Genomic DNA, 120,247 nt, shown 5'->3' on the forward strand with positions numbered 1-120,247 from the left:
TTTTAATTAAGTTTAGAATAAAAAATTAGGTGATCTTTATAGTAATAAAGTTCATGTATCAATTTATGTGCTAAAAAATAAATAAATAAATATAGGTTACAAAAATTTGAAAGGCCAAAGTAACAACAAAGCTTGTAACGAAATTGTATGCAAACAATTTCTAATGATTTAAAGGTCAATAAAACATCACCTGACCGTTTTTAAAATAACACGATTTTTAGTTTTAATTTTGGCATTAAAAAAATATATACAATAAAAGTGTTCTATATAATATTATTTTTTGTATTATATAATAAATTACTGTTTTGATCTTTAATATTTGTGATAAATTCTATTTTGATTTCTAACGTTTTAATTGTCCTATTTTTATCTTAAAACATTTAAAATAATATCAATATTATTCTCACAGTAAAATCCATCACTAACACTTAACGAATTTGTTGACGTGTGTATTCCGGAAAAAAATCACTTGAGAATTATTTTTTGAAATAATATATATTATTATTTCATTTGTTAGTGACTAGTTATTATTGTTTCATAGAAATTAAAATTAAATTGTTTTGAAATTTTAGAGTAATTGTTGCAATAAAGATACTCTATGATTACTAAAAATCATTTATTAAATTAATCACCACATATTATTTATACATTTTTATATATTTGTTTTAAAAATTAATCATCTAAATAATTAAATTTTTTGTTGTACTTTAATTAAACATTTCATAAATACCAACTCATTGTCACTATAAGAATGTTCAATGTTACTAAAGGCTTTAATGACATTAATAATCAAATTTTATAGACAGTCAGATCGCAATAAATCCATTAGTAAAATTCAACAACTTTTACTTATGATGTAAGAAAAAAAAATTAATTTAATTAAATATGGCTAAGGTGTGATGAGTAACTTATTTATAAAATTAAAAATAAAATTTAAATTATTTATCATTAATCAGGCCTAGTCGTTTTTAAATTCAGAGAAGACCAAGACATCATTTATTTGTCCAGAATAGCATTGGCACCAAATACCAATTAATAGGCACAAACTTTACAAACAACCTAATTGAGAAAGAAAAAAAAATTAAACTCAGATTACCACGGTCACCATATTTAATAATGGCTTGGCTATCGCTAATTCACCGGTCTCAACAGGCCGATAATAAATTTTCTTATATCATAGTGCACTATATTTTATATTTCTATTCGTGTTTTAATTATAAATATAAATCTATTTTGATTATATTATTATTTATAAAATTTTATTATAAATGTTAGCCTGATTTAATTACACTATAAAATTTTTATAAATTTCCCTATAAATATAAGTATAGTTATATTTCTATACGAATAGTTGAAATTAGTTATTTATATAACATAGCTATTAGTGTAAATAATGATTATATGGAATAACTAAATATATATAATAAACAATACCATTATTAATTACAAATAACGGTCAATTATTTCTCCATCAATACATATATATATCTCTTAACTAGGTTGAGACTATATAACAAACAGAAACAGCAATTTGATTCTAGTATTTTACAACATTTTATTACTCTTTTTCATATTACCACAATTCACTTATGGTACGACACACACAGACACTGACACACAACACTAGAAATGATCCATTCAACCGAATTTATTAGCCAACTTCAAACATATATAGGTGTGGTATATGTTTTCAAAAGCCCTAATAAGGAAAAGTTTTCAAATATACTGGTAAACTCAGTAAATTTTAACAGTTAATTTTAATTATATATTATATATTTTTTATAATTAAGATTTATGATTGAAAATCATTGAAACATTGATATACAGTGCACTTAAAATTTTTTTCTAATAAGATGTGCCATGTGAAATATTATAGAGTATTCATAACATATAGCAAAAGAAAAGAATAATTTTAAAATTTTATTTTATATTTAAATTTTATTATAGTAACATAAATCAAATTTAAATACTTGAGTATGCTAGTAAAAATAATTTTCTTCTTCAAAAGTACAAAAACGATATGTGTATCCACACTGAAACTGATCATTGATATCAATTTTTAAATTAACGGATATCTGATCTAAATTGAGAAACTTCTTATAATTTTTTGCACAAATCTTACAACTCTTTGCATACCGTTAAATTCTTTTCCAAAAATTAGACTTACATATAATTATGTATGTAGAAGTAAAGGAATAAAACTCATATTTTTTCTGTACTCTTGACATATATATATATATAATATTTGTTATTGATTTAAATTTGAATCTCATTTCAAATTTAAAATCGTATCTTATCTCAAATTAAAATCTTGTGAATCATATCATATCTCGATTCAATTTAAAACAGAATCATTTAGGATCTCATTCAAACTTAAAATTCAAATTTAGAAATAGAATAATTAATTATTTTTAAATCTCAGTTAATATTCTCAATTATCATATTATTATTATATTTTTAGTGCTAGTAAAGAATATAATAATTTTTTATTTGAATTAATATAATTATTTATTTGATTAAATTAAAATAATAATTAAATAATTCCTTAGCAAAGATTAGAACACTCGTTAGTGTATGACTTCATAGGTTTAATTCTAAGCGGGTAGTAAATTAGTCCTATTAAATTTATGAATCAATGTTGGCATCTAACAATACTCCTCAACGACTTGATAGTATGAAGTAATATGTTTTACTAAGAACCCGAGAATAACAAAGTATAATTCCTTCTATCTTGTTAGCTCTTGGTTAACTCTTAGATTATGATTTAATTGTCAAACTCTAAGTTGTTACCATCATTATAATAACCTGTGAATAACATAAGAAACTCATTTCTTCATTCATTCAATCTCCTTTGCCAAGATTTTATTTATCTCAGTCATTATAATCATAGAGCTCAAACTCTTTATCGAGAGTTGATAGATTCCTTATTAACTAATCATTAATTCTACAAGTATTTAAATCATATCCAATATCCTTCAACTAGCACTCTAAATCATTAGGTATCTGTAATCAAAGTATAATATAGGAGGAGTGTTATGGGCCAGCAAATTTTGTAATTTATAGCCATCAATTAGCCATCATTAGTATTTTTAATGGTGTGTGATTACATATAATGGTGTAAGATTACTCATTTTTCTTTTGCTGGCCAGATTTTAATAAAACTGCTGGCCCCTAAACTTTCTCATAAATACATTATTAATTACTATGATAGTCGCAAGTCAAAAGAGATTCGGTATGTTACCGTATTTATCTTAAGAATATCTTATTGACAAATATGTGGTAATTATAATCATTAGGAATGTTAAGAGTGGGTCAATTCAATGGTCATATCTCTATATCTACCATTTATCACTACTACAAAAAATATTTTTAGAAACAATTTATTTTACTTTCAGTGGCAATAAAAATAACAATTAATACATTTACTGCAATTAGACATTAGCCGTTTTATGATTCGTCGCTAAAAAATTTTAGCGGCAATTACACAATTGCTGGTAAAGACCTTTTTAATGGCCGTTAAAAGTTATAATCTTTTGCAACAACTATACAATTGCTGATAAAGACTTTTTGATAGTCACTAAAAATTATAATTTTTTGTGGCTATTTTTTCAATAATTTATTTTTTGACTAAAAATAATTCTAAGATTATAATGTTAATTATTTTTAATTGCTATTATTATTACTGTTAAAATCTTAAATTATTTTTTAATTATATTATACTCATTTTCTTAGAGTATAACAACCTGTAACAAAGTGCTCTGTTAGGGTTTTTTAGTGCTCTGTTAGGGTTTCTTAACGGAGTTCCTAGTGCCGTCAAGGCTACATTGTCAAGATCAATTAAATCTCAATACAAGTCTACGTAATCTGCATGGCTGAGACAACGAGGGATGAAGATCGGATCGAGGAAGACAACCTGAAAGGAGGTAGGAATGTGATTCTACTGGAAGAGGCAGACATATCAAAAGGTATTAACGCTTGCTCCAATAGTCTCTATGGCAGACTCTTTGCTTCCAAAACCTTCTCAATTGGAACCATGGGGAATGCTTTAAAGGCTATATGGGGAAACCCGGAAGGATTTAGCGTGAGTGACAAAGGGGATAATTCCTTCCAATTCTTTTTTAATAAAGAAGTGGATGTCTTGCGTGTTGAACGTGGTTCTCCATGGCTATTCAAAGATTATGTGCTCCATGTCAAGAGATGGAAGGAAGATCAGAACTGTGATGAAGAGATTATTTCCAATTTTCCAGTTTGGGTTCAATTTTGGGATTTGCCAGAATCGTTTAAAACCCTCGAAGTTGGACGTAAATTGGGAGAGAATCTGGACACAGTGTTGGAGGTAGGTAAATTTCAGATGCGAGGCAGAGAAACTAGGATTGTGAAAGCCAAAATCAATATCGATGCTACCAGGCAAGTGAGAGATCAGTTAATAGTGGCAGGACCTAATAAAAAGGAGGTAGAAGTGGCACTGCGCTATGAGAGACTTGGAAAGTTCTGTACCTATTGCGCAAAATTGGGGCACGAGGTGAAAAACTGCCATGATCTGCTAAAGGACACAGAGAGTGAGATGGTAAAAGAGGATGACATTGGCGAATGGGTTAAAGCTAGCCAAGTGGGAACGCGAATCTACTCTGAAGGAGAAAGAACATTCAACAACTCAACCCAAAACCAGAATAAGGCCACTCAACGTAAGAAAAAACCGGTCTTAAACTGCTTATTGGAAGAATTTGCAGAGATGTCAATGCAAGAAGGGAAACAAAGTTTGAAACCATAAGACACTGGTAACATGGCAGCACCTGAGTCACCTCAATCAGCCAATTCTAGAACAGAATGCATGGATGTTATCATAGCTGGTCAGTCCAATAACAAGGAGGATGAAGGGCAGCTTATGCAATTCGCTATTGGGGAGTGTCTCACCACAGAAAAAGGTAAGAAGTGGAAAAGGTTAGCAAGACAAGGTGCTGCAGAGTCAGATACTAAAAGTGAACCCAAAAAAAGGTTGATAAGTGGTATAGCTGAAGTAACTACAAAGAAAGCAAGAACAGAGGATGAAAATGCAGTTGAACAGATGGTGGAGGGTGCCAGCCTACAAATGGCACCCAAGGCGCCATGAGAACTATAGTTTGGAATTGTCGGAGTTTGGGGAGACCCCTGACAATTCACACCTTAAAAGGGATCTGTAAATCTCACTCCCCCGAGATTGTGTTATAAGTGAAACAAAGAACCAATCTCGACAGGTGGAAGCAAAACTTCGGGTATGCAGCTACGAAAACTGGCATATTGTTAACCCGGCAGGAGTGGCAGGAGGACTTGTGCTAGCTTGGAAGGACAGCATCAGTGTTCAAATTATTAGCAGTGGAGAATTCTTTGTGGCAGCCAAAATTAAGGAAGTCAGAAGCAGTGAGGTATGGGCGTTCATTGGTGTCCATTTGAGTTGTTCAGAACAAATTCGATCCTTACAGTTTGAGAAGCTTATAACAATGAGCCAACACATGGAAGGAAAAGTGGTAATAGCAGGCGATTTTAATGCTATAACAAGCCAAGCGGAAAAGGAGGGTGGAGGCCAAAAATCAGCAACCACCATTGCAACATTCACTAATTTTATTGATAGTAACGAATTGGTGAATATTGGAATGGTGGGGCACCCTTTCACGTGGACAAATCGAAGACAAGGAGAGGATTTGGTGAAGGAGAGGCTTGACCGCTATTTAGTTGGGATGGAATGGAAGATGAAGTTTTCGAATGCAGTGGTGCACAGGCTCACAGAGTCAGGCTCGGATCATGCTCCAATTTTGATGGAAACCGAACCTCAATCCTGGCATAGTAAAAGGCGGTTTAAATACCAGGAACGTTGGTGTGGAGAAGAGGATGTCAAGAGAATTGTCAGTGAAGTGTGGAGAATGGAAGTTGTAGGCTCGGCTATGTTCTCCTTGGCCCAAAAGTTGAAAGTTTGTAGACATAGACTAGTTCAATGGCAGAAAACTCACAAAGCAAACTCCCGGAAAGAAATTGAGGATCTTCAAGCTAAACTAGAGGAGTTGCGGGTGGCTGGAATCAATGGGGGAGAGGAGGTTACCAGTTTGGAAGAGAAGTAGGAGCTGGCATATTTGAAAGAAGAGAGCTATTGGCGAGAAAAATCTAGAATCAAGTGGCTAAAAGAAGGAGATCATAACACTAGATTCTTTCACCAGAAATTTCAATCAAGGATGCGAAGGAACAGAATTTGGAGATTAGTGGGGAGGGACAATGAGATTGCATCGAAACCGGAGGATATTGCAAAGGTAGCTGAGGACTACTTTTGCGATATTTTTACTTCTTCTTGTTCGGCTGATCCGAATCCATACTTAGAGGATTTGGAGTCTAAGGTTACAGCTTCCATGAACCGTAGGCTCCAAAGGCCAGTAACTATGGACGAGGTCAAAAGAGCTACATTTAGTGTTCATGCTCAGAGTGCTCCTGGTGATGACGGGTTTACAGCTAAGTTTTTTCACTTTTTCTGGGATATAGTTGGAGGTGACGTTTTTAAGGCAGTGAGAAGTTTCTTTCACAGTGGCAGAATTTTAAAAAGCTTCAATCATACTCAAATTTGTTTGATTCCAAAGGTGCCAGATGCCAGTGACATGACTCAGGTACGACCGATCAGTTTGTCTTCAGTTATGTATAAAATTATTTCTAAAGTTATGGTGCACCGATTACAAGGTATTATGAATAAAATTATAAGTCCAAATCAGAGTGCGTTTCTCAAAGGAAGACTCATTTCAGATAATATTCTAATTGCCCACGAATGTATGCACTATTTGAAAAATAAGAGAAGTGGGGCAGAGCATGAGATGGCTATTAAACTAGACATGAGCAAGGCTTATGATAGGGTTGAATGGAATTTTTTATAGTATATTATGGATAAGCTGGGGTTTGATGCTAAATGGATTAACTGGACTAAGGAATTGGTAACGACTGTTTCTTACTCTGTTGTTGTGGAAGGTCAACCATTTGGCTATTTTAGGCCAAATAGGGGCATCCGACAGGGTGACCCCCTATCTCCATATCTCTTTCTTTTTTGTGCAGAAGGACTTTCCTTCTTGCTACACAAGGCAGAGCAAAACAGATTAATTCAAGGAGTTCAAGTTAATCGGAGATGCCAAACAATTAATCACCTTTTGTTTGCTGATGATTCAATCCTTTTTTGCAAGAGCGCACCTAATACAAGCCAAAGCATTCTAGAATTGCTAGAGACCTATGAGGGTTTTAGTGGGCAAAAAGTCAATTTGAATAAGTCGGCTATCTTTTTCAGTCACAACACTCCTCAGAACACAAGACTAGCAGTTGCTCAGAAACTAAATATTGAACATATCGGAGTACAAGACAAATACCTGGGACTGCCCTCTATAGTTCAAAAATCAAAGAAAGCAACCTTTGGAGCTATCAAGGATAAAGTTCAGAAGAGGATTATGGGTTGGAAAAGAAGTATATTGTCATCAGGTGGCAGGCACACGCTATTGAGAGCGGTGGGGGAGGCGATTCCTATTTATACACTCTCTTGTTTCAAGCTCCCGGACACGCTATTGACTGAGATTCATAGCATGCTCTCGCAATTTTGGTGGGGTCAAAAAGGCGCAGAACGAAGAATGGTTTGGATTAAATGGGACACAATGACGAGACCAAAGAAAGATGGAGGGCTGGGGATCAAGGATCTAAGGACGCAAAATTTGGCTTTATTGGGCAAGCAATGTTGGCGTCTAATGAAATACCCTAATTCTACTATATCAAGAATGCTCAAAGCTAAATATTTCAGATATACAGATTTCCTACATGCAGAGATAGGAAGCGTACCGTCGTGGGGTTGGAGAAGTGTTCTTGAAGGGCGCAAGGTGATCGAGAAAGGCTTGTTATGGAAAATAGGCTCTGGCACTAATGTTCGCATCTTCCATGACCTCTGGCTCCCACCACCAGTGCCCCTTAATGTCCCTCAAAATGCACTCACAATCCTGCCAAATATGCAAGTGTATTACGTTAGTGCATTACTAAATCCTGATAGAAGTTAGAATAAAAATCTGATTGAGTCGATTTTTTCAGTTGATATATGCAATAAAATTTTTTCAATCAAACCAACAGAGGAGGAGGATGAAGTTAATTGGTGCTGGACAAAATCTGGTATATATGAAGTTGGGTCAGGATACAAAATTGCTTATGGATTCTTTCATTCTCCTACTTCATTGAGGTCCCAGAACATACACAACAGAGTCTGGAATAGCATTTGGGAGTTGAAATTACCACATAAAATTAAGATTTTTCTATGGAAAAGTCTTCATGAAAAGCTTCCGGTGTTGCAACAAATTCACAGCCGGTTCGCATCCACTCCTGCCACTTGTCCAAGATACATGTTGAAGGCTGAATCAATTTCTCATGCTTTGTTCCAATGCCCCCTATCTTCAATAATATGGAGCCTAAGCTTAATAACCCCTGACCTATGGATGAGAGAAGAAGAAACTTTTTTCAATTGGTGGCAACGAGTCTTATCCTGGGCAGCGGCTCAATTCGACGGTAGACAAAAGACCCTGCTCATAGCGGCGCTGTGTTGGAGCACTTGGAAAGCGAGAAATCGGTGTGTTTTTGAGAAGGTAATAAGCCCAGCACCAGAGATAGTGAAAGAAGCTAGCAATTTAGTGCGTGAACTCGTGAACCATACCTGATAGATGCTACTTTTTCTTTATTCTTACTTTACTCTTCTTTAAGCTCTTAGTCTTTCAGTCACAGCTGATGATAAATGGGAATACCCAATTCTTTTGTACTTCTTTATGGAAACACTTTTATTTTATATTAATAAAATAATATTTATCTTTGAAAAAAAAAAAAACAACCTGTAACAAAAAAAAGGTTCAAAAGAGGCTTTAGAGTACAATTATTGTGAAATACAACTTTTTAATAATAATACAGTTCTATAAATTTAAATTATAATATAAAACATAAAAAATTTAATTTTTATGCTCTACAATGATTTATATAGCTATCCAATCATATAACCTTCTTTTGATAATTATTTACGTTATGAATATAAAAATAATTATTTTATTAGCAACCTTATGATAAAAAAAAATTCAAAAGAGGCTTTAGAGTATAATTATTGTGCAATACATTTTTTTAATAATAATACAGTTCTATAAATTTGAATTATAATATAAGACATAAAAAATTTAATTTGTATGCTCTGCAATAATTTATATAGCCATTCAATCATATAATTTTTTTATAATTATTTACGTTATCAATATAAAAATAGTTATTCTACTAATATAACATGATGTAATTAAATATATTTATAAAAATATTTTATATTTATAGTACATCAAAATTAAATTTCACATTTTATTTCACATGTTATTTAGAGCTATTTTAGTTTTATGATTTATTTAAAGTTCTCTTTGTATGGCTATGTTTGTCGTATACATGAATACCTTATATACTTTTCTGAAAATTTAATAATTTTTTGGGTAAATTATATTTTTTGTCTTTGAAATTTGACAAAAATTTTAAAAATATCTTTAAATTTTATTTTGTTTTAATTTTGTCCTAAAAATTTTCGATTTGCATCAAATATATTCCTGGAGAATAATTTTTCAAAAAAATTAAGATCAATTCAACAACAATTTCATAAGAATAACCTTTAAAATAAGCAAATTAAGCATATTTTTTATGCATTATTGTTATATTAGTCTTAAATTTTTTAAAAAATTTAGCTATCAAAGATATTTTTTATACAAATTAAAAATTTTTGAGACAAAATTAAAATAAAATAAAATTTAAAGATATTTTTAAAAAATTTGACAAACTTCAAAAACAAAAAATATACTCTACTTTAATTTTTTTTACCTAAAAATAGGTAAAGAATTTATTAACACCAAATATTTATACATAATCTAAACTTAGAAAGGATTGCTTATTAACAACCTAAATACTTATTGTCCAAACATTTTTCAGCGCACTTTCTGGCCTTTTTTGAATGCGACCAAGGTCGTTTTATGCAATCATCTATGATACATCTTCTATTTCACGAGACTCAGCGAAAACAAAACACATGACTACTCCAATAATAAGCAACATTATTATTACACTCTTCATAGTCATTTGTCTTTCTTCTTTTCGTCTTATAAAAAAGATATATACCATATGCTAAGTTTATATACAAATTTAAACTTTTCCTGAGCAATATTATTTCATGCAATATGGTTATTATAGAACTATGAGATTCTTTCATTTGTTTGGTTTGTGTTCCTTCCCTATCCTCAAGTTATAAATTTCATATAAACAACACAACGAAAAGCTTTCTCATTGTAAGCAAAGGATGTTTAGTGTAATAATCTATAATTAGTGTGATTTCTATTATTTAGACTCGCTCAAAAGGTAGAAATTTTTAATTTTAGTTAAGTTTAGAATAAAAAATTAGGTGTTCTTTATAGTAATACAGTTCATATATCAATTGTGCTCAAAATTAAATAAATATAGGTTACAAAAATTTGAAAAGCCAAATTAACAATAAAGCTTGTAATGAAATGAGATGCAAACAATCTAGTTAATAAAACATCACGTAACCATTCTTATAAAATATTATTATAATAGTGTTCTATATAACATTATTTTTTTTTGTATACTTTGCGTACTATACATATTCTTCAATCTATCTATCTATCTATCTATTGGTGATTGAAAAAAAATTAACGTACAAATGTCGTCTTTTTTTAAATATTTTTTATCATATATATTTTAATAAAAATATTTTTTTCCTATTTCCAAAATTTAAATGTATAATTAAGCTTACATTTTTATTATTTAAAAAAATTAATAAACGTATTAGTGCCATTAGTTACCAATAATACAAATAGATTATCACGGAAAAAAGTGATTATGGTGTAACCATAAATAAGAGGTGATATAGTAATTTTTTTTAAATAATTTAATATATTTGACTAAATTATTTGGTTTAAATCACTTTATTTCTTTATTAGTTTTATACTTTTTATCTTAAATTTTTGGCCATATAAATCCCAATTTTATTGTATCATAAAACTATCATTCTAAAAAAATAAACTTTTAGACAGAAGTGCATAAAAGAATTTTTGATTCTTTAGTACTGTTTCTGGTGTAGCATGGTCATAATATAGTTGTGATTAGTCCATTATAATTCTTACATTTCTCATAAATAAAAATCTTTATATAATTACTTAGTAAAAAAAAATATTGATATAATTTATAAATATGAGATAATTCTTTATTTTATGAATTAGTTTTTGAGTTTAGTTAGACCCATTCAATCTAATTTTAATATAATATTAGTGCCTATCCAATGATATTGGTTGGCCTTCAAAATTTGTTTAAGCTATTGGTATACCTTGTTATAAGATGAGTGGGATTAATAACATTTATTGTATTGTATTATAATTATTAATCATCAAATACCACTTAGTTTCATTATTCAAACATCGGATAGGAAGATCAAAATGTATGTACAGAGTATCTTTGGTTAATATCTTGTGCAAATGGATGCAACACCACCAAAGTACTCAATCTCTGGTGATCAAATCCTGAAGGAAGTTTCATCTTATTTGAAGAAATTTAAGAGAATGCATCCTCTTGATTTTTCTTTTTTATTATTGCTGTTAATTGTAATCTTTCACAATACAAAATATTATTTTTTAATACGATTCAATAATCTGATTGAAATCTTATTAAAGGAGCATAAGTGTACTCACAAATTCTTTTATTTATAATTATTTGTAGAGTTCAAATTCAAGATCTCTCATTAAAAAACCAAAATACCATTCAAAAAATCTAAAAAAAAATTTGAAGATTATTACTTCTTTCTCTTTTTAGGCCTAACCAAACAATAGAATAATAATGTGTAGGGAGAATCAATCCTCTTGATTTAACTTTCTACTTCAATAAATAAGTAAAATCATTCTCATACAATAAACTTTAGAATCAATCTAGGAAAATATGTGATACAAAAAACTTACAAGCTAAGAGATTACTTGACTTCATAAAATAAATAATTAAATTATTGAGATCTTTTATTTCAAATATATATAATGACTGCTAAAACGATAAAGATGTGTTCATGTAAAGATAACAGTTGGAATTCACTAAATTACTTACCATAACACAAAATAAATTCTTCAAAGGAGTGAAATAAAATAAGAAGCTATCCACACACAACTTCCAATTCCACATCATTAAAAACAAATGACAAATTAAAAAAAACAATAATATAATAGAGATAGAGAGTAAGAAAAACAACTAAATGAAAGAGATTCTAGCTGGTGTGAATTAAGCTAATTAAGAAATGAATCAAGGCTATGCAACTTTTGCTGAACCAAGGTAACAACAACTAGTACTATGTGAAAGATCATCATCGTCATCATGATTATGCATGACGTCATCATCCAGATCTCTATTATTGTTCTTATGATTATCACCCTCACCTTTGGTTGATGACGAAGAAGAAGAATCCGTCTCAAAATTCCAAAGGGTACCCACCATTTTTTCTTGATTTGCATGCACAACAACACTTTCTCTGGCCATTGATGATGATGATCTTTGTTTCTTCATGGCCTTCCTTCTCCGTTCATGATCTGCCATCCTACAAAATTATTTATATCAATTACAAAAAAATCAACAAATTAATTCTGCTTGAATAAAAAAAAAAGAAAATAAAAGATAAAAGAGTGTAATAGTTCTATGTACTCTTTGGAGAGGGAAAGAGAGTTTGTGACCCCAGAAAGGCACAGAGGAACACCATGAATAGCAGGCAGGTTCAACATTGACTGCATTTTTTTTTTCTTTTTTGTTTGGAGCAATGGAAGAATATTGAAAGTTTGAAACATAAAGTCCAAAAAGCAAAGACCTCAAAGATCAATGATACCCGGTGAATTTTAGCTTGCGCCTGTTCAAAAGAGGCTTGGACGCCTGTCCTTTTTTGTTGCTGTGGCTTTCTATGCAACAGACACATTTTTTATGTGACAATGACGTGTATTTATGTGACTTCCATCCAGTTTCATCCTATATTTTTATAATTGCATTATGGCCTCTTGTGTTTGTGGTGAAAATGCAATATACATACATTAGATGTTAAATGTGTAAACATGTTTTTCAGTTTTTGGTGGTTCAGTGGACTTTTTAGTTGGGCTGATTAAATGTATGAATACATTTTTGGTTGGTAAGGTATGCCCTTTAAATGTTTCTTGACAAAAAAAAAAATGAGTGAATATATTAGAAAAGTGATACTTTTTTTGTGAGAATATTTTTGCACACTGGACAAGAAAAATTGTAACAAACTGAACCATAGGCAAATATTAAGAATTAAATGATTGTTGTGTGTATAGCCATAAACAAATTTAGTTTTGTGTTAACCAAAAACAGAGTTGTTTTATTAAAAAATGTAGAATTATTTAAATAATTTATTCAGTACGAAAAAATTAAATATTTTAGTAAGTTATTTTTTGGAGTTGACTTAAAAAAATGATTTTAACAATTATGAAATTTGATTCTAATTCTATAGAATAATATTATATAGTTGTCAACTCCTTTTTTGTTCGTGAATTTGTGAATACTAATTTGAGCATGGTATTTATCGGAACATTTTATCGTCCAAAATGCATTAGTGAATGCATTAGTAAAATCACGACACATTAATTATTACAGGAAATGTAATTAGTAATTATCCACTTCCTTAAATAGTTTTCTCCAAAATTATATTAGGGAACGTTTATCACATATATTAAACTTATTAATTGAAAAATTTTTATATTTATTTAATAAAGACTATTAATTTTTTATTAATAAAAATCTTAATAAGACATGCTAAGTAAACTCCTGTACTACGGATTTATAGCCATCAAATTTAAAGGAAATAAAGCAAATGAAAACAATTTGATGTAATGAAAGCATTCAAATAATGGTTAGCTTTAGTTAGGAAAAGTTTAGTAGATAATGAAAATATTAAATAATGTGAATAATGGGTATGTCGAATGTTCAATTTAATAGGTATGCAGATGATTATGTTTATTATTTTTAATTAGATGGTTATTTTTTTTATTCGATTTACTCATGTACAATTAACAATGGTTGGATGTTCAATTCACTAGGTGTACAGATGGTTATCCTAATATTAAAATTTAAGAGCTAATTTGGGGTGGAATATTTTTTTACTTTATTGGGTCAATGCTAGAGCCCATTATTTGCATTGTTTACAAAAGTCATTGTCTACTTAATAAAATCCAATTAATTATTAATGCATGTCAATATTTTAATTTTCATTTTCCATGTTTTAAAAAGGGTTTGCTATCCTATATCTTATGGACATTAGTTAAGTATATCATAAAAAAAATATTTTAATATTTTTTATATATTTAATATATTAAAAATGTAAAAAAAAATTATAATAAATAATATTAAAATATTTTCTTTTATTATATGTTTAACTAATGTTTTTAGAACCTATGATAGCAAAATTTAAATAAAAAAATATATATTTCATGATTTTTTAAAAAAAAATTGTTATATAAAATTCATATAACTAATGTGAAGTATATTTTTTCACATACTACTACTAGACTTTTTTTTTGGTTAAGTACAAATTAGATTTTTTTTATGATAAGTACAAACTAGACTTTTAATAATCATTTAATGTTGGAAAAAATTGGGCTGGCCCGTTATTATAGAAGACTAAAAGAGCAAGTCACGGTCCAAAAAGAGCTTCATGAAATTGTGGGGCTATTTTCTAACTATTAATAACAAAAATGGTCTAAATTCAAAAAGTACTATGTCTAATGATCAAAACTGAAAATGAATATAAATTTACAAATGACCGACAAACCTGTGTCAGAAAGTACGAGGCGTTCCAGACGCCTCTTTTGAACAGGTGCAGGCTAAAATTTACCATGATACCCATAACTAAATTCTTAACCAAATCCTTCTCTCTCCTTCCCTGCCTCCGCCACGTGCCTCTTTTTCTCTCTCATTCTCCTCCCTGTCTCCGCCACCTGGCTCTTTGCCTTTCTCCTCGTCTTTGCCTTTCTCCTCGTCACCCCAGTGGGAACCCACATGAAAGGCAATATGATAGCCTCGTGCTGAGCATTGTCGAGACGGTGCATGGTGTCCTCTTAGACACCAAATGCGGCAGAGGACCCATCATAGATCTCACGAGGGACACCGATCCTGTCAGAAATTGAGGATAGTTCTTTTTAGACTTTTAAAAAAAATATGATTATAATTATGTAATAATTTATGTGTCAAAAATTTCTGAATTCATAATTAAAAATTAAACTATAGTGCATACAAAAAAATTCTATAGTAAATATGTCAAATTTATGGATGTATAGTATCCATAATCAAGAAATTAATTAATTTTTTTTATGAATTAATATTATTATTACTTTAATATTTGGGATTGAGAGACATTAATTTAAACACTGGTATTATTATTATTTATTTTAAAATCACAATATATATCGCATAAGTGATTTTAACCAATAAAAAATAACAATAATAATAATAATACATAAAGAAATTACCAATATTTTGCAATAGATTAAGAAGGCAGTATATATATATATATATATATATATATATATATATATATATATATATATATAAAAGACTACAATGTCAATAATATAATGTGTGCATTCACATAATTAAAATCGGAAGAACACCATAAGTGGCAGGAAAGCAACGCACAACATACATTGAATAAGACGCATATCAATGGATTCAAATTAAAAAAAAAATTGATGTGATATGCCAATATTAAGTAACAACAAATAATAATAAAATTAATTATTACTTAATGATTTAGTTATGGATGCCCCTGATACACTTGTTGTAATTTTTTTAGAATTCCTTAGTCCAAAAATTATCATGTTAAATCATTAAGAAAGAAAATACTAGATGCGGAAGCGTACCTGAATTCATAAACAAAAATTATGATAGGAAGAGTTTGGTTTTTGTTGTTCTTTCGATATTCCTCAATCAAAGACTTCTGTATCAGTAGGCGGCAGAATTACAACTCTTTTGATGGAGAGAGAGGCGATTTGGTAGATTGGGGACCGAAACCTGAAGGCCTATTTATATTTGAGCATGACACCCATTAAACCCTAAAATCCAAATAAAATAGTATCTAAAATCCAAAAATAATATATCTAAAATCCAAAAGATAATTATCTAAAAAACAAAAGATAATATCTAGTTTTATTCTCATTTAATTCCAAATCAAAAATAACTATGACTTATTCAATTTAGCATTTATAACAATAAATGAGATCACCATTATATAAGTCATTTAATTTAAAATAGCATAATTTATAATTTTAATTAATATATGTATTGCCTACAAACAAATTAAAAAATTAAAATAATTTCCTAACAGTGCCATTAGTTACCAATAATACAAATAGATTATCACCGAAAGAGTGATTATGGTATAACCATAAATAAGAGGAGATATAGTAAAAAAAATTTAAATAATTTAATATATTTAACTAAATTATTTGGTCTAAATCGCTTTGTTTCTTTACTAGTTTTATACTTTTTATTTTAAATTTTTGGGCATGTGAGTCCTGATTTTATTGTATCATAAAACTATCATTCTAAATAAAATTAAACTTTTAGACAGTGGTGCATAAAAGAATTTCGGATTCTTTAGTACTGTTTTTGGTGTAGCATGGGTCAAGAGAAGGTTCACACTAACATAGTTGTGATTAGTCCATTATAATTCTTAAATTTCTCATAAATAAAATTTTTATATAATTATTTAGTAAAAAATATCGATATAATTTATAAATATGAGATAATTTTTTATTTTATGAACTAGTTTTTGAGTTGAGTTAGACCTATTTAATTTAATTTTAATATGGTATTAGTGTCTATCCAATCGAATGTTATTTGATCACCTATTTACAAATATTCACATTTCTGTTGATCAGTTTTCACTAGTCTATGGAGTCTTGCAATGATGCTCTTCTTTGATGTGAATCAAATGATCTTTTGCTACAAGGTATTGGTTGGCCTTCCAAATTTAAGTTAAGAAGTTCTTACATAAAAAAAATCTGGCAATTATATTTTGGTTCTGGATAAAGTTTGTTTAAAATATTGGTACATTGAGTGGGATTAATAACATGTATTGTATTGTATTATAATTATTAATCATCAAATACCACTTAGTTTCATTATTCAAACATCAGATAGGAGGATCAAAATATAAGTACAGAATATCCTTGGTTAATGTCTTGTGCAGGTGGATGCAACAACACCAAAGTACTCCATCTCTGTTGATCAAATCCTGAAGGAAGTTTCGTCTTATTTGAAGAAATTTTTTTAAGAGAATGCATCCTCTTGATTTTTCTTTTTTACTTGTATTGTCAATTGTAATCTTTCACCATACACTAATATTATTTTTTAATACGACTCAATAATCCGATTGAAATCTTATTAAAAGAGCATAAGTGTACTCACAAATTCTTTTATTTGTAGAGTTCAAATTCAAGATCTCTCGTTAAAAAATTAAAATATTGTTAAAAAAATCTCAAAAAAAAGAAAAAAAGATTATTCCTTCTTTCTCTTTTTAGGCCTAACTAAATAAAATAGAATAATAATCAATCTCTTAATTTAACTTTCTACTTCAATAAATCTTCAATAAATAAGTATAATCATTCTCATACAATAAATTTTAGAATCAATCTAGACAAATCATGTGATACCAAAAACTAACAAGTTAAGAGATTACTTGACTTCATGAAATAAATAATTAAATTATTGAGATCTTTTATTTCAAATATATAGTGACTGCTAAAATGATAAAATGTGTTCATGTAAAGATAACAGTTGAAGTGCCTCACATGAATTCACTAAATTACTTACTATAAAACTTAAAATAAATTCTTCAAAGTAGCAGAAATAAAATAAGAAGCGATCCACAACTTCCAATTCCACATAATTAAAAATTTAAATGACAAATTAAAAAAAAAACAATATAATAGAAAAAGAGAGAGAGAAAAAATAACTAAATGGAAGAGATTCTAGCTGGTGTGAATTAAGCTAATTAAGAAATGAATTAAGGCTATGCAGCTTTTGCTGTTGAACCAAGGTAGCAACAACAGCTAGTATTATGTGAAAGATCATCATCGTCATCACGATCATGCATGACGTCATCATCCAGATCTCTATTATTGTTCTTATGATTATCACCCTCACCTTTGATTGATGAAGAAGAAGAATCCATCTCAAAATTCCAAAGGGTACCCACCATTTGTTCTTGATTTGCATGCACAACAACACTTTCTCTGGCCATTGATGATGATGATCTTTGCTTCTTCATGGTCTTCCTTCTCCGTTGATCTGCCATCCTACAAAAAAATCAATAAAATTATTCTGCTTAAATAATTAAAAAAAAAGAAAATAAAAGATAAAAGAGTAATAGTTCTATGTACTCTTTGGAGAGGGAAAGAGGGTTTGTGACTCTTGAAAGGCATAGAGGAACACCATGAATAGCAGGCAGGTTCAACATTGACTGCTTTTTTTTTTTTCTTTTTGTTTGGAGCAATGGAAGAATATTGAAAGTTTGAAACATAAAGTCCAAAAAGCAAAGATCTCGAACATCAATGATACCCATAACTAAATTCTTAACCAAATCCTTCTCTCTCCTTCTCTGCCTCCGCCACGTGCCTCTTTTTCTCTCTCACTCTCCTCCCTGTCTCAGCCACATGGCTCTTGCCTTCCTCCTCGTTACCCCAGTGGGAAACTACGTGGAAGGCAATATGATAGCCTCGCGCTGAGCATTGTCGAGACGGTGCATGGTGTCCTCTTGGACACCAAATGCTGCAGAGGACCCATCATAGATCTCAGGGACACCGATCCTGCCAGAAATTGAGGATAGTTTTTTTTAGACTTTTAAAAAAAATATGATTATAATTATGCAATGATTTATGTGTCAAAAATTCTAAATTCATAATTAAAAATTAAATTATAGTACATACAAAAAAATTCTATAATAAATATGTTAAATTTATGGATTTACAGCATCCATGATCAAGAAATTAATTAATTTTTTATGAATTAATATTATTATTACTTTAATATTTGGGATTGAGAGACATTAATTTAAACACTGGTATTATTGTTATTATTTATTTTAAAATCACAATATATATCGTATAAGTGATTTTAACCAATCAAAAATAACAATAATATTAATAATAATACATAAAGAAATTACCAATATTTTGCAATAGATTAAGAAGGCAGTATATATATAAGACTACAATGTCAATAATATAATGTGTGCATTCACATAGTTAAAATTGGAGGAACACCGTAAGTGGCGAATAACAGGAAAGCAACGCACAACATACATTGAATAAGACGCATATCAATTGATTCAAATTAAAAAAAATTGATGTGATATGCCAATATTAAGTAACAACAAGTAATAATGAAATTAATTATTACTTAATGATTTAGTTATGGCCTGATACCACTTGTTGGAATTTTTTTAGAATTTCTTAGTCTAAAAATTATCATGTTAAATCATTAAGAAAGAAAATACTAGATGCGGAAGCGTACCTGAATTCATAAACATAAATTATGATCGGAAGAGTTTGGTTCTTGTGGTTTTTCCGATATTTCTCAATCAAAACCTTCTGTATAGGAAAGCAACACACAACATACATTGAATAAGACGCATATCAATTGATTCAAATTAAAAAAAATTGATGTGACATGCCAATATTAAGTAACAACAAATAATAATGAAATTAATTATTACTTAATGATTTAGTTATGGATGGCCTGATACCACTTGTTGGAATTTTTTTAGAATTTCTTAGTCTAAAAATTATCATGTTAAATCATTAAGAAAGAAAATACTAGATGCGGAAGCGTACCTGAATTCATAAACATAAATTATGATCGGAAGAGTTTGGTTTTTGTGGTTTTTCCGATGTTTCTCAATCAAAACCTACTGTATCAGTAGGCGGCAGAATTACAACTCTTTTGACGGAGAGAGAAACAAAGGCGGTTTGGTAGATTGGGGACCGAAACCTGAAGGCCTATTTTTTATTTGAGCATGACACCCATTAAACCCTAAAACCCAAATAAAATAGTATCTAAAATCCAAAAATAATATATCTAAAGTCCAAAAGATAATTATCTAAAGAACAAAAGATAATATCGGGTTTTATTCTCATTTAATTCCAAATCAAAAGTAACTATGACTTATTCAATTTAGCATTTATAACAATAAATGAAATCACCATTATATAAGTCATTTAATTTAAAATAACATAATTTATAATTATAATTAATATATGTATTGCCTACAAATAAATTAAAAAATTAAAATAATTTTCTAACAGTGCCATTAGTTACCAATAATACAAATAGATTATCACCGAAAGAGTGATTATGGTATAACCATAAATAAGAGGTGATATAGTAAAAAATTTTTAAATAATTTAATATATTTAACTAAATTATTTAGTCTAAATCGCTTTGTTTCTTTATTAGTTTTATACTTTTTATCTTAAATTTTTGGGCATGTGAGTCCTGATTTTATTGTATCATAAAACTATCATTCTAAATAAAATTAAACTTTTAGACAGAGGTGCATAAAAGAATTTAGGATTCTTTAGTACTGTTTTTGGTGTAGCATGGGTCAAGAGAAGGTTCACACTAACATAGTTGTGATTAGTCCATTATAATTCTTAAATTTCTCATAAATAAAATTTTTATATAATTATTTAGTAAAAAATATCGATATAATTTATAAATATGAGATAATTTTTTATTTTATGAACTAGTTTTTGAGTTGAGTTAGACCTATTTAATTTAATTTTAATATGGTATTAGTATCTATCCAATCTAATGTTATTTGATCACCTATTTGCAAATGTTCACATTTCTGTTGATCAGTTTTCACCAGTCTGTGGAGTCTTGCAATGATGCTCTTCTTTGATGTGAATCAAATGATCTTTTGCTACAAGGTATTGGTTGGCCTTCCAAATTTAAGCTAAGAAGTTCTTACATAAAAAAAATCTGGCAATTATATTTTGGTTCTGGATAAAGTTTGTTTAAAATATTGGTACATTGAGTGGGATTAATAACATGTATTGTATTGTATTATAATTATTAATCATCAAATACCACTTAGTTTCATTATTCAAACATCAGATAGGAGGATCAAAATATAAGTACAGAGTATCCTTGGTTAATGTCTTGTGCAGGTGGATACAACAACACCAAAGTACTCCATCTCTGTTGATCAAATCCTAAAGGAAGTTTCGTCTTATTTGAAGAAATTTCTTTAAGAGAATGCATCCTTTTAATTTTTCTTTTTTACTGGTATTGTCAATTGTAATTTTTCACCATACACTAATATTATTTTTTTAATACGACTCAATAATCTGATTGAAATCTTATTAAAAGAGCATAAGTGTACTCACAAATTCTTTTATTTGTAGAGTTCAAATTCAAGATCTCATTAAAAAATCAAAATACTGTTAAAAAAATCTAAAAAAAAGATAAAAAGAAAAGAAGATTATTACTTCTTTCTCTTTTTAGGCCTAACTAAATAAAATAGAATAATAATATAAGGGGAGAATCAATCTCTTAATTTAACTTTCTACTTCAATAAATCTTCAATAAATAAGTATAATCATTCTCATACAATAAATTTTAGAATCAATTTAGACAAATCATGTGATACCAAAAACTAACAAATTAAGAGATTACTTGACTTCATGAAATAAATAATTAAATTATTGAGATCTTTTATTTCAAATATATATAGTGACTGCTAAACTGATAAAGATGTGTTCATGTAAAAATAACAGTTGAAGTGTCTCACATGAATTCACTAAATTACTTACTATAACACTTAAAGTAAATTCTTCAAAGGAGCAGAAATAAAATAAGAAGCGATCCACAACTTCCAATTCGACATAATTAAAAACAAATGACAAATTAAAAAAAATAATATAATAGAGAAAGAGAGCGAGAAAAAACAACTAAATGGAAGAGATTCTAGCTGGTGTGAATTAAGCTAATTAAGAAATGAATTAAGGCTATGCAGCTTTTGCTGTTGAACCAAGGTAGCAACAACAGCTAGTATTATGTGAAAGATCATCATCGTCATCATGATCATGCATGACGTCATCATCCAGATCTCTATTATTGTTCTTATGATTATCACCCTCACCTTTGATTGAAGAAGAAGAAGAAGAAGAATCCCTCTCAAAATTCCAAAGGGTATCCACCATTTGTTCTTGATTTGCATGCACAACAACACTTTCTCTGGCCATTGATGATGATGATCTTTGCTTCTTCATGGCCTTCCTTCTCCGTTCATGATCTGCCATCCTACAAAAAAATCAACAAATTAATTCTGCTTGAATAATAAAAGAAAAAAAAAAAAAGATAAAAGGGTGTAATAGTTCTATTTACTCTTTGGAAAGGGAAAGAGGGTTTGTGATCCCTGAAAGGCATAGAGGAACACCATGAATAACACGCAGGTTCAACATTGACTGCATTTTTTTCTTTTTGTTTGGAGCAATAGAAGAATAATATGATAAGAGAAAAAAAGAGGGTATTAATATTAATATTATTTTCCTATAGTGTAATTTTATGAGCACTTATGTGATGTCACTTTCGTCCTATCCACCAAGCATTTATGACAAAAGATGATAATACAGTACAATACTACAAAAAGAGCTGTAATTTCTGTGTATTTGGGGCACAGGTAGGAATCATAATTCGTAATAATTGATAATTCATTGATGCTCTTGTTGCTTTTCTTTTACTTTTTTTATCTTCAATTGTCGTATAAAGTGTGACTGTATTTAATGTATAGGTTGGTTTAAGCATCCATCCACGTAACAAATTTAAAAGAAAATGTTATGTAACTACTAACTAGAACTAGAAGAATTGGTGTTACTTTGTTTGGCTCATGTATTTATAAATATTGTAAATTACATTTTTATAAATATTGTAAATTTTCCCCATGCTGAATAGATATAACATTTTTACCTTTGTAGTCCAAGAAGCCAGATCCGCAAAGGTTAGGAAAGTTGTCAACTGCTACACTTTTAGAGGTTTCTAATATGACATGTAAACTGGTTCTTTTCTGCTTTGAAACACTGATTTAATAGGGAAATAAAAAAAAAATTACCAATTATACCCTCGAATTTGTAAAACGCTAACAATAATAACCCTAATATTTGTTAACGATAATTATACAAAATTTTAAAAATGCTACAAATCTGTCCAACCCTTCTTCGTTAAACGAAGCTTGGTGATGTAGCAGACGGAATTTCAACGTGACATCTGTTAAGGGCTTCAATCTCATTTCTTCTATATCCCTAATTCATGAAACCCTAATTGTCCAATTCAAATTAAATGACCAAATTAACTTTAAATGAAACACTATATTTAACTATGACTATTTAGGACGCGCGAAACTGAAGAGTTTTTTGGTGGTGGTCTCTGTTTGTCTTCGTCTCTTGTGTCTTTGTATTCGTCTCTTGGAATTGGTAATGCCACGTGCAGTCTCACGTTTGGCATTGATACTCAGTGAAAAAATCTCCATCGAACAACCAAGGACTTGCACTTGTAGAAAGTGGCAACGAAAACATAAAATGCTTACCCAAACCTTGGTTATTCGATGGGATTTTTTCATTGAGTATCAATGCCAAATGTGAGACTGCATGTGACATTACCCATTCCAAGAGACGAATACAAAGACACAAGAGACGAAAATAAACAGAGACCATCACTAAGAAACTCTTCCGTTTCGCGTGTCTTAAATAGTCATAGTTAAATATGGTGTTTTATTTAAGGTTAATTTGGTCATTTAATTTGAATTGGACAATTAGAGTTTCATGAATTAGGAATGCAGCATAAACGGAATTGAAGTCTTTAACGGATGTCACGTTAGAATTCCGTCTGTCACATCTCCAAGCTCCGTTTAACGGAGAAGGGTTCTCCTCACGGTTGAGCAGATTTGTAGCGTTTTTTAAATTTTTTGAAGATATAATTGTCGTTAACAAATATTAGGGTTATTATTGTCAGCGTTTTATAAATTTGAGGCATAATTAGTAATTTACTAAAAAAAATATTTTTACGATATTCATCAAAATTTTTAAGGATGAAAAAGAATTTAATTATTAGAATAAAAGTTATATCAAAATTTAAAAATAATAGAGTAAATATATATAAAGTTATTTTAATTTTCAATAATACTAACACATAAAAATACTTCTTAAATAATTAATTGTATATTTAGATTATTTTTAATAAGAAAAATGTGAGATGATTATTAAAATAAATACTAGGTTTAAAATAGTTTTTCTTCTGCCAACTTTTGCATTCCTTATTGAGGCCAAGTGGAATTCTCGTTGTCATCGTGGCAAATTTGCATCCATGCAAGATTCTTTAGCGTTTGCTTTTACCTCTGAGCTTTTGTTTGATTGTGTGAGATATTATTATCTCATTGTTCTTGAGAAGAGTTATTTGAACGGTTTTGTTAAGTAGACAATGATTTTTATAAATAATGTAAATAAGAGGTTTTAAAATTGATCTAATAAAGTAAAAAAATATTATACTCTAAAATTATTTTTTAAATCTTAATATTAAGATAATCATCTGCACACCTAGTAAATTGAATATCCAGTCATTATTAACTATGTATGAATAAACCAAATAAAAAAGAATAACCACCATCCAACTAAAAATCAACATAATCATGTGCATACCTATTTAATTTAACACAATATATTGTTTAATATTTTCATTGTCTCCCTATATTTTTTCTTTTTTGTGTTGCTAGAAACATTTTGTTAAGATTTTCTATAATATTTTTTTAATAAACAAATTAAGAACTTTAAATTATTTGCATTCCGTTGTGTAGCAATTTTTATGCGTTAATATAGTTTTTGTGAACATTTTTGTCTGTCCATCGGAATCTTAGGCATGTCATTTGGTTGGTTATCTCTAGTAATGAAATAACATATTCATACTATTGTTTTTTGAGAAATCACATAATATCTTAAATGCACATTATAGGCATCACATCACTTCTTTAAATGTTAGCGTGATAGAGACAGAAAATGAAGAAAAAAAAAGGCACGTGCACTAAATTTCATCTTCAATAGTCCCTTTTCTTGCATAGCAACATATATGTGCTTCCAACTGGAAGGTGAGCATGAATGTAAGTGTAACTATACAAGGCTTGAGCTGAAGCTGTTACTTGAATTTTCTACCTGTTTTTTTCTTCTCCATTCATTTGATTACTACCCGCTTTGTTCTTTCCTTCTTGTTTTCCCCATCAAGTGATGGATTCTAGGTAAAAATCATGTTAAAGTTTAACACATTTTTTCACTATAGTAACTACTTCAATGATGAGATCTTCATCCGAAGATAATATCGTGAACCATTAAATGGTTTAAAATGTTTGACTGAACTATCTAATGGTTCACAATATCATCTTTATGTGAAGATATTATCATTGGAGTAAGTATTTTCACTATATATGTTAAAATCAGTAGGAACTCTAGTTCATATGGTTCACATTCAAACCAAAATTTGCAAAACAGATTCCAAATGTGAACAAAGCGAAACTAAAATGTATGATATATGATAAGAAAATGAAAAATCAGGTTGCCATTTCAGGCTTGGTTTGATAAATTTGTTGAGCAATCATATATTTATCAAATCAATGATTAATGATAGATCACATGCTTCTACCTTGATGTGGCAAAAGTATGCAAGAAAATTGGCAAATTAAACTAAATGGAGACAATCCATCTTCGTCCATATTCAATTGAACCCTTTTCGTAAACAACATGCTATCGGTTTTGTAAACTATAGAAAAGACAATACAAAATGTGGTAGTATACAAAGATTAGTTCTAAACTCATACAACTGCATGGTCGAACAAACAAATGCCGGTCAGAGCAGAATAGAATGTATCTTTGCTAATCTCAGTTCGAATCCCAAAAGAAAATCGCTAAATTTGTGCATCGCGTATCTCATAGAACAGGTATTGGTCCAGGAAATGGCTGTACACCATGCAAATTAACAAGAACGATTCCTTTGTCAGATGAGTAATTAAACGATGAATTGATTTAACATCTGATGACAGATGTGATTTCAATCAGAAGGCTGGTAAACAAACTAAAGAAGTTGGTAACTATTGATTGATTAACCATTATTTTTTTTCTCTGATTAGTGCATCTTAGCATGATCATTTCTTCAGCGTAAGAGCTGAGAGATAACACTGGAGGGTCCAGACAGAGAATATAAAAAATAAAGCTGAAGCAAAAGATATACCTCAAAAAGTAGTTATAGTTCTCTATCACTATCTAGTTGTTGTGCTTGTGCATTTGTTGCTGCCTTATCAGCTTCTTCCAAAACAAAGTTCTTCAATGAATCAACATCCCTTGAACCTGGCAATTCAAAAAACATGGAAGCATAAAATTCGATCTATTAATGCTCCCTCAAACATGGGGTGAGAGTGCAATGAGGGAATAGATAATACAGGCATCCAGCAAGTAAAACAAATAAATAATTAAGTGGATAAATCAGTTAATAATTGATGGTGAAAAAAGGCCATGATTTTTTTCATTGAGTTAAAGAATACATTTCTTCATTCATGGCTGCTTAGATAATTAGATAAAGCAGTAAAGAATCACACATAAATTATATCCAATAATCCAAGACCAAGACTATAAGGAAGTTCAAAAATATTTTCCTCCATTCACGCACTTGTGTCTTGACAGTGTTGATACTCAATTAACTGTCAAATGCAATTCAGAATTTTACAAGAACAAAAGATATCAATCATTGAACTCATAAATGTAGAAGCAGAGTGCAGAGTAGACTCAAACATAGCATGAGATTTTAAGAAACATGCGACACTACATTATAAGCATATGCCACAAAGCTCCTTCGATGATCACCACAACCTCTCAGGTTTAAAGAGAAAAATCTTGCATCTCCACATTCAGGCACTACAGCATTAGTAACTTGGTTTCATGTATTTCCACATCATGGTGACTGAGGTAATCCCTTGTTTGGTTTTCCAAATCAGAAATTATAAGAAATAAAAAAGAACTCTATCTGTTTTGCATTGATGAAGCTTAATTTGACATGAAGCACCAAAAGTGAAAAGAAAAGAAAAAAAAAAAGTGAAATCACCTCGGTATCTAGCAACTTCTTCACCATCATAAAAGAGCTTAAAGGTGGGATATGAATGAATATCAGCTTTGCTACAAACTGGTTTGTCAGTGCCACAATCCACTTCCCCAATCTCTATTTCATCAGTTCCTTCAATTGCTTTTCCCAAATCATCCCACAACGTCCCCAAGTTCTTACTGTAATAATAAGCATCATCATTTTACAGCTTAGAAATCACTCTTAACAGTTCAATGAAATCATTTCTGGAAAATTGCAACATCATATAAAAGCAGTTAAGAGAATGAATGAATCAATTACCAATGCTTGCACCAGGGAACGCAGAACTTGACAAACCACGCAGTGTCCTTCTCCTTGATCTATGAAGGGGGAAAAGAAAGAAGAAATTGAAATAATAAGAATAGAGGGTTTTAGAATTGGGGAAAAAAACGAGGGTTTAAAGAAGGTACCTTGTCAGAGAAAGTGTCGGAAGTTAGGGTTATAACTTCGGAATGGGAGAAGAGAGGGAAAGTGAGAAGAACAAAGAGAAAGAGGTGGATTCCATTTCTCATGGCTGCGTTCTTCGATCTACGCTGCTCTGCTCGCTTCTTCGTCTCCAGATAACTTGCGAGATCTTCTTATACACGTGCTTTGCACGTGACTTATATACCCTTTAACTCTTCAATTTTTTTTTTTATTTTTAAATGAGATTATTATTTATTTGGACTTTTATTTTTAAAATTATCCAAAGTCAAATATAGTTTTTATTATTTTAATTTAAAAGTAATTAGATTCTTACTTTTTCGTTTTACTAACTTCTATAACTTGTATATTATTTCACAAAATAGTTAAAAGGCAATACGGCAAGGTGTCTTTGCCAAAAGGTTCTATTTGGTATTATTATTCTAACGCTAAATTACTTTTCAAAAATACTATTTGTAGACTAAAATTAATTATTAAAATCAATCACTAATATATTTGTGTATAAATATATATATAATTTAATTTATTTTTAATATATATTTATATTCTAACATATATATACTGATAACTTATTTTGATAACTAATTTTGATAAATAATTTTGATAACTAATTTTAGTATAGCCTTAACATAACTCATTACTTTCTTTTACTGTTGCTAGAGTAGAGTTGAGAGGAGAAATTGATTTCTTGGCAAAAGAATCATTGAGATAGGCTGTGAGTGAAGAAAACGAATATGTTGGTTGAATTCATTATACAAGTCCCTGCACATTATATAGACCAACAATATTACAATGCAAAAACCAAGTCCACGCTATACTATAATAACAGAAAGTAACTACTTTCTAACTAACATAACTACTACTCTATTACTCATAGACTAACAAGTATAAATACAAAGTTTTTAATTGATTTTTTCCACAACTTGCAAGACTAGTTCCTTCGAAGCTAGTAAGAAACGACCAATGCTCACTCAAAAGGAAATATCAACATACTAAGAATCCTATCAGATAAATTAGTTAGAAATCCTCTCTTAAAAGTACAAATTGTTCAAATTAAAGTTATATAAATCAGAAATTTTTATTTCTCCAGCAACAATATTCAATTCATAGAAAAATGGAAGAAAGAAAGTAAACTTTATTCACAAATCACAACCAAACACAGGTCTCACTACATAAACAAGTCCACAGCACAACATGAACGACAATACAAAATTTCACTGCTTACTATATAATAATAACGACGACCTAAGAATATTGAAACATAAAGTCCAAAAAGCAAAGACCTCAAACATCAATGATACCCATAACTAAATTCTTAGCCAAATCCTTCCCAGTAGGACCTCTTTCCTCCTCCGCTTTTGGCCTTGGCTCCCTCTTCACATCCCTACCACGTGGCACACTCTCCCTCCCTTCCACATCACCACCTCGGCCACGTGGCACCTTCTCCCTCTCCTCTGCACCACCATCACGCGGCTTCCTTTCTCTCTCCCTCTCCTCAGGATCTCTGCCACGTGACTCTTTGCCTTTTTCTTTTTCCTCGTCACCACCAGCTTCTCTCTCACTCTCCTCGGGATCTCTGCCACGTTGCTCTTTTTCTCTCTCCCGACTGTCTCCGCCACGTGGCTCTTTGCCTTTCTCCTTGTCACCACCAACGGGAACCCACGTGGAAGGCAATATGATGGCCTCGCGCTGAGCATCGCCGAGACGGTGCATGGTATCCTCTTGGACACCAAAAGCCGCGGCGAGCTCAGGACCCATCATAGATCTCACGAGGGACACCGATCCTGCCAGAAATTGCGGATAGTTCTTTTTGGCAGAATCGGCAAACCCCACGAATTCCAAAGGACCCGTCCTTGACGATATTTGGCAGAAAGGGAAGAATCTAGGGACAAAGAACACGTCACCTACTCGAACCTCAGCGTTCATAGCATTGGTGCCATTTGGAAACCCCACTTGGATTCTGCCGGAACCTCGAAGTATGATTCCATATTCTGTTGCTCTTGGATTCACGTGAGGAGCCATCATCGATCCCTGCCACCATACACATCAAAATCATGCATGCAATTAATAAACTGGTCATTCATACTTAAGATAGTTTAACATATTTGACTAAATTATCATTTAACGATTTATACCGCAGTGAGGTTGACATGGAAAACGCCGATGTTAACATCTCGGAGTGGATGATATTCGTCACCATCAAGAGCACTGCTATGACCATAACTGTTTCTGAAATCTGGTTTCTTGTCATAGAGGTTGTATGAATCAGGAGAACCACCAGTGCTGCCCTTGTAATCTGTTTTCTTCTTGCTCTCATTTCCCAAGATCCTGGTCAATAGCTTTCTCCATGACCAACTTGTCCTTTCATCTTCTTCTTTCTCATCATAATGATCACGATCATGATCATCATGTTCTTCTTGTTCTTGTACCACCATTTTCTTCAAGTGTTGGGCTTTGTCTTGGTCCTTCATTTGAAGGAACTTGGTCCACAAACTAGGCTCACGAATATCACCAACAAACACTATTGGTCCTTCTAATTCTGCACTGAAAACTCTATCTAGTTCCCTTCTTGTTGCCTATTATTTAATCATACATATACAAATAAATAAATAACAGTAGTAATTGAAGGATGAGAATGCAAAAATTAAGAATATTAGCTTACATTGAATGCAGTTTGAAGGATCTCAGGGTCAAATCCAAAAAGAATAGACTCTGGATTGGCACCACCACCAATATAGAAGGACTAGAACAAAAATTAAAGAATGCTGTTAATTATTGAGGCAAATCATAGTGACATTAATTAGTTATTATGAGATGATATTATTTACATGGAAGGTAGGTGTGGGTGTTCCTTGAACTGGGGTAATACTGCAAACCATGTGAAGTCTCTGACCTTGACCAATGTTGAGAAAATAGAATGGAGATCCTGCTGGAATTACATATATATCCCCACTCTTTAATCTTCTCTCTGCTAGTTCATCTCCATTCATGTATCCCAATTTTACTTCCCCTGCAATTAACACCAAATATGAACATATATTATATTAAATAATTTAATCAAATATACTAAATTGAAGTATATTATATTAAGTAATATAAAGTGAAAACTTAAATGGAGTTACTTTCATGCGAAGTGAGTAAAGTTGATAGTTAAAGATCGTTAGTAAATCATTCTATCAAATTAAATTATTTAATAACTATCGGTCACCAGCTATGACTATCAGCTATCAAATTATAAATTATTTAACGCCTCTTACCTATTAACTATCAATTTCACCTGAATTTCTACCAACAAACAATTTTTAAGTATCAATGATTCTAAACTATCATGAAGAACCCACAACAAAGAGTGAATAATTGTTAATTGTTATTTATTATACATACCTCTTCGGATGAAGATGACCAAATTAGAGTCAAGGTACTGAGGAATGAACAAGGACCTTGGTTCCATGGTGATGAATGCAATGTGCATGAGCCTCTCGAAACTCCTTCTGCCACCACCAAAACCACTATCATAGCTTCTCATCACTCTCATCTCCCCAGCTTCAGTCTTCACCACACTCTTTGCATCTTGCAACAAAAACCCTGAATCTGAAGAAGAAGAAGAAGGTCGTCTCTCATCCCAATATTCTTCATCCTGATCCTTGTAGAGCTCCATTGATTTGGGTGTGGCCACAACAACTCCATGATGAACAACAATAACAAGAGCCAACAGCAACAGGGATCCTATGTTTCTCCCCATGTTTTGATTTGTGTTTATGATGAGAAATGTGATGAGGATTATTGAAGAGATCAGCAGAGAGGGTGTGGTGGTTTATGAAGAGAGTGTGGAGGGACACGTGGCATGCATGGGGTTATGGTGGCAATGTGATATTGAGACAAGTTGAAGGTTGTGTTACAATCTTTCGTTCATTCTTGACACACATCACACATGCATCCATTCATATATTATATAGACAAGGTCTCAATTCAATTTTTTTATATTATTTTTCTTTCTCAAAACTTCAATATCGTTTTTATTTTAAAACATTTTTTCTCAATTCTCGTGGGATGCCCTTTATTTATTTATTGACTGTGTTTTCTTATTCCACATATTAAGAATTCAATCCGATTTAATCTTTTTTACCACTAAATTTAATTTAATCGATTTAATCTCAACAAAAATTAATTTTATTAATAAGAACATGTTGACATATTCTAATTTTACTAACATATATTTTGCGCTCTTTAATATAAATATTTTTTTGTTTTTTGAATTTTTTCACTACATATTTTTTTTATCATCGTTTTATTTTGTTATTTTTATTGCTGTATTTTTTCTCCTCTTCTTTTTGATAATTTTACAGCATTATATATTTTTACTTTTATTAAAAAAGTAAAATAAAAAAATTATAAAAAAGTGAAACAATAAAAAAAGGTGAGAAAAAAAAGATAATGATAATAATGACGCGAAAGAATAAAGTGAGAAATTTTTTTGAATTATATAAAATTTATTAAAAAATAATACCAAAATTTTTTAATTGTGATACAATTTTTTTTTTTCAATTTTGACTCCAAATAACCGTAACACAAGTTCTTATTAAGATAGTGAAATAAGAATTATGAAAATGTGAAAAAAGAAGAAGAAGAAAAAGAAAATGATGATTATGAAAAAAGAAGAAGAAGAGGCGGATGAGGAGTTTTGGATTATACAAAATTTATTAGAAAAATAGTAACAAAAATTTGTAATCGTGAAACAAGAAATTTTTCAATTTTGACGCCGAAATTTTTTTATCGTAACATAGAAATTTCTTCAACGTGTTATTTTCAATTAAATAATATATTTTTCTTATCATTGAACTAGTTTGGTAGTATTAAATTCACATATAAGAGTGAGATTTAGTCATTTTATGTGCTATTTACAATAAATTGATGTATTTTTTGTTCTAAAATATATTTGAATGTCTTTAATGGTTGAGTGCGTTAAAGTTTTGGACTTGTAATTTTTTAAAGATTTATTGTGTCATTTCTAATTAAATGATGTATTTTGTTATTATTGAATTAATTATGTGTTATTAAACTAAAGAAGAAGAAGAGGAGAATGAAGAGTTTTGAGTTATGAAGAATTTAACAAAAAATAGTATTAAAACTTTTTAATCATGACACAAGAAGTTTTTTAATTTTGACACTAAAATGTCTTAATCGTGACACAAGAATTTTGGAAAGAAGAAGAATGAAAATTTTGAATTATACAGAGTTTATCAAAAAAATAGTACCTAAAATTTTTAACTATGCAAAGAAAATTTTTGAATTTTGATATTAAAATTTTTAATTGTGTCATTTATAACTAAATGAATCATTAAATTAATTGTGTAATATTTAACTAAAAAAAAGAAGATGATAATAATAATAATAATGATAATGATGGTGATGGTTAAAAAAAAAGCGAAAAAAAGGAAAAAAATTAAATGAAAAAGGAAAGAAAGAAGAGATGGTAGCTATGATAATGATAATAAAAAAAATATGAGAAAAAAATAAAAAGTAAAAAGAGTGTAAATAAAAAGATAAACAAAAAAGAAAATAATGTACGTACACAAAAAAATGCACACACAATATTTAATTGGATTTAGTTAGGTATTTTATTTGATTGAAATTTTTTTTGTTAAGAATTAATCCATTTAATTTGAGTTTTGTTACAAAATTTTTTGTATAATATCTAATTTGAGATTTTATTAAAAAATGTCATTAATTTTTTTTAGTGATTTAAAAAATGTCATTAATTGATAATAAATTATTATATACATACATAAATGTAATTCAAATTTTAATATTTAATTAAATAGAAGAGTGAAATGACTATTTGATTAATTTATGTACTTATTCTAGGCAGCATCAAGCAATAGAGATCAAATATCTGGAAGAAATTATAGATATGAACAATCACAGGATTATGTATATATATGGCAAAATATATGCAGAGTTAAATATGACTAATGAACACGTGTTCGCATAAGTTAGAAATTGTTTGTCATGTTTGAGATGTGTAATGCTATGGAAATAGCATAGTGATGTACCAGTTTTCCAGGGAAATATAATCGCCTACTGAAAATTTCAATATGGCAGCAGGGGCTGAAATATGGATGGATACAAAGACTATGCCTTTCACCAGTATTGTTCGTATCCGGACTCGATACTAAGGCCCAGATTTAAATAAAAGACTCAATTTAAAGATTAGCTTTCATTCGATACTGACGTCCTCACGAGAAGTTGGATTTAATACTAACTTATTTTAAAGAAGTTGGGATCGAATAATAGCAGATAATGTTTATTTAAATAAGTAACTGTCCCTAAAATCTCTCAACCTACTGTCAGAGTCATATATCAATTTTTTTAAGATAAAGGGACAGTTATCCACCTAAAAAGATGAAACTACTTCAACGGTGGTTATTGATTCACGACTATAAATACACTTACACCCCTTAGGTATCTCTAAATTCTAATACTCTCTAAACCTGCTAAAACCCTTTGCTAACTTAGGCATCAGAGTGTTTTACATGTACCAACCCCATTTTTCTACATATACAAGTCGGACGGTAGCTCCCAGACGCAAATCCAATCAGAGGTTTTTTCCTCCAAACGTTTGGGCCAATCTTATCAATCCAGTCCATTAATCTTTGGTTACCCATCATAACAAGTATTATATGATCTTATAATTGTATTATTTTATGGAGTTTTATTGTAATGCACTAAAAATATAAAATATTTTATATAATAATTTATTATATTTATTTTTTAAATGATTATTCAGACCGTTAATATAAAAATAATTATTTTTATTGATTTAATATTACATGACCGAATATATGTGTAAAACTATCAACAATGTATTATTTTAGTATTATTTAATTTTATGTAATATAATTAGATAGAATGAGAAAATTCTTTTTGGTTTGTGTCTCTTCCCTACATACTAAAGTTGTAAATAAAATATAAACAACATAAAAAAATCTTATTGTAAGCAAATGATGTTCTGTGTAATCTATAATTTTGATTATTAATTAAGATTGTTTACCCCTTGAATTTAATGAATTCTAAAAAATTATTACAATAGTGTCATTTGGTGTTTTGTAAGAATTATGTACAATATATATATATATATACTAAAATATAAAATATATACTAAAAAATAAGATAAATTATATAAATATACTAGTGACTGATTTTGATGTGTAAATATAATTTTTGTTAATTTAATTATATTATTTTTAAAATTTGATTATAAAAATAAATATGTGATAATTTTATAGTCCAATGCATTAATGGTTTATTTTGTGTATAATATAACTAAAAATATTGCCAACAAACTATAAACCCATAATTCAAATAACATAATTTTTTTATCCTTACTTAAAAGTTGGAATCGAATCTCACTTTTAATTTAAAAAAAAAAAGAAAAAATACCAATTTCCTCCCCTATGAGATGCTAAAATTATATAACCCTCATCTCTATTTATAAAATGTATATTCCCCTCCCTTATAACTTTTAAAAAACCTCATATTTAATCTATTTTAATTTTTTTTGTGTTAACTAATGTTAACTTTATCTATTTTCAAAAAAAAAAAATTATTTTTTACAAAAATACCCATTAACAAAAATTTTATTTTTTTTGTTATTAAATTTTACTTAGCAAAATACTCTTTAATAAATTATTTTTTATTAATTAAATTATATTTTTATCAAAATATTTTTTTTAAAAATTAATAATTAAAATTATTTTTTTCTAAGATATCCTTCAATCACTTTTTAATTATTAAATTATAATTTTATTAAAATTTTTGTTAACAATTATTTTTATATTTTATTATTAATTTTTTTATATCAATATATATTATTTTAATATTAAATAAAAAAATTTTACTATTGTTAATATGTATAACAATTAATATATATTTATATTAAAAAATAATTTTACTAAGATTTTTTATTTAATGTTAAAATAATATATATTAATATCGAAAAATTAATAGTAAAATATAAAAATAATTGTTAATAAAAATTTTTGTAAAATTATCATGTAATAATAAAAAAATTATTGAAGGGTATTTTAGAATATTTTGATAAAAATACAATTTAATCAATAAAAAAATAATTTATTAAAGAGTATTTTGGTAAGTAAAATTTAATGATAAAAAATAAAATTTTTGTTAAAAGATATTTTTATAAAAAATAATTTATTTTTTTTTTAAAAAATGGATAAAGTTAACATTAATTAACACAAAAAATTTAAAACGGATTAAAGAGAAAGTTTTTTAAAAGTTATAAGGAAGAAGAATATATATTTTATAAATAGAAGAGAGAGAAATACCATTTTAAGAAAATGACTCTCTAAAAAAAATATAACTAAAACTATTTACCATATATACTAACTTGCCTACAAATCAATCAACTACTATATAATATAACTATAATTTATTAAGGTTAGTTTGTCGAAGAAGTTTGTTTCTTAGAACTTAAAAGGTTGAAAGTTGAAGCATAGAGTAAGAAAGACCAAAGGGGCAAAAGCAATATGCAATGAATTCAATATCTGATTTCTGATGAAGAAGAGAGAAAGAGAAAAGAAAGGGTAAGTGGGGTGCACTTCAAATCGAGGTGTGCCCTCAAACCGCGCCGATTCGAACGGTCAACTTTCTCACGACACAAACATGGCCGAGACATCCTCGGAGGAGGAGTTGAGTGTCGTGAACGACAACAACCATAAAAGTACAAATAATATCCCAATTGAGATCGTGAGTGATGAAGAAATGGCTCTCATTGAAGCTGCTTTTGCTTTAGCTTCTTCCTCTTCTGCTCGCTCTCTTTCTCTTTCTGCTTCCATTCGATCTTCTTCTTCTTCACCTTCTCCTCCTTCTCCCCTTCTTCACACCAACGCTCTTTCCATCAAATCAATCACTCTTCTCGCCAAGCGAAGGTTATCAACTGAAACTAGCAATGGCAATGGCAATGTTAACCACCCTGATATTGAAGACCTCTTGCCCAAGAAAACAAGGCTCCATGATTCATTTCTCCACCGATATAGAAGGAGCCGAGGCTTGTCCGTCACTGATCTCACTGCCGCGGTAATCAATTTTCAATCTTTTCATATTTTTTTCAAATGGGGTGTTCGAGATTTGTGCTCATTTCATTGTGCTAATTGCTAAAGATTAAACGGTGTTAGTATTTTCTACCTAATTGGCAAAAAGCCCCTTTTTCTTTCAGCTCAATTCAGTTTCTTTCTGAAAAAGGAAACACCAATATTCGTTTGGTTAATTGATGAATGCATTCATTCATATTATTTGTGTATGAATGCTTTGGTAGTTTGGTTTGTTATTGATGGCAATTTGACATAACTGATTTCATGTGTGTGTGTGTTGAATGTTGAGGTAGGAATGGTGCGAGAAACAGAAGGAATTCTCTCTTACCCGCGGTGGCCGGAGGACCACCAAGGCAATGAGAGCTGGTATTGCTAGACATGTGGAGCTTGAAGAAGAGGTACATACTATTGTTAGATTGATTGATATCATGTTGTAAACTTTTATGATCATTTGGACCATTTTGTCATATCTATGAACACTCATTGTATTGCTGTGAAGGTTATGAAACGGGTGGCGGTGAAGATCGCCACAAAAGAAGACGGTTGGGCCCTGAAGTTTCTTAATTTTATTCATGGTGTGAATCAATTATTGTTTACAGGGTTAACTCGCGAACTGCCAATGTAAGCTAATGATACTTCACAATGTGTTAGGAGTTGAGCGTGTGATTCTAGTATTAAAGCATAAGAGGAATGCTAAGGGCCAACAACTTTTGTGATTTGTAGCTATCAAATAGCCATCAATGATGGTTTTAATGGTGTGAGATTGGTGTGAGATTTCATCCAATGACTCACTTTTCTTTGCTGGTTATATGCTGGCCAGAATTTAACAAAGTTGCTGGCCCCTAGACTTTTCCAAAGCATAAAGGGCAGCCAGAGATGATTATTTCAGTGGCTATTTCCACGGCTTGAACAAGGTCACACGGAGATAACTCAGCCATTTCTCCAAGGCTTCCCTTCTATTAAAAAATGGAATACTTGCTTAAATTTGATATTGTAAAAGACTCAATTTGATGCTATTATAATACAAAAATATTATTTGTACACCAAAATCAATCACTAAAATAAGCTACCAATGTATTTGTGTGTAAATACATGTGTAATTTAATTTATTTTCAATGTGTATTTGTATTCCAACATGTATTTTATACTGGGGGCTAATTTTGGTGTACACGTAGCTCAGTAATAATAAGTAATAACACTTTGCATTTGATAGAAATATAAAATTTACTGAAGAGACTTAAAGAAGTCTTGTGTTGTTGGTGGGATTCTGTTGTGTTTTGTTTTGATGATGATGAGACTTCTAACTTCTAACTTCTGTTGTCAGAATAGCATATATAGGCAATGTATGGATGGTGGGAGTGATTGATGAGATTCAGATGCCATTAACAAAAGAACATCATAATCCAATATTAATTGACACCAAAACTCGTGTTCGAGATACACTTCCTTCTGAAGCGCAACGAAGAAACGGAAGGTATGCTGGATCTTCTGCCATGCATTTTGTTCTGTCAAATGCGATATTGTGTCCTAATGCGTTTGATTGAATCATTATATGTTATATTTGGCAGGTTTCAACTGATGTGTTACAAGTACTTGTGGGACAATACAATCGCCAATGATTTCCCTTCTGGAAAGTTTTTCACTTATTTTAGCTTAAACCCTCACCATATTCTTGCCGAAGATCTGCAAGTGACAATTGCTGGCTCCGATTTCTGTGTATCTGCAAGTGACAAGAATCTGGTGTGTATTTCAATCATGAACAAATTAAATTACTAAGCTCTACTTGAGTATAGCCTTAAAGTTTGTTTTGATATTGGAAAAGTACCTCTCAAGTTTTTCATGAAAGCATTAGTCCCAACCCTTTGTCAAACATTTTCACAATACCACAATATTTTACAGAAGTGATTTCAGTTGGTTAATGATTGAAGCATGCGTCTACGGTCTACATATGTTTCTTTCCTAATTTGATTACTTGGAGAAAATGCAGACCCTTGATGATATGCTGAGATATTACACAAACACCTTGAAGATGCTAGCCCCTGCTCATGATCAGCTTCTGTTAAGGTGAGTGCAAATTTATGGCTCTGGCAATATTGTTCATTGATCCCTTTGGCAAGGACTTCAAAATGCTCTCTCTCTTCTAAGGAGTACATGGTTTTGTTTTCGTCATGTCAGATATGAGTATCAAGAAGATAAGTCATTGCTGGCGGAAGATAAATTTGAGTATGATTCTGAATGGTTAAAGAATCAGATTCAAAGTTGTCTTGAGTTTTGGCATGGACAACGAGAGGCAAGCTATGCACCTGAAGATGAGCGATGGAAATGTCGATACTGTCAATTCGCCAGAGACTGCGAAGGATATGCTGAGAGTATGACACCAAAGGAAGATTCAAATGATGATACCTGCGTCACTCACGGAGAAGACATTTCTTCTCAAATCAGCTCATAATATTCGACCAGGCTGATGATATAAGCCTAGGCCTAGTGTTAAGGTTGTTTAATTTATTTATTTATCAACAAGCTTTGTTGTTGTATGCATGTCTGTTAATTATTTGACAACTAAATTATCATTCTCATGTATAGAGTGGAAAATTGATTGAGATAGTGGTACACTAAAAAGCATACGAAACACCAATGTGCTGTCTTTGGTTGTATATCTGATATCGAATCTATCGAATGAATGTTTTATTGACGTTTTTTTGTACACATCGTAGGAGAGGAGAGGGCAAAAAAATCCTTCTGACAGCAACGCCAACCCTAAGACACATATTCCATTGGAAAAAATACATATAAATTGATAACTTAACATGAAAGAGAACCAAGTGAAACAAGCCAAGACGGGAATACCCCACCACTCAATTGCAGAAATCACCTTGTAATAAGCCTATATGTACACAAATATCTCTAGTAAATGCTCGCTCCTACAAAATTTTTTCCATCATCTCTTGATGTTAGTGCCATGGGGATTTAGGAATTTGGAAGGGTAGATGAGGAACTGAATGCTCAAAAGAACTCCATTGTGCTGGATATATTGATGGGAGGATTGAAGACAATCCTATTTGCTTTCCCATCTGCAAGCAAATGTGGCAACATGTTGGCCTCTTTGGCAGAAACGCCTTCAGCAGTCCATACGGTAACATGAGGCCACTCATTCTTGGAATCTATCTTCTCACCTTCAACTGACCCCGGAAATGCTTCAAATGCAGCCATCTTATCAGAGTAGAGTAGTGCTGTAAGCTCCACTGGTACCTTCTTATGCAGGAAAAGGCCATAGTCAGCTACAGCTTTGATGCCGTGACTTCTCTTGTGGGCAAGAGTCAAATGAGCACGATTAAGATTCTCTAATTTCTTGTCTTTAAGGAAAGCTTCAATCTTGGGATCCTTCTTGGCTAACTGCATACATAGATATTACAGAATCAAACATTCTTTCTAGATGAAATACACGTAGGAGTGAACTTTATTCCCCAACAAAGTAGTTCTAGTAGCTACCAAAAGTATATAAAAGTATAGAATTAATTGATATATTGAAGAGAGCACAATTCAAGAAGAGCAGACGTTTCCCTTACATTGTTAAGAACAGCATGAATTTCTGTAACTGGTAGACTGAGGGCAGCAAAAATGATGGTTCCAAGTTTCCTCTCCTCGGTAACTGGCGGTATGTAATCACCCTTGGCAACCTTCTGTAATTCTTCCTGAACTTGCTGGACAGCAAACTCAAACGGAACCTGCAGATGTTGTGTGCGAAAGCAATAACAGCTTAAACCAGGAGATAATAGTTGGTTATATTGAATGAGAAAAGGAGATAACAGCGAAGAAAAATGCGCGGGGTGTATAACAATAGAGGAAGAACAATGCCAGATGTACTAGCCTGAACTGAATTCAAATAGTCAGCATTCCCAGAAAGGATGTCTCGTAGTTGTTTCTCCCATTTTGTCCATTCCTGTGCATAAGACCCCTTGGTAGATTCTAATCTGTCACAATAATGATCAATGCAAGACTACATAAACTTCTCAGTTTATAGCAAAAACTTTGAAGATAAGGAATAAAAGTAAACAAGAGGCTAGTAGACAGATCAACCAAGCCTGTCATCAATCAAGATAACGGACATTACATATACTTCGACTACAGTTCTATATGGCCACCATAGAAATGGCAATGTTGATCAAATTACAAGAAGAAAGAAGAGGAAGGAAAGAAGGAAAAAGAGAAGGGGGAGGGGGTGAACAACTTCAAAAAGGTTCCAATCTTAAAGAGGGATTGATTTTCAGGTACTAAGAAAGTTCCTGAAATTTCAATGTCTACTATTGGCTATTGTCGACATTTTGCTCCTTGAAATATAGGTGATACAGTTTTTAACTAATATATTTTTCTGTAAATCATATTTGTTGTTACAACCTATTCAATTTAATTTGAAATGATCTTGACATCTACTTACTACAAGTTTTCTAAAAAGATTTAAGAAACAAAATCTGGACACAGAAAATAGTGTAATAGTTTCTACAGTATACAAACTAAAATTCTATAAGACTGACCTTCCATGTCTTTTAGTGTGAAGCTTATATAGATCAATTCCTTCCTCCAGGACAGAGTGCAAAGCCTCGGGAAGGGGAGTCCTACGGACAGATGAAAGCATAACAAAATAAGTAATAGTGACAAGAGGATTAATGAATATAATCTATTCTAAATGTTTTTAAGTGTCAACAATTTTCCACCTTGACCTATCTCTTATAATTTATAAATCAAGGTATTCCAATTTGGAACTAGGAAACAATATTTAAATTGAGGAGAATCAATTGTCAGTTGTTTTAATAAACAAAAGTATAGACAATGATGGAATACAATGAATGCTACCAGGCTGTTAAATTGCTATTAGAACATATATATAATTGTTACGAAGTACTAACACAAGTATTAACATAAATGTACCTATCCGGCTTCAACAGTGGCATCTTGACAAGCGACCCAAAACGCTCAATTAATTCACTCTCAAATTCTTTACGGCTCTGACATTGGCAAAATCAGTTTAGAAACTAATAAAACCTAGAAATGGAGTCCAAATAAAAGAAGCATCATACCTTGCCCTCATAGAGGTGATAAAACATTAGAAGCACATAGCCAGCATTTGGAGATGCCTTGTCCAGATTTCCCTTCAAAAATTTGAAAGAGAGGGGGGGGGGGGGGGGAATCAGAGATGGAAGGTAACAAAACCTCTGGAAAATTGAAGGATTGTATATTTCAGAAAAATAAGGGGATATATACTGGATGATTGACTCGTTGAAGCACACGAAACATGAAAACAGCTAATGCATCAAGGGAAAATGGATTTGTATCAGTTCCTGCAGAATCGAAGATACAGATATATTCAGACGAGAAAGAAACTAAAACTCATTTCAGAATTTCAAGTTCTTTATCACCAAGACATAGTATGCCACAGCTATGCTTCTGATCAATGCATACCTAGTATTTGTTGTTAGCCTCATTCTTTTGACGACCAATTCTTTAGTCACAGTTTAAAAGCCAAATAAATACTCAGTTCACTCTGGTTGCTTTGGACTCGAGTATAACACAAAGAAAGATTGAGTAAATGCTTCCTAATTGGTTTATGTTGGGCTAGAAGATGCTGCCCTTATATAATACAGCAGACACTAACGGATATAGTCAAGAAAAAAGTAGGATTAACCACAAACCCAACCTTCGGAATCCGGCACAATGGGAACAGCAGATGCCCTGGTTCTGCGACACATGTCTTCTATCTGCATATTTGATTTTGTTAATGCATATAGAGTTTTAACAGTTATATGATGCAGAGAAAGGCATAATTGATGATAAACATTGTAGATTAAATTAAATTAAACCAACAAAAGAAGCAGGTGATTTCCCTAAAGCTAATTTCATGACAAAAATATATATCAATTCAAGCCTCACAAAGGCAACTCATCAAAACATGAACAAGAATGCATGGCCATCATATTACTTTTTCTGTTTGCTAGTCTAAGAGAAGTGTGGGAACATGGTACTATCCTGGCCATTCACAAGGAAAATAAAAGGCCACCTGACAAAAGATTTTAATTCAGTGGGGGGAATGAGTTTCCAATTATTGAATTGTTCTTTCTTATTTCATTTTTAATGTCAACCACAACTCAAATTTAATTTGCTCCCCTTCCACTGCATGAATTGACAACATCCAATGGAAGCAAGATCAAGTACTAAACAATTAAATATGAAAATGATACCATCGACAGAAGAACAGTCACAAAAGTACTAAACGAGATCCTATTAACAACAGGGAAAGAGATACGAGAGGGAACCAAGTGTGGGGAAGAGAAAACATAATTTCAAGAGGCCACAATGAAATAACTTAACCAACCAATCTCCAAACTTCTTCATTTGGGGCATTCTTGTCAGCAAGCATTATAGACTTTGGTTTCCTTCTGCGTTCTTCAGCCACTTTCTGCCAATATTTTCCTGTTGATAAGCCACAAAATTTAGTTATCTGAGAAGAATTGATTGGTAAATATATATATATTCAAGTATTATAGGCAATGCTAAGAGAGAATGGACCCTCATGTAAAAATTTAACATGATCATATACAAAAATTTCATGATTGATGAGGGGAAGAGGACCTTAACCTAGGTCTCATAAGAAAATATAATCAATGGAGAAAATCCACATGATCAAATATGTGAAATTTCCACATACTAAGGTACTTTCTTAACCTAACTATCAAGACTAACACATGATCCCAGTGATCGTTTACAACTTCAATAAATAGGAACAACTAAGCGAGGGAAATAATATGAACCTGAATCATATTAGGAAGAACTTTTACAATTTAAAAACCAACGTTTGTCCATTTCTAGATCCTACAGGAGAAATATTACCTTTTATCATATCACCCATGAGACTATGCATTGGCCGCTCATCTCCTAATCCTTCTTTAGCCTTTAGCAATTCTTTGCAAAGGGCAGACTTAGCACAACCAGGTATTCCTGGAAGAAAAGGAAAACCTCTTATAGATAAGTAATAACAAAGACCAAGCTGCATAACTACACTTAAGAAAAATGTAATAATCATGGGTTCACCTACAACAAAATCAATTATGCCTGAATTACACACACAGGCAATTAGAAAAGATTGTCATAAACTCTCTCTCCTAAACTAGCTTAGCATCTAAAAAATTCTAAAACAAAATCCTCATTGTGATCACAGTAAAACACCAAGAAGTCACTCAATAATGCTAGCTGAAACTGATTCCTATGCAGTAGAAAAACAGCCAACTCATCAACTTGACATATTTTAACGTTGCTGAAGGTTTCACATATAAGTAGAATTACCAGGAAAGAATACAATCAGCCCATCAGCTTTTGGGACCGTGTCTTGAACTGGGATACTAGGCCCAGGTGACACTGACTCCCGCTCTGCTGCAAGATCACCTTCTTCGTCCTGGCCTTCCTCAACAATGGCCAAGAAATCTTCAGTCCTAACTAAATTACCCGCAGAGCCTATTAGAGCCTGGTTCAGAGGACTTCGTCTTCCGAATTGTTCAAGGAAAGGTTCAGCTTCACTAAGATAAGTTGATGATGATAGTTGCTTATTTCCATACTTCCTTCTTATAAAGACAGCCCTGTATGCAGAGAATATATCTTAATCAATTACACCAACCAAAATAGGAAAACAAAGAATAGACAAACAGATAGGAGAAGAGAAAAATGACTAGAATTGCAGGTGTACCATTCATCAAGCATCTTGCTAAGTTCTCTCTGCTTTCCTGGGGAGGTTCCCCATATTTTCATTTGTCTGTGATGTCAAAGCAAACAAATATAAGATGAATATAAAATTTGTTCAAATTACAAACTACGTAGACAAAAGAATAAACATATTACCAACATATTCCTAATCCTTTAATATTACATCTTCAATAACAAGTTTATTATGCTAAATAATTGGTTATGCCCTTGGAATTACTGAACCAGAACTGAATAACTAACATGCTGATAAAACATGTCATGAAGGAGGACATAGATGAAGGATAGGGTATAACACAGGTTTGGAATTAATGGCGGTTTACTTTTTCTTGGTTTATTTGTCTCACATTAAGTTGCTTGGGTATGTGGGTGGCTGCGGGTGTTATTTGTTTAGAACACAAACGCTTCTAACGATGTAACACATACTACAAATGAATCTAGTCGAGAATCAAAGTTTATCCGCTAAAGTCCTTATGTGCATGCCATGTGGTACCATTTTGAAGAGTTATTAAAGAAACCTTCTTATGAAGCAACAATTCATGCTTAATATACTTCCTAGACCATAAAGATCATTTCTATGGCATTCATGTTTTTGCAACCTAACTGATGGTGAAAAAGATGCTCAGATGTGAAAATGTACATTAACTTGGAACATGCATTTAAAAATAAACTATGCAATACAATTATGTGTCCTTAAATTTCCATCAAAATATATGAAAGCAAACTATAATATAGTTTCAGCTGTCAAATACAAGCCCCGTTAAACTTACCTTAGGTAATAAGCCTTGTAAGCACCTGGACCTTCTTTAAACAGAATTGACAAGCCATTTCGAATGAGAAATGTTCGCAACTAAGGAGGAGAGGTAAAATAAGATAGAAAGTTACAATAACAAAATGAATTCTTCCTCATAAATAATACAAATACATAAAAAAATCAAGTTCAAGCACTAATCCATACCTTATACGTAAGAAATTTCAATTTGACCATTAAGTTTGCATCTTCATCAGCTAATTCTTCTTTCTCAGAGCTATCACTAGCACTTTCACTTGTACTATTATTCTTTGAAATTTCAGTGGTTCTCTCCTTGTTTGCCTTGAATAAATTGATATCAACAAAGAATCCTGGGCATACGTTAAGTTCTTAGAGAGCTGTGACGAAATGATAATAACAAGCAGCATATATTTGTTTATAAACAATTATACACATATCAAATGCAACTTTTGAAACGTGAGACTAGCAAGAACCACCACATGTGAATAAGACAATCAACAATTGACCACAAGTGAGTCAGAATCATTAGCTTGCAAATCTCAGAATAAATGAATAGATAGATTAAAAGGAAAAAAGCATTTACCTCGATATAGTGGCCATAATCCAGGTTTATGCCTGAAAGTGCCAAACATTTGCAGCTCAGAAGTTATCAAGTAAAATTTAATTTGCAAGATAATAGAAGGCTCTCTAGAAAATTAATAAGCTGAGCATTCAACAATAAATCAGATTGAAATGGGACCTCATTTCTTTCTGGTATCTCCTGAAAGCTGAGTCACTGTGTACATGAATGACCATTTTGTAGAAAAGATTGTCACTTGATATGTCATCAACTTTATGGAAGTTATGATAACATTTGAATGCAGCGGGGAAGCGTTTTTCCCTCATCAACCGGACAACTTCCTGACTCAAATTTAAAAAGAAAGGTATAACTATGAACTGAACGATTTAGTACAGTTTGTCATAATTAACAAATTTCCATGTGTAACTATACGATTTAAGGATGTACTGACCTGCAACTTTTTAGTTGAATAGTCTGCAGGATTGGTTTGCAAAAACTTTGAAAGAACAGATCGGTCTGCATTTCTTGAATGAGAATCAGTAGCACCGATCCCAAACCAATCCGAGTAGTCGGGACAAAAAGAACTACCAACACCCTCAAGAAGAGCTTTTATTTGCTGTAGAAGAATAACAAAACACAATAGTCAATTCATTTACTTAAAAATCCATCTGGATTTGGATCCTTCATGAATGAACTTGTCATTTAACAAATAGCAAGAACAGGGTGAATGTGGAACCACATATCCTGCATTGGGTCTCAAATAGGGTTCCATCCCACTGTTGCCTAGTTTTTTTACACTCCTAGCTTGACAAGATGGTATCATAAACTGATGACCCAGATCCAAATCCACCTCAAGAATTACAATAGAATGAATTCAAATCAAGATGTATTTATGCTGTACCTGTTTTTCATCAGACCTATTTGCAGCACAAATTTCCCTTAGACTTGGTCCCAAATCAAGGGCATCTGAAGGAGAATGGAAAAAATTATATGCTATTTCAACTTTCTTTGAACTTCAACTAACAATTAGGAGGAGCAAAAAGGTACGCTTTTAGCAAGAAAAGGGTTTAAGTCATTATCACAGAAAAAAAGGGTTCCATTTGCATAACCCAAATCCAATTTTCAGGTACTCTTGATCAAATATTGGTACTATGCATAAAAGGGATTACTCAATGATCCTAAGCCTTGGCATATCTAATTCTCTTTCCTCAACTAACGAGCATAATACCAATAAAATAACAAGGCATAAGATGCGGTACAGCAGCTAGCACACAATATATAGAGAGAACCACTGATCATACCTCCATCAGCAGGTGGAAAAGGGTATTCTTTCAAAATTTTCTTCATATGATTTGGACTATCATGACTCACAAGACGAGCTACGAGACCCTCCAGAATTTCACCTTGGGCCTTTATATGGTCTTTTGAACCTACATTTATGAAAATAGATATAGCAATGAATTTTACAATAACAACAACAACAACAACCAGCAGCAGCAGATGAAAACAAAATGTCAAAATAAACATATCTCAGGTGGAATGAAAAGGAAATAACATAGAACAAAACTATAAACTATATACTTGATCCATTTGAAACATTAAAAAGTTCAAAGTTCATAGATAGATAGAAATTCAATTCAGTGTCGAATATATTCCTTGCTACATCACCAAAAGTTTACTTCAAAAATATCTTGGTCGACTATGGTGGATGCAGAAGTGAGAGACGATGATCATGGTAAGAAGTAAGCAAAGTTGAATTATGGCACCAAGTGTGCATGTAATATTATTGCTTTCGGAGATGTTATATATTTCTCCATTGTGCAAAACATATTCTTTTAAATCATCATTTGAAAATGGCTTTTAACCAAATACTTTGTCTTCAGATAGAACATTTTCATGTATGAAATAACAAGAAAAGATAGAAATATAGAACACTTTTGTGTATGACACTGTCAAGCATAGGGCACGAAGATCAAGTAAAATGAATTGTGCTAATCTTAACCTGGTACAGATATATCTGCAATTTCATCAAGAGCCTTGCATACCGGTGTTGCAGTACCCTCCTCACATAAAGCATCATAGGCAGCAAAGAAGGATGATGCTGATTTCCTATGTTTACATAAAGAAATGAAAGTGAAATTCAATTGGCTTGTCCACAAAAACCTCAAAACAGATAATATTAAGGTCCAAGTCAACATGTATGTGTTGAAATAAAATAGCTCGAACCCTTGTATTTATTAAAATAACATTGACCACCCTTATAAATATTACACTAAGTACCCGTTAAGGGATGTCAATGTAATTTACCCAAAAAATGAAGTATATCCATCAAAATAAGAAAATCAATCAAAGGAAGCGAGATAGGGATCGTAGGGAACTCGTGTACCACCATTCCTTATAACAATAAGGTAATCGTGATAGATGAACCCAGACAGTAAATGAATCAAACAGTTTCTTTCAGTTAAAATTCAAAATTCCTCTGCAACTTCCTAAATAAAATAAGAAAACACCTAATATACCATATAAACACATAAAACTATGGATTCAAAAAACAAAAGGTGTTCAATTTAAACATATTTAAGTAGAAATGATCCAGAATTAAAGTGCAACTCCAAAGTCGGAAACTGGATTCGAAAGAAATATAATATTTGAGTCATTTATGATATGCTAAGCAATATACATCCTCTATTTATTTTCTTAATGTAAAAGAAAAAAGATCCTGAATGTTCACCTTGTTGAAAACAGCCACACATGATTTGTAGGTAGGCGCCATTTTCTGCAGAAAGCAATTATTTCAGGAGTTGAATAGAACCTTGGCTTTCCATTGCCCAATTCAGTAACTGCTGTAACTACCGCTGTTCAGAAAAAGACAATAACAATGAAGTTAAGATACAAAAGAATGTTACGCAAAACTCCACATGGAGTAAATCTTGGAATCATTTGAGTTGGATGCATTTGTTGTTTCCATGTAAGAATTAACTCATACACTTCTGTGGAAAACTTCATTGCTTTCTCAACTCCAGATACTGGGGAAAACAGTGACCCATGTACCTTTCAATTGTTTTAATAGTCAAGGTTGTGGATCAGAAATAACTTAATAAAAGATCTAAGGAAGATGTAGACCAAACCTTGCTCTCTCTCTCTCTATATATATATATGAAACAAAGAATTAACATGACAAATTTGTAATGATTTCCATGACCATGAAGCTTTGATCTTGTGTGTAGAACATTAGTTAACATTGAGTTTCTTGAATGAACCAAAAAATAACTGTTCATACCATAATCTTCTCGGGGACGCTGTCCATGATCACCAAGAACAGCAGTTACAAGTTCCATTGATATGCACATGTGGTTTCTCTGGAAAAGAAGATAATAATGACAGTTTTAAGCATGACTTAAACTAGAGATTAAATAAAAGTAGCAATACAATCCTAGATTGGTATCATTATCAACTTATCTACACATGGTGAATATAATTAACAACCACATGAACTGAAAAGTGCATGCACAACAAGAGAGATCACAAAATGAATTGAATTATGAAAAAGAAACACAACTGGGAAGATATTGATTTTTTTTAAAATAAGAAAAACAGAAAATGAAGTCATCCACATGTTTCAAGACCATCACATTATTTGTACGCAAATCATTAGTAAATCACTGCATAATTAATTCTGCAAACAATTGTAAATTAGTATACATACTACCCAAAAATGAAAGAGCAAAGTGGGTTCAGCAGATAGTTAGCAATTAACAATATCAAACTAAGGTATCTATGCTCAAACAGTACAAATTACACAAGGACATGCAGCCTGAATTTTTTCAGATAAAAAGCTCTTAATTTGCACAAAGTGGCCCAGTGTTTGGAACAGAAAATACAACAATTCTTAACCTAATAAATTAAGCATCCATGGAAATGTTTTAATGGAATAAACTTAAGAAAAATGCAAAAACTGAAAAAAAAAAAAAAGGGGGGGGGGGGGGGATACTGCATTTTCTTTCTAATTCCATGCTTGATAATCATTGCATTTCCAAACATGTTTGCCACTACCACAAAGCCCAGATGCTATTCAATTTTATACTAATTTCCAAAATTACCTCAAGAAAATCATTAAATTCAGCTTGTTTTTTAGAAGCCGCAGCTCCCCAAGCCTCGCGAAACATCCGCCCAAGTACAAATACACCAACAGCAGTATATCTGCAACAATGGAAAAGAGCAATGAACCATAAATAAAAATATTAACCGCATAAAGAAAGCATAACAAAGGGATATGAGTAGAGGGAGAAATGGAGGCCAAGGGAATGTACTCCTAGCAAATTATTTATTTATGAATGAAAAACTATCATGCCCTAAGGCATGACCATTATCCACGTTGCTGCATGACTACTATTCAAGAAAAAAACAACGAGCATAAGGTAAATAAGGAAACAAAAAATTCCAAAATATACATAATCTGTCACAAACATACATATTTCCAAAACTATTTTTCGCATAAGCTCCACCTTCATGACCCGCATACATAAAAAGAGAACCAGAGTGTTTGAGAGAAACCTGCACATGCAGGACAACAAGATTAACTCCACCAATGAAAATCAATAAAATCATAAAAATCACACCATTCAACAATTTCCCAACCAACACAAAAATTTAAAGCACAACAAACATACCTCTAACGTAGCCAAACCTTTAGCTACCATCTCAATCATTCTTATCCTTATCTACAGGCAAATAGAACAACTATAATATAAGCAATATTTTCAGAACTAAACGTACACTGAATTGTTTACAAAGCACATGATCAAACCTCTTGATCTGACTTCTCATTCTCGAATTTTGGGTAGAAAGTAGCTCTGATTTGCGCCTGCGAGTATGTGGAGTTGTCCACAGTAAATTTCTCCAACAAATTACCGCTAAACAACTTGCTCAAACTGGGACTACCACTCGTTTTGGGCGAAGCCACAACAGCTTCAGCCCCTGCAGCAGCAGCAGCAGCATCAGCATCAGCTGCACCTTTACCAGCCATTTCAGCTTCGGCAGTTGCGACTCCACTCGCAGTTCCATAAGATTTCGGTTTCCAAATCACCTTCCTATCTTGGACACCAGCTCCAACACTGGTTTTCGCCGCCCCGCTTTCAGCAATACGCAATCCGGCAAGGCCGTTAGTAACTGTTCCAGCTGAAGCAGAAGAAGTAATTGCACCTCCCCCAGCCGCAGCCGCAGCCGATAATTCCCCTTCGCGTTTCGGTTTCTCCTTCCATTGTTGTCCCCTCCGCTGCACAAAAAATGAACAATCTCTCACTCACTCAATTAATCAATCAATCACTTCAAAATCTAGCGCGTTTCGAAGTTCCAAGCTAGCTCCGATCGAGAATCGGAACAGTATTCTATAAATTCGAGCTTCAAACACGACAGTTAATCAGTTATAACTAACTAACTACTTTGAGGTGAATTAACAAACGATAATCCGATTCGCGCGAAAGCAGGTAAGATGAAAATCAAAACGACAGTTAATCAGTTATAAATAACTAACTACTTTGAGGTGAGTTAAGAAACGAGAATCCGATTCGCGCGAAAGCAGGTAAGATGAAAATTAAAACGAAATCAAAAGGTCGTAAAGTGAGTACCTGATTGCGAGGCATTGGGATGAGTGAGAAAGGAGAAGGAGGAGAAGCGAGAGTTCTGTAGGGATGGGAAAATGGAAGTAAGAGGAAGGTTCTGGAAGAGAGAGTGCAGAGAAGCCTCTGCGGTGCCGACATTCAAGTGAGTGAGACGGTTATAAATAAAATAAGTGAGAGAGGGTGTGAGGTGTAATGTAAGGAAATGGGAGAAGGGAGGAGGAAGAGAGTGAAAAACGCACACTCCAGATGCGACCCAGTAAACGAACGCCAACCAAGTAACGTGGGTTTTAGGTTCCACAGTCTCACAGCTCCCATGTCTATATGCCTTAAACCCCTTCTTCAGGAGTTAAAGTCCCTTTTCTCTCTCTTCTTTTTTTTTTTTTTTTTTCCTTTCCCTTTTTCTTTCTTTACAATTATTTTTACTCATAGATTTCAACCTTTTTAGGATTAAATTTAAGAACTTAATATTGATTTACTGAAAAAAAAATTAGCTATTTTATTTTTACTACAACAACAACATAAACAATGTAATTGAATAATAATATTGTCTGATTAATTGAAACGGCTTGTGATATAAATAAGAGATAAAACGACAAAAATCATAATTAGTTCCGATTAAATTGCAATCCAAATATAAATATTTGTAAGTAATTTCCAATTCAATTAAAATCAAGTTCAATCAATTCTAAAAATATTTACAGAAATATTAGATAATCAAGTTTTTTTTAACTATGTCCAATTAAGTTAAATTTATATACGCGTGCGTATTTACATTTTTGTAATTTTGTGGTTCTTCTTCTTTTGCCTCTTCTTCCACTTTTGTCTTCTTCCTCTTCCTCCATCTTACCATCATCATGATCATCATCAATATCACCATCTCATCCTCCTCCTTTTTCACAAAAGAATATAAAAAAAAAATACACAAAGAAAAAGGAACGCAAAGAATAGAAAGCGTATTATTCACACCTACGTTGTGTTAGTGATTTTTGTTGGATTTAAACCAATTTGATTAAACTTAGTTGATAAAAGCGGCTGAATATATAACGAGACCCAAATATTTAATCCAAAAAGGCAAAAATCAACCTTAAATTTCAATATTTTTGTACCCTTTTAAGTTAATTTTTTACATTAAATCAGCCCCACTTAATCATAGACAAATAATTAAACTTGCATGCAAAAACTAATCCCTATTTAATATCAATAGAATGAAAATTACTAGCTATAACTCAAATAGCATAATCTTTCCATCCTCATCTAGAGGTTTCGAATTCGAGTCTCACTCCTAACTTTGGAATATATATAGCTTGCAACAACCTTCGTAGGTATTACGGCATATTTTCTGCACAAAAAGTTTCCAGGTGTAATGACATTGTTTATGAACGAGCATTTCCTACAATCACAAACAAGCTTCGCAGAGATTTAATCACATCTATTCTATTATATAAAAATCGGATGTCTGCACTTAATGATGAAGCTGACGTGGCATGCTTCGGAGAGTGTTTCCTAATTTAATTGTTTTAATTCATTCAATACAATTTATTGCACTGACTTAATTATATCAACTAATTGATTTGATTAGATATTTAAATATTAATATAATTAATATAATTTATTATAATTTATATATTACTTAATTAATTATACTACATTAATTATAATTCGTTATATTAGTTAATTAGTCTTTTCATTTATAAAGTCTAAAATAAAATAAATAAATTTTTATTTATTCTAATTAAATTTATTTATATACTACATATGAATTAACATTAATTTATAAAACATACAACTTGTGAATTGTGATAAAAACGCAAATCAGAAAAAAAAACGCATACAATTATAGAAGCATTAAATCTATTCTCTTTATTTATTTTTAACCATCGTTTTAGATTTTAATTTTTTTTAACCAGTGATAGTGGAATTTTATTGATGCTAGATAAAATTATAGAAGAATCTACCAAGCAGCATAAATTATTGCTCTTTTAATCAAATCATACCACATATAAAAATAAATTAATTTAAATAAATCAAATTTACATATCTATATAAATTAAATTGAATAAATTCGATTTAGACAAATATGTAGTAAATTAAATTCATAAGGTTCGAATTACATGCAACTTCTGAATAATTATAATGATATGGGTATTGTATATAATAATTAATACAAAAATAATTTAAATTTTGTATAATATTTTTTTTTGTATTTATGAGCTATTAAAAATGAACGAAAAAATGTTGTATGAAATTTTAATTTTTTTCTATAGGTTGTTATATAAAATACTAATATTATTATAATTATTTATTAAAACAGAGTACAACTAAGATTTTACTAATAATTTTAAATATTATTTTTTATAAAATTTTAAATTTTTTTATTATAAACACTTTTTGTAATTATTATAAATAATTTTATAAAATTTAAAAATGGCTTAAAAGATGTTATGAGTAAACCGTCTGACAAAAAACTGACTACAAAGTCAGTCAAATCTGTAGTTAATCGATGAACTGTTAGAACTGGCCATTTTTTTAAAGGGTTTCTGGTTTGTTAATAAGTAATAACTCCTCCAAACGGTGCTGTTTTGACTTTAAAAAAAATGAATCCCCAACGGCTTAAGCCCGTAATCCGTAACCCGTAACCCAGTCCCACTCCCACACTCATCACTTCTCCTCTCTGAAATTGACGTGAAATTTTGATATTGAAAGAAGAACCTTACCTTAGCTCCCCAAATTGCGAGCCCGCAGCCACTGCAGCATCAGACTAAGAGAGAGCGTGCTGAGATAGAATTATCTACTATTGTAGTTAAAGCAATAGCAGAGGCTGAAGGTCAAGCGCATAAAGCAATTGACTGAGGATCATAAAAGGAGAATACTTATAGAACGGATGCAAGGTGAAAGAGATAAATGGCTTGCTGCGATCAACACAATCTTTAGTCATATTGAAGGTACTATTAACAAACCTTTTAGGAATTATATCAGATTAAGAAACAAAAAATGGTGCTATATATCAAATTTTATTCTCATACCCTTTTTATTCTGTACCTCTTGAAATGCCAGTATCTATGATATAGAATAATTTGACAACATATAAAAATAAAATAATTTCATGCCTTTTTGAAACTTCTTGTGATTTACAGTACCTAATTAGTGTATGTAAATATAGTGATTACCTCTTCATCATATATTGCTTCTTATTTTGATTTTTCAAAATTAAACTCCAGTTTGCGATGTAAATGGAACACAATAAATATTGGCCGTTAATTTCTATCCTAATTTTGATAATTATTTTATTGATATGATTCAGATTCTTTAATCCTGAATAGTCCAAAAATTTTTCGTTTTTTTTAGTTGGATTTTGATAGAAACATAAAGATTCTTGCAATCCTTACCAATACTGGGACTGAAAAGTGTTGTGACTCTCTATAAGTATAGCATAGGTGATCACCACACTTACTCTTTATCTATACTGAAATTCATAATATTTGAGTAATTTTGTAGTGGCAGGTAGCAATGGCATCTAGGTGAGTTTATGTGCCATGTAGATTGTTTCACAATATTTTTTTTTTATTTTTTACTAAATATGAGGTCCTTGATTTTTAGGTATGATCTCATCAAGTGTATCAATGCTGGTCCAGCGTATAAGGTGTGACAGCTTAAAGTACGTGTCATTAGACTTTGGACCGTTTCTTACTTTGCAAAATCTGGGATGAAGGCACCTGTTGAGATGGTTGTCCTTGATAAAGAGGTAAAATCTTCACTTTGCATGTGAGATTTATTTTGCTAATGACTCAGCAATAAACCTCATTTATCTATAACTCTATAAAATTAATACATTCAGGGAGATACAATTCAATGCACTGTTAAAGACATATTTGTTCCGATCTTCGAGGGCCTACTCGCTGAGGGCAACGTGTACGTGGTCACTAATTTTGGAGTTGCTTTGAATACCATCAAGTTCAAGTCTACTAGATACGAATTTAGACTCCACTTCAAGAGGGATACGATTGTGCGTCCGGTATAAAATTCTTCAGTTCTATTAAACGGATTTACTTTTATTCCGTTCAAAACAATTCACACAAAGTCTAAAGAAGATGGTTATTTAGTTGGTAAGTACTTTGTTAGATTAATCTATAATACATGTGTTGTTTAATTCTTTGAGGTCTAATTTTTTAATCTTATATATTGTTTTGCACCATTTGCTGTCTTTTTTATTATGAGCATATAGTGGACAGATATGGATTCAAGTAATGGTTGTTGTTATTCCTCTCAAGTCTCAAGTATTATAGATTCATATAATTTTCGTGAAATTTATTTAAGTAAAATTTGCTTCTCTTTTTATCTTCTGACCAAATATACACCCCAAAAAATTTATAGGGTCTAACCCGTAAGAAATTAGTTATTACTCATGGAAAAGAGTTCGGCTTTATTTTGGGCTTTTGCCGTGAATGTTAATTTTGTATCTTTTGAATTGATTGAAGATTTTTATATAATATAATATAATATATTGTGACGGAGCATGTCTTATTTTTAAAATTTGTTTCATTAAGAAATTATATTAAGGATTAATTTTTTTTTTATTATTCCCTTCCTATAACAATTATTCCCTTCCTATAATTTTATATTAAGAAATAATATAATTTTTAACTCAATTAAATATTGTTTCATTTAAATTTTGTTTAATAAAAAAATTTATATAATTTTATGTATTATTCTTATAATATCCTATAACAATTAAATAATACTTTAAAAATTAATGAAAAGATTCGTGCCTTTATTTTGTAGATGTGATAGGTCAGCTTGCCTCTAAAGGTAACTTGGTCGAGTTCACACGGGACGGGAAGCCGTCAAGTTATATCACCATAGAACTTGATGATCTTGAGTAATGCTTAATATCTTTTTGATAGTAGCTTTTGTTTTAAAATCTTATTTTAAAATTTTGTGCCTCTCTTTACTCTACAAGCATTGCTATTTCTTATAGGGGTGGACAGAAATTAAGGATAACGTTGTGACAGTCTTTTGCTTTTGATTTGCTCAAATATCTGGAAGAACACCCGTGTCTTATCTATGTGGTTATTTTTCAAATGGACAAGATGAAATTTTATAGTGGTTTGTTTATTTTACTGGTATTTGAATGCATGTTTTGTGTCATCATATGCTTCTGGTATTTTTTTTAATTTGTTATGTCTTTTTTGTAGGGGTTATGGATGTTTCCAACACAAACTACAATTCGAAACTGTTTATCAATGTTGAGTTTCCAGTTGCCAAGAATTTTTTTTGCAAGGTACAGTGTATAGATCAGTAGTGTGGCCAGCAGAATATTTATACAAGGCTTTTGATTATTTAACTATTAGCAAATTTCATAAATTCTGATTTAAAAATGCAAGGGTGAACAAATTGGATCATGTTGACGGACAAGGCATAATGCCGCTGGTCTGTGATCAACCTATTTCAGTTGAGAAAGATTTTTTGCGTCTGTCAGTTTACAAAACAATTGTCGAGATAAAGGAGCATAATCAGGTAAAATTCTTTCTTTATTAGTCTTCCTTTTTTTCAATTATTAATTCTAATGTTTGTTGGATCATAATCTCAATTGTTGTGTTGTACCCTTGCATCCATCGATTTTATGATGCTGTATCTGTTACTGTCGGGACGATTAAAGAAGTTGAGATCGAGTTTGGTTGGTGGTACAAAAGATGTAAGAAGTGTCGTTGTGGCTTAAGGGAACTTGAGAAAAGATATTTCTATTCCAATTGCATTAAAGACTATGGGTTCTATGTGCCAAGGTATGACTCACGATACTTCTTTAACATTCACACACTACATACTCATTGTCTAAGAAAATAATGGTATAAACTAATCATTTGTATTATTTCTTGATAAATTTTGTTGTTGAGTTCTATCATTCGTGATTCAGTTAGCCTAATAGGTTAAAGATAATTGATTTTAAATAAGGTTAACCATCTCTTTCAAAGCATAACATATAGCAAGAGTTAAACATAATTAACCAAATGAAACGGTTTCATTGTCATTTAGAGGTGGATAGGTATATTAAAGTGTACATAGTATTTTTTGTGGGTCGTGCTGTTTGGGATTGTGATGTGCTGTTAAACTATTCTCATTTATGTTTTCATTTAATAATCATATGTAATAAATTAATTAGTTACCGGGGTTATAATTTAATTGTATCGTTTTATTGTTATATTTTTATTAGAATAGATTTATTTTCTAACGGTAAAATATTGTGAATATTGGGATTCACATATCTATATGTTACAAAGGAGAGATGCATTTTACTTTTATGTTCTGTTCATTTTTATGTTCAATACGGTGGATTGTTTAATTTTTTTTAAAATTAACAATTTTTTGCTTAGACACTATTAAATAATTATTATTTTAATTGATAGTTTTTCATTGTACGTTGTATATATTCCGATTACTTATGTATACTTTTTCAACAGTTTCAATTTATATATGAATTTACGTAATAGAATTATTTTTATTTTGGTAAGCTATAATTGAATAATTGTTACTTATAGTTTACTGTTTGAAATATTATTAGAATCATGTTATATAGTTTCAGTGCGAATTAAATTACATGAGAATGTTTTACATTAAATAAATATTTATTTATTTATTATCAATATAAATATATATATATTAAGAGACATTAATGTAAGGACTAATTCACTTTTTTATAACATTTTTTTATGAATTATATATAATAAGAATTATTTTAAACTATTCTCTCGTGTGAGATGGAGACTTTTGGATAAGCCATTAAAAAATTATTTGCGTCCAATTCAATAATAACATAGTATAGACAGTCTGACTATTTGTATAATTTATGTAGTATATTATTTTTGAATTGTAAATTTTTTGGTGAATAATAGGTACATCATCCACATAAGAGTGATAGACCACACCAATGCTGCCTCTTTTGTTTTGTTCGATGGAGAAACTGCAAAGTTTCTTGGAGTTTCTGCCAATGACCTTAGGCAGTGTCTTGTGTGACCAAGGTTTGATGTCATATTAATTTTTTTGTGTTATTTGTTTTGAACTATACCTTAATTTTTATTATTTATGAGAGCATGAATGAACTTTTTTTCGCTAAATGTGAAGGGTGTTGAGAAAAATTCCTGTCCCAAAGAGATTGATATGTTTAGGGATATTAAGTTCATCTTCAAAGTGCAACTCAAGATGAGGAATCTGAACTCTTATGAACCATATGTGATTCATGTGTTGAGAATGACTAATGAGAATTCTTTGGTCTCTGCTTTCCTGGATAAATACAATCCTAACCCTATAACCCCTTCTGGCTAATAACTTTCTCTTTTGTTTCGGTATTGCAAAAACAGATCAACCAGATTTTGATGATGTCTTTTTATTGAATCAATTGTTTTGTAGGGCCTTTTGTCGCATGAAAATTCTGAACTATTGAGTTTGTCTACTGGTCCATACGACACTTCTAAGATTTGTGTCAAATAATTTCCAATTTAAATTGTTACAATGATGTTCTTAGTCTATATATATAGTAACTAAAATATTATTATTCTTATACTGACTCCCACTGTCCCACACTAGACATCGTTCAAGAGGTCAACAACCATCTGATAGCTATCATTTCTAGAGAAAACAAAAATTATATCTTAGTTTGGATTCCATTTGTATGGATGAAGGGAATATGGAGAGTCAACTAGATCTCTATGATTCTGAATTACTGAATAGCATAAATTGTTCTGGTTTGCCTCCACATAAATTAATACTTAAGGTTGGTGTTCCGGTGATGTTACTGATGAATAGTGACCAATCCAGTGGTCTTTGTAATGGTACAAGGCTACAAGTTAGGAAGTTTGAAAATTATGTCATAGAATGTGAAGTCTTAACGGGTAACAATGTTGATCATATTGCTTTGATTCCAAGAATGAATATGGTACCAACAAATGAAATCGTCCCAGTTAGATTCCAACGAAGATAGTTTCCCATAATAGTATTGTTTGCCATAACAATTAATAAGTTTCAGGGACAAACTTTATCTCATGTTGGATTGTACTTGTCCAAACCAATTTTTACACATGGCTAATTATATGTGGCACTTTCAAGAATTAAGAGTAAAAGAGGTTTAAAAATTTTACTTATGAATCACGTAGGAATGTCTGCAAATTCAACCATCAATGTTGTTTATAGAAAAATCTTTGAAAAAATAGTATTCTGATGTAAATATTTTAATTTTATTTTAAATTCTGTATCAGTGTATAATTATTTTACTTTAAAAAATATAAAATAATTATTACTTACTTTTTTAAGTTAAAATTTGATTTTGATAATAATTTTATAAATTTTTTAAAATAATAATTATTTTATATTTTTGTTTTAAATATTGAAGTATATAAATTTTTTTTTTAACTTTTATAAATTTTTCCGTTTTGAGCACGGTTCATACACTAGTTAGTTCAAAAATTACAACAGAAGTTAATATCACGTTGTAAGCAAGTATATATATTGTATAAGCCAAATATTAAAAACATGGGTAACACTACGGTACAGAGCTAATATACAGATTTTTTTTTTGGTATACTAATTTTGAGACACGTGTTTCTGTTATTTTTTTTATAACAATCAAAGCTGCTAACCCATAACTTGTTAAAAGGTTGGTTTGGCTTGGCTTGGCTGATCAGTTATATAAGGATTTTATATTTTAAATTATGTAACATTCTATCTGTGAGTGTCTTATTACTTTCTTTGAGCGATTAGATTCAGGATCCAAACATTAAATAAATTATAAAATCTTAAATAGTCATGGTCATATCATATATTATCTAGAATAATAATAATAATAATAATAATAATAATAATAATAATAATAATAATAATAATAATAATAATAAATAATTTTTATGTGATTTTATATTAATATATAATATTATATATTTAACATTTTTTATGAGTGTAAGTTGTTTTCAGTTAAAATTTAATTAATTCTATTTATAAGGTTATTCATATACTCAATTACTATTAATAAGTAATAATAAAGGATTGTTATTATTTTTATGCTAAATTGTCACTTTTAGAGTTGCTTACCTTGAGTATATAATTTAGATATACAATATTAGAAGAGTTTATATATATATATATATATATATATATATATATATATATATATATATATATATATATATATATATATATCGATAACAGTTAAAAGAAAAAAATTATTTATTCTCTTAGGGTTAAATTGGCTTCTATATACAGCGTGATGCTCTTCAATAAAATCCATTTCTATTTGTCTTTAACAAAAGTAATTTGTTTTACAGGTATACTGCACATACAAGCTTTTTTTGCTTATAAATCTTACAAGTTGGCACAAATCCAACAAAACACACGCGCATTAAATTCCCACATTTAAGAATAAATACACGCACGTTACTTAATCACTTCCTGTTTTCAAAGCGCGCTACTCACCATTATGAACGACTCTTCTTCTTCTTCTTCCTCGATGAAAACCACAACTGTCATTTTTCTTCGCGTTTCTCCTCCTCCTCCTCTTCTTCCTTCTTCTTCTCCTCATTCTTTGTGTTTCTCCTCCTTTTTCTTCGCGTGTTTCATCTTCATCGTCGTGTTTCTCCTCCTTCTTCTTTTGATTTTGTAACATTATGTATTTTTTTCTTCTTTGTTTGATTTTTTCCTCCCAAAAGAATTATGAGAATATGAAATAAGAAGAAGAAGAAGAAGAAGAAGAAGAAGAAGAAGAAGAAGAAGAAGAAGCAACAGAAGATGAGGAGGAGGAAGAGGAAGAGGTCTGAATTATGCAGAACTCATCAGAATAAAAATACACCCAAATATCTTCGTTTTACACCCAAATATCTTTGTATTACACCCAAATATATTCGTTTTATACCCATTTTTTACCGCAGCAATGGCAAGAAGAGCTCTAACAGATGTGAGACGAGCAACAGGAGCAAAAGTCTCTTCATAGTCAATACCATACTCTTGCGTACAACCTTGAGCAACCAAGCGTGCCTTATAACGGTCAATAGAGCTATCAGAGCGAGTCTTGATCTTGTATACCCATCTACTGCCCACAACTTCCTGATTAGAAGGAGGATCAACCAAATTCAAAGTGTGTGCTTTTTCAAGTGCCTATATTTTTTCCTGCATTGCTTGTTGCCAATTTGGATTTGTGGAGGCTTCTCTAAACGACTTAGGTTCATGTTGATGAAGAATAGTAGAAAAGCAATAATGAACAAGAATATAAGGAGGTGGATTCCTTACCCTAGAAGAACGAGTGGGAGGAGGAGGCATGACGGTAGGAGCGGGATCGCCATCCGGTCTGGAATCATCGGGAGATGGAGAAGGCGGAAGAGTAGGAGGCTGTAGAGGATGACCCAAGATAGAACCTGTAGAATCATCACTAGGAAAAAGGTCAACATTGGGGTTAGTAAAGAAATGTGACTGAGTGGGAGGAATATACTCAAAGGAGAAAAAACGAGAAAATATGTGATGCTCCAAGAAGACAACATGACGAGATAAAAATCAAATTCGTCCCCAACGTTATTTTGGATTTAAAATCATCCTTAACATTATTTTTGGTATTAAAATCGTCAATTTTAATAAAAATTTTAATTTTATTATTAAATTAATCCTAATAAAAAATATAAATTAAAAAAAAAGGAAAGAACGCCGGGGGGAGGAAGAGGGGAAGGGAAGATGAGGGGGTGTTCATCACCCCTTTTTCTCATTGACATCTTCAGAAGAGAGAGAAAGAGAAGCAAAGACTTAAAGAGAAGGAAGCCTCGCCGTGCTTGGCCGTCGCGATCGCGACTCACTGTTGCCCTTGCAGCACCGCGATTCACCGTCGCCCTTGTAGCGCCGCGATTCACCGTCGCCCTTGCAGTATTGTGACTCCCCCTCGCCATCATCGTGACTCCCCCTCACAGCAATGCACCTGACCCTCACCTTCCTCGTATTCCTCGTCATCCTCGGGGAGGTGATGGTGCTGGTGGTGGTGTTGCTGCTACTGACCTCGTTGCCACTTCATGTCCTTGCCGTTGTACCTCGCCAATTCTACTTTTGTTTCTGCTTTTGCTTTCGATTCGACTTCTGCTTTTGTTTTGGCTTTGGCTTCTGCTTCTGATTCTGCTTCTACTTCTGCTTCTGTTATTTTTCTGATTTTCTTTTTATTGTATGTTGAATTTGATGTTGTTGTTTTTGAATTTGGATAATGTGTTATTGTTGGCATTGAATATTGTGTTCTTGAATCTGATTATTGGTATTTGGTGGGAGTAAGGAAGATGGTGGTTGTGATAAAAAGGTAGTGGTGGTGGAGGTTATTTTTGTCTGTAAAAAGTCAAAAGGACTATTTTAATATAAAAAATAATGTTAGGACGATTTTAAATCCAAAATAACGTTGGAGACGAATTTAATTTTGACCCTAAATCTTAGGAACCAAAACAGTATTTATCCCTATAAAATACATATTAAAAATAAAACAGCACAAGTATTTACATAAATATATAATGATTACTCTTTTAATGTATATATAATATTTTTAGTAAAAATAATCTTTGATATTATATAAATAACTATGAGCCTTAAAATTTTTATAAATTTATAATGTATATTTTTATGTGATTAAATTTTTATTATTTCATAAAATATTTTTTTACTTGTATTCATAATTATGTATTTAAAATTATTTTAAAATAATTATTAATTGTTACTATCATTTATTTGAGTTTGCATAATGTACGGATTTTATTCTAATTTTTTATAATGTCAAAGATATAAATAATACAATTTTTGTAAATTGAGAATTAAATCAATACAATTTATAAATTTTAAGGATCACTTTAAGATGTAATTTGTTGTTGTTATTAATAGTAATGTTGATTATTGTTCACCAAATCTATGTATTCCATTTCAAATATACTCGTGCATTTCCATTGTTTATTTTGTTTTCTACTTAGTTTGGTTGTTACTTATTTTTCACATTTTCTTCCAATTAGTTTTAATGCCGTATTCTTTAATATTAATGAGAACATTGTTTATATTTTGTTTATATCAAAAAGCCCTTTGTCAAGCCCATTAAGTCTCACCCAATCTTTTGTACAGTTGCAGCTCCATCACATTACAAGCCAGCCACCCTTCATCCCTAAAACAACCTTAGCTCAGTTGCTCTCTCACAAGAAAAATAGTGCCATGTGTCACTTATCTATTAAAGAAACGAGAATCTCTTTATCTCTGTACCAAAATAAGCTCTGTACGCTATAATTTTCCTAAAAACATACATACTATTCGCTGCACAATTTCAATCATCTCTTCATCCAGGGTAAAAAAGGGCATCACATCAGTTTTTCAGCAACACAAATTTGGAGTGAATTCCAATATTCGTGCCATATCTGAGTACTACAACCAAAAGCAAGTTTCAAATGTTGATTTTTATTTTCTTTCCTATAAATGCTCCATTAGAGATGAAGCAAAAACTATATGGTATGTACATCATAGAATGATAAAATTGTGATGTTCTGCCAGGAGGGAAAACAAAAAAAAAGGAAAATAGGGGGAAAAAAAAGAGCATTTTTATCCTATTATGTCCTATGTGTACTTGTTCTAGCTAGTTTGTGGCATTATCAAAGTTCACCATGGTTTGCTACTACTTCTTCTGGCTGTTGTTCAACATTTTTTTCATCTAGGGTGGTAGTTTCATTTTCATCTTGTTCTGAGGAAATAGTGAGTGGACCTTGTGGGGTTCCAAAAAGTGTTGTAAATATCTGTCTATGGCATTCATCACAAAAGTAGATATATGTGAAATGTCCTTCATATGGTAGCTTATGCACTGCAGCTCCAGGTAGTATTCGGTGCACGAAATCAGTCATTGATGGAGGAACCACTTTATCATCCATTCCCTGCAAACAATGCACAAGGATGAGTTGTATACTTTCATTTGAAACAAATATCATCAACAAACCAATTTAAACATTACATGAATCAAACAATGTCGTACTTCACCTGGGTTCATCCGGATACATTCATTAAAGGATGTACTAAGATGTAAATGAAGAAAGTAGTGTTTTACATTACTCAAACAAAGTTCTAATATCTTCATCCAAACAAAAATAACCTCTAAGCAAATGTAGTGTCCTTTTTCTTCTTCTTTCTTCTTTTTTCCCCCATATACTTGAAGAAACAGCTACCAAAAAACATAATCTGACATATTATCTATCTAGCAAAACTCAACATCTTGCAGAAACAACGGGTACAGCAAGGCAACAGTTGAAATGAGACACAATAGTATATATTTGTGTCAGTAGCATAAATTGTTGATTGAAGGAAAAAAAACTTTCATCAAAGTTTTCAATGTATGCAACCATTAAACATTTTCCATCCAATACATGCCATTTAGTGTACATTAAAGTAGTATGCTCTCGGTGGTTAGAAACTTAGAAAAGAGCAAATGTTAATGAATGTGAAGACGATAATTGATAGAGGTGTGCACATGACAAAAATATGGAAGGAAAAGCAAAATGGGATATTCTTACGTATAGTGATCTGCTTTGATAACAATAAATGAGGATAGTTTGCCTAAAATGGTTTGGGCATTTATGACCCACTAACACATTATTGACAAGAAGAATGCTTATGAAAACTAAAACCCAAAAAGCATGAATCGAAGTTAAGAATAATTATGCTAAAGTGATGATTATACTCCAAAATTGTCCACCATACTTGGATCCACTTCAGATACTGTATGCCTCCATTGGTATCACAACTTTAATGTTTCAAATTATTGGCCAGAAATTGTCCTAATTGGTTTTCAATTGTTTAAAAATTAAAACGGACTAAATCACATTTTAAACCATTCAAAACATTTAAAGCTTCTTGAGATAAAAATGTATTGCTTATTTGTAATACAAACAACATCATATCGTCCCAATATTTCACCATTGCTCATAAGGCTTTGGGAAAAGAAGTCCTTAGAAGAATGCTTGCAGAAGATTTTTATCAAATAAGAGTGAATGCTTTAGTAAATGAAGCTTGTATAGAGGGTGTAGTACTCTAAACATTGATGCACTCACTTGCCATATATGTATTGGGCCAAGAAAACCCGTGTATTCCTCCTGAACTTCAATGAACATTGACTTCAGCCAAATGAGCAAATCAGCACTTCCGCTCCGTTTTTTCTTCTGCAACTTGAGGTCCAACAGGCTGAAACCCCAGTTTGAGACCTGCAGAGCAGCTTCCTCCAAAAAGGGTTTTGCATTTCCTTGCCTGATTGATTCTTCCACATCCCTTTGCCAGAATTCCTCATAGATTGGATCTTCCATCAGTGCTTTATCCTGCAAGGAACCTTTCGTGAGGGGATATGCTTAATCCAAGTTACCGGAATGCAAGTGAAAGACAAACATAACATGGACATCACATGGAAGTGTAGATCTCTTGATATGGATACCAAACACATTTGTGTTGACCACAAGATAGAAATGGATGAGCAAAGCTTTTCTTACCCTCTTTCCCAGAGACAATGACAGCCACTTATCAATCTGACCATGCTTTCCTGACAAGAAGCTTCGCCGATAGAAGAAAGCGAGAAACCTAGGACACCTCCGAGCTAAAAAATACATGAATTTTCTTTTTCTTGTCCATTTGTCCCAGGCTCTTCGTCTCTCTTCCCTTGTCATGAGACGATCATATGGGTTTACCATGGGAGCAAACATGGCCGCACCTGAGATTTACTTAGATTTATTCCAAAATGCATGCCAAAATATACCATGTTTAAAAAGATGCAAGAACTATGTAGACCCATATCTCTGAGCTTTATCTCAACTTTAAACTAGTTATTCAGAACACCTTAATAAGCCTAAAATGTGACAATAACATAAATAAACAATAATAATTGTTTTGAAAAGTGAATAAGCAAGACACCGGCTATAAAAGCTCCGAGTTTTATCATGTTGAGTATATCCAAAGTTGCATGGAAACAAAAAGAAAAAGAACTATTGATACCTGCTAGTCTATCAGGAATGTATCTAAGTGCAGCCCAAGCATGCATACTTCCACTTGAGTAGCCAACAACCCAAAACTTTTTAAGGCCGAGCGAGTCTGCTAGAAATAACATATCTGCCGCTGAAGTTTCAAGATTTCGATTGGGATGTGGATCACTCTCCCCAAACCCAGGGAGATCATATGTCAGCAAGCAAATGCCGAACTCTTCAAGCAGTGAACCCTTAACTCCAGGAATTCCTAATTTTGAATTTGAAGATGGTTTCAACAGTCTATAATAGGATACCAAAAAAAATATTACAAAAACAACAGAACAAGAATTTAACACTTCAAACAACCTGCAAGCCGAGAGGAAAGAAAAGTATGAGGAGCAATCATTGAAAATCTAGCTCTGTTAGCAGGAATGCCTTGCTCCTTATACGCCAAATATCTTCCATCTGGAAGCACTATGCGAGCAGCACTAGGAGGATGCAGAAATACTTCCTTGACTTCCTTTGTCGAAGGGGATGATGGATCATGCTCTAAATTTAAATATATAGCTGCAAACATATCAACCAATCATGACATCTACCTATAGCTAGAATGTAACATCAAAGCACAACTTTTCCAATCCTGATTTCACCAACACATGTAGAACTTTATGAGTTTCTATTATTACTTGAAGAATGCATTACAAACCTTAGGCTGGAAACACAGGACAAAGAAGCTCATTTGGTTGTGGAGATAGAGATAGAGACAAAATAATTTCCATTTATAAGATAAATAATTCATGTATTTTCCGTATAAATGTCCTATACTTCTATATTTCAATATCAGCGATAATATCCAAACGCAGCCTTAAGGTATATATGACTAGGGGTAAACATGCAGCAGAAATTATCATCAATGAATTTAATGTGTAACACTGATCCATGAAAACTTCCATTCCATTTTTACCCCCTCAGTCTAAACATACCATAATACAAGAGAGTAAAATAAGAACTTAAATATAAGATTCAATTATATATATATATCATCCCCAATAACAGCAAAATGTAAGTAAGCCTAGTGTGGTATCAGCTAAATACTGAGTGTTCTATCAATCCAACCAAACTATATAAAATAAATCTATGAACTCAAAATCAGATTTATCCATATGGTGGCTCTAATAATAATAATAATAATAATAATAATAATAAAAGGACATAAATAGAAAATTAGAGTGATTGAAGTAGATTCAAGTCTCACCTGTAAAGGCAAGTAAGGAAACAAAGAAAATAACGGACCAAGCATGAAGTGGATCCTTATCTTCAGGTAAATACTCATTGAAGAAGCTCAATTTTCCACACACCTTGGAACAAGTTCCACCAACTCTTTTCCCAAAGTATGAATCCCTACCGAAATTCTTGACCAGGTAAGATTCTTCGTTGACGAGGCTTTGTTTCACAATGTCCCTGCAACCTTTGCCGAGCTCCACCGTCATTTCCGCCACACCTTTCATGAACTCCGTCACACCCTCCTTCACTCTCACCCATTCACCATCACCGCCACCGCCACCGCCAACAACAAATCCCGATGAGTTGTTGTTTCTGTTCATCTTTCTCTCTCTTCAGAGGGTCCACATTTTCTTAAGAAGAAGAACAACAACAATGAAGCGAAAAAAAAGGAAGGGGGAAAATGAGTATTTATTGAATTATTTAATTAATTAAATGATTTATTTGAGGTTGAATTTGAGAGTGAGTGAGTGAGCGAGTGAGTGAGTGGCGGTGAAGGAGGAATTTGGAGAGGCTTAAATGTTGACAAAAGAAAAAGACTCAAAAGGCAAAAGGAAAAAGGTGGTGGGTGAGAGCAAAAAATTGCAGTGCCTTTTTTAATGGTTATGGTTATAAGGAAGGAACATTTGGGACTTGGGAGCAAAACAAACAACCAAGTCTGTACCCTTTGCTCTTAAACGGTTACATGCCCATTCCCCTCTTTATATTCTACCTACATATAGTACTCATACATATTCATTTTATCTTTGAAATTGGTGAATAACTAAAGAGTAAAGGAAGAATTAGATTTTCGAAGATGTTAACTTTTTTTTTTTTAACAAAAATATGAGACTCGAACTCTTAATTGACTAATTGAATATGGAGAGACTATGTCATTTGAGTTATAACTCATTAACTCGAAGATGTTAACTTTTGATTAATTAATTAGATCTTTTAACATATCAGATATTAAATATGTATATAATTTTTTTAACATATCCGATGGAATTGTTCATATATTTTACTATTTATAGTATTGCATATTTTGTTACTCTTACATGAGCATGAAAACGATATAGTTTTGTACAGTGAAATTTTTATTATCTTTTGAGTTTTCATATATCATTTATCAACTTTTTTTATTTATCACAAATCCTATCAAAACAAGTAAAATTTCGTTCTAAAAATTATTATCTATATGACTATCTTTTATAGATAGACACATCAAAATAATTAACAGTACATATAAATATCACCATTAAATTTTAGTTGATAAAAAAGGATTTCATGTGTCTACCATTTGCTCTCCTAAACAACCAAATTAATACCTTTTTTTTTTAAAAAAAAATTAATTAGTTTGAAGTCAAAATCTTCATAGGCCTCATGGTCACTTTGCTCATAACAAACTATTATTGAAGTGCACTTGTTTTCATATTTACATAATAATTAAGCATAACTGTTAGATGATAATTTGGTTTTCATGATATTTTTTGGATATGTCGATGATTAAACGGTCATGGATTGAATTTTTATTTAAAATTTTATCGTAATACATAAGGTAATATTTAAATTTTTTATATTTATTTAAACAAATTAGTAAACTATTTATTAAACCAACCTAAGTTGATTTTGTTATTTTGCTATATAATATTTTTTTTTTGGTTAATTTTGCTATATAATAATTTAATTAAATATATTGAATATATTAAATTATTTAATAATTTTTATCTATCATTTTTTAATAAAAACAACTTTATTTTAGTGATGATCGATATAATTTATCGTTCATATTAAGTGATTAATTCACCATTCAATAATTCAGGATTGACTAAAGAACTAACTAGTTATATAAAGTTCCTGGATTTTTTTTTCCTACTTAAAAAGGGTTGCATTCTAGTCTATAATGTGGATTACTAGGATTCTCCCACTCACTAAGATAGTCATAACAAATTGACAATGTATGAGTTGACCAGCCACTGGAATCGTAGGACACTGGAATCGAAAAACCCTTCCCATGAATTCACCGGTAACTACCGCTGAAGAAGCGGATCAACTGCAACGAAGCAAAAAAAAACTCCGTAATGACAGAGGAGAATTTAAAGGGGAGACATCAAGGATAGCTAGAAAAGAGGAGTGGATGTGCGAGAAAACGTCTTTTGTGGGAACTAATGGCAAAAGAAGAACGTATGCCGATCTTGTTATGAATGGAAGTGCAGAACCAAGATCGGATGACGAAGAGTCTGACTCTGATAGGAGTTCATCAGATGATTCTGAAGAGGAAACGGAAGAGCAAATACCGATGGAAGAGCTTTTCAATATGAGCCAGATGCAAAGAGACGCTCTAAAGAAGGAGAGAAAGGAGGCCAACCGTCAACCATCAATTTCTGTTGAAAGACTCCCTAACGGCACCATCAGTATTACAGTTAATAAAACAGAGAAGAAAAGGTTAGAGAAGCCTTGGAAACACACGTTGATAGTGAAACTCCTGGGGAGGCAGATTACGTATGGAGTGCTGAAAAGAAGGTTAGACACCATGTGGGCCAAGTCAGGAGGCATGGACCTCATCGATGTTGGTAATGACTTCTATGTGGTGAGATTGTTTAATGAAGAAGATTACTGGCATGTGATGGAAGGAGGTCCCTGGCTACTTTTCGATCATTATCTAACGATAAGAAGTTGGACCCCAGACTTCAACCCCTTCGGAACTACCATCAATAAGGTGGCAGCTTGGATTAGGCTCCCAGACCTTCCCATTGAATACTACGACAAGCGTTTCCTGGGGACAGTAGGTGATCAGATTGGTAAGACGCTTAAAGTCGACATGAACACAGCGAATCAATCCCGGGGTAAGTTCGCGAGACTCTGTGTTGAACTAGACTTGAGCAAGCCCTTGGAAGCCTCCTACTTGGTGAATGGAAAAAGATTCTACATAGAATATGAGGGCCTGCATATGGTATGCTTCAGTTGTGGAAGGTTTGGCCATGTGAGTGATAGTTGCATGGCTAATACCAATCAAGAAGGTAAGGGAGGAAAGGCTAAAGAAGTGCAGCATCAAGAAGCAGAAAAGAATACTCCGACGGAAGAGATGCAGGCTGATCCTATGAACAAAGAAGGAGGGAAATGTAACGACAAGGGTAAAGAAGTCATTGTAACAAGCCAAAATTTTGGTGTATGGATGATAGTACAAAAGCAGAAAAGGACAAGAAGAACACCCACTAATAAGGACACCTCCAACATAAGTAGTGGGTCGAAGCATAAAAGCGAAAGAGACAAAATAGAGGCAGTGGAGGAAAAAGGAAGGTACGAGATTCTGGCAGAAAAGGACAAAGGGGACCAACCAATGCATGATCAAGGCAGTCTTCAGAAAAACAATGTGTCCCCTGTTAGGAAGCAGGCTGAGATTGTTTCGAAGGAATTTCTAACAGGTTCCCAAATGAGAAAGGCCAAGGCTACCACTTCAGTGCAGATCAATGATGAATATCCCTCTGACCATCCAAACCTAGCCCAATCATCCAAACGCAAACCCCAAAGCCCAACTTATTCACAACAACACCACCAAGCTACTCCAGCCTCATCACAGCCAACCCCTCAACTGTCCCTAAGACAGCCCATGACCCATCAAGCCCATAATATAGCCCCCATTTCTGACCCTACCCCCAGCCCAATCTTATCGCATGTGTCTCAATCTTTAGAGACATCTGACACTCATATGGTGTTGGAGACCCAAGTGGACCTTTGTATGGATCCAAAACCCCCAGACCCAAGGCAACCTTTCCTTTCGGGCTCGGATCTGGACGAAGTCATGGCCGAAGGGACTACGACAATAGTGGAATGGGGAAAAAGAGAAGCCCCGAAGGGGAACGATGTGCACATGGCCTAGTTGGGCCAATCATGGTTTAACTTGTCTCTGAATTTTGGATCCTTGAAGCTTTGGGCTTCTTTAAAAATAAGTCTTAATGATCATTTTTTCTTGGAATGCTAGAGGGGCTGCTGGCCCAAGCTTTGCAAAAACATTAAAGGAATATACTCAGCAATTTAAACCTGACTTGGTTGCGATTCAGGAGACCAAGTGTGGCGGAGAAGTAGCAAAGAGATCTATTCAGAATTGTGGCTTCAATTTTCATCTGACGGTGGATGCCCAAGGCTTCTCTGGAGGGATCTGGCTTTTGTGGAATAACCCAAATTTTCACATTCAAGAAATTAGCAGGCATAACCAAGCCTTGCACGTTCAGATTGAGAATGGTATGGAGCATTGGAATCTAACCGTGGTATACGCTAGTCCTCAGGAGACCAAGAGAAGAGAAATTAGGAGCTTCATTAGCGACATTGCAGACACAGTCCAAGGCCCCTGGTTACTTTGTGGAGACTTCAATGATATTGGAAGAATAGATGAGAAAAAGGGTGGGGCTCCTCCAGATAAAGCTCAAATTAGGAGGTTTACAGAGTGGATTGACCGTTGCAGTCTTATTGATTTGGGTTTTAATGGCACAAAATTTACTTGGAGAGGACCAGTTTGGCAAAATGGGGAGCGTATTTTCAAACGTCTGGACAGAGCTTTGTGCAATGTGGATTGGAGACTCAGATTCCAGGAAGCGGTGGTAGATACTTTGCCAAGGGTTAGGTCGGATCATCACCCTATCCTCATTAAATGCAAAGGTACGCACAATCACCCTAGGGAAAAACCATTCAGATTTGAGTTTATGTGGATGCAACACCATGACTTCCAACCCTTTATTAGACAAGCCTGGCTCGGCAACCACCATTTGACTAGTGCCATCAGCTCTTTTGTGGAAAAAATTAAATTGTGGAATCGGGATAATTTTGGGCATCTGTTTAAGCAAAAAAGAACCATCTTGAACAGGCTTCGAGGCATCCAAAACTCACCCAGATATGGGAAGAGTGAATTTTTGGATAGTTTGGAGGAAAGGCTCAATGGCGAGCTAGAAGCTATTCTTGATAGGGAGCAAACGTTTTGGCTCCAAAAATCGAGGGAGAACTGGATTGTGGAAGGGGACCGCAACACGCGATATTACCACACCAAAACCATCATTAGGAGGAGGAGGAACAAGATTTTAAAGCTGAGGGATGATAGTGGGGTCTGGATGGAAGACCACGAAGCTCTAAAAAGTCATGTTTGTCAGTATTTCCAAAACCTTTTCCAGGACAAATACCCTAGAAGAAATAGTGTGATCAACACCACAACCTTCTACCCCCCGATGGAAGATGGGGAGATACACAACCTGAGTCAATTCGTCAACAAAAAGGAAATTGAGGATGCAATTTTTGCTATGGGATCCCTCAAAGCTCCCGGAGATGATGGACTCCCGGCAGGATTCTTTAAAGAAAATTGGCAGGTAGTTGGAAGCAGTGTCATTAATTTTGTATTGGACTCATGGAGGAACCCAAGCGGCATCAAGGATGTGAATAACACTCTCCTGACTCTCATTCCTAAAGTGGACCACCCTGAGTTTGTGAATCAATTTCGCCCAATCTCTCTTTGTAATGTATCTTACAAGACCATAACAAAGATTTTGGCTAATAGGATCAAAACCACCTTGAATAACCGTATATCTCTTGCTCAGTCTAGCTTTATCCCGGGTAGAAAAATTCAAGATAACATTATTATCGCACATGAGATCATCCATTCGATGAGGAAGTCAGCAGCTAAGCATGGGCACATGGCGATCAAAATTGACCTAGAAAAGGCCTATGATAGACTTAGTTGGAACTTCATTGAGAGATGTCTTCAAGATTACTCAATACCTCCAGAGCTTATCAGTGTCATTATGAATTGCATTAGGTCGACCAGCTTTCAAGTTTTGTGGAATGGGGAAAAAACTAATGTCTTCTCTCCAACTTGCGGCATCCGCCAAGGTGACCCTCTTTCACCATATATCTTTGTCATATGTATCGATAGGCTGTCTCATCTGATTGAGGACATGGTAAATGAGGGGCAGTGGATTCCTTTCCGTGTTGGGAGAAACGGACCTCTTATATCCCACTTGATGTTTGCCGATGACATCATGTTGTTTGCTGAAGCTTCTCAGGGACAAATTCGTAACATCAAGAAATGTCTTGAAATTTTTTGTGAGGCCTCGGGTCAAGTGATCAATGCCCAGAAAACACAAATCTTCTTCTCAAAAAAGGTGAATAATGAGTGTAGAGAAATGATTGTTAAAGAGGCAGGCTATAAAGAAACAAAAGAGATTGGAAGGTATTTGGGATCTTATATTGTGGAGGGACGGGATAGCAAGAGAAATTATGGGCACATTCTAGACAAGGTGAAGAATAAACTCAAGGGATGGAAGCAGAAAAGCTTGTCCATAGCGGGAAGGGTAGTGCTAGCTCAATCTTCTATTGGCCCGATTGCCAATTTTGCGATGCAACACAGCAAATTGCCAAAAGGCATTTGCAGCAAAGTGGAGAAAGCTCAACGTAATTTTGTTTGGGGTTCGGACGAAAATCACCGCAGGGTGCATCTCATTAGTTGGGAAACCCTCTGTCTCCCGAAGGATGCTGGAGGCTTGGGGTTCAAAAGGCTGGAAGTGATGAATCAAGCCTTCTTGTTTAAAATTTGTTGGAATTTGAACGAAGATCCTGACACTTTGTGGGCGAGGGTGTTATGGTATAAGTATTGTAATGGGGACACTAATAGACCTCATAACCCTACAGTGGGATGCTCCAACCTTTGGAGAGCTTTGCAGCAAGTATGGCCAACCTTTGAGGAGAATATTGTTCACAGAATTGGCAACGGGGAAAATACCAAATTTTGGAAGGATAAATGGCTTAACATGGATGGGTGCCTTGCGGACCATATTAGGCCTAACGTGCAAATTGAAGATATGGATGCAAGTGCCCAGAATTATGTGAACTCAGAGGGAGAATGGAACTTGGAGGTGCTCAACTCTGTAATTGAGACAGAGTGCATTCCCTTAATTAAAGCCATCCCTGCCCCTAGACCCTCAGATCCTCCTGATAGCAGAGCATGGAAGAATTCCTCAGATGGAAGATTCTCAGTTAGAGAAGCTTATAAAGCTATTATCCAACCTCCTATTGGTACCAGCAATGTGTGGAAGAAGATTTGGAAATGGCACGGCCCTCAAAGAATAAAAATATTCATGTGGCAAGCCATACATGGTAGATTGATCACTAACTACAGAAGGAGTAAATGGTATGGGACTTCCCCCCTCTGCCATTATTGCACAAATCAAGTTGAAGACACTATGCATGTTTTGAGAGATTGCGAGGGGGCAAAGGTTATCTGGAAAAAGCTGGTTAGAAGCGAGTTAGCGTTGGAGTTCTTTTCCATTCCAACGTCTGATTGGTTCCATGAGTGTTTGAACAAGGATTGGGGTTGCTCGATTCAAGCGGAATGGATTAGTATCTATATGGTTGCTTGTTGGAGGATTTGGAATTGGAGAAATATGGAAATATTCCAAAGATCCTTCAAGAGACCAGTGGTAGCGTACAATCTTATTCAGGATTATGTTAACACCATTCAAAAAGCCTTTGAGAAGTATCTCGTTGGGACCAATACTCACAGGAGAATGACTATCAGTATCAAGTGGCAACCCCCACAAAGTAATTGGATTAAAATTAACACAGATGGGGCAGTAAAAGATAATCCAAGGAGGGCGGGATGCGGTGGTATTCTAAGAAATAGTGAAGGAAGATGGATCATGGGTTTTTCCAGAAATCTGGGTGTCTGTTCCGCACACCTTGCTGAGCTTTGGGGGGTATACACCGGCCTGGAAATAGCCTGGACGATGGGGTTCAGAAGAATTTGGCTTGATTGTGACTCAAGTGCAGTAGTAAACAGTGTCAAAAACCCTTCCTTGAAGAGGAATTCTGGGTCGGTCCTCTACTACAGGATCAGCGAGCTCCTTGACAGGGGTTGGCAAGTTAGGATTGAGCACGTTTATCGCGAAGCAAACGGTTGTGCAGATTTTCTCGCCAATCTTGGAGCGGCACAAGAACAAAGCCTCATGGTATGGAATTCCCCTCCTCCAGGGAGCGATCTTTGGATACTTAGTGATATTACTGGCACCTCTTGGCCCAGAATGATTAATTTAGTGTAGTTCCTTTTGTTGTTTGGGCTTCTGGCCCCTTACCTTAACCAAAAAAAAAAAAAAAAAAAATTGACAATGTTAATAAAAGTGCTATTAACATATGAAATAACAAATTGAACCACGATTTATTTTGTCTAAAGCACTTAAGCTTTTTCCCCCACATGTCATGACTATGAATGAGAAAAAATAAGTGGATATTAATTTGCAACATCATCAAAGATTATTTCAATGCCTGATAATTAATTAGGGATGCAAGTTCAATTGTTCAAAGTATATTAACTTTGTCAATATATTGCATAATTAAGCTGATTACCCACAAAGGCCACGTATTGCAATTTTTCCAACTTTATTTTATTTTATTTTATTTTATTTTATTGGGTATTAAGACAGATAGAATTATAATTGTGAACCTTTTTGCGAGTAAGGACTCGGAGCCCACACGACACATGCCTTGGATTTTTCTGAATATTATTTTATCATATTATATGAAGTTAATTTTATCCATCTTTGTCTACCAAATAAAAAAATATTAATAATTACCTTTCATTTCATTATTATATGCCACCTATAAGTCTTTATAACATAACCACATAGTTGAACCACTTTACCTGAATTATTATAGTACCTTGATGAGCTGGAAGAATGAACAAAACAAAAATGACACTATCATGTAGTTAATACACACATCTTTTAATTTTTATTTTGCCTTATTGCGTTAGGATTAACTTATTTGTGGTTCAAAATAAGCTATGATTAAGAAAATGTTCGAAGCTATTCATTTTCTTAAAGAAGTGTAACTACTTTTCCCACCCCAACTAATTGTTTCCAAAGATGGCTTTAAAAGTACATTGATGAAGCTAATTATAATAATAATTGAGTATCAAAGGATGTGAACGATCGTAATAAAACAACAACACTATGTTTTAATTTAATTTTCTCGTTGTCGTTTTCTCAGGATTAATACCTAATAGACTAATAATGCTATTAAACATTGTTCTTGGAACTTGATTTATATGGTTAAGCTTCTTGTGGTGTTGGCTTCTTTTAGTTGATGTTTTATTTGGATTTTTGTATGATCTCATGTGTTTATCCTACTTGTTCTGCATACATATATTTATCTATTTAAAAAAAGAAAAAAAGAAAGAAAAACATTGCTCTTAGAAAGTTGGAATCCTACTTCAAACTAATTAGGATTAGGCTCATGTAAGGTAGTTAGTTACTTGTTAAAAGAATAAAATAGTACAATAATAAATTTAGAATTGTGTAGAATCATAATCCGACTAAGAAACCACCATTAGTTAGATTTTTGTTGTGAAATAGAAATACCCTGTAATTTGAGATAGTTAGTTTTATAGTTTACCAATGAATACACACTGTAAGTAGCATCAAGTTTCTTAGAAATTTTCTTAATTGCACAGCTCAAATATGAACAGGGACACGTGCATGTGCATATGCATGCAACAGTAATTGAAAAGTGATGCTCACAAATCACAACAGGGCACATTAACATTAATGTCCATATGTCCTAGCTTAGGCATAACCTTATAGCATAGCAAAGTGGGGGCAGGGAAATATGACATGACCTTATGAATGGTCCAATACGCCACAAGAGGTTGGAAATTCGTTGCACCTTTAAAGGAGCCCAGTATGCAACATGGGCTCTACTCTACCAACATGTCATTTTCAATTTTTGTAGCGTTAATTATAGGTAAAATTAATAAATCATAGCACCTATAAAACTGATTATGATAAATTAAAAAAGAAGAGAGTATACAAATTTGAATCAAACATTACTAAAACCTCCCACCGGTTTCCATAGACTATTCACACTTTGCTAGTCAGGTATGTGCAAGTAATTTTTTGTTTTCTTTCCAAAATCCGACTGATTCATTTTGAGAATATGTGAGTCAGCTCCAAAAATTTACAAATTAATACCAGAAAAAGGGAGGATTAGGCAGATGAAATTACTATTTGAGAAATGCAGAGATCACACCACAAAACAATTGACCTAGCACTAGAAGGCACATATTAGTAATATTCATCATCTGAATAATCAGAGTCAAAAAATTCGTCGTCTTCCTCCTCCTCTTCTTCTTCTTCTTCGTCCGAGTCCCTCGCATGATCCTCAAACCAAATATTGTCCTCAGCCCAAAGTGGGCAAGAACACGTTGCTTTCTTGTTCTTCCACTCGGCTCCACAGTTGTAGCAGAATTCATAGCCACATCTATAATAATAACCAGAGAATCAGTGGTGATAGAATGGAACAAAAGTTTAACTAATTACAGGTTAATATATCATTGCTTCCCAATGAAGATACTGGGATTCAACATTGATAACTTCTCATATAAAAATCTGTTAATGAATCTCCTCTTCAAGTATAAAGAAGACATTTATTCCTTATTTCCTGTTAAATACTTCCATCACCTGAAACTTTTACCTAGCAATAAATACTTTGTAGGTATACCAACATAAATTGGGATTGTGATGCCACAATGAACATCTGATTTTAATTTCAATTTTCAGTTAGTGAATCAACGATTACAAGAGAAATGATCACAACTTAGGTTAAATCGAATTCAATATTAGAGTACCTGCAAGTCATGTGATAGCAGCCTTCAGCAAGTTCAATCATATGGTTACATTTCACGCACTGGCGCCATAGACTCCTGGATGCCAGAAACTTTAGCTTCAAATCTTCAGCAGGAGGGTTAGGATTCAACCTTTTGTAATCATAGCATTTCATGCCACTATGCCAAGGGACCTTGCAAGTAAAACAGAAGAGACCATGGCATTTTATACATTTCTTAGGTCCTGATTGTTCAAAATCACCAATAAGATTTTTGGAGTACTCAAAAAGCTCAGTTTTTGACATCAAAGCAGAGCATCGTGGATAGGGACAATAAACTTTCTCAGTAACTGGAATTGAAGCTTCCAACTTTCGCAGTTGCATGGTCTCAATTAATTTATTTGTCAAGAATTTCTTGCAGCTGTCAACTTGAAGCTCGGAATTGCATCCTTCATGAGGGCATTTTGGCACCATCCCATGAAGCAACTTCACCTCCACATGTTGTCTCATGCAAGAAAAGCAATACCGGTGTTGACAGCCATCAACCGAAAAAAAGTTATTGCCATCGGTATCCTCCAAACATATGACACAAGTTTCATTCAGATTCTTCATACCGTTAGAGTCCGCAGGCGCTGTCAATTGAGAAACGATTGCATCTCTTGCAAGCTTAAATGCATACTTGACATCATGTCTTGCTAGAAGCATTGGAGCACAGTAAGTAAATTTTCTCCGTAGCAGATTCACCTGATTGACTAGCACAGCAACCTTCCGCTGTTTCACAGGCCATCTTCCCCTAACCTGATCCGTAAAACACTATTAAAAATATTCCAACCGTTTTTCTTGACACCAAAAAAAGTTCCAACCAAAGACAATGTCTGCCATCATTTTCATCTGAACAACAAAATACTATAATTTAAGCTATTATCAGGATTCACCCTGGTTTGTTTATTGCTCCAAAAGTAACAAATTTCAAACAACAAATCCCCCAAGAAGCATTTTAAAATCTCAATTCTGACACGAAACTGGAGTAAACACATCATCAAAAATAAGAGAATTCCTAAAAGGAAACTTAAACTACTCTAGAAGTTCGAATCCTAGTCATGTGCATAAAAAATGATCAAGAGAGTTCCAATTCATTTAAAAGGATAACATGTCAGGACATGCTACATCCCCGAGAATCGGGAGCAAACTCTCCGAACACCTAAAACCCAAAATGGTGGTTGGTAAACATATCCCACCCCAAAAATCTTCCCACCTGAAACCTCTAAAATCACATCTATCTTAAAATTCTTTGAATAATATTTACAAGAAATTAACAAGAACTTCGACACTAATATACATTCCTCTCTCTTCTAAGTTCTAACGAGTGAAGCCTCCTAAACCCAACACTTGCCAATCCATTGCACTCACAAATCAAGAGAAACCTCAAAGAAATCATCATCATCATAATCTTAATAAATTGGAACTTTCAATTCGTATCAACGACAAAACAACCAAAACCAAGAGAAGAAAAATAAGAAAAGGGAAAGGTGCCTCACGAATTGGAAAATTGGATAGTAATCGCAGAAGAACCGAACACGCTTCAAGTCCAAAGCGAACGCAGCATTCAAGCCTTCGATCAAAGCCTTAAGATCAGCAGCAATCTTGCTCGTTCCACACCCAATGAGTGGCTTTCGCACCTCAAGAATCAAGTTATCTTCAGGATCACAAATCGCAACCCCAATCCCAGCCAACAGAACCTTCTCTCCGTTCTTCAACTTCTCGTCATTGCTCACCAAACCCTTAAAGTAAACCCTAAAAACCGCACCATCATCGTCTTCGTCCATTTCCAAATTGCCCTTCCGAGTATTATTCTTCTTCGTCGACGAAGAAGAAGAAGAAGAACCCTCCCCGAAGAAGAAGGGTTTCTGGAAGTTATCGCCCCACTCGACCCAATCATCTTCGGGGATTCTAAGAATTTCGATGGCGACTTTCTGATCGTGGACGCGACGGTTGAGATCGAGACTCGTTTTGCGGGCCTCAGCCTCGCTGAGGTGGCGGTCGCGAAGTTCTTGCTCAACCCTCGCGAGTTCTTGCGCCTGGAGTGTTGTGGCGTTCAAAACAGGGTCGTTTTTGTCATCGTTGGTTGGTGGTGGTGGTGGTGGTTGCGGGGAGGAAGAGGAGGAGAGGGAAGCGAGGGAGGCGGCGAGAGCTTCCTCAAGCTGTAGTCGGTATGCGAATTCGAGATCGGAGTCGATGGCCTCAGCCGTGGCGAGCTCACGGCGTTGCTCCGATAAGAGGCGGTGGAGGTCGTCGTCGGAGTCCATGAGGTAGTTACTTGGTGGTGAGTGAGTGAGTGAGTGTGGGAGGGAGTGCTTCTTTTTTCTTGCACACGGATAAATAATTGGAGAATTAATGTAAATATGAAAAAATTCTTATTATTTTTAGTATTTAAAGTTTTGTAAAAAAAATTAAGTTATGTTTTCTATTTTTCATTTTTACTTCTTTTTTTCTACAGAATTTAAAAATCAAACACAAAGGTCATTGACAATTTGAGATTAAAATTTTTAGATACAGATATTTTTAATGTGAAATACAATAATATTTAATTATTTTAATATTTTATACTATTATGATAATTTGTAAAAAAAAATATTATTTTAATTATATAAAGATAAAATGAAATTAACGTTTTGTAAACACCTATAACAATGTATAACATATAGTTTAGATAAAAGTTCACAATTTGACATCTCTGATTTTTTTTTTTTTTTTTTTTTTGCTGCGTTTGATTTTTCTTTTCTTTTTTTTTTTTTTGGTAAGTTTCTCTTTTCTTTTTATTTTGGCGCAAATATATATATATGTTGTTTGGATGGGTTTTCTTTTTTTTTTTGTCTCAAATCACTTGGGCTATATGGGCCCTAATGATTATGTTGGGCCTCAATAAATTCGATCAAAAAGAGAGTAGACATCGCTCAACATGAAGGAGATACATATATTGACCCAAAAAAAAAACTTTTCTACTTTTTGTAATGCCTTAAGGCTTAAATTTTGGAATTTTTTTTAATAAAAGGGTTAAAATACATTGACCAATTCTATATTGGTTAACCTATTTTACATTTAATTTTGTTGACTTTTTCTCTAAATATTATTTGTGTTTAGACACAAATGTTATATACAAACATCATTCATGTCCCTCTATCTAATAGTTTAAATTTTTAAAATAAATAATTTTATGATATATTATCAAAATAAATCTATTATTAAGTTATTTTTGCATTATACATAAGTCTGTGTTTTTTCACCAAATTTTATCTTCTAAATGCTTCTTCAAATTTTAGCATGATGGCTGTATAAAGTTTTAAATGGTCTGTTTTTTTTTTTAAATAAAATAAAGAATAGTTTCGTGAGATAAATTTACCTCTAAAATTAAATTTTGGAACTAAGGTAGACAACTTTTTATAATAAATAATTGTACATGTAATTCTTTTATGAAAGATTGAACTTTTCCAAGTCTACTATACTTTTCCTTATTTTATAGGCTGTGAAAAAGGGAAAGAAAAGTAAAGAGTGAACGAAGCAAGGCATGAAAAATAAAAAACTACTACTAATGAAAAATTTTATTAATTTAATGTGAAGTTGATAGTTAAGAGTTTTTAGATAACAATTTAGTCAAATTATTTAATGATTCTCAACTATCAACTTCACATAAAATTAACTGCACTTGAGTTTCTACCAATAAAAATTGATACTTACAGTCAATATTTAATACATTGATATATAAATTAAAACAAATTATATTATGGCTTAATAAACTATATTAAAAATTTTGAAAATTAATTTTTTAATTAATATTCAATTAATTTTGTTCTTTTTTTCCTTTAATTGTTGACTTATTAGATGAAATTTTGTTTAAATTTCTATCATTAATTGTTGATTTAAAAAAATTATATAGTTATTATATAAAGTTGATAGCTAAAAATTATTAGATAATTTAATTAAATTATTATCTAATAATTTTTAATTATTAACTTTATATGAAAATAACTTTACGTGAATTTTTACCATTATATATATATATATATATATTATTTGTTTATTTTTATTTAACCGCTTAATCTTTTGGAACAAATGTAGGATCGTATCTTAATTAAACTCAATGTCAAACAAAGCCTTTTATATTTTTCCATGAATATTTGACTGACCCTGCCATTATTTTTGACAATGCATGCACATTAATTAATTCTAGATGATGAGCCATGTTGACCTGAATCATAAATAAAGCTGATAAATTAAACTAGTCATGCGTAATCCAATTCTTCTAAAATATTTATAAATTGAAGAGAGTATAGAATTTTTTAGTATTGTAAAAAGCATCATCCCATTTTTTCTTAAAAAACGATTCATTCAAATCTTAAAATTGCAATATTCAAGTACTTGCCATTATCTATATTAATTTTTCGTAGTAGTGTCTAGTATATTCAAATTCAAAAATCAAAACACAATCTCATTGCCGCCACTATCGACGTGTTATTTAATTTTATCATGTAAATTAGTAATGTATTTTTTACATCTTTTTTTTCTCTTAATTCCCCCAAATAAGAGGCAGTGTCGGCATTTTAAGTCACCATGCTTGCGTTACTTACGGTTGGCCTTAGTTTTGTTTGACATGGAAAGAAGAAGAAGAGAGAATTGGTCTTTTGTTGAATTATTTGGAAATTGCTATGATATTACGATCATGTTTGCTTATTATGACTTTCATTTTTGTTTGATATTATTATTATTATTATTATTATTATTATTATTATGCTCCTCTATCTTTAATTTACTTGAGAAACTTAGAAGAATGACTAATTTTAAATAAAAAAAATTAAATTTAAATACAGTTATTTTTGTGTGAAATTAATAATTTAAAATTATTCAATAATTTGATAAATTTAATTAAATTATCGTTTAACAATTTTTTACTATCAATTTGACTAAATTATCATGAACGATATACATATATATGTAGATTCCATAAGGTCACTTAGATAAAGCTAAAACCTAATGCCATTAATGTCTAACGATGTGGATTGATCTATACTTGGTACCCACCATGTAAGTATGTTAGTACTACTACTTGCTCTATCTAATATTATTATATTATAGGCAGAGAGATTGCATTGAATTAGCGCCGTAAATACACTGTTACCCCTGACTCAAAGGGGACATGTGTGTATTTATAACTAAGAAAAAATAAATATTTTGTTAATTCACATCTACAAAAAAGTATGCTTAAATAAAATATGTATAAAATTAAATTCAAAGTGCTTAAATTTGTGCAGCAGTGTTGCCGTGGTATTATTTATTGGTGCTACGATTTGATTTACCTCTTCATCGTTTATGTACTCTTTTGTTACGATCTAAATTTCGTGTGTTGTCCAGATCAATTTGTTTGTAAGGTACTTTCTGAAGTCCTTGTTTATTAATCTGTTGGTTAGGCAGAGACCGATAAAAAACTCTATGATTCTATCGATTGTCAAGCACTCGTCGTTGAATTTGTCAAGATATATTTTTGGATTCCTTTTTTTTCCGTGTGACTTCGAACAGGCTGATTGGGTGTTTTGCTTTCGCAATCCGTGTGGTGAATTGCGTCATGAATTTCTTGGAGACGTCGTCAAAGCAGGATATCGAACTGTTTGAGAGGGCGTTAAACCACTTGATGGCCAGTCCAGCCAGTGTTACTAGGAAGGGTCTATACCGGACTACGTCGGCTGCTCCCTCTAGTTTCATCTTGCCTTCGAAAGCCATTAAGTTTTCCTAAAGGTCCATAGTGTCGTCGTATTTCATGTCAGTTGGTTTGTCGAAATCATTTGGCAATTTGACCTTTATGGCTTTTTCGGTGAATAGGGTGGCTCCCATTATCATGGGGTCATTCCTTCTTCGTCTGGAATTTCTTTGGCGCTTATATTATCGCGATCTGCTGCTATTTCGACACCTACCGTGATGTCGGTTTGACAATCTCTCATTCCTTTGCTCTTTTCGTGATACGATCCAGGAGATTGTTTCACTCGTGCGCTCCGGTTGGTAGTGTTCCTTAGAGGCGATACGATCCTCCAAGGTCTGTATCCGATCTTGGAGCTCTTGGATGATCCAATTCGCTTGCTCTCCCATACCATCAAACGTTCTACTTTTGTTAGAGCTGTGGTCTCTTTCCTGAGGTGGTTGTTTTTTATGATTGTGATTTGCTTTGGCGTGGGCAACACTGGCTATCCTCTCGTGGGGTGGAAATTGTCGTCATTTCGCGGTTCACGCTCTAGTGAATTTGGGTAGTCATTGTGGCTTGAAAGCTGCTCCCCGCATTCGTCTGCCATGCCACCAAGTTCTGCAAATCCTCACAAACGGCACCAATGTACAAGAGGTTATCCGTACAGGTTGAGTAAGAGATCGGAAACTTGCGGATCTTGATGATTGCAGGATCCGAGCTATGAAGCGGCGGGGAATGTACCTGTAAAGACACTTTGACGCTCAAGTCAGAATGGATCTAAGGAGGTGTGTGTGTGAGGAATGAGTGAGTACTTGAGGGAGCTTCTGCCTCCCCTTTATATAGTTTGTGGTAGTTATTTTATATTATCTTTGTTTAGTTAAAATAAGTGATGAATTTGAATTCAAATATTATGTCAGGATATTAGAAGTTATTGATCCGTCTTTAAGTCGTGAGAATAATCTAATCTTAAAATTGTTGGGTTCGATAACCATTTCGAAGAACGATTCAGAAATCAGGTTCGGAACAAAATTAAAGAGAGTATAGATTTTTTTAGTATTTTAAAAAGCATCATCCCATTGACAATTATATGTGGAGGTGAATATCATTTTTCTAAAAAATCGATTCATTCAAATCTTAAAATTGCAATATTCAAGTACTTGCCATTATCTATATTTTTCCTAGTAGTGTCTAGTATATTCAAATCCAAAAATCAAAACACAATCTCATTGCCGTCACTATCGACGTGTTATTTAATTTTATCATGTAAATTAGTAATGTATTTTTTACAACTTTTTTTTTAATTCCCCCAAATAAGAGGCAATGTCGGCATTTTAAGTCACCATGCTTGCGTTACTTATGGTTGGCCTTAGTTTTGTTTGACATGGAAAAAAGAAGAAGAGAGAATTGGTCTTTTGTTGAATTATTTGGAAACTTGCTATGATATTATGATCATGCATTTACATTTCATTTGCTTATTATGACTTTCATTTTTGTTGAATTATTATGTTGGTATTCTGCCTTTGTTATTATTATTATTATTATATGCTACTCTATCTTTAATTTACTTGAGAAACTTAGAAGAATGACTAGTTTTAAATAAAGAAAAAATTAAACTCAAATGCAGTTATTTTCGTATGAAGTTAATAATTTAGAGTCGTTCGATAATTTGATAAATTTGACTAAATTATTATCTAATAACAATTCTTGACTATCATCTTTACATGAATATAACTACACGTGAATTTTTACTTTTAAATAATTATTGATAAAAAAATTGTCGCAATACATATTCGAGTTGATCCCATATTAATTTTTGGTAACAAAAAAAATTAACTAAAAATAATTATAACTTATCTTATTTAATATTTATTAATTATTACTAAAATTAATAAATACTAAATAACATACTTTTAAACTATATTTTTGTCATCTTAACATTACTGCATTTATAAAATTGTAATGTAATTTATAAAATTGTCACAAAGGTTCTAGTTAACAGGTTCAGACCTTTCCTGTCGGAGATCATTGGTCCTTTGCAAGGAGGGTTCATTTCAGGAAGAGGAACCACAGAGAATATTATCATTGCTCAAGAGATTATGCACTTCATGAGGAACACCAAGTCTCGAAAAGGGACCATGGCATTCAATATTGATTTGGAAAAAGCTTATGACAGGGTAGACTGGCGTTTTCTGGAAGCTACTTTGGTCCGGTTTGGGTTTCCAAAGGCTACCATTAATCTTATATTGAATTGTGTGACTTCCTCTTCGTTGGCAGTTTTGTGGAATGGGAACAGGCTCCAAAATTTCAATCCGAAGAGAGGGTTGAGGCAAGGAGATCCTATGTCTCCTTATCTTTTTGTACTCTGTATGGAAATGCTTGCCTGCTTTATCTCTCATAGAGTTTCCCAAGGTTTGTAGAACCCAGTTGCGGTTTCTAGGAATGGACCACGACTCTCTCATTTGATGTTTGCAGATGATCTTTTACTTTTCTGTAAGGCATCAAAAGCTCAAGTAATAGAGGTCATGCATTGTTTGGACTTATTTTCTAGAGCGTCAGGTTTAAAGGTAAATCTTCATAAGTCAAAGGCCCAGTGTTCCAAGAGGGTGTCGGAGAGGAGAAAAGATGTTCTCTCAGGGGTCTCTAACATCCGGTTCTGCAATGATTTGGGTAAATACCTGGGAATTAACATCGGTCATGCCAGAGCTTCTAGGAAGACGGCTCAGGAAATTATTGAAAAAATTTCGAGGAAGCTCTCCAGTTGGAAAGGACGCCTACTGAATAAGGCATGGAGGCTTTGTCTTGTTAAATCGGTTATGGCCTCTATCCCAGTTTATGAAATGCAAATTTCTCTTCTCCCGAAGTATGCATGTAATAAAATTGATTCCTTGATGAGACAATTCTTGTGGAAAGACCAAGAGACTGGAAAAGGGCTGCCTCTGGTCAGGTGGGAGGCCGCCATAACTCCTAAAAAGGCAGGAGGATTGGGTATTAGGGATACTTCCTGTGCTAACATGGCGCTTCTGGGAAAGTTGGTATGGGATTGTCTAAATAATAGTGAGAAGTTATGGGTGCAGGTTCTGAAGCATAAATATCTCAGGAATCAATCTGGTATGAACGGAAACAATAGAAATTCTTCATCGGCTACCTGGAAGAACATTGTTAGTGCCTATGAGCATCTCAAGGAAGGGCTTCATTGGAATATTGGAGATGTCCACAAATCAGTTTGGTATGATGAGTGGACTCCTTTTGGTAAGCTTTGCAATCTTGTCCCTTATGTACATATTTCTGAATCAGATTTCATGGTGGCTGACTTGTGGAAAGGGGTGTCTTGGGAGGTTGATAGTCTTACCACGCCTATTCCGCATGAGATTAAGCAGTTTATTTGTGGTCTGAGATATCCTAGTTTGACTGAGTTGGAGCCACAGTGGGAGTGGTGGCCTGCAGCAACAAAAAAGTATAGTGCAAGGGAGGGTTACAAATGGTTATTAAAGAAAACATTAAATTGGAATGCCAACAGTAATTGGAACTGGTTGTGGAACACAAACATTCCAGAGAAGTTCAAATTTACTATGTGGCTTAGCTTACATGATACTCTACCAACTGAGACCTTTCGATTCAAGCAGCATTTAGCTTCTTCAGATATGTGTAAGCGATGTAACAAGGCACAGGAGACTATGGAGCATTGCCTTAGAGACTGTGAACGATCAAAGGCAATCTGGTATATGTTGGATCCTAGTATCCTGGACTCGACGGCTGGTACTGCTCTTGAAGAGTGGTTTCGGAAGGCCTTGGCTAACAATGAGGCGTCCTTTGGTGCAGGGCTTTGGTGGGTATGGAGACATAGGTGCAATGACATATTCAACACTGACAACCCTTGGACAGACCATAAGGTTGTTGCCTTGGCCAGAATTACCGCCAAGAACTTACAGCTTTACAGGAATCGAAGCAATGCTTTTAGGTCTCTCCGAAATTGCCTGTGTTGGGAACCACCGGTAGGCAATGGTTTTAAAGTTAATTGTGATGCAAGCTTGTATATGGATTCAAATTTAGCGGAATTTGGGTGTATTATTAGAGATTCTAAAGGAGATTGGATCTCGGGCTGCTCTGGAAGCATTATCCCTTGGTCTATAATCAGATGTGAATTATTTGCTGCTTGGAGGGGGCTGGTTTTAGCTTGGGATTGCGGTTTGAGGGATATTATATGTGAAACGGATTGCCTTGACATTCTGCCCATCATGCATGAGCTTACAAGTGGGTATTCATCTGAAGTAACAGATTTGATTCTCAAGATTCAGGAGCTTTTATCTCGTCCTTGGCTTGTTCATGTTGAATGGGTGTCCCGAGAAGCAAATAGAGCTGCGGATTGGATGGCTAAATATGGTGCCAAGAGTAACTCTAATCATGTTATTTGGTCTGAGCCTAGTGTTGATTTCCAACAAATCATCCGCTCGGATTTAAGATAGTTTTTGCTTTGTTTTTTTCCTTGTTTAGACACCAAAAAAAAAAAAAACATTACTGCATTTATTACCTCTTCATTATCCGCTAATGTAACACAAATGATTATTACGTATCATATGTATAATTCAATTAAAATAAATTTTAATCCGATCCTGTAAATAAGAAAGGAAAATATAAATAAGTTATTGACACATTTGTAGATATGTAAATAGCAATATTGCAATTTTTTCCCTCTTTGGATTGCAGTATTTCTTTCTTGGATAGTGATTCGCACATGAAGGATATACATATGGAATCACTTAGATAAAGCTAAAACCTAATGCCACTAATGTCTAACGATGTGGATTGATCTGATCTATACTCAGTAGTATGATAGTACTACTACTTGGTCTCTCTAATATTATTATATTATAGGCAGAGAAATTGCATTGAATTAGCGCCATAAATACACTATTCCCCTTGACTCAAAGGGGAGATGTGTGTATTTATAACTAAGAAAAAAATAATTAATTTGTTAATTCACATCTATGAAAAAAAAGTATGCTTAAATAAAAATATGTATAAAATTAAATTCAATGTGGTTAAAGAATTTAAAGTTTGAAACATGTTTAATTTTTTAGAAAGTCAGGGAACAATTTTTAATTAGCTAACAATAGTTAACTTTAAAATTTAGTTTTATATATAATTTTAGATTTAGGATTAATAGTTTATGATTTAAGGTTTATATTTGGGACAAATAAAATAATTAAAAAAAATAACTGATATTGATTAAAAAAATCATGTAATATTACTCTTAATTTTTTTTTTTATGTTTTAGTGAATTCAAAATATTAAATTGTAAAATGTAATTTAAAATTAGAGGTGTACGCGAATCGGATCGGATCTGATATAGCCAAAATTTCAATCTGATCTGCATTAAAATCATCGGATTGGATCAAATCCAATATCCGCAGTTTTTAAGGTTGGATCCAATCCAATCCAATCCGCACATTTGCGGATCGGATATCGGATATCGGATATATCCGCAAAACACAAAAATATTTTTAAAAGTTTATTTTTATTAAAAAAATATCAATAAATTCATTTTTTCTATTCTTTTAAATATGTTTACTTTTAAAATAATATTAAACATACTTTTCTTAAATAATAAATTAAAATAATACAACATATATGATAATTATCAGTTGAAATAAAACATAAAAATAATATTTACTTATTTATTTCTTTATTTTTGCGGATACACGGATATGCGAATCCCAACACAAAATTCGCAATCCGATCCGATTAGCGTGTGGATCCGATTCAATCCGATCCAAAAGCCTTGCGAATCGGACCCATATCCGCAATTTTTGGATCAAATTTAGATAAATACTACGGATATGCAGATCAGATCCGATCCATGAACACTCTTATTTAAAGTCATATCATAAAGAAAAAATGCAACCACGTATCAACTCAAGTATAGGTATTAGCTTTAGCACACTATATATCCAAAAATAATGTATAATAATACATTACTATCTACCTAAACTTTTATTTATTCATTTCTTTTGGCTATACCCATAAGTGGCGCAATTCGTTTGCCATAATAAACCATTCATATACCAATTAATTATTGGAGTTTGAAGCTAAAAAAGGTATAATTTTTTTTCTTAAAAAAAGAGAATTAAATTTGGTTGGTCTAGTGATTAGTTCATGAGTCTACTTATTTAAGTAGATGTTCGAAGTTCGAATTCCGTCTTATACATCTCATACATAAAAGTTAGTCCTAAATTTGTCGATTTAGAAAATACTATGGGAAGAGGGGGGATGAATCTACCTTTTGCCATGGTGCACGTTTTGGAGGAGTCTAAGTAGAATGCTTGATTTTTATATTATGGATAATTTCGTTACACATATATATTTTTTTTTGTCGTAAATATTATTTTAATATTACTATTTTTTACCAACTAATATATATTTTTATTTTGTTAATTAAAGAATAATTTACTATTAATTAACAATAACTATATTTTTATACATATATCAAGAATATTTAATATGCAAATATCGTTTTTCTTCCATCTGGTAAAAAATAGAAATGGTAGCACTCAATGTTGGAATGGAATATAGTGCAGGAAACACGTTCCCTTTTTTTGAATACATAAATCCAAATTAGGCATCCAATCACAATCTATCTCACACGGTGATGGGAGTAGCTAGGGAACAAAGAAGCAATACATGAGGCACTGTTTTTTCTTTTATTTCTTTAAAAATTAGTTTAAAATGATGAAAATAAATTGCAGCAAAAAATTGTTAGAAGTGTTGCATATATAATTAAAGAAATGGTGATGCCCGTTTTGTTGGGGCAACTGTGGGGAGCTCTTGACCATTGAGGAGAATTCGAGGAGGAATCAAGTGAGAGAATATAAGATAAAAAGACACCACATCCAACTCAAAATCTTAAGGTGTCAAGTTAATGGGTCTCTCATCTTATAAACTCCTCACTCTTCCTTACTTTCTTTGATGTGGGACTAACTTCAACACTCCTCACACTTATAACACTAACACATTATTTTTTTTTATTTGAAAACTAATGATAATGCCACCTTAGCTTATTATTATTTTTTTAAATGTTTATTAGGTTTATTTTTTGAAGAAATTATATTATATTGTTTAGTTGTTTGAGTTATTTGTTGTAAAATTAACAATAACCCATCATGATGACAATGTTGACCTACCATCGATGTGATGAATGTGAAGCACATGACAATGTTTGTAGTAAGTTCAGGTCACACTCTCATGCATGTTAGTTTATGCATTATGTTCCATGAACAATTGAACATTGTTTTGTTTTATTAAGCTATTATTTATTTACGTTTGACGACCTAAGTAATTCACGCATGCTTTTTTTTTTTTTTTTTTTTTTGAGACACTGCATACTGTATATATAGTGCAGATATGGAGCATTATTTAATGGTTTAATTATTTCGATTCTTATAGTTTTATCGAATTTTTAATTAAATTTTTATATTTTTTATTTTGTAAATAAGTTTCTATCGTGATAAAAACGTTGGAATTAATAGAATATTTTATTAAATTATAGAGAATATTCAGTCAAGTGTTAGGCATATTTATTTTGTTTAAAGGAATATTCAATTAATTCCAACGTTTCTGTCACGACAGAAACTTAATTCCAAAATTAGATATGGTATAAGAACTCAATTAAAAAAAATATAGAAATTTAATTGAAAATTCAATAAAATTATAATACCGACAAAGTAATTAAACCATATTTAATTTATATATATGCTTTTATTCTCCCGTTTTCCTATTAGTGTAAGTTATAATATCATAATTGTTATAATTAAATAATTAATAAATTTTTAAAAAATATTTCAATGTAAACTCTAAAAATAAGTTTAAGTATATAAAATACAAAAGTGATGAGTTCAAATAAAATTAAAAGACAAATATTGTGGCCAGATACAAATGAGTTTTAATATAATAAGTTGTTCACCAATGACCATTAAACTTTAACTCTATTTGTTATTATTTTTTTTTTTTCATACTATCCTCTAATTTGATAGGATGAACACTAGTTTATTACTTAAATTTTAAAAATTTATAATTAACTAATAAATTACCGCAAGTATATAATAGAATTTGAACTTTTAATATAATAACACTTATTTAAATAAATTAATAAATTAACTACTAAATCTTCTGAAGTTAATTCCATTCGTTAATCTCTTATCTCGCCGATCGTATGTAACTTTTTTGTATGTGGCTTCTTTGAATTAAATAAAATAACCATAATTGATAAAATTTACAAGTTAAAAGAAGTTTTGTCTTTGTCTATTTCTTCTAGTTTATAGTCAGATGTGGAAACCAAAATAGTTAGATGTTACGTACATATTCGGAATTATTCACCTTTTTCTTCTATTAAATGAGCATCTTTTGTCTTTTCCTTACCATTGAAATCTTATGGAAAAATATAGGTTAGTAATAAAAATACTAAATAATATAAATAATATATATGTTAGATATTCAATTTAATAAATATGCAGATAATTATGTTTATTATTTTTAATTGAATAGTTATTTTTTTATTTGATTTATTCAAGTACAATTAACAATAGCTGAATATTCAATTTACTAAGTGTATAAATAGTTATCCTAATATTAAAATTTTTAAGAGGTAATTTAGAGGTAGAGTGTTATTTTTTTACTTTATTGGATTAATTTTAAAATTCATTATTCACATTATTTACAAAAATCATTATCTAATGGGACAATTAAAAAAGCTAAGTAATTAACAAGATATACATATAGTACATCACCCATCTTGATATTGTTTGAGCAATAATGGTAATTAAATATTTTAATTATTTGACACCAATAAAAATCATCTGTGAAAAAGTAAAATGTGCGTAACAATATGAGTTTATATATATATATATATATATATATATATATATATATATATATATATATTCATTCTTTAATCCAGCAGATTAAAAACTAATTTGTTATAGATTTGAATTTTATTTAAGGGTCTGTTGTTAATTAATAAATTATTGTATATAAAAAATAAAATTCGAATTCCTGACACTTACTTAATGGATGAATAAACTGACTACTCAACCAATTTAATACTCAACCAATCTAAATTGGTTGGTAATATGAGTTACATTTTTATTTTGGGGGATATCGCCCCCATAATGAGATATGTCTTTATATCCAGTTTACTCAACTCTAATTGTGCCCTATTGTTACCCTATCGATCGCTATATATTTAAAATTGAAAGTTGGTTATGGTGACAATAATATAGCGAATCCGAAGACACAAGATGGTCAAAAGCTATTACTTTGAAAGTATTCTGAATGATATAGTATGTGACAAATCAAAATTAAAATAGGTGCATAAGATTCAAAATCCCACCGTAAATAAAGACCTATCATCACATGACTTTTTTTCTTGAAAGAGATTGATTGATCATATCTCTATATATATACCTTGTATGTGGAAAGTTTATTATATGTTATGCTTAATTAATTATGAGCAAGGCTACGTGAATCGTAAATATTATTATTTTTTATTAGTAGTTAGTCAATAATATTTTACGTTAATATATATAATTATTTTATACACAAAAAATATATAATTTATATTTATATTTAAAAAATATTATTTATATAAATTAATATAATTTATATATATATATATATATATATATATATATATATATATATTAGGAATTTTACACATAAATTTATAAAATTTATTTATTAAAAATAATTTAATATTTATATTAATCAAATAATAATAAAAAATACTAAAAATTATGGGTCCAAAAATTTCTCATTAATTATAATAATTTAACCTTTTATGCTATACTTAAAGAAATTTATACAATATATATAAAAGAATATTTACATTAATAATCAATACATAAAAATTAAATCCTTCTTCAAATTGCAAAGATTACATACATTAAATGATTACATCACCATCTATATTTTTTTTTTTTTTACTTTTCAAGATGATGTGATATACATATATTCTTCATATACCTCATTTCTCAATTCTCACCTAGCTTGCGCAATAATGGGAGACATGCTCGCAGGTATATAAGGAATATTCTTTCCCCATATAATTAATTCAACTTAAATCCTAGCTACATAGTTATTTTTAGTCATAATTCAATATTTCTTCAGCAAGATCGATATATATCTATTTTGAGAAATGATTTATATACTTTATCTTTTTAAATACTAAATCGATTTATTTTTCTTTACTATTAAATCAAGCATGAGAACCCATTAATTATATAAGTCTCCCACATTATTGATCTAATCATATAGAAAATTAATCTAATTTAGAATTAAAGAGAAATTAAGTACAAAAATCACGGCTGTTTTTTTAAATCATCTATGTATGTTATAAAAAATAATATTTATATTATTTTTTGTATACACATCTCTTATACGAAAGAAAGGTCGTATACAAAAAAATAGTACAAATATCATTTCTCGTATATAACGTACGATAAATCACGTCCAGAGCGGCTCCCACAATGAATTGAGGCTAGGGGTATCCTCAAAGTAGTTGATGTTACTTTGTTGATAGTGAGGACTTGGAACACTGAAATCCTCCATTGATGATTGCTGAGGTGATGATTCAAATTCTTGTTGTTGGGAGCTTTTTTGTTGTGCCATTTCCATGTAAATTAGGGCAACAAGGTTGGCTTGTTGAAATTGCATGGTTGCAACCTCAGCTTGTGCTTTTGCCAATTGTGCTCTAAGTTCATTGACTTGCTTCTGAAGGTGGCAAATTGCACCTGCACTACCATAAACTGGGTCCCTTATTCTTGCACTTGCCTCATACACCATGCTACTCACTGCATCAGCTCTTTGAGATTCCGGAAGGTCCTAGAATATATATATATAAAAATAATATATGAGCTTTAATTTAAAATTAATTAATAAAAAACTATATGTTATTACAAAGCTTATTTTAATTCGTCGCGGATTTGAGCTCCATTTAAGGGTTGCTGCATGTAAAAGGCAGGACTCAAACCCCCGACATTTGCTTAAGCAAATGAATGAACTGACCACTCGACCAATCCAAGTTGGTTGACAGTCTAATTACTGATAAAGATACATCTTAAAATTTCTTGTCTGATTTAACAACGACAATTTGATCTGTCACTAATTTAATTAGTGGCCAAAGTACACCGTTAAATTTTTCAGAGAAATGATATCATAATCTAATGTATTGTGTTTGATAAGATTATAAGAGGTGAAGAGTGTTACGTATAACTACTAAGAGGCCCACAATTAGGTATTCGTTATATTTGAGTAATTAATGTGATTAATTAATTAGTTTGCCTTCTCCCCTAAAAAAAGCATAATTAGTAAAAGAATAATAACAAAATAATATATATAAAAAAAGGAGCTACTATATATGTCTCCACCGTATGTTGACTTTCAATAAAAAAATTATTCAGAAATGATATATATATATATACATAAGATAATTTTAAAATTATATATATTTAAAAAAAAATTAAATATTTTTAAAATAATAATATTTTAATAATTTTAACCGTTAAAATTTAATTAATATTATATATTTTATAATTAAAATTAACGATTAAAATTATTGAAATACTTATTTTTTTAAGAACATTTGAAATTCTGTCACTGTCGAAGTTTGAGGGGTTTGCATAAAAAAGAGGGAACTTATGTCCCTTGAAGAAGTCTAGTCTTGCATCCTGTCTCTGAATAATGGAGAGGTACTTTCTATTTCTAATTCCTTGGTCGTCGTCGTCACACTCACGCAGTAAATTCAAAACATGGGAAAATTCTAATATTTAACAATAATTACTTAGATTCAAATCTTGATTTAGTTTTTTTATTTTTATGTTTCTTCTAAATGCTAACGAAAAATTCTTATATAAACTATTCTAAAAAGAAAGAAAGATAGATGTTGACGTAATGTTAAAAATAAATTCCGTTATTATCTAAACTGTAAAAATACTCTAATAATTAAATATAAATTATATGAAAAATGTTATATGTATATCAAAATCAGTCACTAAAACTAAAATTAGCTACAAATGTATTTATGTATAAATACATATATAGTTTAATGGTAAAAACTCAGGTGTAGTCGACTTCACGTAAAGTTGATATCCGAGAGTCGTTAGATGAATTGACTGATTTGACTAAATTTTCATCTAACGACTCTTAGATATCAACTTTACCTGAATTTTCAACTTTTGAGTCTAAATTATATAAAGAAAAATGTAAAATACCTGCAAGAACTTGATGATGTTGCTAGCGCCAAAGACCCTATGAGCAATGGTGAACTTGGTAGGCTCAGTGGGAGGGAAATATGGCGCAAGCATGCATTTCTCGGTGCATCTTCGCCTCAAGATCTTGCATGCTGCACAAGGGCTCATAACAACCGCCACCGTCGCCGCAGGAGGAGGAGGATAACCAGAAGAAGTAGAAGTAGAGTTAGAGTAGGTGTTGTTGTTAGTGTCACTTCCCTCCATATTATTAATAATACTTTGGTATTGTATTGTTTTTTATGGAGAGAAAGGAAGAGCGTGTGAATTGGGAAGATGAGAAGTAGAGAATGGGCTGTATAAGTATATATAAAGGGAAGTGTGCGTCATCACACAGGAAATATGATGTCAGCATTTGAAAATTAGGTAAGAATTTTTAAATAATTTTATGTTAAGTTATTAACTGATATAAAAAGAAAGAAAACTCTTTAGAGATATACAAAAGAGTGAACATTTACATATAATGATTTTTATATAAAATTATTAATTAATAATTTTTAATTATAAATTTTATATGAAAATAATAACGGTATGTAAACGAGCGTGTAAAAGATAGAAGAGAACAATGTGGGGGTGGGTGGCACGCCGCACGCACCTCCTCACTTTGTTTGTTTGTTTGTTATTCGGTTATCGATCGGTGTGAATGTGAAAGTCATGTATATCACTCTTTCAACTTTGAATGGAGAAAATACATAAACTACTTTCAAGGCACACATTTTGCTTCTTTTCCATGTTTTTGCTTTAATTACAAGCACGTCAATTTTTAATTAATATGTGTTACTAGTTAAACTATAAAGGAAAAGTCTAGGGCCAGTAATTTTTTTAAATTCTGGCCAACATGTAACCAGCAAAGAAAAGTGAGTTATTGGATGAAATCTTATACCAATATCACACCATTAAAATTATCATTGATGACTATTTGATGACTATAAATAACAAAAATTACTAGTTCCCTAACACTCCTCTTAATTATAAAATTATCTTTATTCATAAAAATTAATCAAATATTATATGTAGGATAACAATGAATGACTATGATATTCGTGAATAGTGTAAAACATTTTAAAATTTCTATCTTACCCTATTAATGGGTTTAAACCCTTAAATCCGATCCAAATTCGACTCACATCTTTTATCAATTTTATATGCAAAAGATAAATTTATTTAATTTCCAGACAAATACAATATTTAGTATATTTCATCCGTATTTTATTCAAATAATATTTATATAATTTAAATTCCATAGCTCAAAAGGACCAATCTGATTTAGGATGATATTTTTGCTATATAATATTTTTCATCGAAATCAGTTTCTTAATAATTAATTTTAAGTTTGTCTATTTTTGTAGAAGTAGTTTTGCTTTTGCACGGAGAATCTTTGTGGTTTGCCTAACCTGTATAAATATGCCTTGCAAAGTTTCTTTCCCTAAAGTGGTTAGAAAATGAAAGAGATAACACATACATATGTCCTCTTCATACTCCAGCTTTTTCGGACTCAAATTTATTAGTATAATTTTCAAACATCAAATTTGATAATTGTTCCGAACTCAATTTTTGGGTTTCTCATTAGAGCAACCTCCAATTCGGTTATCTGAATCTAGGTTTTTATTATGGTCTAAATTGGTCCTGTAACTCAAATTTCTTATCATATTTAAAAGGAGTCAGATAGGATATTCAATCTTAACTATCGCCTAAACCTTTTAGATCTATTCTAGCTTGAACGTTAGAATTAAGGGTGGCAATGGTAGGGTAGGTAGGGTTTGGAGTCAACTCTAACTCTACCCGCGGATTGAGATTTTTATATAAACTCAACTCTACCCTACTCGTGGGTTGAGAATATCTCAACCCTAATCATATCCGCTCTTAACCCGCGGGTACCCGATCCTACCCGCGGGTTACAAAAAAAATACAACGTTATTATATAATTTGATGATAATTTAAAATAGATCTGACTTTTATGTATAAAAAAGCTTATTAAATTATCAATTAATGATCTTCTTTTAATGATTAAAGATCTTTTGTATTTAGTGAGAAGTCTTTAGTTCAATATCCACTTAAAATATATTTTTATATAAGTATATAATATATACATATATAGGGTGCGGGTTGGTCGGGTAGGATTGAGGCTCAACTCGCACCCTACCCAACCCACACGAAAATCCTACCCGCACCCTACCCTACTCGTTGCGGATCGGGTTGGCAACCCTACCCGACCGGGTGAGATCGAGTTGGATACCCGCGAGTAGAGTACATATTACCACTCCTAATTAGAATATCTTTGTAGGTATCACTTCCAGTCGCTTTAGAAGTTTAACTCATCATCGTCAAGACCAGTCAGTCTCCGATCCTTCTCACAACTTCTACGAGTAATATTTTGTACAATAAAAAAAAAATTGAAAACTCTCCATGAAAATAATAGTGCAATAAACATCTTTTTAATTAATCTACCTCTTAAAACTATATTACGTGTAAGACAAGTAAGGTATGAAATAAACTAGACATTAGGCATATGACAAAACTACTCTTAGCCATTTAATTTGTTTGTTTATGAATATTTTTCCTCGTCTTTAAATTTTATCATAACGGACAACACAAAGTAGGGGCAGCCTCAGAGGAAAAAGCAAAAATAAACATATGTTAATTGAGCCATCCACTAGAAAAATCTTTGGCTCTTGGGGTCCTTTTTTTTTTTTTTTTAATTGGCTTTCTAAATTAGTGTTTTAAAATTTATACCATTGACCTAACTTTTTGTCTAATTACACTCAGTCTTCCAAAAACTATCCAAGAAAATGAAATGAGTCTTTTGTCTTCTCATTTTCATATAGAAAATTCTACCAAGTCAATAGATCATATCTTAGTACATCATTTAAATTTATTTACAATGATGTTATATTAATTATTTAATTTTATGTATTATTATATTTTTACTTTTAATTTTTTGTATTATTATTTTTTCTTTTTATTTTTGTTCTTATATTATTTTTTTCTTCACATGGAATGAATGATATGGACCACTAATTTATTTATATATATTTTACTTTTGAAGAAAGCTATGATGAGAGGTAATACATATTCATTTTTTTAAAAAGGAAAGATATAGAAAATTATAAGATTTATGATTTTAAAACTACATTATTTTGGCATATATAATTGATGAAATATTCAACTGAAAGGGAATCCACGTATAACATTTTACATTACTTTTTATTTTTCAAATGTTTAAAATATAACGTGGCACTCTAGAAGCTAAGCAAGCATAATAATGTCACTATTAATTATTAGTGCCATTCTAATTATGCTATATAATAATATATCCAAAGTTATTGCTTATTAGGTTTGCCGCCACCACTGAGACAAGGCTTTCCACTCCCTTAACTACCACCTGATTCACAAAGGCTCGATATGTTTGGATATATGCAAAGTAAAAAAATGCAATAATAGAATGATATGGGATATTATTATATTAAGATTTATTGTTTAATTATTTCAAAATATAAAATAGAATGATGATATATTAAAGGTAGGGTTGTACATGACTCGGTCCGGCTCGAAAATCTTAAAGCTAATTTGGTGTAATTTTAATGGGTCTAGGATCGGATGAGAGTCTCAAAAATAGATCCGATCATTATTTAGGGTCCGGTCTAGATCAAGGCAGACCTGACTTTACCCGACTCATGTACACCCTAAAGGAACTAAAAAAGATATATATTTTAAATTAATTCCAATATTATGTTATATTAATTATAAGCTTATTGTTTTATTTTCAATCATATTTGTTGAATTAGAAAAAAGATCAAAAAAGTATGAAATTAGAATTTATGGACAAATTCAAGTTCAAATATGGTTATCAACTTATCTGTAACAAATATTTGTTCTTCTTTATAAATGAGTGCATCATAATTTTTTAACATAAAATTTATCAAGGTCCGGACTTCACCCGATAAAAACTTGATTTTAGTGTGGCCCGAAAGTTGTGCAATTTCACCAGGTCTAGGGTCGGGTAAAGATTTCAAAAATAGATCCGGTTATTATTTAGGGTCAATTCGAATCAAGACGAACCCGATTTCACCCATCCCCACCCCTAATTGAATGTAATTTATTATTTAATTAAATACATATGAAAAATATTAAATAATAAATTAAATAACTATTCCGGTCCAGTCCAGCTGGCCTAATACCTGGACTCGAAGGCCGGCCGACCCGCCGGTTTGCACGACCCGAGTCGAGTGGTGACTCGAGTGCCACCTCCCCCCACACAATGCACACGACGACTGGGAAGGAAGCTTTTTGGAAGGTGACTCTCCCTGTGGAACCTGTCCTATTGCAGACTATATAAGGGGAGCGCCCTACCCCTCAGCAGAGGTACGTCACTTATCCTTTACCCTAACTGCCGCCTTTGTATGGATATTGATTTGGGCGTTGAAGTCCTTTTGCAGGAGGCCCCCTCCCTCATTCCACATCGCTAGCCCGGAAAAACCTCAAACCTCCAATTTTCTCCTTTATACATCAGTTTGGGAGATCTATACGCATAAAAATGATCCGAATCCAGTTTTTCTATTATTTCTAAGCGTTCGGCACAATCGACTCGTTCAAAATCCGAACCGAACAATAATTATTACTATTTTATGATATATGTAAAAAATATGATATTTTTTTATTCTCCTCCGGTATAGATGAAATCATGAAATATAAGATAAGTTAGCTCAAACTTCTTATCAATTCATTTTATTGGACATTGTGTTTTCAAACTACAATTTCAAAGTAAAGGTGCCTATATATCTTGTCTTATTTTACTATATTTTCAAACATCAATACGATGACTCTTTTTAATTTTCTATATCCAAACAAATTAAATGAGCTAAAAAAAACATTTCCATTTCATTCTATTCAATATTATTTCATCACTTCGTGTTCCTATTCTTCGTATTCGCAATCAAAATAATAATCGAATTAAAAAAAAAAAAAAACAATTTCTAGAAGAATTTAGTTTTTTAAAAATAAATGAATATTCTTTTGAAGTAAGAAATTAATCACTTTATATAATAAGGTAAAATTATTTAACACGTTGACGTCATATTTAATTATTTACCGGTTTATCCTGAACTATAAATGTATGATCTAGTTAAAAATTGAAAGTACTAATTAGTTAACCGCTGCCAAGAAACAATAGCTCAAATGACATAATTTTTCCATACTCAATTAAGAGGTTGCGGATTCGAGTTTTCTTATCTTCGGTAAAAAAAAATTAGTTAACCCCTAAACTTAGGAGAATACTCATTTTAGTAGATTAAGAAGATTGAAATTTTTTACTTTATGCACTATATTGATGACAAATTAAAATATTTAGCTATCTTTTCCATTTCTTTTATTTAACCAATTCGATCATATAGGTTAGATAAACATTTTGTTATTTTCAAAATAACTACTATGTCAAAAAAAAATCATGAAAAATAATGAAATAACACGTTTATTTTCATATATAAATTAAACAAGACATATATTATGAAATTGAGAAAAAATCTATTATAAATTGTCAAATAAATAATATGAATTCAATTTTAATATACTAACCGTGTAAAAAATTTTAAATGACCATATAATTAATTAGATTTATAGATTTAGATTATTTGTTAAGTGATAAATTAAAAAATTAATTATTTTTTATGGTGTGTAATGAGTTATTTGCATAAAATTATTCACTACAACAAATGTATCAAATAGTGATAGTTTATTTTGATAATAGCGACGGTTTTAAATCGTCATAAAATCATATTCCAACGGTTTGAAATGTGAAGATTAGTTTTTGCGATTGTTTCCAACAACTAATAGTATAACCACCATTAACCCAATATACTGCGTCAAATTATTTAGCGGCGGTTCGACGATATGCCCAGACATGATTTATGTACCCAGGCACAAACTGCCGCAAAGCGAGGGAGTGCTTGTTGAAAATTAAATTTATATATACAAAGATATTTATATAAATAGCGATAACTGTGATCGAAAATGTTTGGTAATCAAAGAAAATCAACCAAAAACAGTCATAATTTGTCTTATTTAGCATTCATTAATTGTTACAACAATTAATGAATGCTAAATAAGGCAAGTTCTTGCTTTTTTTTTTTGTCTCTCTAGCATTACCCAACTGTAATATGATTTTGTGCATGCATGTTTTATAATTGCATGTGTGTGTGCAAAAGAGTTAAAATATAAGGCCGCAAAGTTGGGGGGCAAGTTTGGTGAAGAGTCGTTCAGCTCGTTGAACACACCCATTAAGAAAATGGAGTCATAAGTCTTAAGTTTCAATTAAACCATTATACATGACATTCCCATTTTCAAAATGTAGCAACTTATCATATCATATCATAAATATTCCATTATTTAAGCTTATATGCATTGTTTTTTATTTGAAATGTTCTTAACTAAGTAGTATTATTTTGAACTTTGGGATTCTAGCTTATCTTCAAGTGATTAAGTTTTTCCACGACTTGGAAAATTTTCATTCCAGCTTTCAACTTTGTGGTGGAAGTAGTTAGACCTTTGTAATTAGTTTATAATTTATTTTTTTTTTATTTTTTGTTCTCGTGCTCTATCTCTTAGCCCTTGGAGTCTTTAGCGCGTGGACCTTAAAAGATGAAGAATATTAGCCAACTAAACTTTATGGTTTACATCCCACTATATATATATATATATATATATATATATATATATATATATATATATATATATATATATATATATATATATATATATATATATATATATATATTAGAGTAAAGTATCGTTTTTGTCCTCAATGTTTGGGGTAAGTCCTATTTGTGTCCCTAACGTTTAAATCGTCCTATTTGTATCCTTAACGTTTATAAAAGTGATTCAATGTTATCCTACTATCAATTATATTAACAAATCAGATTATATTTCTCAATTATTCTCACTTGGATGTATTCATTCTCAAATATGTCTCATTTGAATGTGTTCGATTTTAATATTATACCCACTATTTGTGTTTAGATTCAATTATGTTCCTAAAAAAGTGAATTATGTAAATGTTGTAGGAATTAGTTTCAACTTTTGATGAGCTATTTTTCGGAATGGATTATCGATTCTATCCCAGACATTTGTATTCTAACTTCAAGAAGAGATTTTTAAAACTCAAACTAAATCGTTCATGATGTGTAATTGAGGGCAGGATAACATTGAATCACTTTTACAAACGTTAGGGATATAAATAGGACGATTTAAACGTTAGGGACACAAATAGAATTTACCCCAAATCGTTGGGGACAAAAATAATACTTTACTCTATATATTATTTTTTAACCAATTTCCACTTAAGAGTAAATATGCTTAATTATTATAATTTTATTGTTGAAGTAGTGGGATAGAGTTGACACAGCTCAATTATTAGATAATTATTATTATACTAGTTCATATCAAGGCCGCGAAGGTACAATGTTATTAATCTAGCAACATGTTTGGTTTTCTATTTAAAAAATTCTAAATAATAGTTTATAAGAAAGTTAATCTCTATTTTTTTTTTAGAATAACATATATATTTGGAACTAATACATCTATAATAAAGTCACAAATTAAATGACAGCTATATTATTAGCCAACCGGGGAGAGATCATTAATCTATTATCCTAATCAACTAATTAAATTCAAAATGTTACATCCGAAATTAATCGGTCAAAATTGCAAGTACTACCACTTCTTAATAATTAGAAGGATAAGTATGATTTTGATATTTTAGGTATAAACTGAAAATTTTTTTTGTTTTGAATTTTTTTTGCATACAAATTATTTCTAAGATTTAACTTGATTTTAAAATCGTCCTTACTTTAAGGATCAAAATCGTATAAAGGTGATGGTGGAAGCGAAGGCAGAGGTGGATCATGGACAACTTTTTCTTCCCTTTTTCCTTCTTATTTTTTCTTTTTTCATTCGCAAGACCAGAAATATTAGTTTTTTTTTATTTTATAAATTTTTTTGTTATGAATAATTTGGTCCAAAATTTTAATATTTAAATAAAAAAAATAATTTTAAAAATAATTTTAAACTTTAGAGATGATTTTATATGTTAGAAAATTTTTTTCGATCGTATTAAACCCTAATTAGAATTTTGTCGAATGGAGGGGGTCATATCACTTGTCCTGCAATGCAAGGAATATGTACAAATTAAATTATATGTTGAATGGTCGTACATATACCATATAATTAACACCATATGCGTAATAATCATAATGTAGATAGATAGATATATTTTCAGAATGCTACTCATAATTAATATATCAGCATTTGGTACCTTTTTGCATTTAATCCATCCTCATCCTTTTCTTTGATCTTCAATTATAATGAAAAGTTGATATATCTATATAGCTAGCTATCCCTCAGCACACTTAATAAATGCATAGTCATAGTCCAAAGAGAACTTTAAATAATTATAGGTTGGTCTTTGATCAAATATGAATGAAAGAAAATTTAAGCCGTGAGCCAAAGGGCATTGAGCCAGCTAGTGTTGTGTGAATTGAGGACCCTAATCACACTTCTTAGACTTAGACCATACTCATAATTGATAATAAATAATTCAGAGCTGTTAGAAAGAACAATTATAAGAGGATTTTTTATTTTTAATGTATATTTTATATTCAAACATACATATGTTATATTAAAATGACTAATGTAGTAGTTGAATTTTTATATATAAATTGTCAAAACAAAAATATAATATTAAGATAAAAAGTAAATAAATTGATTAAAATTTTATTATTGAATAATGAAATATATTATTTACTGAATTTTTTAATCTCAAGTTGATAAAAATCTATACCATTTTGGAAAATAAATTTTCTAAAGTCTATTTATCATATTACAAGGATTAATTTACAGCAAATATTTTAAAATTTTGTTATAAATAAATGGTTGATACATATAAAAAGAAGATTCGAGTTTAATATTTATTTAAGTAAACATTTGAGTGAATATTCGATTTAATGGCAAAACTAAAGAAGGATCGACATGTGCCATGGTCTTCTCTATCAGTGATATATATAATATTATATTATAGTATTGTATAATCTTAATACACCATTCTTATACATTATTTTATTAAAATCATTCATAATAAAATTAACAAAAATACTAAGTACATATTAAAATTAATTATAAAAATTTATTATTATGTATTTGAGTATTTAACTCGTTTTTACTATATATTTTATGAAAAAGTATAGGTAGATAATGAAAATATTAAACGAAGACGGCACTAAAAAAGTCGCATTCTAAAAAAAAATTATTTTAAAATAAGACTCGTCTGTTTCTAATTTTTTTTTTCACTTAATTCTTTTACATAGAAAATGAGACTCAATATTTTGACTGCAATTTAAAATCATCATATCATAGAAATAACATATATACCCATATATAATATATATATATATATATAAGATAAATATAATATATTTTATATATATATAATAGGCTGCTATTATCTAATTTAATATAGTATTTATACATTATCTAAATAGAATCTCGAATTTAGATATATATTGGATGTTCAATTCATTAGGTGTGTGGATAGTTATTCTAATATTAAAATTTTTAGGTGGATAATTTGGCATAGTGTAGTATATTTTTATTTTAGAGTTCATTTTTTACATTGTTCACAAAAGTCATTGTCTATCTAACAAAGTCGATATTTTATATCACTAATTATTGTAGTAACTAATTTTAATGTGTATTTAACATTATTATAAATTAATTATAAAAATTTGCCAATTAGATCCCTCGATGTTAGAATTTCAGTTCCGCCACTGAAATATATAGTATACTATTATAAATAATGAATACTTATATCTAAAAGTATTAATAATGGTGCTGACTGCTGAGTTGTGAAGTATTTATTCTAACAACAGTTCTATTGGCTACAGAGTAGTGAATACTACATGCTTTCGTAAGGTTAGTGGTTTTATATATAATCAGTGACAATTAATGACATTAATTCACAGGAGGAGGTTTGAATAGGAAGTCATTAATAAAGAAAGAAAAAGTGTATGTCTGCTGACTGCTGCAATTATTTGTTTAATTTCTTCGATTTAGTAATATATATAAATAAATATAAATTAAGTTTGTCCGCAAGAAAATGTGAAAAGTTATGTGTGCTAGCTGTTATTAATAATGATAATAAATTTGAGTTAACGTAGCTTTTGCTTACAAAATTATGGTGATCTGATATTGAAGAATTAGATTAGGTCTACGCGGAGGTTTGAAGTTTTTTCAAATTCCTATTACTCCTTCTTCGCCGTCAGATTCACTTTAGATTTATATAGGTGACATTAAATTAATAAAAAATAATTTTATTTAATTCTTTTTATTTTTTAATATATTTAATAATTTTTTAAAAATAAAAATAAAAAAATTAAAATAAAATATATTTTTTTTAAATTTATAATTTATATTTTTTAAAATATTTTAAAAAAAATTTACGTAATAAATAAATAAATAAATATTTTTATATGATTATAGTTAAATATAATTAATAAATAAAAAAATATTTTTACATGAGATATTTAAATATAAATTTTTTTTTTATAAAATCTTTCGAAATAAAAAATAACTTAAAAAAATATATTTTTTTAGAAATTTGCCCAAATAAATCCTTTATTATACTTATCAATATGTTAAATTATTGTTTGATTTGGTGGAATTAGCCACTATATATATTTTAGGTTAGAAATTTATGTGTAGTTATTTTCATATGAAGTTAATATTTGAAAATTATTAAATAATTTAATAAATTTGACTAAATTTTTTTAATAATTTTTAACTCTTAACTTTACATAAAAATAACTGTATATAAATTTTTATCATATTATATATTTATATTTATATATATAGAGCCATTCAACTAATCTATATTGTTGAAAATGCACATAATGAAGAACAATGTATATAGCTAGCTAGGCCCTAAAGATGTTAAGTTTTTCACATTTTTTTCTTATATATAGGTATCTTACATGCATTGTTAGTGTTCATGAAAACGTGTTAATTACTATATGTATAGACTTAGTATTATCATTCAAACTGCACTATGCTCCAATTATAATTTTTTAATTGAATATATATACGAGGTTATTCTTTCCAAATACATGTGCATGTTTTATTTAACAGGAAAAATTCTTACCTAATCAATTGTGTTATTATTGATATTATATGTATATAAAAAATCAGTTATTAATCATTCACATGTATAAAAAAATATAAATGTTAGAATATGAGTTGGATATTAAAAAATGTATAAATGTATATTGAGTCAAGTAGTGTATGCCATTGACGACGGGTCCTAATATCATTGCAACAAACCAATATAATCAACCCTTGATCATCACCATAGATCAAGAAGGATAAAAATGTCAATGCATAAAATTGTCAATTGTTAGGAGGCATCTTCATCCAAACGTCATGCTTGAGATCTATTTTTAGAGTACTGCTAGGGAGTCGGATATCATTGGGGTTACCAAGGATCGAACTCTTGATCTTTCGGACCATATTATGAAACCATTCATTCCAAAAGCGTAACCTGACAGGACAATGTAACACTAATGGTCATATCTTTAATAATTCATTACTTCCTAAATCTCCATTGTACACATTGTACGCTTAGGCCATTGACTCCCGGTACTTATCCTATTTTTAATCTAGAACAAAAAAAAAAAAGTCATGTGGTCAACCTTTGGCGACTCAGAATTTTTTTTTTTTTTGTCAGTAGATTGGACAACCCCCAATCTTAGGTACATAATACACCCACACACTTCTCACATATTTATCACATTTTTTCCCCTCAAATGCATCCTCTAGAGTTTGAACTCTAGACCTTTAGTAATGGGGAGGGGGCGACTCAGAATTTCAAGTAAATATAATGTGAGAAGACATTTTTTTTTTTTGGGCCTCTGAGAAGACAGACTACAAATAGAACAATAATAAATATACTGGCAACTAGATTAAGCCCAATAAAGAAAGCGGTAGCGCCTGAATCCAATATATGGGTAACTAGTTTAATTATGGGCTTACAAAAATATCAGGCCTAAAAATTAAAAAACGGAAGTCATTTTGATAGTTGTACAAGATAGGCCCAATTCCATAAAAAAATGACCAATTTAAAAAAGACACCACTTGCTATCACTTGTTAACAAATAGTAAGCCCGAATTGAAAACCCAATTCAAAACACCCATGGGTTTCCGAGGAAAAAAAAGGGAACAGAGTTCAAGCAATATTTTCTTTTCCTGACCAAAAAGAGCAATATTTCCATTCTATGCTCAAAAAAAAAAAAAGAAAAAAGAAAAGCAATGTTTCCTTTAAAATAAAAACAAAATTGTCGGGGGTTCGAATCCCGCGTTGTGCATGCAGCAATCCATTGGCCAGCGGCAGACCCTTAAATGGAGCTCAGATCCGCGACGGATTAATCCTTGACCTATCGAGTTGGGGGATATCGTGGGTAACAAAAAAAAATCAAATTGTTAATTCGATTAGTTTTTAGACAAAAACATTTTGAGAGGCAAAATAAACCGCAATAACATACATTCTTACTGCTAAAATATTCTCTATTTCGTGAAAATTTAGTTACAATTAATTTCATCTGAAATTGATAATTAAATGATTTGATAGATTTGACAAAATTATCATTTAACTATTTTTAACTTTCAATTCACATGGAGTTACTTTAATTTCTACCTTTTCGCTTTAAAACCTAATTTGTAAATAGTTTCTGTTACGGCCTGGCCCAAACTCGCGCGGGTCGACCCGACCCGAGTTCTCGCCGGTCATATAATCCGCCTTCCGCCCGACCCGGACACGCGTCCCGTACGGCTTGCACACAGCCGAAGGACAGCGCTCTTGAGGGTATGGGCCTGGCCATTGAAGGGGCCCACTACTGACATGTATATAAGGGGGAGACTGGCTCTCCCCCCAAGGTGCGTGACATTCACACATCATTCCCTCTCCGCCTGCACATATTCTGACAAGGGCGTCGGAGTGTCTTTGCAGGTGGCACCCCCCCTTTTTCATCAGAAGTGCTCGGGACCTCGCTCACCCGGAACCAGGAAACCACGGCCAGACGAGCTCCTCCACCGTCCGAAGCATTGACCTCAGGATCCTAACCCGAACGTCCGGTACCCGACCTACCGAACATTGGCGCCGTCTGTGGGGATCAGACGTTCATGGATTTCGTACTGGTCCAGACTGGGACTGGTTCCGAGGTAGCGCCTCCCATACTCGGGGGAGGCGCCGTCGCGACGGAATCCCGGCAGCAGCAACGGTCGCCCACGAGGGATGCGACGCAGACTCACGAGAGACGCCCCTTCGGGGGGACGGGTGACAACCACGCCAGGATAATGCAAGAACTACGCCACAGAATGCAAGACTTAGAGCGCAGACTAGCAGAAAGAGAGCGCGACCAACGCTCCCCAGAGCGGAGCCCCACCCGTTCCCGTTCAAGAAGCCACTCGAGGCGCACCCCGAGCCCCCATTGCGAGTCGGAGAGCACTGAGGAACGGATACGCCCCAGAAGAAGAAGTCGCGACCCCATTATCTACGCCCGACACGAAAGGCGGCGCGCGTCGAACAGAGGCAACGAGGAACGTCACCGCGAGAACAATGAGTCGAGAAGAACTGCCCGAGGACCTGTCATAATAGGAGCGACCCCTTTCCACCGCTCTATACTTGAGGTCCGATTACCAAAACATTTTGACAAACCGACAGACATGAAGTATGACGGAACACAAGACCCCCTAGAACACTTGACGGCCTTCGAGGCCAGGATGAACCTAGAAGGGGTGGGAGACGAGGTCAGATGTCGCGCTTTCCCGGTCACCCTAGCGGGCCCGGCAATACGGTGGTTTAACAACCTCCCGCAAGGCTCGGTGACCCAGTTCACCGACATCAGCCGCGCTTTCTTGGCTCAGTTCACAACTAGGATTGTTAAAGCCAAACACCCAATCAATCTGCTGGGGGTGACACAGAGACCCGAAGAGCCGACCAGGAAGTACCTAGACCGTTTCAATGACGAGTGCTTGGAGATTGACGGTCTGACGGACTCAGTGGCAAGTTTATGCTTAACGAACGGGCTGTCAAATGAGGATTTCAGGAAACACCTCACCACGAAGCCCGTCTGGACGATGCAAGAGATCCAGTGCGTGGCCAAAGAATACATTAATGACGAGGAAGTCAGCCGGGTCGTGGCTGCCAATAAGCGGCAGCCCACCTACAACCAATCCCGGCACTTCGAAGCCAGAGAAAGACCAAAGGAACACGCCAAGGACGGCGGTCCGAGCAAGCCATCCAAACCGTTCCCCCGAGTTGGGAGGTTCACCAACTACACCCCCCTTACGGCATCAATCACTGAAGTTTACCAACAGATAGCAGAAAAGGGGATACTGTCGAAGCCCCGACCACTGAAGGACAGGACGGGAGGAAACAAGAACCTCTACTGCGAGTACCACAAGGGTTACGGGCACAAGACCCAAGACTGCTTTGACCTAAAGGACGCCCTCGAGCAAGCTATCAGGGACGGCAAACTCGCCGACTTCTCCCACCTTATAAGGGAACCAAGGAGACGCAACCGGGACAACGACAACGAGGACAGATCCCGACCGACAAGACAGCGCCAGGAGCCAGAGGGTGACGACCACGGCCTCACGGTGGTAAACGTGGTGACGGCCAGGAATACCGCCCCGAGGTCAAAATCGGCGCAGAAGAAAGATGCCAAGGTCTTAGCGATCTCCTCCCCGCCTGGTAGAGGTCTTAAGGGTCTCCCACCTATCTCTTTCGGCCCGGAGGACCAATGGTTCGACGAAGCGCTGGAAAGTCCGCCCATGGTCATTACGGCTAGGGTCGGAACTGGCCTCGTCAAACGAATCCTGGTAGACACGGGGGCAGACTCAAACATCATGTTCCGAAACGTTTTCGATGCCCTGGGATTGAGAGATTCCGACCTGACGACCCACCAGCACGGTGTGGTAGGGTTAGGAGACCACTTCATAAAGCCAGATGGAATCATCACACTCCCGACCTCTGTGGGACAAGGGCAAAGACGAAGGACAATCATGGCAGACTTTGTAATATTACGAGATTCAACGGCCTATAACATCATCCTGGGGAGAAAGACCATTAACGACCTGGGGGCAGCTATCAGTACGAAACTACTGGTGATGAAGTTCATCACCGATGACGGATCCGTGGGATCACTCCGGGGCGACTTGGAAACGGCAGTCGCCTGCGACCATGCCAGCCTTTCTCTCAGAAAAAAATCAAAGGAGGCGTCAGGAGTTTTCCTGGCCGACCTGGACGCCAGGGTAGACGACAAACCCAGACCAGAGCCAGAAGGAGACTTGGAGAAGTTCAGAGTCGGCGAGGAACACGATAAGTTCACATTCATAAACAGGAACCTCCCGCACGAAATAAAGGAGCCTTTGATGGAGATGATCAGGGCTAACGCCGACCTCTTTGCCTGGACGCCTGCCGACATGCCAGGAATAGACCCCCAGCTCATGTCACACCATCTGGCCGTAAAGACGGGAGCCAAACCAGTGGCCCAGAGAAGGAGGAAAATGTCGCAGGAAAGGGCGGACGAGGTAGCCAAGCAAACGGCCAGCCTCTTAGAAGCGGGATTCATCCGGGAATTGGATTACTCGACTTGGTTGTCGAATGTGGTTCTGGTTAAAAAACACAACGGGAGGTGGAGAATGTGCGTAGACTACTCTGACCTCAACAAGGCTTGTCCCAAGGACTGCTACCCCCTACCTAATATTGATACGCTCGTTGACGCAGCGGCAGGGTACATATATCTGAGTTTCATGGACGCCTATTCAGGATATAATCAGATACCGATGCACCGACCTGACGAGGAAAAAACGGCATTCATAACGCCAGGAGGCATCTATTGCTACAAGGTCATGCCATTTGGCCTAAAAAACGCAGGAGCCACATACCAAAGATTGATGAATAAGATATTCAGCGAACTCCTGGGCAAAACAGTGGAAGTTTACGTAGATGACATACTCGCAAAAACCGCCCGACCTGACGACCTCCTGAGTGACCTTAACGATGTTTTCTCGTCCCTACGACAACACGGCATGAGGCTTAATCCACTCAAATGCGCGTTCGCCATGGAGGCCGGAAAGTTCCTAGGCTTCATGATCACTCAAAGAGGAGTGGAAGCCAATCCCGAAAAATGCCAGGCTATCCTTCAAATGAAGAGTCCGGGTTGCATCAAAGACGTCCAAAGACTCGCTGGGAAATTGACAGCTTTGTCCCGTTTCCTCGGCGCATCGGCGGCAAAGGCCATACCTTTCTTCAACTTAATGAGAAAGGGAGTGACGTTCGAATGGACACCAGCATGCGAAGAAGCATTCGACCACTTCAAGCAAATCTTGGCGGCACCACCGGTCCTCGGGAAACCCAGAGCCGGAGAACCACTCTACCTCTATCTATCAGTAACCGAGGAAGCGCTTGCCGCGGTCCTCGTCACAGAAGAAGCGAGGACACAACAGCCCGTCTACTTCGTGAGCAGGGCACTCCAGGGACCAGAGCTGAGGTACAGCAAACTGGAAAGACTGGCACTGGCACTCCTGGTATCCTCCCGAAGGTTAAGACAATACTTCCAAAGTCACCGTATAGTTGTAAGGACAGATCAGGCGATTCGGCAAATATTGCAAAAACCTGATTTGGCTGGAAGGATGATGACCTGGGCCATCGAGCTCTCACAATATGACCTGCAGTATGAGCCTCGACATGCAATCAAGGCACAGGCAATGGCTGACTTCTTAGTGGAGGTAACGGGCGACCCTTCCGAGGAAACGGGCACACGGTGGAGGCTTCATGTGGACGGAGCCCCCAACCAAACGTTCGGAGGAGCAGGGGTCATCTTGGAAAGCCCAGCAGGGGTCATCTATGAGCAATCGACCAAGTTCGAGTTCCCAGTGTCAAACAACCAAGCTGAATATGAGGCCCTCCTAGGCGGATTAGTACTGGCTCGGGAAGTCGGGGCGACAAGGGTCGAAGTATGCAGCGACTCCCAAGTCGTCACCTCGCAGGTAAACGGAAGCTACCAAGCCCGGGATCCCCTCCTCCAAAAATACTTGGAAAAGGTTAAGCAAATGATGAGCCAGTTCCAGGAAGTTATCATCCAGCACGTTCCAAGAGAAAAGAACACACGAGCAGACCTTTTGTCGAAGCTAGCGAGCACAAAGCCAGGATCGGGTAACCGGTCGCTCATCCAGGGCATGGTGAAGGAACCAACGGTCGCCCTCCACCTGACGGGGGCGAGCCCCTCATGGCTGGACCCCATTACCACCTTCCTGGAACTCGGCAAGTTACCCGAAGATGAGAAGGCGGCCAAAGCTTTAAGAAGGGAGGCGGCCAGATACGCAATCATACAAGGACAACTATTCAAAAAGGGACTCAGCCAGCCCCTATTGAAGTGTTTGCACCCCGACCAAACGGACTACGTGCTTAGAGAAGTCCACGAAGGGTGTTGCGGACATCACATCGGGGGCAAAGCCCTAGCAAGGAAGCTCGTTCGAGCAGGATACTACTGGCCAACAATGATGAAGGACTCGAAGGAATTTGTCACAAAATGCACAAAGTGTCAACAAAACGCCAACTTTCACAAAGCACCAGCCTCCGAGCTAAGCTCGCTAACGACTACGCGCCCCTTTTCACAATGGGGAGTCGACCTCCTGGGACCCTTCCCGGTCGGCCCAGGACAAGTCAAATACCTCATTGTAGCCATTGACTACTACACCAAATGGGTAGAGGCTGAACCACTAGCCACCATATCGTCCTCCAACTGTCGGAAGTTCATGTGGAGGCAGGTGATAACACGTTTCGGCATCCCAGAGATCGTTATCTCGGACAATGGAACTCAGTTCACCGACAAGAAGTTCATGGAATTCCTCTCTGGCCTAGGGATAAAGCAAAAGTTCTCCTCAGTAGAACATCCCCAAACAAACGGGCAGGTAGAAGCCGCAAACAAAGTCATCCTTCTCGGCCTAAAGAAGCGCCTAGACAGCAAGAAGGGAAACTGGGCCGACGAACTTCCCTCCGTCTTATGGTCCTACCGGACAACAGAGCAAAGCGCCACGGGGGAAACCCCCTTTCGCTTGACCTATGGGGTCGACGCGGTAATACCAGTTGAAATCGGCGAACCAAGCCCCCGACTACTCCTCGCGGGCATGAGCGAAGCGGTTGAGAAAGACTTGATCGAAGAAACAAGGGAGATGGCTCACCTAACAGAAACGGCGCTGAAACAAAGAATGGCCCTGCGTTACAACGCAAAAGTCCTCAAACGAGACTTCGCAGAAGGGGACCTCGTCCTACGACGCAACGACATCGGCGTCCCGACCCCAGGAGAAGGCAAGCTGGCGGTAAATTGGGAAGGCCCCTACAGGGTAAGGGAGGTACTCGGCAAGGGCGCTTACAAACTCGAAAAACTGGACGGCAAGGAAATACCCAGAACATGGAACGCAAGCAACCTAAAGAGGTTCTACTCCTGACCCACCGGCTCAACGACCAGAGAGCCTAGCCAGAGAGTTAGTATTCGCCCCATCCACATGCTAATTCAACTTGTTTACTTACCTTGTCAAATACTTACCCAACTGTCGAGTAATTTTTACTTGTTCAAATTTTTTATCTTTTGTTAAAACTCTCTTACTTGATATCTGTTCCTCGTGACCAAAATCTAAAACGGCACCCCGGGACTGATCACCCCGGGAGCCAGACGGCTCATGGGCCTCAACCAATTCAACGACTACGCGACCGAACCGGTTCGAACTGCTACCAAATACGAAAACGGCAAGACGGGCACAAGACATAAGCCCGCCCAGATTAAACGGTAACACGAAAACGACAACACGACAAAATAATGAAACAAGCAAGAAATCATAGCAATCAAACGATGATAACTGACAAAGCATCAAAATGTGCAACGAACACGTAAAATTGTTCAAGGCAAACAAAACGACAAAGCATCAACAGTTTGTTCGACAAATATATTACAAAATATCCTAAGTTATAAGACCTCACTTCCTCGGCATATCGACAATTTTCCCGTCCTGGATCGTCTTGAAAACACCAATTGACGAGACCTCGAAATCGGGAGCAGCAATCTTCAGCTGGGCCTTCAGGGCATCTTCGGTCATCAAGATGGCACACTTCCCTTGCTCCTTGGCCACCTTAAGCTTCTTCTTAAGATCAACGGCCTCCGCCTTAGCGGCCTTCGCTTCCGAAATGGCCTGCTCCCGTTCCTTTTCCAAAGCGACAACTCGACCCTGAGCAGCGTTCAGTTGATTTTCTAATGTCATCTCACGCTCAAGAAGCCGAGCCACGGTCTCATCAGACGCCTTCAGCCTCTCCGCAATAAACGACGACTTCTCCTCGGCGGCATTAAGCTTTCCCCCCATCTCGGACAGCTGACCCTGGAGGAGCTCAACTTGAGCCTTAAAGTCATTATTCGCCTTAACAGAAGACTCAAGCTTCCTCCGAAGCGCCTCCATACCAGATAGCTCAAACTCAGCCTTCCGAGCTATCACGGCCCCACGAAGCAAGGTGCGATACATCCACCTCGCCTGTCCGGACAGCTCGGTCGCATGAAAATGCTCTTCCGTCCCGGGTATCAACTGGGAGTCAATGAACTTGGAGGCATCAAAATTCCTCTCCATCACGGTAAGGACCCCTTCCGGGCTGGAAGACATCTTTCGCTTCTTAGGAGTATGGATAAGCTCCACATCGCTATCCGGTTGAGGGGTGCGAGTCACCTGCTCGTCAGCAGGCCCTTCCTCATGAAGAGGGGAAGCCTGATCCCCCAAGCCCTGCTTTCCCGACTCCTCGGCATCCTGAGCAGGGGAAGCTTGGCCCGTTTTTTCCCCTGATGGACCCTCCGACTTGCCGGCGTCTTTCCCTTCGGCATTCTCATCATCACTAGCATCAAAAAAGGTCTTCATCAGGTTCTCAAGACCAGTCACGGTAGCAGACATTTCCACTGCAATAAACAACAAGAACGTTAGCCGTCAAGCCGACAAACGAATAAAGCAAGAAACATACGCAAACAAGAAAAGGAACTCACGAATATAGCTCCGGCCGGCCTCCCGTTCACCCATGAGAAGGTGGGGGTTCACGGGATTCTTTTCAAAGATAGCAAGAAGAACGTCCGCTATCTGCCTATCTACAGCCGACAACCTCTTGTACGACACTTTCACAAAAGGATTCGACCCCGCGCCAAAGCTCCAGTAAGTCTGGATAAGGCGCTCCCCCTCTAACGACAACCAGAAGGGATGGCGACCCTTAACGGGACGAACCTTGAAATACTTATCTTTGAAGCCATGGTAGGAATCCTCAAAGAGGCTAAAAATCTTCCTACCCTGAGCAGCACGGAAAGAAAGAAACCCCTTTCTTGCTTTCCCCTGCTTGGAGGGATTGGTAAGGTTGAAATAACAAAGAAAAACGTCCACCGAAGCCGGTAGCTCCAAATACTCGCAGACCATCTCGAAGCAGCGGATCGAAGCCCAGCTGTTCGGATGAAGTTGAGACGGACAGACGGATATCCGGTTCAGCAGCGCCATTTGGAAATCGGAGAACGGTATCCGAACACCGACTTGTGTGAACATGGACTTGTAAAACCAAATCCAATCGGGAACGCGAGGAGAATGGAAATTGAGCTCATAAATACGCTCACGAGGAAGCGGGACAATGGCCTCGTAGTTGGCCTCCTCGTCAGTCCCCCCACATAGGTAACCGGCTTGCCGGAACTCCGTCAATTCCTCTAAGTCCATCTGGTTGGGTGAACTCCTTATATCATCAGTTACCCAAGCATACGGGTCGTAAGCCGCAGCAGATCCGGAAGACCGGGAGACAACACGAGGCATACCTACAGCGGGGTACCACTCCGTTAGTCTATGAGGTCGGAAGCTCGAAAAAACTCAGAAACTACATCTTTCCAACTCAATCACAACCAGATACGGCTAAAGACTGCACCTACTTCACAAACCACCCAAAAAGCCTACCCTGGAATGGTACCCCCTCTCCTAACCCACCTATCCCAACGCTGAGCTGAAAAAACCTCTTAACAAAAATAAAACCAGCCATGCAATAGACACAAACAACAAATCACACAATAACAGAGCATACCACAGACACCAGAAGGGAGAAATCAGAAGATTACCTGGAACGATGAAAGAAATCTGGGCTGGAAGTTGAAGCAGGAAGGAGTTCGCGCAGGAAGCTTTGGATGTTAGGGAGAGAAGAAGTTGGAAATGATAAGAGTGGGGAGTAGATAGGGGGAAAACTGTTTAAAAACCACCCCCAAAAGCGCGAAAGGAAGCGAGGGCAAAATAGTCTTTGCGCGCGGGTTTTTTCAAATCATTATGAGCATTAAATGCCCAGCGCGGAGAACGAAACGGCAAACAGATGCCACAGCAGATCAAGAGACGCGCGCAAGAGACGCGTCCCTCCCACGATCAGCCGACCCGACGACAACGCACAAGTGTGAAAGTCACGCGCCACCAATGGCCCCCACGGCCATCGCTGACGCGTCGGGGGCACTGTTACGGCCTGGCCCAAACTCGCGCGGGGTCGACCCGACCCGAGTTCTCGCCGGTCATATAATCCGCCTTCCGCCCGACCCGGACAAGCGTCCCGTACGGCTTGCACACAGCCGAAGGACAGCGCTCTTGAGGGTATGGGCCTGGCCATTGAAGGGGCCCACTACTGACATGTATATAAGGGGGAGACTGGCTCTCCCCCAAGGTACGTGACATTCACACATCATTCCCTCTCCGCCTGCACATATTCTGACAAGGGCGTCGGAGTGTCTTTGCAGGTGGCACCCCCCCTTTTTCATCAGAAGTGCTCGGGACCTCGCTCACCCGGAACCAGGAAACCACGGCCAGACGAGCTCCTCCACCGTCCGAAGCATTGACCTTAGGATCCTAACCCGAACGTCCGGTACCCGACCTACCGAACATTGGGCCCTGCTTTCCCGACTCCTCGGCATCCTGAGCAGGGGAAGCTTGGCCCGTTTTTTCCCCTGATGGACCCTCCGACTTGCCGGCGTCTTTCCCTTCGGCATTCTCATCATCACTAGCATCAAAAAAGGTCTTCATCAGGTTCTCAAGACCAGTCACGGTAGCAGACATTTCCACTGCAATAAACAACAAGAACGTTAGCCGTCAAGCCGACAAACGAATAAAGCAAGAAACATACGCAAACAAGAAAAGGAACTCACGAATATAGCTCCGGCCGGCCTCCCGTTCACCCATGAGAAGGTGGGGGTTCACGGGATTCTTTTCAAAGATAGCAAGAAGAACGTCCGCTATCTGCCTATCTACAGCCGACAACCTCTTGTACGACACTTTCACAAAAGGATTCGACCCCGCGCCAAAGCTCCAGTAAGTCTGGATAAGGCGCTCCCCCTCTAACGACAACCAGAAGGGATGGCGACCCTTAACGGGACGAACCTTGAAATACTTATCTTTGAAGCCATGGTAGGAATCCTCAAAGAGGCTAAAAATCTTCCTACCCTGAGCAGCACGGATAGAAAGAAACCCCTTTCTTGCTTTCCCCTGCTTGGAGGGATTGGTAAGGTTGAAATAACAAAGAAAAACGTCCACCGAAGCCGGTAGCTCCAAATACTCGCAGACCATCTCGAAGCAGCGGATCGAAGCCCAGCTGTTCGGATGAAGTTGAGACGGACAGACGGATATCCGGTTCAGCAGCGCCATTTGGAAATCGGAGAACGGTATCCGAACACCGACTTGTGTGAACATGGACTTGTAAAACCAAATCCAATCGGGAACGCGAGGAGAATGGAAATTGAGCTCATAAATACGCTCACGAGGAAGCGGGACAATGGCCTCGTAGTTGGCCTCCTCGTCAGTCCCCCCACATAGGTAACCGGCTTGCCGGAACTCCGTCAATTCCTCTAAGTCCATCTGGTTGGGTGAACTCCTTATATCATCAGTTACCCAAGCATACGGGTCGTAAGCCGCAGCAGATCCGGAAGACCGGGAGACAACACGAGGCATACCTACAGCGGGGTACCACTCCGTTAGTCTATGAGGTCGGAAGCTCGAAAAAACTCAGAAACTACATCTTTCCAACTCAATCACAACCAGATACGGCTAAAGACTGCACCTACTTCACAAACCACCCAAAAAGCCTACCCTGGAATGGTACCCCCTCTCCTAACCCACCTATCCCAACGCTGAGCTGAAAAAACCTCTTAACAAAAATAAAACCAGCCATGCAATAGACACAAACAACAAATCACACAATAACAGAGCATACCACAGACACCAGAAGGGAGAAATCAGAAGATTACCTGGAACGATGAAAGAAATCTGGGCTGGAAGTTGAAGCAGGAAGGAGTTCGCGCAGGAAGCTTTGGATGTTAGGGAGAGAAGAAGTTGGAAATGATAAGAGTGGGGAGTAGATAGGGGGAAAACTGTTTAAAAACCACCCCCAAAAGCGCGAAAGGAAGCGAGGGCAAAATAGTCTTTGCGCGCGGGTTTTTTCAAATCATTATGAGCATTAAATGCCCAGCGCGGAGAACGAAACGGCAAACAGATGCCACAGCAGATCAAGAGACGCGCGCAAGAGACGCGTCCCTCCCACGATCAGCCGACCCGATGACAACGCACAAGTGTGAAAGTCACGCGCCACCAATGGCCCCCACGGCCATCGCTGACGCGTCGGGGGCACTGTTACGGCCTGGCCCAAACTCGCGCGGGGTCGACCCGACCCGAGTTCTCGCCGGTCATATAATCCGCCTTCCGCCCGACCCGGACACGCGTCCCGTACGGCTTGCACACAGCCG

The 120,247-nt window shown here is 33.5% G+C and overlaps 8 protein-coding genes and 2 long non-coding RNA genes across 12 annotated transcripts; 2 read left to right on the forward strand and 8 right to left on the reverse strand.

The window, feature by feature from the left end:
- The first annotated feature begins 6,203 nt into the window (after window positions 1-6,203).
- On the forward strand, window positions 6,204-8,039 carry LOC140178206 (uncharacterized). Its single transcript, XM_072213422.1, has 2 exons — window positions 6,204-6,626; window positions 7,188-8,039. The coding sequence occupies exons 1-2, from the start codon at window positions 6,204-6,206 to the stop codon at window positions 8,037-8,039; spliced, it is 1,275 nt and encodes a 424-aa protein (XP_072069523.1).
- Window positions 8,040-12,109: 4,070 nt separating this feature from the next.
- On the reverse strand, window positions 12,110-12,892 carry LOC112736545 (uncharacterized). Its single transcript, XR_011869296.1, has 2 exons — window positions 12,733-12,892; window positions 12,110-12,628 (listed from the first exon to the last, which is right to left on the reverse strand). It is a non-coding gene; the product is annotated as an uncharacterized lncRNA (long non-coding RNA).
- Window positions 12,893-17,941: 5,049 nt separating this feature from the next.
- LOC112736546 (uncharacterized) lies at window positions 17,942-20,006 on the reverse strand. 2 transcript variants are annotated; one of them, XR_011869298.1, is made up of 4 exons: window positions 19,926-20,006; window positions 19,606-19,682; window positions 18,474-18,899; window positions 17,942-18,389 (listed from the first exon to the last, which is right to left on the reverse strand). It is a non-coding gene; the product is annotated as an uncharacterized lncRNA (long non-coding RNA). The 2 variants fall into 2 exon arrangements; XR_011869297.1 differs by lacking the exon at window positions 19,926-20,006 and having other exon boundaries at window positions 19,606-19,771.
- Window positions 20,007-25,710: 5,704 nt separating this feature from the next.
- On the reverse strand, window positions 25,711-28,747 carry LOC112736549 (protein disulfide isomerase-like 5-1). Its single transcript, XM_025786052.2, has 5 exons — window positions 27,678-28,747; window positions 27,529-27,587; window positions 27,232-27,407; window positions 26,365-26,480; window positions 25,711-26,093 (listed from the first exon to the last, which is right to left on the reverse strand). The coding sequence occupies exons 1-4, from the start codon at window positions 27,777-27,779 to the stop codon at window positions 26,377-26,379; spliced, it is 441 nt and encodes a 146-aa protein (XP_025641837.1). The 5' UTR covers window positions 27,780-28,747; the 3' UTR covers window positions 25,711-26,093; window positions 26,365-26,376.
- Window positions 28,748-28,805: 58 nt separating this feature from the next.
- Window positions 28,806-31,612, reverse strand: LOC112736548 (vicilin-like seed storage protein At2g28490). Its single transcript, XM_025786051.3, has 5 exons — window positions 31,075-31,612; window positions 30,519-30,700; window positions 30,353-30,433; window positions 29,826-30,266; window positions 28,806-29,721 (listed from the first exon to the last, which is right to left on the reverse strand). The coding sequence occupies exons 1-5, from the start codon at window positions 31,430-31,432 to the stop codon at window positions 28,975-28,977; spliced, it is 1,809 nt and encodes a 602-aa protein (XP_025641836.1). The 5' UTR covers window positions 31,433-31,612; the 3' UTR covers window positions 28,806-28,974.
- Window positions 31,613-36,094: 4,482 nt separating this feature from the next.
- On the forward strand, window positions 36,095-39,492 carry LOC112736552 (exonuclease V, chloroplastic). Its single transcript, XM_025786054.3, has 7 exons — window positions 36,095-36,786; window positions 37,094-37,198; window positions 37,300-37,421; window positions 38,125-38,274; window positions 38,369-38,540; window positions 38,788-38,864; window positions 38,976-39,492. Exons 1-7 carry the CDS (start codon window positions 36,373-36,375, stop codon window positions 39,247-39,249), a joined length of 1,314 nt encoding a protein of 437 aa, XP_025641839.1. The 5' UTR covers window positions 36,095-36,372; the 3' UTR covers window positions 39,250-39,492.
- LOC112736551 (tRNA ligase 1) lies at window positions 39,423-51,826 on the reverse strand. Its single transcript, XM_025786053.3, has 27 exons — window positions 51,505-51,826; window positions 50,685-51,152; window positions 50,548-50,598; window positions 50,349-50,431; window positions 49,978-50,077; window positions 49,158-49,236; window positions 48,609-48,732; window positions 47,880-47,986; window positions 47,179-47,307; window positions 46,779-46,843; window positions 46,329-46,493; window positions 46,058-46,218; window positions 45,902-45,933; window positions 45,505-45,668; window positions 45,317-45,396; window positions 44,533-44,598; window positions 44,136-44,425; window positions 43,683-43,790; window positions 43,168-43,265; window positions 42,493-42,553; window positions 42,060-42,136; window positions 41,876-41,947; window positions 41,727-41,803; window positions 41,333-41,413; window positions 40,669-40,771; window positions 40,367-40,525; window positions 39,423-40,193 (listed from the first exon to the last, which is right to left on the reverse strand). The coding sequence occupies exons 1-27, from the start codon at window positions 51,634-51,636 to the stop codon at window positions 39,804-39,806; spliced, it is 3,522 nt and encodes a 1,173-aa protein (XP_025641838.1). The 5' UTR covers window positions 51,637-51,826; the 3' UTR covers window positions 39,423-39,803.
- Window positions 51,827-63,785: 11,959 nt separating this feature from the next.
- On the reverse strand, window positions 63,786-68,459 carry LOC112736553 (uncharacterized). Of its 2 annotated transcripts, none has more exons than XM_025786055.3 (6): window positions 67,720-68,459; window positions 66,831-67,031; window positions 66,496-66,732; window positions 65,997-66,214; window positions 65,568-65,828; window positions 63,786-64,397 (listed from the first exon to the last, which is right to left on the reverse strand). In XM_025786055.3, the coding sequence occupies exons 1-6, from the start codon at window positions 68,066-68,068 to the stop codon at window positions 64,122-64,124; spliced, it is 1,542 nt and encodes a 513-aa protein (XP_025641840.1). In that variant the 5' UTR covers window positions 68,069-68,459; the 3' UTR covers window positions 63,786-64,121. The 2 variants fall into 2 exon arrangements, with proteins under 2 accessions (XP_025641840.1, XP_072067183.1); XM_072211082.1 differs by having other exon boundaries at window positions 66,831-67,013; window positions 67,720-68,436.
- A 9,066-nt stretch (window positions 68,460-77,525) lies between these two features.
- Window positions 77,526-80,759, reverse strand: LOC112736554 (E3 ubiquitin-protein ligase RSL1). The gene is made up of 3 exons (XM_025786057.3): window positions 79,898-80,759; window positions 78,385-79,157; window positions 77,526-78,017 (listed from the first exon to the last, which is right to left on the reverse strand). Exons 1-3 carry the CDS (start codon window positions 80,663-80,665, stop codon window positions 77,822-77,824), a joined length of 1,737 nt encoding a protein of 578 aa, XP_025641842.1. The 5' UTR covers window positions 80,666-80,759; the 3' UTR covers window positions 77,526-77,821.
- Window positions 80,760-93,945: 13,186 nt separating this feature from the next.
- Window positions 93,946-96,664, reverse strand: LOC112736555 (LOB domain-containing protein 1). Its single transcript, XM_025786058.2, has 2 exons — window positions 96,348-96,664; window positions 93,946-94,959 (listed from the first exon to the last, which is right to left on the reverse strand). Exons 1-2 carry the CDS (start codon window positions 96,588-96,590, stop codon window positions 94,582-94,584), a joined length of 621 nt encoding a protein of 206 aa, XP_025641843.1. The 5' UTR covers window positions 96,591-96,664; the 3' UTR covers window positions 93,946-94,581.
- Window positions 96,665-120,247: the final 23,583 nt, after the last annotated feature.

Source organism: Arachis hypogaea, chromosome 13, assembly GCF_003086295.3.
Source record: "Arachis hypogaea cultivar Tifrunner chromosome 13, arahy.Tifrunner.gnm2.J5K5, whole genome shotgun sequence".
NCBI classification, from domain to species: domain Eukaryota; kingdom Viridiplantae; phylum Streptophyta; class Magnoliopsida; order Fabales; family Fabaceae; genus Arachis; species Arachis hypogaea.

What these genes read in the sequence shown, in the direction of transcription:
- LOC140178206 (XM_072213422.1), top strand. Translation starts at nt 6,204, where the DNA reads ATGCGAAGGAACAGAATTTGGAGATTAGTGGGGAGGGACAATGAGATT. An exon ending in ATGCCAGTGACATGACTCAG is followed by an intron (nt 6,627 to 7,187) that starts GTACGACCGATC and finishes CTTTTTTGCAAG; the next exon opens with AGCGCACCTAATACAAGCCA.
- LOC112736549 (XM_025786052.2), bottom strand. Translation starts at nt 27,779, where the DNA reads ATGAGAAATGGAATCCACCTCTTTCTCTTTGTTCTTCTCACTTTCCCT. An exon ending in CCGACACTTTCTCTGACAAG is followed by an intron (nt 27,588 to 27,677) that starts GTACCTTCTTTA and finishes CCCCCTTCATAG; the next exon opens with ATCAAGGAGAAGGACACTGC. An exon ending in GTTCCCTGGTGCAAGCATTG is followed by an intron (nt 27,408 to 27,528) that starts GTAATTGATTCA and finishes TTATTATTACAG; the next exon opens with TAAGAACTTGGGGACGTTGT.
- LOC112736548 (XM_025786051.3), bottom strand. Translation starts at nt 31,432, where the DNA reads ATGGGGAGAAACATAGGATCCCTGTTGCTGTTGGCTCTTGTTATTGTT. An exon ending in CACCCACACCTACCTTCCAT is followed by an intron (nt 30,434 to 30,518) that starts GTAAATAATATC and finishes TTTTTGTTCTAG; the next exon opens with TCCTTCTATATTGGTGGTGG. An exon ending in TCCATGTCAACCTCACTGCG is followed by an intron (nt 29,722 to 29,825) that starts GTATAAATCGTT and finishes GTATGGTGGCAG; the next exon opens with GGATCGATGATGGCTCCTCA.
- LOC112736552 (XM_025786054.3), top strand. Translation starts at nt 36,373, where the DNA reads ATGGCCGAGACATCCTCGGAGGAGGAGTTGAGTGTCGTGAACGACAAC. An exon ending in ATGTGGAGCTTGAAGAAGAG is followed by an intron (nt 37,199 to 37,299) that starts GTACATACTATT and finishes ATTGCTGTGAAG; the next exon opens with GTTATGAAACGGGTGGCGGT. An exon ending in CTGCAAGTGACAAGAATCTG is followed by an intron (nt 38,541 to 38,787) that starts GTGTGTATTTCA and finishes GAGAAAATGCAG; the next exon opens with ACCCTTGATGATATGCTGAG.
- LOC112736551 (XM_025786053.3), bottom strand. Translation starts at nt 51,636, where the DNA reads ATGTCGGCACCGCAGAGGCTTCTCTGCACTCTCTCTTCCAGAACCTTC. An exon ending in AATTTAATGATTTTCTTGAG is followed by an intron (nt 49,237 to 49,977) that starts GTAATTTTGGAA and finishes CTTCTTTTCCAG; the next exon opens with AGAAACCACATGTGCATATC. An exon ending in GTGTGGCTGTTTTCAACAAG is followed by an intron (nt 47,987 to 48,608) that starts GTGAACATTCAG and finishes ATGTAAACATAG; the next exon opens with GAAATCAGCATCATCCTTCT.
- LOC112736553 (XM_025786055.3), bottom strand. Translation starts at nt 68,068, where the DNA reads ATGAACAGAAACAACAACTCATCGGGATTTGTTGTTGGCGGTGGCGGT. An exon ending in TTCCTTACTTGCCTTTACAG is followed by an intron (nt 67,032 to 67,719) that starts GTGAGACTTGAA and finishes ATATGTTTGCAG; the next exon opens with CTATATATTTAAATTTAGAG. An exon ending in CATTGTCTCTGGGAAAGAGG is followed by an intron (nt 65,829 to 65,996) that starts GTAAGAAAAGCT and finishes GGTTCCTTGCAG; the next exon opens with GATAAAGCACTGATGGAAGA.
- LOC112736554 (XM_025786057.3), bottom strand. Translation starts at nt 80,665, where the DNA reads ATGGACTCCGACGACGACCTCCACCGCCTCTTATCGGAGCAACGCCGT. An exon ending in ACTATCCAATTTTCCAATTC is followed by an intron (nt 79,158 to 79,897) that starts GTGAGGCACCTT and finishes TTTACGGATCAG; the next exon opens with GTTAGGGGAAGATGGCCTGT. An exon ending in TGCTATCACATGACTTGCAG is followed by an intron (nt 78,018 to 78,384) that starts GTACTCTAATAT and finishes TTATTATTATAG; the next exon opens with ATGTGGCTATGAATTCTGCT.
- LOC112736555 (XM_025786058.2), bottom strand. Translation starts at nt 96,590, where the DNA reads ATGGAGGGAAGTGACACTAACAACAACACCTACTCTAACTCTACTTCT. An exon ending in ACATCATCAAGTTCTTGCAG is followed by an intron (nt 94,960 to 96,347) that starts GTATTTTACATT and finishes TATATATTCTAG; the next exon opens with GACCTTCCGGAATCTCAAAG.